Genomic DNA, 144,179 nt, shown 5'->3' with positions numbered 1-144,179 from the left:
TCAAAAATATGAATAAATAAAATATGATAAATCATAAGTATGTTTGTGCTGTGTTTAAAAAATGTCTCAAATGCATATTAATACAAATTTTAAAAATAAAAAAACTAAAGCCTTTTCTTTAACAAAGTAATTTGAATTCATAATTTTCCCTGAGAGTGATCATTATTATTTTATCTATACAATACCGTATATGTATTGCACTTAATATTGAAATGTATTCATTACATCATCACATTTGCTCTAAATGATCTCATTTAGAGGAAAAGGCATTTCATATGGTATTATTACATTTTTACCACTCTTACGTGGAAAGAAGTTAAGATTAAGAAAAGCTGTGAAACATAATACATAAGGTGACCTAGTATAGAAAAGTAGATAGAGCTAAGACTAAAACAGTGCTTCAGCAAGTCCTTATCCAGTGATCTTTATACTATAAGAAATTGCTCCCCAACCCAGATATAGAAATAGTCTATCCACTTTATGTGACTGCACAGAATTTCATACATATTTTATAAGATATACAATTAGTATATTGAACACAAGACTTGTCAGATAAGTCAAAACTCACAATTCTGTTTTATCTTCAATGCTCTTTTTTATTGTTCAGAGAAATAATTTTCTGCTTATTTATTTTTAAAACCTTTTTGTTTTGTATTGGAGTATAGCCAGCTAAGAAGCTGTGATAATTTCAGATGAGCAGAGAAGGGACTCAGCCATACATATATATGTATCCCAATGCCCTTTGAAAATTTATTCAATATGGGTAATCTTTCCTGCCCTTCGATAGAATATTGGCTGGATCTCATTACTTTTCAGCTTACTCTTAGGTAATAAGCAGTTCTCTGGTCCCTTAAGTCGCAAAACATTGTGTCAGTTCAATAATTATAACATATACATTCCAGGTTATTGATTAATGTTTCAATAGGCATTCAAATTAAGATTTCTTTTCTTCCCAAGACCTATGAGAGTGGTTGGTGGTCCTGTGCTCTTTTTCCTTCCGTGTCTCCCTGTTAACTAACAGGTTATCAGCTTTCTCATATTCTTCCAGGGTCAAAGTAAACAGGAAAAGTGAGAGTAAAATTATTTTCCTTTGATTGATTGTGCCATATTCTCTGTTGGACATTGGCCAAAACTTCCTCTCTTACGGGATGATTTTGTGGATTTTGGAGGTTTTCATAGCTGTGGTTTTCATTCTTCCCCATCAGTCTCTAACTTCCCTGGAGATTTCCTTCACATGAAAGTGAAAAAGTGAAAGTGTTAGTCAGTCACTCACTAGTGTCCTACCCTTTGTGACCCTATAGACTGTAGCCCATCAGGCTTCTCTGTCCATGGGATTTCTCAGGCAAGAATACTGGTGTGGATAGCTATTCCCTTCTCCAGGGAATCTTCCTGACCCAGGGATCGCAACTGTGTCTTCTGCATCTCCTGCATTGCAGGTGATTCTTTACCATCTGAGTCACCAGGGAAGTCCCCTTTCCTCATGTAACCTCAAATTATCGAAGAACCTTCAACAATCCCTATTGATCTTCTTGGACAGTCCTTAAATGGATTCTACCCAGCTGTTGCCCACATGGCCCATAGCTGATCTACTCACACATCCTTTGCCTCAAGCTCTAGAACAGGCTAGTCTCAAAGCAACAGCAACAGTCTCCTGGCTCTACATCAAGCAGCTAATTGTTTTTGAAGCCCACTCTTTTCAACAGGAAGAGCCACATTACCTTTCTGAAAAGAGAAGGTGAGATTTACTGCATCACTTTCTTGAAAGAAATTCTTCTCAAAACATTGATCCTTCTCTATACTCTGACAGTTTTTTATGTCCTTGAAGCACCTGAGGGTTTCAAAAATCCGAAAACTGAGTTTCTGGATTTTCCTTTTTATATTCAGCAAATGGGCAAAGGGTAAGGTCTGTCTCATATTCATTTCATATCTCTTGTATTATTACTTCAGTCAAAATTAGGTAAAAATATTCTCATTTCAATAATCTGTTCTGCATGTATCACATTCTGCTTTGTATTATACATATTTATATAAATGTTATAGTCTTATGTCCCCTACAAAATCTAAATTACATTCTTTTTAAAAGCAGATAAGGTCATTTATTTACTTACATAATCTTCATGACATATACATCTGTTCACTAATTAACTGTTGAGCTGAATTTTCACACAGATTAGCAGGAAAAACTGGCCAAGGACTAGGGAAAACTGGCCTCCCTCAGTCTGTTGGTTTTCTACACCATATCTGTGCTGCTCTCAGTTCACTGGAAAAACATTCTGCTGCTGTCTGGGCTACTATATGTATATGGAGCAAGAGATACTATAGGGTCACCTTAGTGCTGTATTTTGGAAACCTCATCCATCTCCACTCTTATTTCTCTCCATGCAAGGGGGAAGAGGTTTGAATAAGGGCAGAGTAGGACAGACATAAAGCTAGATGCCTCTGTAAGCTCCATTTGGGAAGTATCAGGTCTCTTAGTTCTAGAATCCCAAATTTAACAATTGGTTCTATTGTTAATTCTCTATAACCGAGGAGATGGGGAAACAGATACCCAGAATATTTTCTCAAGTGATGCACCAATATCTAAACACTCTTTACCCTTTATTTCTTGTTCTCTTCCTCACTCCTCAAATTTTTCTTTGTAGGTTGGGGAAACTGGTTTTGATTGATGGTGTGTTAGTGTATTAATGCACCTTTTTTTTTTAACATGCTTTTTGTTTTTGTGTTTTTAAAAAGAATTTAAAAAAAAAATTGCATTTGAAACTCAAGCACTGATACTTTGGTTTTATTGTTGTTGTTTTGCTCTTTCACCCTTTTTATAAGATCATAAGTTTGAGATTTCCATGGCTGATTTCCAATGCAGGAGGTAGTGGTTTGATCCCTAGTCAGGGAGTTAAGATCCCACATGCCTTGTGGCCAAAGAACCAAAACATGAAACAGAAGCAATATTGTAATAAGTTCAATCCCTGATGGCTCAGTGGCAACAGAATCTTCCTGCAATGCAGGAGCCACAGGAGACGCGGGTTCGATCCCTGAGTTGGGAAGATCCCCTGGAGGAGGACATGGCAACCACTCCAGTATTCTTGCCTGGAGAATCCCACGGACAGAGGAGTCAGGTGAGCTACAATCCATAGGGTCACAAAGAGTCGGACACAACCGAAGCAACTGAGCATAGGAAAAAAAAAAGACACAAGCTCAAAATACTCTGGTTGCTGTAAAATTGAGGCCAGTGAGGGCAGGGGAAAGATTACCATGTAATAACTGAAACAACTGAAAAAATTTTTAATATTAAAATGCTACATAATGACCAGAGAATCAGGTTTCATAGAGAAAGTCTATATAGAGTGATAATATCATAAATAGTTCTATTATTTATTTTTTATATTTATTTTAAGTAATAATAAATAATTATTTTAAATTATTTATTATCCAATTTTACTTTCTGAGTCTTTGGTAATCCATGTTCAAAATAAGTCTTCAAGTTAGTTTACATACTGGATGTGTCATCAATCTTGGGGGAGTTATCAGAATTGTCAAAAAGAAGAAAAGACTCAGTCTCTTGCTGAACAGGTACATAGACTCCCAGTTTACTAGTGATAAATCTGAACTTTCATTAGTTTTCTCATTCATGAAACTGAGTACTAAAATCCTCAGTTTATCTCATTCAGTTATTGAAACATCTGCTCAAATATAAGTTTTCATCAAATCTATGAAATGAACTGTACATCTAAGTATGTACCATCAGTTCCCGACTTTTTTGGCATCAGGGACTGGTTTTGCGGAAGATAATTTTTCCATGGAATGGGGGGAATGGGTTGGTTTCGGGATGATTCAAGTGCATTACATTTATTGTGTACCTTATTTCTATTATTATTACATCAGCTCCACTTCAGATCATCAGGCATTAGATCCCAGTAGTTGGGGATCCCTAGTCTAAACTTCCATTTATGATTTATAAACTTACCTGAACATTTTTAAATTTTTTAAATTATTGAATTATAATGAGATCTTAGTTAAAATCATTTTGGAAATTATGCAACATAAAATCTTTACATATATTCATGTGTATATGTATGTATTTAATTATATAGGTGTATGTTTATATATCTATGGAATATTTTTACCTTGTATGTCTTCCAAAATCACACACACACACACACACACATATACATGTATCAGCAATTGAATTCTTTATTTTATAGTTCTAATGTCAATATCTAATTAAAGACAAGCCAGAATACTGCTCTTCCAAGACACGAAATAAAATCCTATTTTGGTGGTTTTGCAAACAGCTCTTAAGAAAATCTAGAAAAAGAGTTGTAATGTGAGTCAAAGACAGAACATTGAAATTTATTCATATTTCACAGAGATCTGCAGAACCGTGGGTCTAGATTGCAGTTCTTAGCCACTAGCCAGCTTTGCCTGCATTTCCACGATAGGCTCTGTCTTCACTTTGTAAAATACTAACAGGCTTCTTGTGGGTGGGATCAAATGACTGCCCCTCTCCCTTCACCTGTGAAATTTCAGAGCCTATTTGAAAAGGGCCATTGTTTCCCAGGAATGCCAGGCCTAGTCCAGGAAAGAAAGTCTTCATTTCAACAGGAATTTGGAGTCTGCCTGAGAAGGCCAGCCAGTTACTTGGTGAAAACTGGCAATTCATTCAAGTTCTGAACTGTTACTATCCCAGCCTTACTCTCTTACTTTCAACTCCTGAGCTTTATGACTGAAGCATTTTTTTTCCCCTTAAATCATAGGGTAATGTGTGTGTGTGTGTGTGGGTGTGTGTGGGGGTGCATGCCTGTGTGTGTGAGTCACAGCAGCAAGAAGTATGTACATAGTGCAGCATGTACACCAGCAGTGATCTGATGAAGGAAACCTCTTGCCTCAAACAGTAAGCTGCAGCCATGAATATGAGACATTGGTTCCTCTGTTCCAACATCTGCCCCTACATTTACAGCACTTGAATGCATTCATGTGAATAAGGTCATATGTTTAACAAGCATTTTGAAATTGGTTCCCAATAAAATATATTTGTATAAAAATACAAAACAAAGATACAGTACTTGCATTGAAGACCTGGACAGAAGGCCCCTGTCTAAAGCACATTGAAAATAATTTCCGAAGTAAAATTAGGACTAGAAGCCAAAAGAATACATTGCTTTAAAAAGGAAAAAAAAAACAACTTGATATAAAGGTACAGAGTCAAATCTTTCTTGTTAAAATCTACAGGGGCTGACTCTATGAGCTTTACTATCTAATGTTCCTACATTTAGAGCTCTCTATTATTTTCCACAAAATGACCTGGAAATTTTCTGAGATTTGTTTATTCTAGTAATAAGATCTTTGTTAAGAAAACCTACCTTTGCTTCTTAAAAAATTTCAAAAGATCCCCCAAGCATTCAAATTAACTAAAATATAAAAATTAATAACAAATCTCAGTGAACTTGAAAGCAAAGCATACACCTTTATGTGTGATTATTAGCAGAGAAGAAAGTAGTGTTGCCAATACATCTTCAGGATAGGATTTTGGAAATATGTTTTCAAGGTAAGTGCTAGCAGTTTTGAACATGAACTAACCCTGACATGAACTGCTTTAATAAACATCTAAAAATTCTGGAAACTTACTATCCTTGATACATCACAATTTAATCTTTCATCTAACAAACAGGTACCATTAATTTGTGGTAAATAACCACAAAATAATTTTCCAAAGAGAATGTTCTAAAATTGGAAAACAGTGAAGCAGAGGCTAATCAAGTCAAAAGATGATATTTCTTTTCTTTGCTTCTCCTTCGTCAGATGTTTCTTGTGATCTTGTGAAAAACCTGATGTTTGTAACATTATTAGTTGTTGGACTTTAGGAAAGATGGTGCACAAAAGGAAGCTTGTCCTTTTGAGACCCGGTTTTGAATCAGTTACAGACGACAGAAAAACACTCTTTTGTGGCTGCTAAAGTTCAGGAATGAATTCTGGCAGTCTTGCCCAATTCCCTAAAGTAGAATCCACATTACCAATGTCTAATTGGCAGGCTTTGCTTGTAACTCCCACTAGGGCCACTGTAATGAATGGATTTAGTGAAGGTGTAGTCCTGAGTCATCTGTAGAGTGGCTGGTCTGGACACTGAGGCTCTTCCTTATAACCTCCCCAGATTTATCACACAAGGAAAAGAGAGAGGCTATGTGCTTGCAGTGACAGACTTGGTAGTTTTATTAAATTGTAGTCCCAAGAAAAGCTGTTCCCTCCATTTGATCTAAAAAAGCAAAGGGATCTTAGGAAACATTTTTTGTTAGATCTCTCCATTCCTTAATTTCCATCCCCAAATCTTTGACATTTGGTTTAACTATCCTGCTAAACATGGTTGAATGTGACTTTCCAGACCTATGCCAGAGTATTCTTTAGGCAATCAGGTGAGAAAGTTGGTCTATTTCTGTCCAGACAGCAAAGGATCAAAAGTGACCCAAAGTAAGATTCCCACTCTGATAAGGTGAGGTCCTGACACTAACCTTATGATATTTCTTTCTTAGCCCTTAGGCTTGCCATATGAGAAATTACTGTAATATACTAAGTAACTTGTATTCCTAAATCTGAGGATAATTTCTTTACTCCCTCTAGTTTAGTACATATCAATAGCATTAAATCATTTGTATTGTCATTTTTTATCTTAATTCTTTAAATCACTTATCCTAAATTCTCTTTGAAATATTTTTACATCTACCTCTTTGAAGAACTTCCACCAGTCTCCCAAATCCAGCAACCAAAATTGGATATTGACCATTTTAGTACCAATAATACTGTCCAGCTTAAATTAAGAGTGTAAGGGAGAGGCTGAGAACAAAAATAAAATTCTATGACAAAAATTAATGAAAGATTTATTAGTGTTGGAGAAAGCACTCTTACTTTCTACTAAAAGACTTATGATAAAGTAATATTATTTATCTTCGTGAACATTTTCAGCACTGATGTCTCTTGAACTAATCTATGAGGCATTGCAATCTGAAAGTCACATGGAATTACGTCATTATATCATTTTCATTCTTTGCTACATTCTTTAGCCCCCTCCATTTCCTAGAATCAACAATCAACACATACTACACTCCAAAGTTTAAAATGAATAAAAAAGATACAGAGAAGTCTCAATAACAAAATCCACATTGAAAAGTTAGGTGCTTTGAACTTTCTCATCACCTTACCAGGCTTTCCGCATGGGCAGTCTAAAAGACAACTCAGCAATTTCTGAATGGAACTGCAAACAATGACTCCTTCACAAGTGGGTCTTTAATTGATTACGGCTGTGTTTATAGAAGCAGAAGAGAATTTACACAAAATGACAGATTCCCTTCATTTTAAGGAGGTTTTACTGGCATTTGCATGGTAAGGGTGGTTTCTCTGTTAAGTAGTCCTCCTATCTTTCCCTAGATATATCCACTTGATTACCGTCCAACTAAATAAACATTAAAAATGGTTACTTTATATAACTTTTTATTAGAATTTTCTCAGTTTTTTTTTTTTTAATAGGGTAAAATTTACACTTTCTAAAGATATAGCTCATGTTTGGTTTGAGTTCAAACAAAATCCAGTTTCCATCTCTTTACCATATATTCTGATACTAAATATTAGAGAAAATAAGTAAATAATAGGAAATCATCATAACTCAATTTAGTGGGGTCACTTGTTGTTTTCAGTTAAGTAATTGCAGAGATGGGAAGTTTTAAATCATGCTAACTGATCCAAGTAATAACATTGATTTTTATTATATAATTATCTAAAACTATTCTGATTTTAAAGTTGTGTCATATTTCTATGATGTGTTAATATAAAGTAGTGCCATGGTCTTTCTAGTGATTTGGGACAAACAGATTTTAAGTTTTAACTATATTAACCTGTAATTCTAACAAGCTTTTCATTTGCCTGTTAATAGTGACCTCTACAGGTCAACTATAACAACAACACAACACTCAAATAGGTGCTCTGTAGTAAAAACGTTTATTCAATGAAGAACGGTGGTATAATTGCAATAATAAATTTAATATATATTAGACTCTCAATGTCAATTTATATTTTAAATCTTTCAACCCCACAAAAATCAACTGGTCTCATAAATATCTGTGGACTCTAATTAAAGACAAAGTAATACTTGACAAAGTCTTTGATGATTTATTCAAAAGAAAATAAACTTTGATAGCTTAGAAGCAGAAAAATTTTAAATGTATGTTAATGTAAATATTCTGTTTATGGGAAATTAAGAAGAAAGCATTATATTATGGTTCTTTTCTCCTAGAAGTGTGTGAACATGAAAGCAATTATAAAAGAATAAATCTATCTTACCTCAGAATATTTGACATTATTTTTTTCATTATTCACCATAAACTTTCATCTTTAAATCAATAGTGACAATGAGCACTTTTGAAACTTTATTTCAGGAATATACTTTTATTTTATTAGCATTTTATTTGGTTATACTGGTTTTTAAACGACAATATACTCTAAGCTGGTAAAATAGAGAATATCCCTGTTTGCTGTATCGAATTTGACGATTGCATACAAATAAACTTGGAAGTATTTTTATACTACTTAACTTATATTCACCATCTTCAATTCTCAAGGAAAAAGTCTCTCTAAATCAAGTCAGCCAAAAATTTAATCCAGTAATTAGGCTGCTTCTTGTTGTTGTTCAGTCATGACCAACTCTGTGATCCCACTCACTGCAGCACACCAGGTTTCCCTGTGTTTCTCCATTTCCTGGAGTTTGCTGAAACTCATGTCCATTGAGTAGGTGATGCCATCCAACCATCTCATCCTCTGTCATCCCCTTCTCCTTCTACATTCAATCTTTCCCAGTATCAGGGTCTTTTCCAATGAGGCGGCTCTTCGCATCAGGTGGCCAAAGTTCTGGAACTTCAGCTTCAGCATCAGTCCTTCCAGTGAATATTCAGGTTTGATTTCCTCTAGGATTGACTGGCTTGATCTCCTTGCTATCCTAGGAACTTTCAAAAGTCTTCTCCAACACCACAGTTCGAAAGCATCAATTATTCAGCACTCAGCCTTCTTTATGGTCCAAATCTCACATCCATACATGACTACTGAAAAAACCAAAGCTTTGACTCTATGGATTTTAGTTATTTTTCTCTAGTTAAACTAGATGTTCTTGAGAATTCCCTGAAGTCCAGTGGTTAGGACTCCATGCTTCTGCTGCAGGGGGCACAGGTTTGATCCTTTGTTGGGAAACTAAAATCCAAGAAGCCACATGGCACGGTGAAAAAAACCCCAAAGCCAAACAAACAAAACTAAATGTTCTAGCGAATACCTGAATATTATAATATATTACAACTTTCTGACTCCAGTCCCTTATCCTTCCATCTACTTCCATTATCTTTTACCTCACTGGGCCCTCAACTTTACTGACATCTGTTTATTTTCCGTATCTATACATCTCAACAGTTCAAACACTTTGTTGTCAATATCCTACACTCATTGCCTCTATGCCATTTCAAGGCTAACCACCTTGAATGACACCTATATGTCTGCTTTCTTTAGGGCTACTCTCAAGCAGAGAAGCTTAGCAATTTAAGAATTGGAAGTCTTTTACCCTTTTACCTCTAGTGTTAAGGTAATCAACTATACATTTGGGTGGAGTGACCAGTAAAATGTGGACATTTAACCTTTTAAAATCTGTACCTTTGAATATTTTGCTCCCATTTTTAAAGTTCTACTATACGTTCTCTGAATAAACTACCGAGGAAGAACCGAAACTAAATATAATTTTTCAAAGTAGCCAAAACAACTTGCAGATATTAACAGAACCTAGAGATCAAATAACATAAAGAACATTCTGACTAAGACTTAAATCTCAAATTGAAATCTTTAACAATCTTCCTTAACAGACTAAGCCATTCTCCGTTCTTAATAAACTAAAGGGGAAAAACATTCTCCAGGAATTTGGTCTATAATTACATTTTTAAGTACAAGTTTTTTTAGTGATTTTGTTATCTCTGGAATAATACTCTTCTAAGTATTTTACATAGCAAAGATTCATGGTAAGTACTCAATATATGTCCATCATTATTTTCAATTCATTTCCCACATACAAATTCTTGTCCTTTAACTCAGAATAATTAAGTCCTATTAAAAGCATCTTAAAGAAGTGTATTTATCTTGTTTGCTTATGCTTCCCCTGAATAGGGTCTAGAACTGCTGATTTATAGTGGTTAATTTAAAAGATCTAGTTGACTTAAATATAAATTTAGCTTAGTTTGAAATTTCTGCAATTCTATTGAACATATTATTGTCCATCTGGATGCTTAATTACTATAAATATAAAAAAGATGATCTCATATTGCCATTACATATACATTTTATGACAAGGTAGAGTTAAACATAATCTTTGATAAATAAAACATTTTATTTATAAGGAGTCAAATAGAAATATTATTTGTTTACACTCTCTGACATTTTATAAGAATAGGGAAAAAAAGGCTCAAACTAGCTTAAATGGATTAGATTAGTTAGTGAAAAAATAATTCATGAGAAAGTATTCCCTATTGAATTGAATTTGCAATTGATAGCAAAGTGTTAAAAAGTTCCATTTACTTAAATGTTTATCTTGCTAAATATTACTATCCTTGGAACTAGTGATTAAACAATTCTTCTAGGCAGTAGTTCAATATAAAAGTTAGTGAACTAATTATATCTTATTTTATCCTACTGAAACGTACAGCATTATAAAGGTTTCACATTGTAATTTACAATCACAAACCATTAACTGTCTCAGCATGCTACTAAATGGTGTATTCTAATTTAGAATGTGGCTCTAATTAGCTCTTAAATGAATTTACTTTAAAGACACTGAATGCTATACAACAGCATTTGGTAAACACAGCATTTGAGGGATATTATTAAATATAAAAAAACAAGTATGGCAATCACCAAATGAAGAAACAGAAAGAAATTTTACAAAAGTTGTATTGAGAAATGTGATATATAACATTCTCAGGTGTACAACTTAATGATGCAATGTATGTATATACTGCAAAATGATCTCCACAATAAATTTAACAGCTATTACCTTATGCACTTTTTCTTGTGATGAGAACTTTTAATATCTATTCTCTTAGTAACTTTCAAATACACAATGCAGTGTTTTTATCTGGAGTGACCATGCTCTACATTACATCCCCAAGACTCATGTTTTATAACTGGAAGTTTGTACCCATTTCTCCCACCATCATCCCTTGCCTCTGGCAACCACCAATCTGCACAACTGAATTTTTTGAAGCTATTAACATAAAAACTGTACAAAAGTTTTCACATTTTACTGTTAAATAACCAACTATGAGGCCTTAAAAGTGGCCCTACTATTCAACAGAATGGATAACAATTGATGTTGGATGAAAGTAAAGAAAATCTGAGTAGTTGTCAGCTTTTATGTTTTGTCATGCCCTCTAGTCAAAGACCAAATAAGGAACACATCTATAGTTGAACAAGTTAGGTTTGTTGCTTGCTGCTGTGAGAGAGAATGCATGCTACGAGAACTGTGGAAGTTTTCAGAGATCTAGACTCTGGCTGCACGATTTGGGGGAGGGTGCAAGCAGTGATGCCCTGAAGTTGATTGTTAGAAAATGGGGCAATTTTATGATTGGGTATATCAATAAATCTTATTTATAAGAAAGGTACACTAGAGTGAGGCTAAAGCTATAATTGGTAAAGAAGCAATAGTCATTCATATTAGCTAGAAGACTGAAGTGTTTGCTCTTCTGTCCTTCCACAGTTATTTATGTTTTGTGTTCATACCTGATTAAGTGGGCGTGGCTTTGTCTTGCTCCATCATGGTCACACAGTAGCCTTGTCTAATCTTGGCATTCTGCGAAATTATTCTATGAGCAACAAAAGAACACCAACATTTAGCTAGGAATGTCAGGGCAACTGATAAGAACACTAAGCCTATGTTGATAGTACCAGGCCAGCCTCCAAACATTGGCAGTGGCTTTTCTCTTCATCAGTATTCATTTATGTAGACATTTAGTTGACTTTTTTCCTCTTCTTTGACAATTAGTTTAATTCAGTAAAACTGTATACAGTGGCTTTGTTTTCACTGAATTCTGTACTATATTATCATGAATATTTTAAAAATGTTTTTCTTCCAATTTTACTGAGATAAAATTGACATTCAGGCCTGGATAAGTATAAGGTGTACAGCATAATGATCTGACTTAGATTTATCATGAAATTATTACCATAATAAGTTTAGTGAACATCCATCATGTCATATAGATATAAAATAAAAGGAAAAAAATTGTCCTTGTAATAAAAACACAGGATTTACTCTCTTAACAAGTTTCACATATAACATTAAGCAGTGGCAATTATATTACTCATATTGTACTTTAGATCCTTAGTACTTATTTATCTTACAAGTAGAAGATTGCAACTTTTGACCATTTGTCATCACATGTAGATGCAAATGTGCTCCTGAATAAGCAATATGGATAGAGTGTGTGCTAAATCACTTCAGTCATGTCTGACTCTTTGCAACCCTATGGACTGTAGCCCACCAGGCTCCTCTGTCCATGGGATTTCCCAGGCAAGAATACTGGCGTGGGTAACCATTTCCTTCTCTAGGGACTCTTCCCCACCCAGGGATCGAATCTGTGTCTCCTACATTGGCAGGTAGATTCTTTACCAATGAGGCACCAGGGAAGCCCCAACAGAACATTACTCAGCCATAAAAGAGAATGAAATAATGTCATTTGCAGCCACATTGGATGGACCTAGAGACTGTCATACTGAGTGAAGTCAGACACAGAGAGACAAAAATCATATGACATCACTTATATGTGAAATCTTAAAATGGGTACAAATGAACTGATCTACAAAACAGAAATCGAGTTATAGATGTAGAAAGAAATCTTATGGTTATAAGGGTCAAGGACAAATTAGTATACACATACTATATATAATATAGATAACTAATAAGGACCTACTGTATAGAACAGGGAACTCTACTAAGTACTCTGTAATGGCCTATATGAGAAAATAATCTAAAAATGCATATGTATATGCATAACTGATTCACTATGCTGTATATCTGAAATTAACACAACATTATAAATCAACTATACTCCAATAGAAATTTAAAAATAAAAATAAGTTAGGAAGTAAAAAACATTTTTAATTAAAAATGATTTCATATGAATTTGGAAGATGAATGGAGGTTGAGGAATGAATGGGAGCATCCACTTCACAGAGCTGTCATAAGTAATAAACATGAAAAAGTGGGTAAAGAGCTTGGCCAGTGCCTTAAACATATTAATAGAGTAAGCACTCCAACAGCAAACACCAGTTAAGAATTTTAGGAAAGGATGATAATATCTATATCATGGTGAACATGTTTTGGATATAGGTTACCTTCAGCAAATCCTTTGGATTCTTTGAATCTGTTTCCTCATCTGTAAATTGTGACTAGGAATATCTACATATGTTTGGTCACAAGGTCAAGAATTTGATAATATGTGCAAAGCCCAAGATCTAAGCTTTGGTTTTGAAATATTTCCTAATTACTGAAATAAAGAGGTGGAGAGAGCAAGTCTATAAAACCCCTTACAAAAAGTTTGGCAGTGAAATAAAGGAGTGAGTGTTATCAAGATACACAGAGCTAAGGGAGAGTGTTTCAAGACAGGAGAAATCAAGTATATATATATTTATTTTTAGAAGAGAAGGAAATAATGAAGAGTGATAAGATAAAGCTATGAAAAAAGAACTGATGATTAACTTATGAAACAATATTATTGAAGGAATGGGAATGGATGGGCTCTAACGCATGGGAAAGGCCTTTATCTCAGTGATCTTTCCTGTGAGAGCTGAAATCTGGGGAAATATTTTCTTGGTGTGTCCCAGCTTGAGTGTGCTTCCACCTTAACCTTGGAAAATATTCACTGACCCTACAAGTTTGAAAGTAAAGAACTAAAGAGCCTCTTGATGAAAGTGAAAGAGGAGATTGAAAAAGTTGGCTTAAAGCTCAACATTCAGAAAACAAAGATCATGGGATCCAGTCCCATCACTTCATGGGAAATAGTTGGGGAAACAGTGGAAACAGTGACTAACTTTATTTTGGGGGGCTCCAAAATCACTGCAGATGGTGATTGCAGCCATGATGTTAAAAGACGCTTGCTCCTTGGAAGGAAAGTTATGACCAACCTAGACGGCATATTTAAAGGCAGAGACATTACTTTGTCAACAAAGGTCTGTCTAGTCAAGGCTATGGTTTTTCCAGTAGTCATGTATGGATGTGAGAGTTTGACTATAAAGAAAGCTGAGCACTGAAGAATTGATGCTTTTGAACTGTGGTGTTGAAGAAGCCTCTTGAGAGTCCCTTGGACTGCAAGGAGATCCAACCAGTCCATCCTAAAGGAGATCAGTCCTGGGTGTTCATTGGAAGGACTGATGTTGAAGCTGAAACTCCAATACTTTGACCACATGATGAGAAGAGCTGACTCACTTGAGAAGATCCTGGTGATGGGAAAGATTGAGGGCAGGAGGAGAAGGGGATGACAGAGGATGAGATGGTTGGATGGCATCACCAACTCAATGGACATGGGTTTGGGTAGACTCCGGCAGTTGGTGATGGATAGGGGAGCCTGGCGTGCAGCGATTCATGGGGTTACAAAGAGTCGGACATGACTGAGCGACTGAACTGACTGAACTGACAAGTTTGAATGTGATCATAATAATAATAATAATTTCCTTGCCTTTCTTGGTGTATCATAAAAATCATCCCTTCCCCTACAAAAAAGAGAAATTTAGAAAGATATTTGATTGAATAAAAAAATGAGAGAAATATATTTACTTGAGTAGTGCCTTATACAAACACCTTACCCCAAAATTATTGCTAGATTCCAGATATCCTTATACAATTAAGCCTCAGTAATTTGAATTCCCACTTCATATAAACACTGATTAACACAAGGTATGTGCTTGTTCCCTTAGTACCCTGAATTAACATTTTGAGCACTTTTAATTTTGGAGGTAGTGTAAAAGGAACATTTTTAAGGTATTTTTGGCAGGTGTTTTGGCTAGCTTAAGTGAATCTATTCATTAGTACAAGGGGACATTTTCCACTAGTTGCAGACCAAACCTAAGGTAAAGCTTACTGAGTAAACATTTCTGTTTACTTGTCATGGTAAATTATCCGATTTACATTTGAACTAGTTTGCTATAGACAATAGTTTTGCTTGATAAATTAATAAATAACACATAGGGGCCAAGGTACATGGCTGGTAATATGTTAAGGACAACATAACACTGAAAGGTTTTAAATAAAGTGAATAATAATATAATTAGTATGGCTATATTGCAATTATCACCACCATTATCATTTTACCTTCATGTGGAGTTGAAGTTTCTTCTAGAAAATGAATATGAACATAATTCATATTTAGTAAGAATTTTGGTTATGCCTTTGTCTTGGCCAGGGTTCTCTCCGAATATACGAAGATATTTGTTTTAAGAAACTGGCTTACCTGATTATGGAGGTTAACAAGTCCAAAATCTGCTGGGTTTCAGGCAGGGAGGCTGGAGACTCAGAAAAGAATCAATGCAGCAGTTCAAATCAAAAGCAGAATTCCCTTTTACTTGGGGGAGGTCTGTCTGTTTTTCTATCTAAACCTTAAACTGATTAGATGAAGCCTATCCACTATGAATCCATTTCATTCAAACTTCACCAATTTAAATATTAACCTCATCTAAAAACACCCTCACAGAAATATCTGAAATAATGTTTGAACATGTATTTGGCACTATAACCCAGCCAAACTGACACATAAAATTAGTCATCATGCCCATTTTTAATTGTAATCAGGTTTAATGCAACTTTTAAAACTGAGTTAGAAGGGTATATATCTGTCAGAAATAGAGTTGACTGTAGTAAATTACTACCAGCGAGAAAGTTGTCAAATGCTCATACTTACCTCATCACTTCTGCTATTCTGGATAAGTAAGTTGTCTGCAAAACACTTCACCCTGACTTTGTTTGACCTCCACCCCCACTCCCTAACCCTTATAACTACTTTGAAAAGCCATCAACATTAATCTTATTGTTGCTGTTGTTTTAGTCACTAAGTCATCTTATTCTTTGTGACCTCATGGATTGTAGTCCACCAGGCTTCTCTGTCCACGGGATTACCCAGGCAAGATTACTGGAGCAGGTTACCATTTCCTTCTCCAGGGGATCTTCCTGTCCACGGATCAAACCTGCATATCCTGCACTGGCAGGTGATTCTTTACCACTGAAACATTAATCTTATGTCAGCTTTATTAAAAAATGCAAGCAGGCAATAAGTGGCATGTCATATGTTTCTCCCCTTCTCCCACTCCCCTTATCTTCTCCTCTGCTTCTGTCCTCTCCCCTCCTCTCTTTGGCAACCTCTAAACCCAGGGACTTGTGAACACTGCTCTGGAGAGGTTTGTTTCACATTAATACCTTACACAGGAGGGAATGAACACATGACAACTGACCTAGTCAGGCAAATGCAATAACAGCACCAAACTCTTAAGACCATTCCTAGACAAGAGAGTGCAGAGGGTAAGATTTCTGATTTCTTACTCAATGCATAAGCACACTAACACATATATTTTATAATTTTAAAAACTATGTAAAACATTAAGCCATCTAATTGGAATAACTCAGATGACTATGATATGCATTTTCATGATACACATTTCAAATATAGCATTACCAATGGCACAAATAAAGCTGAAATTTATTCTCACACAAGTTAAAGGCCCATGCTGGCGTGGCAGTTGTGCTACACAAATTAATCACAGTGTAAGCCTCCTTCTATCCTGTGTCCACCTATGTATTCATAGAAGATTCACTACCACCTATACAAAAGTAAAGAGGAACGAGGGAAGGAAAGATATTTCCTTTTTCTTTAAGGGTATTATTTACAGGAGGCAGAGAATATGTCTGTTTATATGCCACTGCCAAGTACATAAATATATCTAGCTTGAAGGGAGACTGGAAATCTTCTTTTCCAGTCTAGATGACTTTCCCTCATTATTATAAGGGTAAAGAAAATGGGTGAGGGGCATTAATAAACAGCAGTGCTGATTACATGTTTAAATTTTAGCTTAATAATAATTACATACACATTTAATTTTATATATGTTATTTATATTATTTATATATAATTATTCTATTATATATATATATATATGTATAAAATTAGGAACTTTAGCCTAATTTTCATTTTCACAGTGGTCAAAGATCAAGTAATCCAAGTCTATGTCCCAAACACTAATGCCAAAGAAGCTGAAGTTGAACAGTTCTATGATGACATACAAGACCTTCTAGAATTAACACCAAAAAAAGATGTCCTTTTCATCATAGGGGACTGGAATGCAAGTGTTGGAAGTCAAGAGATACCTGGAATAAGCAGACAAGTTTGGCTTGGAGTAAAATGAATCAGGGCAAATGTTAACAGAGTTTTGCCAAGAGAATACAATGGCCATAGCAAACACCCTCTTCCAACAACACAAGAGATAACTCTACACATGGACGTCATCAGATAGTCAATGCCAAAATCAGGTTGATTATATTCTTTGCGGCCGAAGTTGGAGAAACTCTGTGCAGTCAGCAAAATAAAGACTGGGAGCTGACTGTGGCTCAGATCATGAATTTCTTACTGGAAAATTCAGACATAAATTGAAGAAAGTAGGGACAACCACTAGACCATTCAGGTATGACCTAAATCAAATCCTTTAAGATTATACACTGGAAGTGACAAGTAGATTTAAAGGATTAGATTTGATAGACAGAGTACCTGAAGAAGTATGAATGAAGGTTGATAACACTGTACAGGAGGTGGTGATCAAGACCATCCACCCCCCAAAAAAATGAAAAAGACAAAATGGTTCTCTGAGGAGGCCATACAAATAGCTAAGAAAAGAAGAGAGGCTAAAGGCAAAGGAAAAAAAGATTTACTCATCTGAACAGAGTTCCAGAGAACAGCAAGGAGAGGTAAGAAAGCCTTCCTCAGTGATCAGTGCAAAGGAATAGAGGAGAACAATAGAATGGGAAAGAAAATTAGAGATAACAAGGGAACTTTTCATGCAAAGATGGGCACAATAAAGGACAGAAATGGTATGGACCTAACAGAAGCAGAAGATATTAAGAAAAGGTGGCAAGAATACACAGAAGAATGATACAAAAAAGATTGTAATGGCCCAGATAACCATGATGGTGTGATCACTCACCTAAAGCCAGACATCCTGGAATGGGAACTCAAGTGGGCCTTAGGAAGCATCACTATGAACAAAGCTAGTAGAGGTGATGGAATTCCAGTTGAGCTATTTCAAATCCTAAAAGATGATGCTGTGAAAGTGCTGTACTCAATATGTCAGCACATTTGGAAAACACAGCAGTGGCTACAGGACGGGAAAAGGTCAGTTTTCATTCCAATCCCAAAGACAATGCCAAAGAATGTTCAAACTACCACACAATTGCACTCATCTTACACTCTAGCAAAGCAATGCTCAAAATTCTCTAAACAACACTTCAACAGTACTTGAATGTAGTGCTGGAGAAGAAAGAATATCTTTTTTAGGTGTTAGTTCTAAAAGATCTTGTAGGTCTTCATAGAAGCATTCAACTTCAGCTTCTTCAGCATTACTGGTCAGGGCATAGACTTGGATTACCGTGATATTGAATGGTTTGCCTTGAAAACGAACAGAGATCATTTTGTCTTTTTTGAGATTGCATCCAAGTACCGCATTTCAGACTCTTCTGTTGACAGTGATGGCTACTCCATTTCTTCTAAGGGATTCCTGCCCACAGTAGTAGATATAATGGTCATCTGAGTTAAATTCACCCATTACAGTGCATTTTAGTTTGCTGATTCCTAGCATGTCGATATTCAATCTTGCCATCTCCTGTTTGACCACTTCCAATTTGCCTTGATTCATGGACCTAACATTCCAGGTTCCAATTTAATATTGCTCTTTATAGCATCAGACCTTGCTTCTATCACCAGTCACATCCACAACTGGGTGTTGTTTTTGCTTTCGCTCCATCCTTTCATTCTTTCTGAAGTTATTTCTCCACTGATCTCCAGTAGCATAGGAGAAAAGGAAAGATATACCCATTTGAATGCAGAGTTCCAAAGAATAGCAAGGAGAGATAAGAAAGCCTTCCTCAGTGATCAATGCAAAGAAATAGAGGAAAACGATAGAATAGAAATACTAGAAATCTCTTCAAGAAAATTAGAGATACCAAGGGAAGATTTCATGTAAAGATGTGCTCAATAAAGGACAGAAATGGTATGGACCTAACAGAAGCAGAAGATATTCAGAAGAGGTGGCAAGAATACACAGAAGAACTGTATGAAAAAGTTCTTCAAGACTTAGATAATCACGATGGTGTGATCACTCACCTAGAGCCAGACATCCTGGAATAGGAACTCAAGTGGGCCTTAGGAAGCATCACTATGAACAAAGCTAATGGTGGTGATGGAATTCCAGTTGAGCTATTTCAAATCCTGAAAGATGATGTTGTGAAAGTACTGCACTCAATATGCCAGCAAATTTGGAAAACTCAGCAGTGGCTACAGTTCTGGAAAAGGTCAGTTTTATTCCAATCCCAAAGAAAGGCAAAGCCAAAGAATGCTCAAACTACTGCACAATGCACTCATCTCACACGCTAGTAAAGTAATGCTCAAAGTTCTTCAAGCCAGGCTTCAGCAATACATGAATGCTGAACTTCCAGATGTTCAAGCTGTATTTAGAAAAGGCAAGGAACCAGAGATCAAACTGCCAACATCCGCTGGATCATCGAAAAAGCGAGAAAGTTCCAGTAAAAAACATCTATTTCTGCTTTACTGACTATGCCAAAGCCTTTGACTGTGTGGATCACAACAAACTGTGGAAAATTCTGAAAGAGATGGGAATACCAGACCACCTGACCTGCCTCTTGAGAAACCTGTATGCAGGTCAGGAACCAACAGTTAGAACTAGACATGGAACAACAGACTGGTTCCAAATAGGAAAAGGAGTACATCAAGGCTGTATATTGTCACCCTGCTTATTTAACTTATATGTAGAGTACATCATGAGAAACACTGGGCTGGAAGAAGACAAGCTGGAATCAAGTTTGCCGGGAGAAATATCAATAACCTCAGATATGAAGATGACACCACCCATATGGCAGAAAGCTAAGAAGAACTAAAGAGCCTCTTGATGAAAGTGAAAGAGGAAAGTGAAAAAGCTGGCTTAAAGCTCAACATTCAGAAAACTAATATCATGGCATATGGTCCCATCACTTCACAGGAAATAGATGAGGAAACAGTGGCTGACTTTATTTTTGGGTCTTCAAAATCACTGCAGATGGTGATTGCAGCCATGGAATTAAAAGACACTCCTTGGGAGGAGAGTTATGACCAACCTAGACAGCATATTCCGGAGAAGGCAATGGCACCCCACTCCAGTACTCTTGCCTGGAAAATCCCATGGATGGAGGAGCCTGGTAGGCTGCAGTTCATGGGGTCTCAAAGAGTCAGACACGACTGAGCGACTTCACTTTCCCTTTTCAATTTCATGCATTGGAGAAGGAAATGGCAATCCACTCCAGTATTCTTGCCTGGAGAATCCCAGGGATGGGGGAGCCTGGTGGGCTGCCGTCTGTGGGGTCACACAGAGTCGGACACGACTGAAGCGACTTAGCAGTAGCAGACAGCATATTCAAAAGCAGAGACATTACTTTGTCAACAAAGGTCCGTCTAGTCAAGGCTATGGTTTTTCCAGTAGTCATGTATGGATGTAAGAGTTTGACTATAAAGAAAGCTGAGCACCGAAGAATTGATGCTTTTTAACTGTGGTGTTGGAGAAGACTCTTGACAATCCCTTGGACAGCAAGGAGATCAAACCAGTCCATCCTAAAGGAGATCAGTCCTGGGTGTTCATTGGAAGGACTGATGTTGAAGCTGAAACTCCAGTACATTGGCCACCTGATGCGAAGAGCTGACTCATTTGAAAAGACCCTGATGCTGGGAAAGATTGAGGGCAGGAGGAGAAGGGGACAACAGAGGATAAGATGGTTAGATGGCATCCCCGACTCAGTGGACATGAGTTTGGGTAAACTCTGGCAGTTGCTGATGGATAGGGAGGCCTGGCGTGCTGCGGTTCATGGGGTCACAACAAGTCAAACACAACTGTGCGACTGAACTGAACTGAGATGAACTAAGAGATCTTTTTAAACATTGTTTTTAACAAAAATTATAAATATAATAATAAGACGTTTGTGGAATGACAGAAATGCTAAATGTATTACTATGTAAAAGATGAGCTAGTCAGAGGGTAAAGTACACAATGAAATGAAAAAGAATAAAATAAATGCAATTCTTACTTTAAGCTTAAACTTTCAGATTCCTTTCATCTCACCAACCTTAGAAACACATATATGACATTTGCCCCAATTTTGTGCCCTCATTCTTCAGTCTGAGGGCTTAATACCAGCAACATTTGCCTTGTCTAGGACAAGCTTGCCATCTAGTGATAATGACTTGTAACTACAGAATATGGGAATGTATTTAGTGCATACAAACATGGATGTGCTTGTGCTTGTGCTTAGTCCTTCAGTCCTGTCCAGCTCTTTGTTATCCCATGGACTGCAGCCTGCCAGGCTACTCTGCCCTTGGGGATTCTTCAGGCAAGAATACTGGAGTGGGTTGCCATGCCTTCCTCCAGGGGATCTTCCCAATCCAGGGATCAAACCCAGGTCTCCCACATTACAGGCAGATTTTTTACTAATTGAGCCACTAGGGAAGCCCATAAACATGCATGCATTACCTCAAAACAAACCATTCTCTTTTTTTTCCTCAACGAATATTTATAGAGTTCATATTATGAGTTGGAATGTGGAGAGACAATGGTTGGAAACAATATGGCTCCTAAAAGTTTAGTGGGGAAAACAGATATCCAACTAATCACCAGTCAAATGTAAAAATAGCAAATATAATCACTTCTCTAGCACCAAAACTCTGCCAGAATAATTCACTTAATACTTAACAGCAATTCTAATATAAAGACATTGTCTTCTTACAGATCAGAAAACTGAAGAAGTTAAGTAACTTTCCCTAGGTCACAAAGCAGAGCAGGATTGAAGACACAGACTGCTCCACTCTCAAATCTGTGTTTTTAAATTGACTGTGAATGTAAAACTGAAACTGTGATATATGCAAGCAAGATAAAAACATGACGTGACAACATTCATTGACTCAACAAATATTTACCAACCTCCTACAATGTATCAGATACTATGTTTGGCCTGTAGATAAAGAAGCAAATAAAGACAAACATTGTAACCTCATGAAGCTTACATCATAAACACATATATGCATGCACACACAAATACACATATAAGAATTAATATATAACTTCTAGGTTGTTATATGCCAAGAAATTAATAAGGCAAGTAAGTGATTAGTGATGTTTAAATAAAGAGGCATGCTACTTCTAGAGCACTGGCAAAGTCCTCTCTGAGGAAAGGACATCTGAAAAGAGACGGAATAAATGTGAAGGATGTGAGAATCTAAAACAAGAATGCTAGAAAGAGTGACAGCAAACACAAAGGCATCAGAAGGGAGCCTATTTATCCTTCAGTGCCTTCACCCCACCATCCCCAACCCCCACTGAAGCAAGAATGACTAAAGGGAAGTATTCAAGAAGAATAGTAGTGGGATATCAAATTACAGCAGTACCCAGAAACCCTTAGAGGGCATAAGAACTTTATATTTCATTCCAAGTGTGATGGGAAATCAAAGTTTCAAGGAGGGAAGTAACACAATCAAATTAATTTTTTTTAAATTTCACATTAGTTAATGTGAGGAAAGTAGACTTTAGAGTATATAAGGTAGAAAGTAAGGAAATTGATCAGGAGGATAGTGCAAAATTCCAGGTAAGAGATATTGATGAAGAAGTCTAACCATGTCAAATCAAACTCACAAATAACCATAATTCAAAAAACTATAAATGTCATAACAGAAGGTACAAAGTATATAGGCAATAAAAGAAAAGGTCACATTTGAATGACGATAAGAAAACATGAATCAGAGTCAAGAAATGGAGGGACTCAAAGAATTAGGGGAAAAAATTAATCTCTATTTTTTTTTTCTCCATGCTTTCTTAACACAGCTTCCAGGAGGTCCTAAAACAATTCTGTTATTGCTGGTTTCCATCTGTCAATGTGATTAGTACATGTCTTTCTAAGTTCTTGAGAGTGTTGAGCACAGAAAATGTTGTTTGGAAATGATTAACAAATCTGCTCAAAGACCATCAAACTGTGGCACACCCATTGTCTGACAAAGTTATGTTTATTAATTTGCTGCAGTAAGAGATTGCACATCAGCAGAACTGGTGGAGAATTTCATCAGAACTAAGGAAGGAAAAACCAATATTCTCACTGGTATGGGGGCAAGGTGAAGTTTAAGTAAAATTTAAGTGAATAGTTCTTTGATAGGCTGAAAGCAAAGGACTGGATTGAGAAATGGGGAAACTATGAAGTAAAAATGAATGTGGAATCGTATCTGAGAACACATTATCTGAAGCTTTACACTTGGGTAGGAAATTGAGGCTACTTCTCTGTATCAAAGTAGCCACATAGTTCATTCTTCAGGAAATATGGGGATGTTCCCATCTCACTAATGTGACTGCAAAAAAGCAAAGTTTCTTGTCTATTATTTTAGGGAACAAAGTTTTTTCAGTGGTACATCATTGGAGTTAATTAACAAAGAGGTTTTTATTTATTTATTTTACAGTTTTTCACCCTCTTGCATAGCTTTTAACATTATTATGTCATTTATTAGAGCACAATTTAAAAATGCTAGTTTTGCCTACAATGTTGAAGTTCAATTTAAGAAGGCTATAAAGCAGGCACATGCCTGTCTTGGGAATAAATGAATGAGAAGAGCAGAGCAGTTTAGAGGTGAGTGGAGACATCTGCCATTTGCTCAGACCACTTGTGAGCTAGTCATAAGAAAGCTGAAACTTCCTAGAAAGTAACTGGCATTTAAGCCAGCAAATCACTGTAGGAAATAGCTGGATTCCTTGTGGATAGGGTCTATCCAACAGAGTCATTTGCTTGAATGAATGGCTCCAAGTGATTAGAAGCAGTAATTGAAGGGGAATCATAAGTAGTCAGCTAGAAGTGGAGTGGAGTGTTAGTTGCTCTTTGTGACCCAATGGACTGTAGCCTACCAGGCTCATCTATCCATGGAATTCTCCATGCAAGAATACTAGAGTGGGTTGCCATTCCCTTCTCAAGGGGATCTTCCCAACCCAGCGATCAAATCCAGGTCTCCAGCATTGCAGGCAGATTCTTTACTTTCTGAGTCACCAGGGAACCACCAATATCATGAAGTTGTATGACAGAGATCTTGCCCTTTAAAGGTCCACCAAAATGATCTGTATATTTGGATATCTGCCACGAAGAGGAAACCAAGAGCCAAGAAAGAACTACATCTTTTTCCAGGGGCTCTTAAAGCAGAAAGAGGAGATGAAGGAACGCTGAAAGAAAAGATTACCCTAGCTTCTGCACTACAGATTTCCACAGAGAAGGGTATAAGCTTAGAACTGAGATTACTATTTTAACTGGACTGAACAATAAATAATGGTTTGCTTTTAAAATCAAAACGTAGGAAAGCTAAGGGACATGTCAGGGATTGCAGATAAAATAAAACATGTTTAAAGCTGTAAAATACATATATAATTGTTGCCATGATTTCTATATTGAAGAAATTGCAGATAAAGTTTATTTAGAACTTAGTTATGTCATTAAACTGGTATTATGGGAAATTTACATGCTGTGAACAGAGGTCACTACCCACATGTTCATAATACAAAGATAGATGATTATATAAGACAAAGGATTTGCAAAAACAGATCATAAATTTATTTTTAAGTGATATTTTTATTCCACATTACTTCCAGAGACTTGAACTCATTTATCTCAAAAGAGAAAAATTAAATCTATAAAAAGACTGGTAGAATTATATATGTGTAAGCGGATGACAAAGGAAGAGATGGTTGGATGGCATCACCAACTCAATGGACATGAGTTTAAGCAAGCTCTGGGATTTGGTGATGGACAGGGAAGCCTGGCGTGCTGCAGTGTATGGGGTCGCAAAGAGTCGGACTGAGCAACTGAACTGAACTGAACTGAAGGTTTATGTGCAGAAAGTTAGTTTACTTACTACTGAGTAAACTAAGCTGTGAAGTGACAGGTGTAAGTTGTTAGGTCACAAAGAAAAGCTTGATTTGGGTCTTAGAAAAATATATTGTTAATTAAAATATATATATGTGATTAGGTTAAGATGAACTCATGAAGGTGGGCCCTCATAATGGGATTATGCCCTTTTAAGAGTTATATCAGAACATTCACTCTATCTCCCTCTCCCTCTTTCTCTACCATGTGAGAACACAGCTAGAAGGCAAGCCAGGGAAGGAGTTATCACAAAAACTTGACAATGCTGACACTGATCCTGGACTTCCAGCTTCCAAAACTGTAAGAAGATAAATTCCTTTAGGTAACCCACTCAGTTTATGGTATCTTTTTTATGGCAGCCCAAGCTATCTGACATAAATTCTGAAAACAGAATTGCTAGATGAAAAGGTGTATTTATATTTTATTTAAGCAAAGGTTAAGGATTTACTCTTCTGAAAGCTATGAAAAAATTTACCTTCATATGCATGCCAACATAAGATTTCAAAGCTGGTTAAAAGGCTTATTTTACCCAGAAGTTAATCTACAAAGGCTATCCATGAGATGCACACATCATCATCTCTCAATAGGTAACACAGAATAACACTGACATTTTGTCTTGAGCATCATGATAATTTTAAAATGAATTCTTTAGCCTAGTTTCTCAAAGTCAGCATGCAAATCAATGAATATGTGACCCCTAGTTGCCAGAAGGATATATTTTAGTTTCTTGTGAGCAATATTAATTTGCATATTACATTCAGCAACTACTAATCTACTTGTAAGGCATACATTGGACCATTCAACGTCAGCTTCTTCAGTATTATCGGTGGGGGCATAGACTGGGATTACTGTGATATTGATGTCCTCTTCATTATAGGGGACTGGAATGCAAAAGTAAGAAGTCAAGAAATACCTGCAGTAACAGGCAAAACTGGTTTTTGAGTACAGAATGAAGCAGGGCAAAGGCTAATAGAGGTTTGCCAAGAGAACACACTGATCATAGCAAACACCTTCACCAAAAACACAAGAGAAGACTCTACACATGTACATCAACAGGTGGTCAATACCAAAATGAGATTGATTATATTCTCTGCAGCCAAAGATGGAGAAGTTCTATACAGTCAGCAAAAACAAGACCGGGAGCTGACTGTGGCTCAGATCATGAACTCCTTATTGACAAATTCAGATTTAAATTGAAGAAAGTAAATAAAACCACTAGACCATTTAGGTATGACCTAAATCAAATCCTTTACGATTATACAGTGGAAGAGAGAAATAGATTCAAAGGATTAGATATGATAGAGTGCCTGAAGAAAAAAGAATGGAAGTTCATGACATTGTAAGATGGCAGGGATCAAGACCATCTCCATGGAAAAGAAATGCAAAAAGGCAAAACGGTTGTCTGAGGAGGCCTTACAAATAGCTGAGAAAGAAGAGAAGCAAAAGGCAAAGGAGAAAGGGAAAGATATTCCCATTTGAATGCAGAGTTCCAAAGAATAGCAAGGAGAGATAAGAAAGCCTTCCTCACCAACCAATGCAAAGAAATAGTGGAAAACAATAGAATGGTAAAGACTAGGGATCTCTTCAAGAAAATTAGAGATACTAAGGGAACATTTCATGCAAAGACGGGCTCGAGAAAGGACAGAAATGGTATGGACCTAACAGACGCAGAAGATTTTAAGAAGAGATGGCAAGAATACACAAAAGAACCATACACAAGATCTTCACAACCCAGATAATAACAATTGTATGATCACTGACCTAGAGCCAGACATTCTGGAATGTGAAGTCAAGTGGGCCTTAGGAAGCATCACCATGAACAAAGCTAGTGGAGGTGATGGAATTCCAGTTGAGCTATTTCAAATCTTAAAAGACGAAGCAGTGAAAGTGCTGCACTCAATATGTCAGCAAATTTGGAAAACGCAGCAGTGCCTACAAAACTGGAAAAGGTCAGTTTTCATTCCAATCCCAAACAAAGGCACTGCCAAAGAATGCTCAAACTACTGCACAATTGCACTCATCTCACATGCTAGTAAAGTAATGCTCAAAATTCTCCAAGCCAGGCTTCAGCAATACATGAACCCTAAACCTCCAGATGTTGAAGCTGTATTTAGAAAAGGCAGAGAAACCAAATATCAAATTGGCAACATCCGTTGGATCATCAAAAAAGTAATAGAGTTCCAGAAAAACATCTACTTCTTTTACTGACTACTCCAAAGCCTTTGACTGTGCAGATCACAACAAACTGTGGAAAATTCTGAAAGAGATGGGAATACCAGACCACCTGACCTGCCTCTTGAGAAATCTGTATGCAGGTCAGGAAGCAACAGTTAGAACTGGACATGGAACAACAGACTGGTTATAAATTGGGAAAGGTGTATGTCAAGGCTGTATATTGTCACCCTGCTTATTTAACTTATATACAGAGCACATCATGAAAAATGCTGGGCTGGATGAAGCACAAGCTGTAATCAAGATTGCCGGGAGAACTATCAATAAACTCAGATATGCAGATGACACCACCCTTATGGCAGAAAGAGAAGAGGAACTAAAGAACCTCTTGATGAAAGTGAAAGAGGAGAATGAAAAAGCTGGCTTAAAACTCAACACTCAGAAAACTAAGATCATGGCATCTGGTCCCATCAGTTCAGTCACTCAGTCATGTCCGACTCTTTGTGACCCCATGAATTGCAGCATGCCAGGCCTCCCTGTCCATCACCAACTCATAGAGTTTACCCAAACTCATGTCCATCGAGTCGGTGATGCCATCCAGCCATCTCATCCTCTGTCATCCCCTTCTCCTCCTACCCCTAATCCTTCCCAGCATCAGGGTCTTTTCCAATGAGTCCACTCTTTGCATGAGGTGGCCAAAATATTGGAGTTTCTGCTTCAACCTCAGTCCTTCCAATGAACACCCAGGACTGATCTCCTTTAGGATGGACTGGTTGGATCTCCTTGCAGTCCAAGGGGCTCTCAAGAGTCTTCTCCAACACCACAGTTCAAAAGCATCAATTCTTTGGCACTCAGCTTTCTTTCTAGTCCAACTCTCACATCCATACAGGACCACTGGAAAAACCATACCCTTGACTAGACACACCTTTGTTGACAAAGTAATGTCTCTGCTTTTTAATATGCTATCTAGGTTGGTCATAACTTTCCTTCCAAGGAATAAGTGTCTTTTAATTTCACGGCTGCAATCACCATCTGCAGTGAAGTTGGAGCCCAAAAAAATAAAGTCTGACACTGTTTTCACTGTTTGCTCATCTATTTCCCATGAAGTGATGGGACCAGATGCCGTGATCTTAGATTTCTGAATGTTGAGCTTTAAGCCAACTTTTTCACTCTCCTCTTTCACTTTCATCAAGAGGCTTTTTAGTTACTCTTCACTTTCTTCCATAAGGGTGGTGTCATCTTCATATCTGAGGTTATTTATATTTCTCCCAGCAATCTTGATTCCAGCATGTCGTTCTTTCAGCCCAGCGTTTCTCATGCTGTAGTCTGCATATAATTTAAATAAGCTGGGTGACAATATACAGCCTTGACGTACTTCTTTTCCTATTTGGAACCAGTCTGTTGTTCCATGTCTAGTCTAACTGTTGCTTCCTGATATGCATACAGGTTTCTCAAGAGGCAGGTCAGGTGGTCTGGTATTCCCATCTCTTTCAGAATTTTCCACAGTTTATTGTGATCCACACAGTCAAAGGCTTTGGTGTAGTCAATAAAGCAGAAATAGATGTTTTTCTGGAACTCTCTTGCTTTCTCAATGATCCAGCGGATGTTGGCAATTTGATCTCTGGTTCCTCTGCCTTTTCTAAAACCAGCTTGAACAACTGGAAGTTTATGGTTCATGTATTGCTGAATCCTGGCTTGTATAATTTTGTGCATTACTTTACTAGCGTGTGAGATGAGTGCAATTTTGTAGTAATTCAAGCACTCTTTGGCATTGGAATGAAAACTGACCTTTTCCAGTCCTGTAGCCACTGCTGAGTTTTCCAAATTTGCTGACATATTGAGTGTAGCACTTTCACAGCATCATCTTTCAGGATTTGAAATAGCTCAACTGGAAATCCATCACCTCCACTAGGTTTGTTCATAGTGATGCTTTCTAAGTCCCACTCGACTTCACATTCCAGGATGTCTGGCTCTAGGTGAGTGATCACACCATCGTGATTATCTGGGTCATGAAGATCTTTTTTGTACAGTTCTTCTGTGTATTCTTGCCACCTCTTCTTAATATATTCTGCTGCCGTTAGGCCCATCCTATTTCTGTCCTTTATTGAGCCCATCTTTGCATGAAATATTCCCTAGGTATCTCTAATTTTCTTGAAGAGATCTCTAGTCTTTCCCATTCTGTTGTTTTCCTCTATTTCTTTGTAATGATCACTGTGGAAGGCTTTCTTATCTCTCCTTGCTATTCTTTGGAACTCTGCATTCAAATGGGAATATCTTTCATTTTCTCCTTTTCTTTTTGCTTCTCTTCTTTTCACAGGTATTTGTAAGGCCTCCTCAGACAGCCATTTTGCTTTTTTGCATTTCTTCTCCATGAGGATGATCTTGATCTGTGTCTCCGGTACAATGTCAGGAACCTCTGTCCATACTTCATTAGGCACTCTGTCTATCAGATCTAGTCCCTTAAATCTATTTCTCACTTCCACTGTAGAACCATAAGAGATTTGATTTAGGTCATACCTGAATGGTCTAGTGGTTTTCCCTACTTTCTTCATCACAAATAGATGGGGAAACAGTGGCAAACTTTATTTTGGGGGGCTCCAAAATCATTGCCGATGGTGACTGCAGCCATGAAATTAAAAGATGCTTGCTCCTTAGAGAAAAGTTATGACCAACCTAGACAGCATATTAAAAAGCAGAGACGTTACTTTGCCAAAAAAGTCCATCTAGTCAAAGCTATGGCTTTTCCAGTAGTCATGTATGGATGTGAGAGTTGGACTATATATATAGCTGAGTACCAAAGAATTGATGCTTTTGAACTGTGGTGTTGGAGAGGACTCTTGAGAGTCCCTTGGACAACAAGGAGATCAAGCCAGTCCATCCTAAAGAAAATCAGTTCTAATATTCATTGAAAGGACTGATGTTGAAGGTTGAAACTCCAGTACTTTGGCCACGTGATGAGAAGAACTGACTCATTGGAAAAGATCGTGATGCTGGGAAAGATTGAAGGTGGAAGGGGAAGGGGATGACAGAGGATGAGATGGTTGGATGGCATCACCAACTCTATGGACATGAATGTGGGTAAACTCCCGGAGTTGGCGAGGGACAGCAGTGGCTACTGCACTCCATGGGATCACAAAAAGTCGTACATGACTGAGCGACTGAACCGAAGGCATATGTTAATGCTTAGGGGATATAAAGAACAATATAGCAATTCCTATTTTCAAGCTTACTGGTGAGAGGGAAACCATACACACACTCAGTTAACTATAATAAAATGTATATATGATTCTTTGAACTACAAAAATAAATTCTGCCTTAGGAAAAGGAAAAGTCTTTGGTGGTGGTTGTATTAAACTACAGAGTTTTGGCATGGTTTATTACACAGCAGTAAACACAAAAGCATTGAAAAATCTAGTTTTCTGTGTTTCAGCTGCTGCAACACAAAGGAGAACAGAAAGTGCAGAGATAGTGTTGATGGACAAGGAACAATATAGTGAAAAGGTAACATTTGAGCACATGAAGAAACTTAGGGAGCCAAAATGCAGATCTCTGTGGGAAAAACATTTTTGAAAGTTTTAGCTAGTACAAAGATCTTAGTCATGGGTCTAAAGAACTCAGGAACAGAGAGAAGGCTCATATGTTTATAGTGTGGTGTGAAGGAGGGGGAAAAGAATAGATGAAGTTCAAAAAGTATTAAATACTAACCTGGAGAAGCCAGATCACATAAGCTCTTACAAATCAAAGGAAGAACTTTAGCTTTTAGTCTAAGTGAGAGGAAAGGCCACTGGAGAGTTCCAAGGGCATAAGAGAATCACTGTGGCTGCTGTAACAAAAACATATTGAGGAATATATTATATATAATATTACACATGTATAATAAATTTAAAAATATAAAAATACATAAAATTAAGTATATGATTTATGAATGCATTTTCATGATCGAATAAATAAAAATAAAATTATATTTTATATTTATTATTGGGTTGGTCATAAAGTTTGGGTTTTTCTGTAACATCTTAGGAACACTTGAACAAACATTTTGGCCAACCCAATATATATTTATATTTTATAAAAAAATATATAAATCATATATTTATGAATTAAAATATGTATTTATTTATATATTTTTAGAATATAAATATATATATTTATTATGAAGAATTGGCTTATGTGACTATGGATGCTGAAAAGTCCCATGATGTGTCACCTGCAAGCTGGAGATCCAGAAAAGCTGGTGGTGTAATTCATCCTAAGTATGAAAGCCTAAGAACCAAGGGGAGTTGATGGTGCAGAACCCAGTCTGATTGTTGAAGATGAGATAAGATGTCTCAGCATAATCAGTGAGGCAGGAAAAAGGGGATGGTTCTTCTTTTCTCCACCTTCTGTAGTATTCTGGCCCTCAGTTGATTATATGATGCCCATCCATATTATGGAAAGCAATCTATTTTACTGAGTTCACCAATGCAAATGTTAATCTCATCTAGAAATACCCTCAGCTACATATCCAGAAATAATGTTTAATCTGGGTACCTTATGGTCAATCAAACTGACACATAAAATGAGCTATCACAGAGTATATTTTTAATGGTGAAAGAATAGGCTTTCCTATGGGAAAAAAAATTAACTATCCCTAAACTAACGTGTATTTATTCAATAAAAGTTAATAAAAGCTATTTCTTACTTTGCAAAATTTGGAGAGAGTCAAGAACCTTTGTAGGGCAGTGGTCATTGATGTGGTGACCAGGTAGGTATTCTATGCAGTGTTTACCTCACAGCCCTTTGACCTTAATATGTAGCCCCCATAATCACTACTTTCACATCTCTTCTTCTATAATATAGTTTGGAATTGACACATGTTGCTTTCATTAACAGCCCACTGACCAGAATGAATTATACAGTCCCATGTAACAAAGGAGTAGGAAAATGTAGAGAAATAACATGGAATAATTGCTGAGGCTTACTGAGTCTGCCCAGGTGGTAGTGCCTCTTAAAAATCAAAAGGTGGGCCTTCCCTGGTGGCCCAGTGGCTAAGACTCTGCTCTCTCAATCCAGGGGGCATTTCCAGGTCAGGGAACTAGATCCAACATGCCACAACTAAGAACTCACCTGCTGCAACTAAGATCCTAAAAAAAAAAGGGGGGGGGGGTAATAGGCAACAAGGAAGCACTGAGGGATGTTGTGAAAAAATTACTAAAACAATAAGAGTACCATAAGCTGAGAAAAGTTTGGGAACCTCTGGGCTATATCAAGAAAAGGAAATGAGAAAAGCACAACTCAAAGCAGACCACAGCCACTTCCACTTAAACATGGAAGAAATGAAAGCAAATTATCCTCCTATCCCTCAGGTCAAGCCTTATACGAGGGGAGGGTAAGAATTGTGAATTTATTAGAGTTTGAAGTTGGTATTTCAAACCAACTTGGACTGTTAGTAACTGAAGGTGACCAAGATATTATGAAATCTGCCTGAGTTATTGTCAAGGGAAGGATAAGGTGTATTTAATTGAGTACCACTAAAAGCAATTAAGTAAAGAGAAAATAAAATTTTGACATGTTCTTATCTCACTGAGTTGTGATAGCTCAATTATAGTAAAGACAATAAACTCATCTTGATGATTCATGTAGCTATTACTGACTATAGGAGGAAGTGGTAATATTAAAGTTAATCCATTCATGAATTCATTCATTGAACAAATATATACATATGCCTACCATATGCTAGGGCTTCCTTGGTGGCTCAGACAGTAAAGAGTCTGCCTGCAATTCAGAAGACCCAGGTTCAATCCCTAAGTTGGAAAAATCCCCTGGAGAAGGAAATGGCACGCCACTTCAGTATTCTTGCCTAGAAAATCCCATGGAATGAGGAGCCTGGCAGGCTACAGTCCATGGGGTCACAGAGTCAGACATGACTGAGTGACTAACACACACACACACACACACACACACACACACACCATATGCTAATTATATATGATAACTGTAAGAGATGCTGGAGAAAGCCTGCAAAGACAGTGTTTAAAGCAGCATGCTCCACTCAGTTTGGGCTTCCCAGGTGGCTCAGTAAAGAATTGGCCTGCCAAAGCAAGAGACGTAGGAGATGAAGGTTCAATCCCTGAGTTGGGAAGATCCCTGAAGGAGGAACTGGCAACCCACTTCAGTATTCTTGCCTGGAAAATCCCATAGACAGAGGAGCCCAGTGGGTTACAATCCATGGGGCTGCAAAGAGTTGGACCCGACTTAACAACTGAGCACACCAATCAGTTTCTCTCTCTACCTTGGCTGTATTTTTTTTTGTTCTTTCTCACTCAAAGCACTTATTTGCTCTCCAAAAGGAACCCATTTACTTACTTATCCACGTGTTTCAGTCTGTCTTTACTACTAGAACATAAGTGACAAGAGAGAGAGGATTGCGTTGTTCTTCCTCCTCTCAATTCTCAACACTGGCATTCCCCATAGATCAATACTGGTCCCGTTTCTCTCTACCCACACTCTTACACCTTGGATAAAAATATTATATGTGCTGATGCTACATATGTACCCAGTGTTGCTGTTTCTCCAGAATGCCATACTTACACATACAACTACCTACTTTAAAAATGGATACTGAAAAGGTTCTTTAAATTTAATGTTTTCCTTCCTCCCCTACAGTCCCTAAACTAGCTGCAATTTAGGAACTCTTCTCATCCTCAGTAAATGACATCATCATTCACTTAGATGGTTTGGGACTTAAACCAAAACCCCCAAATTTACGTGTAACTACTCTTTTTCATTTGCAAATCTATTAATTCTACTTTCAAAATATATCCCAATTCCTGTTTGTTTTCTCCATATCTACTGTTACCAAGGGCTTCCCTGTTGGCTCAGTGATAAAGAACCCACCTGCCAATGAAGGCGAGGTGAGTTCCATCCCTGGGTTGGGAAGATCCTCTGGAGGAGGAAATAGCAACCCACTCCAGTATTATTGCGTGGGAAATCCCATGGACAGAGGAGCCTGGCGGGCTATATCCATTGGGTTGCAAGAGTTGGACATGACTTAGTGACTAAACAACAACTGTTACCATACCATTTCTAACAGTGTCTTTTGCCTAGGCTGCTGCAGTAGCCCAATTAGTCTTCCTGCTTCTACTCCATTTTTCACATTGCAACCAGAGAAAATTTCATATCTAAAATGTAATCATTACATACATATTTACACTCCTGCTGCTGCTGCTGCTGCTAAGTCGCTTCAGTCGTGCCCGACTCTGTGAGACCCCATAGACGGCAGCCCACCAGGCTCCCCTGTCCCTGGGATTCTCCAGGCAAGAACACTGGAGTGGATTGCCATTTTCTGTTCCAATGCATGAAAGTGAAAAGTGAAAGTGAAGTCACTCAGTTGTGTGGGACTATTAGCGACCCCATGGACTGCAGCCCACCAGGCTCTTCCGTCCATGGGATTTTCCAGGCAAGAGTACTGGAGTGGGGTGCCACTGCCTTCTCCGCATATTTACACAGGGCTCTACTAAAAAATTGTGTCAGTTTCCAATTGCTTTTCAGATAATCAAGACTCCGAACTAACCCACAGGGCCCTCATGGTCTGGCTCTCCATACTTGACATTTTGTGGATGGGTTCATCATGGTTTCTCTAGTTTTTATTCGTTTTTCACTTCCCCACTCCCCAATCCATTTTCCATGCGAGACAAACTTTGGTATACTGTTTATTGCTATATAGTTACCATCTGATCAAGTAGCAAATGAAAAAGAGCACTAAGAGGCACCTTAGACCTCCAGACTGTAGTAGCTGCACCTAAAATACCTCTACCCAGAATTCTCCAGGCCCTCACTGCATGGAATAAGGAAAACATATCAGCCTCACTCCATTCAGAAACACGGCAGAGGAGTGTAAAGTCCAGTCTTACTAGCAGGGTGAAATTCCAGCTCTCTCATTTGCTAGCTGTGTGATTTACACCTCCTTGTACACATCAGTCTTCAACTGTAATCTAGGGGCTGATGTTAGGGTATCTCTTCCAGCCTGCCAGTCCTGTCCGACTCTGTGCGATCCTAAGGACTGTAACCTGAGAGGATCCTCTGTCCACATGGGAAAATCCCATGGAATACTGGAGAGGGTTGCCATTTCTTCCTTCAGGGGATCTTCCCGACCCAGGGATCCAACCTGTGTCTCCTGCATTGGCAGGCGGATTCCTTTACCACTAAGCCCCAAAGGCCGCTAGTTTCATAAAAGGGAACAATGGCCATACCTTATCAGGCTGCTGTGTCCCGTGATTCAACAAAACAAAACACGGTTTGTGTATCATTTTTTTCTTCCTTAAAACTGAGTTAGCCTGGCTATGCGAAGGCTACTGAGCCGAAAAACAAAAAAACTTGCAACCTTCAGGTATTATCATCCCAATGCCGTGGAAAAACACCCCGTATTTCTCAGCCAATCACAAGCACTTGGAAATCTTCCAGGATTAGAAACCTAACAAGCGCCGCTCGGGACCGCCCCGCTGCCACGCCCAGACCGGCGCGCAGCTCGCACATGCGCAGCAGTAAGTCCCTCGGTCCTTGGGGTTACTTCCTCCTCGGAAAAGGCTGCTGAAGTCCGTCGTACTTTAACATTTTAATCCTCACACCGCTCTTGGGGGAATTTTTGTTTTAAACATCATCAGCAGCTACCTGGAATTTGAATCATTTTGGTTTCCCATCACTGTGGGACTTCCCCTTTCAGTCTAAGGAACTTGTCTCCGAAAAGTTGTCACCCGTCTGTGGTGCGGGTCTCGCGAGAAGGCGACTGTCTCTCGCGTTATTTCCTTGTTTCCACAATCCTTAGCGCGGAGTGGAAGAAGACTCTTTTAGCTCCGCTTCTTTTGATTACTGCGGTTTCCTCAGCGGCCTCCCAGGTGCTGAGTTGTGTGAGAAATGGCGGCTCCGGAACAGCCGCTGCAGATGTCCAGAGGATGCCAGAGCTCTGCTTCGCTTTCTCCCCCGCGGGGCGACCGAACCCTTCTAGTGAGGCACCTGCCAGCCGAGCTTACAGCTGAGGAGAAAGAGGACTTGCTGAAGTATTTCGGGGCGCAGTCCGTGCGCGTCCTATCCGATAAGGGGCGCCTGGTAAGAGCGCGCGAGCCGCTAGTTTCCGGGGAAGGGCCTAGGCCGGTGACCTGGGGAAGGGAAGTTCTGACAGAAGGGAAAAGGAGAGTGGGGAAGATGCGCTTGTGGAGTGGGGAATTCCTCTTCCCCTTCCCAGTCTTTCCTCTTTCTTAACAAAATATCTTTCGTCCCAAACCAAGTTTTAATTGGCTTGTGCCTCAGTTAGTCGCCGCGCTGCGGAAAAGGGCGATTGAGAAAGGCAAAGCAGAAAGAATGAAAAGTAACCTTTGGTATATTCCGTCTCTCACCCACCCTGGGAATCTCGAAACTCCTCGGAATTTAGAAGTATTTCTCTTAAACTCAAGAGTACTCCCAAAAATATGTAACAAAGGGACACTTAAAAAATCTTGGTTTGCTTATAAGCCAGCGTTAAGACATTCATCAAAATAGAGGAGAAACTACAGAAGTCGGCAACTTGAGTAAGCTAGTCACAGGATTTCTACTAGATTTTTGAGGAAGATATTCTTTATAAAAATTGTGCAACGTAATCTTTCAGGGAGCGATAATTTAAAACTATTAAAAGTCCAACCCGGAATGTACAAAATTACTTTATTTTCCATTATATCTGAATATGTTTTAGATGATTACTCTTCATTAAAATAGTGACGGTGATATTATTAAATTTCTGCCAGATGATCTATGACGGGACAGGACATCAGTAGTTAGTCTCCCCAGGTGATTTTAATATGCAGCCAAGGTTGTGAATTGAGCTAAATGAAAGACCCATTTAAACTTTGCATTTGGCTATATAGTGAAAAGTTTAGATCTTTGGATGCGTTATACATGGAATATATTTTATGATTTTGGATAGTTTAAGAATGGACCTCCCTGAATAGTAGAGGTTTTTAAATTTACGGATTGTTGAAGTACTTGAAAATATATTTAAAACGTGCTGTGTGTGTACGCTCGCAAGGGTTTCATTTCAAAGAAGTCTGATCCTAAACCGATTCAAAAACACTGTCCTGAAATTCATAATCAGTTAAATGATCTTGATTTCTTGCCTTTTCTGTGATTTTATTAATATGTCAAATCACTGTCTGCTGGTAAAATATCAGAAGTCCTTATGAGAAATTGAAATTATATTTGAAATAATTTGTACCTTAATTATTTTTCAGAAACATACAGCTTTTGCTACTTTCCCTAATGAAAAAGCAGCTGTAAAGGTATGAATTTCTTTTCTGTTACTTATTACCAACTTTCTATTATCTAGGCATAGTTAAAAAATGAAACACAAGGCTAAACTATAATTTTTAAAAGCAAAGTGAAGTAAGTGAAAGTCACTCAGTCCTTTCCTACTCTTTGCGACCCCATGGCGTATACAGTCCATGAAATTCTCCAGGCCAGAATACTAGAGTGGGCAGCCTTTTCCTTCTCTGGAGGATCTTCCCAACCCAGGGGTCGAACCCAGGTCTCCTGCATTGCAGGTGGATTCTATACCAGCTGAGCCACCAGGGAAGCCCTTTTAAAAGCAAAAAGGTTTGTATTTCCAGAGTTTGCCTCATTGGCTACATTTGGCTTGTTAGTTGGCAGATTTTACCCAAAGTTTAGATATTTGGGCATAAGACTGTTATGAGTTGACCAAAAAGTTCGTTGAGGTTTTTCCTTATGATGTTATGGAATAGATTAACAGGAACATGAATTAAAATTGAATTGTAACTTTTTATATAATTAAAAATGACAAGCTTTGAAGGATGCAAACATCTTTTAGACATAACAGTTGCAAGGCAAGATGCTTTAAGCATTAAATAGAGAATGTATATTTAAAAAATCCTAGGGGATCATTTGCAAAGGAGGTGACCTTTAAGGTAGACCTTTAATGATTAGCTGGATCTTGAGACGAAAACAAAGGGAGATGGGCCTTCCATGTTTAGAGACCACTAAAGAAAACCGTGGAGCATGGAAAGCTCTGCTGCTGCTAAGTCACTTCAGTCTTGTACAACTCTGTGCGACCCCATAGACAGCCGCCCACCAGGCTCCCCCGTCCATGGGATTCTCCAGGCAAGAACACTGGAGTGGGTTGCCATTTCCTTCTCCAGTGCATGAAAGTGAAAAGTGAAAGTGAAGACACTCAATCGTGTCCAACTCTTAGCGACCCCATGGACTGCAGCCTACCAGGCTCCTCCATCCATGGGATTTTCCAGGCAAGAGTACTGGAGTGGGTTGCCATTGCCTTCTCCTATGGAAAGCTCTAAGTGGAGCAAAAGCTGAGGGTTGAAATCAAAATAGGACTTGGAAAGTAGGTTGAGTCTAAATTTGGGTTGAAGGGAGGGAGGGATTGAATTTTGTTTAATAGTTATTCTTAAGGTACTTGATAAATTTAAGCTGACCAATAATATAGTCAGCTGTATGAAAGATATCTTTTAGAGTTCACGTAATGGGTTAGATATGGAAAAAGATTAGATGTAGAAAAATCAAAAGGAAAGCCTAAACAAGAGAACTGTTACAGTGGCTAAGGCAGAAGGAAAGATCTGAATAAGGCAGTAAGAAGACAAAAGAACAAGTAGATATACATTTGGAAGAGATTGTGTTTATAGGTCCTGTGATCCCTGTAGATATGGTTGAGAGAGAGGGTACACTTGGAGATTTTCAGATTGAGTTCTTGGCTTATTACATTAGCTGATATGAGGGGCAGGACTCAGAGAATGTTTGCAAAAGTATGTAATGAATTCATAAGTTATTTATTAACTTTAAGGAGTCAGTGGGCTACTTCTGTGGAAATATTTTAAAAAGCAATTAAAAATATGGGTCTAGAGTGGAGGCAGCCTTAAAAATGGAATTTCTTCAACAAGGTGAATGAATATGGTTGCCCAAAGGAAGAAGGGCCAGCAAAGAACACAGGGAAGGAGGGAGAAGTTAAAAAGGAAGTAGAACTAGAAAACAAATTCTCATGGATTCAAAGAGAAGAGAGTTTTAAGAAGACAAGATCCTCTGATGACACAAGGTGAAGAATTAACAGTCTAATAGTAAAGTACTTTTTATTGTGAAACTGTAGAAATGACCAAATTCTTTAATAAGGGGAAAGGACACTTTAAATTGTATAGTATCCATACACTGGACTACAACCCTCAGAAAATGAAGTCAAGTGAATATGTATTGATCAGAAATGTAACCCAGATAGATTCATGAACAAAGTTGGGAAAAACATAAGGTGTAACCTTGGAGTTTTTGAAAACTACTACTATGTATGTTAGTGTATGCCTAGAACAAAACGTAGCAGAGCTATATACCAAATAATAAATGTCTTTCTCCCAGGGTGGAATTACACAAGACTTTCACATTGTATATATTAAAATATAGGAAAACATTTTTTTCAAAAAAGACCTTTTGAAATATAGTTTTAAAATATTGTTGGTAAAATATGGTAATGAACCACATTGTTTTAGAGTCAAGATTAACTTGGAGGAGAAGACATGGAACCCGTCATTATCTTTGGGAAATACTTGTATTGAAAAGAAGGAATGAGAAGACAGTAGCAGTGATAGGGTTTTTAGGCTATAGTGCACTTGATTGATAGTTTTTTAAAACAGGGAGAGAAATGTTTACAGTAAGTAGCTGAGAAAGCTATGAGGCCTAGTTAACATTAAAAATTAAAAGCTATAACTTTGATGAGAATGTGTGACACATTTTGAGAGGAAGAAACTTGAAGTAATTCAGCTGTATTTCAGATAATCAAAGGTTCATTGACAGTGAAGAGGTTTAGATTGAAGGACTTGAAAATTATTAAAACATTTAGAAACTTGGTTTGTATAATGGAGTCAAATAATGCATAAAGATGGTAAAATAAAATTATAGTCCCAGTTAAGCCCTAAAGTTCCGTTTGTTCAAAAAATACTCAGTACCTGCTATGTGCTGGATGCTCCTTTAAATCTTGGGATCTATCAGTAAATCAAACGCAGATTTATGCCCTCATTTGAACTCATGTTCTCAAACAGAGAGACAGACCATAAATAATAAACTTAATAAGTTGTTTAGTATTTTAGAAAATGAGAAATGCTATTTGAAAAAAAAAAAAAACACAATAGGATCAGGAGTGCTGGGTTGAGAGGGTTAATCTACAGTTAAGGTAGTTAGGGTCCCGTTTGACCAACATTTTGAAAGAAGTGAAGGAAGTTAGCTAAGGAAATTATCAGGGGAAGTGAATTCCAGTAAGGGGAATAAGTGAAATGTACTAGCTTGTGACCAAGGCATAAAAAATGAGGGGAGAAATTGAATTTGAGGTCAGAGAAGTTAGAGAGGCCATAACATATACATTCTAAGTACATTAGATTTTGCTGAATAAAATTCGGTGCCATTGTAGTACTGTGAGCAAAACAGCATCATAATTTGACTTATACTTAGAAGTATCACTTTGTGTTGAGAATAGATGGAAGGCAGGGAAGAGTAGAAACAGGAAAATGTGTTAAAAGATTATACTGCTAGTTAGGTCCAAAGATGATGGTTTCTTGGACCTTGGTGGTAGCAGTGGAGATGGTAAGGAGTAGTTAGATTCTAGATTAATTTGGAAGTAGAAGCAAATAGGAATTCTTGATGGCTTGGATATGCAATGTGGGAAAGAGGTGTTAAGGGTGATTGCAAGATTTTTGACATGAGTAAATGAAAGAAGGGAGTTTCCATTGAAAGTTTCCAGATGGGAAACATTTGAGGTGAGGGTGGGGAGAGAAGATTCAGTTCCTGGAGTGTTAATTATAAAATGTTTAAAATTAAGAGAAGCTATCCAGTAGTTTGGATATATGTTCCTTGACTTAAGGACAGAGATTTTGGCTGAAATTATAAGTTGGGAAATTATAAGCGCAGAGATGGTCTTTAAATTTAGGGTACTGGATTAGATCCAAAAATAGACCTCTGGAGTATACCAACATTAAGAGTTCAAGACAGCATAAGCCAAAGTGATTGAGGAGTAAAACATAATAAGCGTGGAAGAAAACTGTAGGGAAGTTATAATGTCTAGACTCCAAGTGAAAAACATGTATCAAGGAGGGAGTGATTGTGTTAAATACTATAAAATGAAGCTTGAGAGTTGACCATTGGTGTGGCAGTACAGAATTTGTTGTTTATGACAAGCAGTGTCAGTGGACTGATTAAGGCATAAACCTGATTGGAGTGAGTTTGAGACTGGATGGGAGGAGAGGAATTTTAGATAGAGGGCATAAATGTTTCTTGAGGAGCTTTACTGCAAAAGTAATTTAAGGGGAGGGAGGAGGTGGGGGGAATAGTGATAAGTGGGATCAGTAGATGAGGAAAAACTACTTTTTTAGGATGGGAGAAATCAGATTGTGTTTGTATGCTGTTGTGGACAATCCTGTAGAGGACAGAAAATTAGCATTGTAGGTAGGAACACACCCTGTACAGTTCCAGAGAGAAGAAGAGGGGCTGGGATTTAGTATACAAGTGAAGTGAAGTGAAGTTGCTCAGTCGTGTCTGACTCCTTGCGATCCCATGGAATGCAGCCTACTAGGCTCCTCCATCCAAGGAATTTTCCACGCAAGATTACTGGAGTGGGTTGCCATTTCTTTCGCCAGGGATCTTCCCGACCCAGGGATTGAACCCAGGTCTCCCACATTGCAGACACACACTTTACCGTCTGAGCTACCAGGGAAGTGTATACAACTCAACTAGATTTAAATAAGAACATGGGTTGTTAATATGTGATAACAGATAGAAGGTAGAATATGTGGCTTTAGAAGAGGGTAGATGAGAAATTATAGTGGGAAATCCAAAGTTCTCATTTTGTAGCTTCAGTTTTCTTAAAGTAGGAAGCAATATCCAAGGCTAAAAGAATGGGACAGGACTATCATGAAGTTAAGGAAGAAGGAAATAGTGCAAAATATTATCTTCGAGATTGGTAGAAAAAAATGAACTGAGAATGTAGTATGTAACTGGTTCGCTTCATTAAAGGTTGCCCTCAGATTTGTGGTTGTGATTGTGAATTTAAAGTGACACTATCCCAGTTCATTATGTTTGTTTTTTTAAACATTTTCTGCTGCATTGGCACAGGTAAAGTTGGATTTAACCAGATCTTAGTTTTGCTAAGTGATTGGAAGCGATTACCTAATGAGTAATGAAGGCTTGGCAGCCTGAGATTAGAAATGGGTGAAAAATAGCCAAGGAAATGTTATCAGCATTAACAAAAAAAATCTATAAATTACTTTATATGTAGTCTCTAACAGATAACTTTGGTACAGTTGTTAATTTTTTTACTCTTTTATTCTTCCAACCGAAGGCATTGACAAGACTTCATCAACTGAAACTTTTGGGTCATACTTTAGTTGTTGAATTTGCAAAAGAGCAAGATCGAGTTCATTCACCATGTCCCTCTTTGGGCACTGAAAAAAAGAAAAGGTACGTAGATATGTTTTCCTAGCCTTTTAAAAGTTTATTATTATTTTTTTAATTTATTAAAAAAATTTTTTAATTAAAAAGTTACTATTTTTTTTAAAGAGTTGTATTCCTCTTGGATTATTTTCAGACTAGCAAGTAAATAGTCTGAAACAGTAAATGGTTGTATCTCTCTACTGAATCTAGTACTTGAAAGCAATACGTTTGTTTGTTCCTAATTATGCATTAGTAACCTGAGTATTGACTGAATATTAGAACTTAACCAATGTGAAGTGGAAAGAGAGTAAGGTGAAAGTGTTCAACTGTAAGTAGAGGTAAGGTAACTAGTATAAAGTCCTAATATATATCAAGGTATTAATAGGCACAGCCTTGATTCCTAGCTGTAATTCTTTGTAACTATATGACCTTTATAAATTGCTTTACACCAGTGGTTCTTATAGTACAATCCCTGCACCAGCTGCATCATCTAGAATCTTGACTGAAGGAAAAATTGTTCGTCCTTAACCTATCCCTATTGAATCAGAAATTTGGGTTGCTGGGGGTGGGAAGGAGGATAGGCCCCAGCGGTCTGATTTTTAAGAAACCCTTGCTGATGCACATTAAAGACATTTGTGTGCCACTATTTTATATCTCTAAACTTCAGTTTTGGTGGGTGAGGGTTGTCATTAAGATTCATCATACCATCTTCGTGTGGTTGCTATGAAGAATAAATGAAAATGTGGCTTGCCTTATATAATATCTGGAATTAGTTTTTCTTGTTCATTGGTAGTTACTTAATAGTTGAAAATTTTACTTATGCAACTGTTTTCATAATGCTTAGTTTGAAAAGATGGTGTCATTTTTGTGGACAATTTTTCATTCTGTTTCTTCTATGTATAACATCAGCTTTGATTCCATATTTCTTAGGTCTGATGATCCTGTGGAAGATGATAAAGAAAAGAAAGAACTTGATTGTTTAACCCTAGAAAATGGAATTGCACCAAACCATGGGTTAGCATTTTTGTTTGTATTTCATTGTGTCTTTTGGTTTTATTTTGGGTAGGTAGGTTTGTGTGTGTGGGGGGTGTGTGTGTGTGTTGTCAAATAAGATATTTTTAAAGGGTATTTTATTATATATAATGAAGATTTTTAGTGTGTTGATTAAACATATTGAGCATTAAGAGTTTGTCACTGAATTTGGTTCCATTAAAATGTTCAAAGTTGTAAGATGAGCTCTGAAAAGAAATGCTATATTCTTCTATAATGCAGAGAGAAGGCAAGTTGCTGTTTAAATGTAATCATTTGGATTTTTTAGGAACAGAGTACTCTTAGATTTACTGAATCATTTGAGCAATTTGTATGTTATTAGGTTACCTAAAATGAGTTATTGATATGAAACTTACTAAAACACAATAAGCATTTTAAATATTTTTTTTAGGCTGACTTTTCCTCTAAATTCATGCCTCAAGTATATGTACCCACCACCTTCAAGCACAATCCTAGCAAATATAGTAAATGCTTTGGCAAGTGTGCCTAAGTTCTATGTGCAGGTAAGTAGAATAAACATTTCTCAAAGTAAATACTTTCTCATAGTTTTTAAAAAATAGTTGTATTAATCAGACTAATTCCTATAGGGGTGATAATATTTCAGAATTTTAAAGATGTCTTAGATTGGGCTGTTAACAGCTAAGTACCATGATCTGGACAGTTTTTAAATAATAGAAAATTATTTCTCACAGTCTGGAGGTTGGAAGTTGTATTCCAGTGTGCCAGCATAGTCAGGTTCTGGTGAGGGCCCTCTTCTGGGTTGAAGATGGCCATTTTCTCTTTGTAACCTCATGTAGCTGAAAGAGCGTGAGAGAGCTCTCAGTTGTGGTTTTTATAAGGTGTACTAATCCCATTTATGGGGGTTCTACCGTCATGACCTAATAACTTCCCAAAAGCCTCATGTCTTAATACCATACCATTATAGGTTAGGATTTAACATATGAATTTTTGAGAGGGACATAAACATTCAGTCCATTGAAAAAGGTAGTGAAAAAATTAACTACATTCAAGTAAAAGTTTTTATAAACTATAGCATAAAAATACTAATATGTTGAGTATTAATAATACTAATAAACATAAGCTAATTTGGGAAATGTAATTTTTGGTAATTCTTTGTTAACTTTAGCATATGCTTTTTCCTTTGTTAGAGGAAAAGATACAGAGGATCCCTCAATAAATGCTTAGAAATATTGACAATAAAAGATACTTTTAAGTAAAAAATATAGATGATGATTTTCTTTTTTATGCTTCTCTCTGTTTCATAATTCGCAATAATCAAGGGATAAACACTTGAGTAAATTTTACATTTTAACAATATGACATTTTTAATAATGAGAATAATGGTATTTTGTACAAGTTGATAAATATTTTAGGAAGGCTGAACTTCTAAGATATATCAGTGCCTGAGATAATACCAGTTTAGCCCTTTCCTGGGATTATAAAGACAAGAGGTGATCCTTCCTTTGCACTAAATTAATCACTAGTGTTATTGCAAAGTTTTTAACTACATTATCAGATGTGAGTTGAATCATGATTTTTCTATTTGATTTCAAATGTTTTATCCCTTTTATTAAGGTGCTTCATCTTATGAATAAAATGAATTTGCCCACACCTTTTGGGCCAGTTACTACCCGGCCTCCCATGGTAAGAAAGCTCTTGGAATTTTCAACATTCAACATTTCTCTTCTTGTGGTGAGATTATTGAAGCTAAATTTTACAAATGTGCCAGTGATCTCTTAACGTGTATTGAAAATGAAGAACAAATACAAAGTTAACGTAATAATAGTCCTGTGGAGAACTGAAAGTGAGAAAAAGCCAGAACTTTTTTTTTTTTTTTTTTTTAATTTTTTCTTTCTTGGCCATGCTATGCATCATGTGGGATCTTAGTTCTGTGATCAGAAATTTAACCCATGACCCCTGCAGTGGAAGCGTGGAGTCCTAAACACTGAACTGCCAGGGAATTCCCCAGAATATTAAAGTAATGCTTTTGGTAATAGAGGCCATCATTTCTCTTAGGGTTATTCAGTCCTTTGATCTAGAACATTGTGCTATCCTTATTATAAGATAGTTACATTTAACAAGCTGAATTGTCTAAAATTTCCGTTTTTCTGGTTTTATTGCTAGTAAGTTACATTTGCAGAAGATAAAAAAGGTTGATAATTTTTTTATTAGAATTTACTATGCAAATCTATCAATAATTTTGTTGGTAGGTTATGTCTGCTCTTGAGTAATTTTAGTAATTTTATTATTTTGCTGTAATACTCAGTACTTTATGTTTTTTATTTTATTTTTATTTTTTATTAATTGAAGTATAGTTGATTTACAGTGCTGTATTTCAGTTGTGTAGTCACACCTAAATCAGTTATATTAATACATATATGCATAGCCACTCTTTTTTAGATTCTTTTCCCCATATAGACCATTGTAGATTATTGAGTGGTTTCCTGTGCTATATAGTAGGTTCTTATGTATATTAGGTATATTAGTGAGTATATGTCAATCCCAATCCCCCAATTTATCCCTCCCTCACTTCCCTGCTGGTAATCATAAGTTTGTTCAGATTCATGAGTGATTCTTAAGTCATGTTTATAACTCTTTTATTTCTGTTTTCTAAATAAGTTCATTGTGCCGTTTTTTTAGATTCCTGTATAAGCAATATCATATGATATTTGTCTTTCTCTGACTTAACTTCACTCAGTAACACAGTTTCTAGGTCCATCTGTGTCACTGCAAGTGGCATTGCTTCATTCTCTTTTATGGCTGAGTAATATTCCATTGTATAAATGCCCCCTTAGTACTTTTTTAGATAACAGCAATGAGAAATTATTTTAGAAGGCTAACATATAAATAGAAAATTTGCTTTTGTATTGTGCATTGATTGCTTTTCTAATGTCTATATTAGCTTCATAATTTTTCTTGTAACTCCAAAACCTCAATGCCTGGCATGTTGCAAGGATAATAGTTAAGATTTTACTAGCTGCTGTTAACAAAACTCAAATCTTAGTCACTTAACACAATTCGAATTATCTCTTGCTCGTGCCAGATTCATTCAATGGTGTTCTTTCGTGAGTCATAAAAAGACCCAAGTTAATCTGCACTGTGTGCATTCCCTGGTTGGGGAGGACATTACCGTGCAGCCTGCGGATAAAGAAACAAGAGAGAATTTTATGTGTGGGAAATTTTTATGCTAACCTTTTCATTGACTAAAACTCGGGTGAAATCTAACTGCAAGGGAAGTTTGGAAATTTAGTCCAGCTAGGTGCCAAGGAAGAAGAAACAAGTTTTGTGATCGACTAAAGTCTACTAAGGCAGGTGTTCCATCAATATATGTTGAATGTGTAAAAGAAAATCATGAGGAATAGAGAAATGTGAGAATCATGTATCTGGATGGAGATTTCTATTCTGTAAACATCATAGATAACCATAGTGTTTTTTGTTTTTACTCAGTATGAGGACTACATGCCATTACATGCACCTCTTCCACCTACATCTCCTCAGCCACCAGAGGAACCTCCTTTGCCAGATGAGGATGAGGAATTATCTAGTAAAGAATCAGAATATGAAAGCAGTGATGATGAAGACCGTCAAAGGTATGTAATGTCAAATATTTGTGTAGATTCTAATAAACATAGAATATATGAATGAGATTCTTTTACTCTTCTTAAATTTTGCATGTAGTCCTTCCTAATTCAGGGTCCTTAGCATTTGTCCACCCCCAGCTTCCCATTATACTGTAGATTAAGACCTGAGACTAGAAATCAGTACAGTTCAGTCGGTCAGTCATGTCCGACTCTTTGCGACCCCATGAATCGCAGCACGCCAGTCCTCCCTGTCCATCACCAACTCCCGGAGTTTACCCAAACCCATGTCCATCGAGTCAGTGATACCATTCAACCATCTCATCTTCTGTCGTCCCCTTCTCCTTCTGCCCCCAATCCTTCCCAGCATTAGGGTCGTTTCCATTGAGTCAGCTCTTCTCATGAGGTGGCCAAAGTATTGGAGTTTCAGCTTCAACATCAGTCCTTCCAGTGAACACCCAGGACTGATCTCCTTTAGGATGGACTGGTTGGATCTCCTTGCAGTCCAAGGGACTCTCCAGAGTCTTCTCCAACACCACAGTTCAAAAGCATCAATTCTTCAGCGCTCAGCTTTCTTCACCGTCCAACTCACACATCCATACATGACCACTGGAAAAACCATAGCCTTGACTAGACGGATCTTTGTTGGCAAAGTAATGTCTCTGCTTTTAAATATGCTGTCTAGGTTGGTCATAACCTTCCTTCCAAGGAGTAAGCGTCTTTTAATTTCATGGCTGCAATCACCATCAGCAGTGATTTTGGAGCCCAAAAAAATAAAGTCTGACACTGTTTCCACTGTTTCCCCATCTATTTCCCATGAAGTGATGGGACCAGATGCCATGATCTTAGTTTTCTGACTGTTGAGCTTTAAGCCAACTTTTTCACTCTCCTCTTTCACTTTTCAAGAGGTTCTTTAGTTCTTCTTCGCTTTCTGCCATAAGGGTGGTGTCATCTAGGAATAAAGACCTAAGGAAAAATTTTTGCATGATGAGTAATTTTTCTGATTGATCATGGTATAAAATTGATAATCATTTTTTATTGATTCTGTATTTGAGAGCTTGCCCACTTGTTACAGTTTATTTATAACTTCAACATCAGTAATTGCAGTGCTTTTACGGTCTTCTAGCAGACATGGGCATGTACAGAATGGTGAAAAATTTGAGTCATTTGACATGCACATTGCTAGATGGGGTAGAACAAAGTGACATTCTGTCTTCTTGTTTCAGTTCTTATACTGTAAACAAGGGTCTTTTTCACTGTTTATATGTACCATGTTTTTCACATTTTTGTGCTGTTTGTTGTTGGTTTTGCTGTTTAAAATGTCCCCAAGTGTAGTGTTGAAGTGCTGCCTAGTGTTTCCAGAATCAAGAAGGCTAAGATGTGAATTTTATGTTGAAAATTCTGTGTGTTAGATAAACTTTGTTCAGATCTGAGTTATAGTGCTGTTAACTATGAGTTCAGTGTTGTTGAATCAAAAATATATATTGAATAAGATGTTCTTAAAAGTAAACAAACATAAAACGAGATGTGTATTGGTCAGTTGATGAAATGTGAGTACGTGCTTGCAGGAACCTAATCCTGAATTTCCTTTAGGGACATTATTCACTAATTCAATGTTTGTGAAGACTTTACAGAACAAAATTAGGTTGTATTTCTGTTTTGTCAGCTTACTTTCCTGGACTTTATTTACCTCAGAGTAATTTCTAGAGCAACTTTATAGAATTTTATACAAGAATATTTGTAATAATTACTGCAAATGAATTATTCTTTTATTGGTTCTTGATGATCTATATATATTTTATTTAAAGCTTCTGGCAATGAGCAATAAGTTGTTAATAATGTTCAGCAGAGCCTAAAATAGAAATTGCTAAACATTTTCTGTATAGAGCCAGAGTTCTGTTGTAGTGGGAAAGCACCAGTGGATGATACCTAAATGAATAGATGTTGCTATCTTCCAATAAAACTTTTTATTTAAAAATAAACACACACTGACTAGATTTGGTCCTTTGGCTGTAATTTGTCAGCCCCTAGCCTGGAAGACCTGTATAGGCAAATAGTGGGCATCATAGTCAGATACACATAGAAGTCACCAGATACAGAGGGAGTGTTTTGACAGGAGTCAGAATCCAAGCAGAGACTCTAGGCACCATATACAAGTAATCAGCAGCAATTTGACTGTTGCTGAGGCAACATCCACTTGAGTAGTGTGGCTCCTTATACATTATCTTTCTAGGGAAAGAGTTAAAAGTCAAAGCATGAGTGGGGTTAAAACTACCAAAATGGGAGTTAATAGAACATCTGTCTTGAATAGAGATATTTATGAAGGCTGGCAGCTTTTGATAGACTAATTTGTTGCTAAATAAGGAACAAAGCTGAGTGCCGCAGAATTGATGCTTTTGAACTGTGGTGTTGGAGAAGACTTTTGAGAGTCCCTTGGACTACAAGGAAATCCAATTAATCCATCCTAAAAGAGATCAATCCTGGGTGTTCATTGGAAGGACTGATGTTGAAGCTGAAACTCCAATACTTTGGCCACCTCATGCGAAGGGTTGACTTATTGGAAAAGACCCTAATGCTGGGTAGGATTGGGGGCAGGAGAAGGGGACGACAGAGGATGAGATGGCTGGATGGCATCACTGACTCGATGGACATGGGTTTGGGTAGACTCCGGGAGTTGGTGATGGACAGAGAGGCCTGGTGTGCTGCAATTCATGGGGTCGCAAAGAGTCGGACACGACTGAGCGACTGAACTGAACTGAACTGAAAGAACAAAGAGTATTACAGTGGATTAATTAACCTCTGTAAATTTTATTTTCTTTATGGAAACAGTGATAGTAATGAGAAATGTTTTATAGGCTAGCCACAACTGTTTTTGTTTTATGTGAATTTCCATTTAGGGATGTAGTGAGGAATTCTGCAACTAATTCATCTCGAGTCATGAGAACAAAGCCTTTGAATGAACTAAGCTCTGGTTTGATGCTTCTGGAAATATTATAAAACATGCTACTATATGTATTTATCAGCAAATATTTATTGATTACTTAAAATATGCCTTGCACTGTTGTAGAGGCTTAGTATACTTTTGGTGAGCAATTTATGAATATAGATATATGTTTTGTATAACTGGATTTATTCCTAAAATTTTTGTTAAACCATGGTTTTTAAGAGGCTTTAAAAATTTGTAGCATATTTTTTTCTTGCTTAAGGAAAAAAGGTTAAAACTTATTTTAACTCTTCTTAACTACATTTTATTGTGCTTGTTTTCAAATTTCACAAATTTAACTCTGAAAAAGTAGAGCTGTGACTAATGGTTTTGAACTTGCTTTGTGGAAACACTGTATCTGATCCTGTGGAAGAGCCAAGAAAGACTAAACAAGATCTATTCTAAATATTCATAATCATAATGGAGATGTTATATACAAAGTATCAATTGTCACCCCTTGATTGATTAAGCTACTTTAGAGTATAGTATTTGAAAACTCTGTTTTCAAGAACAGTGTACGTTATCTTGTTTATATAAGGATGCTTTCCAAAAATTATGCACAAAATATTTTTAAATAAAGTATTTAAGTCTAGGTTTTCTTTAATAATTAGAATATGAATCAAAATAATTTTACTATGTTTGTAAGGTTTGTTGAATATCAGTCAAGGAAAGAACAGTAAAGTTACATAGATTATATTTAGTGTATCTTGTTTAACTTTTTGGCACAAAGTACAGTCATTTATTTGGGCAACTAATAATTTTCTTAATAAAACATATCTTTAAAACTTGACAAATTGCAATAAGTAAATTCCCAGTACCTTCAAGCTAAAATGAAAATTAATCAAGGAGATTCATAACTTGAGCTTTTGTCGAATGAATTATATCTTAAATTATGACTTAGAGATTCTACTTAAGCCATACAAATCATTTTATAATTTATAAGCTCAAATAAAAATTTAAGCTTAACAAAAACAATGGTAAATAACTGGGCTTTTACATAAATCTTTTTTACTTTTCTTTCCACTAATGTAGAATGACCAAACTAATGGAACTGGCAAATCTTCAGCCCAAAAGACCAAAACCAATAAAGCAGCGCCATGTGAGAAAAAAGAGAAAAATAAAGGATATGTTGACTATACCATCATCTGCTTCACACAGGTAGTTTTGTTTTATATTATACGATAAGGGTTCTTTATATACTTTGTTTAATTGCTTAACTGAAATCATTTCTCATTCTGACTTTTATCAGTCCATTTGGTGTACCAATGATTTCTTATTTGCCAAATTCACAAGTATCCCTAATTTTCTCAAAGTTCACCAGCATTTGATACTGTTGACTATGCCAGGTTTCAAAATTATCCACCTTTAATTTTGTTGTTTCTCATTTTAACTCTGTCTCTTCCTCTTTTTCTTCCTACTTTTTTCTTTTGTGACTTTCACTCACTCACTTGTTTTTTAAGTATTGGATTCCATATATTCCTGTCTGTGGTCATTTTCCATTCACACATTTTTACTACTTGTTAATATCATTAATTTTTATGATTCACCTGTTGTAGCTGATAGATTCTAAATCTCCATCTCTAGATTTAAACTCCTGAGTTCCAAAGTCTTTATTTCCAGTTTCCTATTTGTCTACTCAATGTCTTGTATGCACTTAAGGTATTATTCAAAACAAAATTAATTTACTTTATTTCTTTCTCTTCCTGTGTTGACAGTTTTGATAATGGCATCACCAATGTGCTTATATGAAAGTTTGTTAGTTTTTCCTAACTTTACTACCTGATATCAAACATTTTTTTTTGCTTCAGAGTACCCTAGCAGGTAAAAGTTCACATGGCTTAGCACACAGGACTCACCTTTAAATATTTATTAAATGTGTGATAAGTTCTATGCTAAATATTGTGGGGTTTGGAGCATGCTTCCAAAGCTCAGTGCTACCTTTTCAAACAGTGAGTTAATAGTCTTACGAGCAGGTAAAACATACGCACAGATGACTATTGTATTAGCAATTATAATATTAAATGATATAACAAAATGTAACTGAGAATGAAAGGTTATGAGAAAGGAGAGATCACAACCAGTTAAGAAATCTGGAAGGACTTTAAGACAGAGGAGACAGTTTGAGCTGGGCTTGAAAGAAGAGAGGCAAAAATGAGTCAGGGAAGAGAGATCCAATTTGAATAAAAAAGTACATTTCTAAAGGTAAGGCAGTTTGATGCGTAGGAATAGAAATGATGAAAGGGAAAGCTAGAAGGATGTGGAGAAACCTGCCTTAAATGTCATGTTACAATATTTGAATACATTGAAGGAACCGTTTTAATACCACTGACATTAAAAAACTAAAAATTTCTCTCAGATTTTATCTTACAGTAAGCTTTCAGGAAATATACTGATGTGGGGTGATGATCAAGGCTATGAGTATGAAAGAATTTTATTAGATATAAATTAACTTCCCACTATGTCTTAAACTTTGTGTTGCTGCTGCTAAGTCGCTTCAGTCGTGTCCGACTCTGTGCGACCCCATAGACGGCAGCCCACCAGGCTCTGCCGTCCCTGGGATTCTCCAGGCAAGAATACTGGAGTGGGTTGCCATTTCCTTCTCCAGTGCATGAAAGGGAAAAGTGAAAGTGAAGTCGCTCAGTCGCGTCCGACTCTTAGCGACCCCATGGACTGTAGCCTACCAGGCTCCTCCATCCACGGGATTTTCCAGGCAAGAGTACTGGAGTGGGGTGCCATTGCCTTCTCCGAAACTTTGTGTTAGAATAGAGAAATTGCCAGTGAAATAGTGTTTATTACTGTGTATTTTGTTTGAAATGTATTATCCCTTTTGACTGTTTATCTGACATTGTGCATTGACAAATTTTTTTTTTTTAAATTATGGTAGAAATTATTAGCCTGTTTGCTATGAATTTCTGTGTACTTAAATATCTTAATGAAAACTGCCATTAATTGCAGTTTTAATTCAGCTTTTCTACAAGGTAAATTTCCTTTGAACTTGTAAGTAACTTCATAAATTGAGAAGAGTTTGTTCAAATGATGTTTTTACATTTTTAAAGGAATGGGTCTTTAATCTTTGGATTTTTTAGAATTATTTTCTCACTTAAGTGTACGTAATGTGCATATTTCCCACCTATATATGTTTTGACACCACAGTCCCATGCTTTTAATCTCTATAACAGTACCAAACAATTAAAAATTAATATAGTTGACCCTTAAACAACATGGGTTTTAACTGTGTGGGTCCACTTATATGCAGATTTTTTCAGTAAATACTACAGTACCACATGATCTGAGGTTGGTTAAGTCCATGGATATGGATCCATGAATACAGAGGAACCATGGATATGGAAGGTTGACGAAATTACATACATACAGGTTTTTGACTGCTATGGGGACAGGGCCCCTAACCTCTTGAGTTATTCAAAGGTCAGCTGTAATGTGAACCAATTAAATTTTCCAGTGGCTACATTAAAAGATGAAATTAATTTTAATAATGTATTTTATTTAACCAGTTATATCTGAACTGTTATTTCAAAATACAATTAATATAAAACATTATTGAAATGTTTTACATTTCTTTTTTTCCACACAAAGTTGTCAAACTCTGGTGTATATTTTGTACTTAGAACATAAGTACAGATTAGAACGTAAGCAAGATTTCAAGTGCTTATTAGCCACATGTGGCTTATGGCTACTCCATTGGCCAGCATAGATTTATTATATATAGTATATAGAATACAGTGCATAAAATGCTTACATTACACAGAGAATGAACTTTTTTGCATATTGGCCAATATCCTGACATGTAGAATCAATAGTCCTAAAGTTCTATTTCTGTCATTTACTGACTGACTTTATGCAGTTATTTAACATCCTTTAACCTCAAACTCATTACTTGTCTAAACTAAGAATTTAATAATATCCATATGAGAATAGTTGTTAGGATTTTTGAAGTATTAAATGTAAGTTACTTTGTTCAGTGCCTCAAGTGTGTTTTATTAGTGTTAGCTTTTTAAATTTAAAGTTAATATGAAATAATGTTTTTCTCAAAATTTTGTTTGCAATTACAAAGTAATGTTACAATTGTTTATAAACAGCAATTTACATCCAGTGTTGTTACCTTCGGATGTATTTGACCAACCACAACCTGTAGGTAATAAAAAAATTGAATTCCATATATCTACTGACATGCAAGCTGCATTTAAGAAAGATTTAGAAAAGCAACAAAATTGTGAAGAAGAAAATTGTGGTAAGCATATTCTAGTTCTTTAACATGCTATGTAAAAATTTTTCTTGGTCAGTTTTTTGTATTAGTGTTAAATTTTATATGCTTCTGTTTTTAGTATTTGTGAGTATATTTAAAATGTGCAGTTAGGTCTTCATTAGTGTCATGGAATACTATTCATTTTAAACTTTTTAAATAAAACTAAAATTGGTGCTAAATGTGTTACCTTTTACTAGTAATTGTGTATTACCTTTTACTAGTAATGAACTCTAGGATGAAATTTAGTCTGGTTTTTGCTGATGTTTATTTACACGAAAGATACAAGTGTTTCTTGTATTGGATTATTTTTCATTGCTTACTAAATGTGGGATGCTCTGTGGTTTTATTAGTACAGTTGAATTACTGGTGAGGAAAACAAGCTGTGAAATCCTTTGTAGATTGCATGTAATTTTTTTTAATCCAAAAGACACGGAAGGTTGTTAAACAAGATACCATTCTTAAGTTTAAAGATAATATATTGATATTACAGATTTTTTCCTGCTTATTTTAAACATTAATTTGATATTATACTACAATGGCATTTCTTTATTCTTTTAATTTTTAAAATTTAGAAATAATACTAGCCTATAGAAAATATAATCAGAACAGAAGCCTGTGAAATTTTACACCTCAAACCCCACTTTTCCCTTCTGGCTACTTAGAGATAAGCATTGTTAGTAATTTGATATGAAGATAGTCCTTCCAGATCTTATCCTATGCTTGTGTATAAACATTTTATTTTCTCTTCTTTTTTTTTTAAATAGTCATCATAGGTTACTTTTTGAGGATGCATTACACTCCACGGTATAGTTATATCAATATTTCATCAAACTCTATTGATAGAAGTTGAGGTTTTCATTTTTTTATTATTACAGAAATTCTGGTATGTACATTTTTATACATACATATTTAAGCACTTGTATGAATATAGGTAGAGTTCTAATAAGTATTGCAAATGTACTGAATGAATAGCTAGTTTTAAGTCTTGTCTCTCTGATGATAGTGAGAACATGTTGCCTTTACAGATAGCTCTTTTTTTTGTTTCAGTGTCTGTATTTGATGGCTAGTCACATTTTGACACAAATTTCTGTTTTTTAAGCATAATTTGCTCAAAGACTTAGACCTTATTGAGGGCCATGGCAGTCATCCCATTCTGCATCAATGTTGAGTAATGGTGAATAAACAATGAAAACAGTTTTAAAGTTTCTTTTCTTACTGATGCCTTTAGGCCACAGGAGATCTCTTGGAACAATAGTTTTTCTACATTAGGAGGAGACTTTTAAGATCCTAAATGTGGCATGTTATTTGCATCATTTTCATAGCTTTTTAAGGTTGTTTGCCTTTTTAGGTAGTATAACTGGGAATTTTTCTACTGCATGTTTAATCCTGTCCTTCCCAACCCTCTACCCCAAATCAGTTTAACTTTTGCTGAAGCTAAAATTCATGCTTTCTGAATGAAATTCATTATATTGCTATGTTGTGAATTAAAAATTTGTAATTTTAATTTTCCTAATTGAGTAAGTGTGCAAATACATATTTTTCCTGACCTCTTGTAGGACCACCATTAGTATTGACCTTTTTTTTTGGTGGGGAGAGGTATAATGGATGGATTTTTTTTTCTTAGTGTCCTCAAATGGAAGTGTCTTATTTTATGATTTTCATGTTATAGTGGTAGAGTTGATTAGTCATGGTAAAAACCATATGGCCTGCAAAACCTAAACTATTTACTGTTTGAACCTTTATAGAAAAAGTTTGCTCACCCCTATTTCAAAGCATTGAGAAAAACACCAAAGAGTGCTGGAAGATAACATAAAAATTAAAAATGGAAAAGAAAAACCATTTTGAAGGGAAGATTTTTAATGGCTAATGTCAATGTTAACTCTTAGACTTGCCTGCTACTGAAGCTGATGCATCTAATGTAGGATTTGGAAAAATCTTCCCCCAACCAAATTTGAACATCACAGAGGAGATTAAAGACGACTCTGATGAAATGCCATCAGAATGTATTTCTAGAAGGGAGTTGGAAAAGGGCAGGATTTCTCGAGAAGGTAATTTCATGACATAAACCAGAACTTACTTTCTATTTTACATTTCTTTGGCCCTTCAGAAACAAAACAAATCTCTTCGTGTTATTTACCTTAACTAAAGCATGTACTTCAAGACATCTCTTCAGTTAAATGTTTTTAATCATCACTTTTGGTTTTTAGTGCTCCTACTTTATAGGGAAGAAAGTATCACTCAATACAATGTTCCCAGAGTATATTTGTTGGGAAGAATGTTTTCATTTCTGAAACTTTTATATGACATCTTAAGTCAGTGTGACCAACAGTCTGGAATTTTGTATTCAGGATACAGTTGATAGACCATCACAATACTGTGTCTGAGATGTATGCAAAGCAGTTGTTTGTCTAAAAATATAGTTTTAACTCTTTGGTAATTAAAAGCCTGTGTTTATGAATTTTATATCCTAATATGATAGTTTTTTACTTCTAATGGATTTTTCCTATTTTAGTATATCTTAAAATATTTGGGGGTTTTAGATTGACATGTGATACATTATAATTTTTTCATAATAATGGGAAACAGACTTCCACATAGCATTTTTCCTTAAACATTTAGTTGTCAGGAACACATTTCAGAGACTAAATAGAAGTAGCTACATAGAGATTCAGAACCCACAGTTTGTCTGAAATACTTGATAACTACATTTTGAGTAACTTATTTTACATTTGAATATATTGGTGTCTGGTACTTAGGGAGATTGACTTTAATCAGCACAATAACACAGATGTTCGATAGCATCTTTATTTGCTTCAGTCTTTCAAATAAAGTAACTCATCTTAAAATTAAGCTTTAAAGGGTTTTAATGAAAATATTTTATTGGATACATTTTAGTTATTCTAGATGCCTGAAATTTTTTAACTTATCACTTTAGATTTTTAATGGGTATTTTTATACCATTAGTAACATTAATTTCTATGATTTTAACATTTTCTTAATGCTTGTTTTGTCTATTTAGCAGTTATATTTGAATGCTGTTAAAGTTTTTCTTCAAAAAATTGATGAAGCTGTCTTAATTTTATACTCTTGTCTTGGTTTGTTTTTATGTAAGACATGGAAACACTTTCAGTTTTTAGAAGTTACGAACCTGGTGAACCAAACTGTAGAATTTATGTAAAGAATTTAGCTAAACATGTTCAGGAAAAGGTAAGTTGAAATTTATAAATTGGTTTTATTATTTTGCATGTTTTCCCCTGGTTTTCCTTATTAGTCTTGTCTTTGTTGAAATTCTAGGACCTTAAATTTATTTTTGGAAGATATGTTGACTTTTCATCAGAAACACAGCGGATAATGTAAGTGGCATGTATATTCTCAAATTATGTTTTGTTTTTAATTTGTTAGAAAATTAACCCTTTTTTAATATCATTTTCCCTTTAGCAATTAAAATTATATGAAGAAATTGCTCATATCTGTTGCATAATTAATCTTTTAGACATCTAGATCAGGATTCAGAAAATTTCTTTTTAAATGAACAGACAATAAAAATTTAATATTTTTATATTAAAATATTACAGTATCTGTTACAACTACTCAGTTTTGTCTTTGTAGCATGAAAGCAGCTCTAAGCAATACATAAATGAATATTAATGACTGAGTTCCAATAAAACATTTATAGAAACAGGCTTCATCATAAATTCTAGACTTCTTCCCTAACCCTAAAGCAGTGGTTCTCAAACTTTAACCTGCCTAAGAGTTTAGTAAAACCTTTTCCTTGGTCCATCCCTAGAAAGTCTGGTTTTCTAAGCTAAGATAGGGCAGATGAATTTTTGTTTCTAAAAAGCTCGTGGATAATGCCACAGCTGCTGGTCCAAAGATTAGATTTTGAAAACTAGTGTTTTAATGACTAATCCAGGAGTATATGGTACTAAAGCCAAAGTGTTTTAGATTCTTCCTGTAGTGGTAGCTTCTCTTCTTTCAGTTGGAAAGACTTTCAATTTTATGAGCGCAAAAGAGAAGGATATGATTGTAAATGATTTAAAAGCTAATGTTTGAAGTTGAATTTCCTTCTTTGAAATTTTATAATTAGTTAACTCTAAAATATGTATGACCTTGGCCATATAAATTAGAACTAAAAATTAGAAAATGTAAGGAGGGAGACTCTTGAATGGAAGTTAGAGAAGTGATGAATTAATGTAAAATTAATATTATAAGTCTTAACCTGGGCAATGTACTTCTTTACATAAACATGCACTGTGTTTTAAAATTGTCCGTTTATATTCATTAGTGGCAGATACCTCTTTTTATCAGGATACCAAAAGTTATTTTGCTGAACGTGCAAAATACTAACCCTTGTTCTTGTTGCCTTTGTGTAAGTGGAAAAAATTTAAAAATATATACATTTGTGTGTGTGTGTATATAAATGTATGTATGTCAGACACAAATGTATTGTGTTATTGTGTGTGTCTATATACATATTGCATGTGCGTGTGTGTGTGTGTGTGTGTACACACCGTGTTTATGCATCCTTTCTATTTCCAGTATTGCCTCCCATTAGCATTTGAGAGGAAAAATAATTCTGTATTGAGAAACTGTACACATCAAAATGATAAATTAATAATTGTTTCCTGTGGGACTAGTGTTGTGAATTTTTTAGAAAAAAATTTAACTGCACATTTTGATTCTTAAAAATTCTTTATATGCTTTTGCTAGTCTCATAGACTAAGTGCTAGGCAGTACTTTAGTTGTAAATTATAGTCTGTTTTTTAAGTAGTTTAGAGTATAGTTTCCTCCTCCAAAATGTTGACAGGTGAATACACTAAGGAATAATAGACAAACTTGAAATACAAAATCTGGTTTGTGTTTTTGGCCCTAACTTTAGCTATTAGTGTAACACTGAAGAATTCACTCAATCTCTACACATCGTCTGTAAAATGGTGATTTTTGACTAGGTGTGATCAATAAGGTCCCTTTCTCCTCTGAAATTCCATGTTACTTTTCTATAGTTTCTGTCAACCCTTTTATTCTTGGTTGTATAGTTGTTTTTGTCACTTGAGTAAACAGTATTAAATTGGCTGCATAAAACTTTTAAAAAAGAGAGATGAAAGAAAAACTTACTTTTATAGTTGCATGTAATATGAATTTTTTAAATCACATATACTTTTATGATAGTTAAAAAATAATAACATCATCAAACATATATTACCTACTTATGAAAACAATTTTAAAACGGAGTATAAAATATAATTTTAGAAAGCCTAAGTAATGTGCTAATCAGATAGTGTAGTCATTTTTATTCTGAAATAGCAGAATTTTAACTTAACACATCCCATTCACTTCATCAGAATTCTTTGACATTCTTTTGAGTCAAAACATTCTTTCTTCCTTGACTTCTAGGTTTGATATACGCTTGATGAAAGAAGGTCGCATGAAAGGACAAGCTTTCATTGGACTTCCAAATGAAAAAGCAGCGGCAAAAGCGTTAAAGGAAGCTAATGGATATGTTCTTTTTGGAAAACCTATGGTGGTTGTATCCTTCAAATTAGTTGGTTCCAGATTGAGTTTATAGCAGAAAGGGTATAGTTGAAACTAATTTTTATATTATGATTTGGAAATCTCAACAGCTTGCATTCCAGCTTGAGAATATTCAGTTATAAATATTTATAATATAAACATTTGAGTCAGATGACAGTGTTATTTAGGTTTTTATTGGAAAATAAGCATAATGAATCTATTAAAATCCAGCCAAGTCTAAACATTTTATTTAATACTTAAAATATATATACTCATGCTAAACGAAAGATAGTACAGTATCCAGAAGTACGTTAGAATCCTTAAAAGGAAGATAGGATTCATTGTAGTTCAATTTTATATTTTATTGTATTATAATTATTCGTATTTATGTTTAAGAATTTTAATAACAATATATCATTGATTAGCCATCATGCTTTCTGCAGTTAATGCAATTTCAAACTAGAAATCAGTGGGATAAATGAAGGAGCAGAGGTCTAGGTGTAAAAAATGACTATAAAAAAAGGGAAAATTTTTTTGCTTCTCTGCCAGATCATAGACAGCTAGGAGGCAGTCAAGAAAAACTGATGAATGACTGAGTAGGAAGGCAAATAGAGAAATTAAAAACCCTGCTCCTACCTTGCATTAGGATGTTCTTGATAATTCTTTAGAAAAGATTCCGTTCATGTTTGTGAAGGAAACCTTAATTTTTAAATATTAGCAATTTGCTCGATCTGCTAGACCAAAACAAGATTCTAAAGAAGGAAAAAGAAAGTGTTAAAAATTAGTAAAGGTAAGTGTGGAAATAACATACTAAAAGGGCAAGACTTTCTTGAGAGAAAATTAAGAAAGGATAACAGCTTGAGTAATGTTTTTAAAGGATCCATCACTCTGACTGTCTAACTGTGCTGTTAATTTTCATTAAACTTCACAATTATGGAATAAAGCTCATTTGTATGTAAAAAATTAAATTTGGAGAGAATGAATTTTATAAGGGCAATGTATCTTTATTATTCTTAATTTACTTTCTTTTCTTAGAAAAAAGCAGTACTTCCTAAATTTTAACATGTATTATAATCACCTAGAGAGCCTGATAAAACACAGATTACTGGGTTTCCTCTAACCCCCACACAGAATTTCTGATTCAGTAGGTCTGCAAGGGTGTTTGGCCTTGGGTAATCAGTTTTCCTAGTTTTCCTGTGAAAAAAAGATTTTCTAGAATACTGAACTTTTTAATGCTAACACTGGGAAAATGTCTGCCAAGTCAGGACAAGTTGATTACCCTTGGTGGGACCTGAGAATTTGCATTGCTAATTACTAATTGTCGTCCTCACAGAAATATGTCCATATTTTTTGGAATGAAGTATTTCATCTTTCAAATAAGTAATTTTAATTCATAATTAAGTAATTTAGTAATTAAAAATGGTAAAATGAAGCATTTTATGTCAACGTTGATTTAAGAAAGATGAGTGGAAATATATTCATTTTGTTTTAAATCTTTCTGCTTTAGAATAATGGAAGAACATGAATAAATGGGCCAAAATTACTGATGGCTAAGCTGAAAAAATTATATAAAGAAAGTTTTGCTAATGTTTATTCTTTTGGGAGGCACCTTGAATATTTGAATTTTGTAGTAAAGTATCTATACTGGTATAGTCAGACATCTTACAAATACCTTAGAAGAACAGATGAAAATAAACTATTTTCTGTGTGTGTTTAAGAAAAAACATTTATTTGTAAATCTAACATGAAATATGAGAAAAAAATTAAACTGCATTCTGCTGTTCTTCTTTAGAAGCATCCCTGCGTAAATACTGCTGTAATACTGTCATACAAAGTGTATCCTTTCTTGTCGTATCCTTTTGGGGCAGTGTTTTTTTTATTTTCCTAGAAGTGTTTTCTCTCTCCCCAACCCACTGATCCAGTTTAAGCAATATATATATATATTTTTTTACAATGTATTGAAATTAAGTATTTCTAAAATTATCTGTGTTGATTGAACAAACCTTTTATGTGGTTTTTAGATTTGTTGCTGAATTTTCTATGCTATCCTTTAGGTTATGTAGTTTTTCCAGAGAAAGTTAGTGAATCAGGTCAACTTATTTACTTGGGGAATGGATACATTTGCTTTAACACAGATTTTAGTCTTGCTTCTTCTATTTATATATTTTCTAAGTCTAATTCTGTAACATAAATGCTTTCTCTTTCATGATGTATCTGGTTTAGGTGTTCTGTATAACCTGTTATAAAATTTGACTGGGCAAAAGGGATTTTCCCTCTATAAAAAGTACATATGTTGAAAATTTAAATAACTGAATTTCAGTGTGAATTCCAAATAAGAGTAGCAGACAGCGGAGGTTTTATTATTGAAATCTCCTTTGAGATAGCAAGTAGAGGTGTCTTTTTTCCCTTTCTTTTTCTAAACAAAATAAAAGGATTAAGGAAAAAAGTAACAGAGGAGTAGACATAAAGTTGACTCAGGGTAGCACAATAAGTGGAAAGAAACAGTTCTGGTAGGTATGTAAGAGCAGTGGTTTCTAGACCAGTTGATAATCAGAACCGCCCAAACAGTGGTTCTCAATTTTGGCTGCGTATTAGAATGACTTGCAGAACTTTAAAAAAAAAAGATACTAAAGGAAAATAATAAAGTATGTTGCTTGGGTTTCTTCCCAGAGTTTTGTTTTAATTGGTCTGGATTTCTGCATAGGTAGCAGTATTTTCAAACCTCACAGAGTATTGATTCCAATGTGCAACCAAGGTTGAGAACCACTGAGGAAGGATTTTTATACGTAAAGATTTCTGGACTCTATCCTAGAACTGATAGATGAGAATCTCTGGAATCAGGACCAAGAATCTAATTTTCCCTTAGTGGTTCTAAGGACTGACCAATTTGAATACTGCTTTGTTAGATTAAACAGATTACATGGATCCAAGACATCACCCTAGCCATCTAAACTTTCACTAGTAGGAAGATACAGCATTGGAGTCTTTACATCACTTTTCTTGCAAATCCTACTAATAGTACTATGAAAACAATGCAAAATTCTGTTGTTAATCATTATCACTCAAAGAGTACAAAAAGCAAGAGATACTGAAATTGCTGTTGCTTTTTCTGTTGGCACAGTTAAAATTTTTATTTTTTAATGTTATAAGTCAGTTTATATGCTGTTAGATAATTAAAATTTTGTTGCACTGACATGATTCACTAATTTTCTAAATATAAATTTTCTAGCTTTTAGTTATTTTAGAACTAGTGAACTATTTAATCAGTATTTTTAATGAATTTTTATGGTGTTTTAGGTTCCTTTTATCTCTCAAGTGCTTTCCATCTTTGTGGAGATGAAATTGACCACCTGGACTATGGAACTGTGCGTAATAGCTTTTAAAGTGTATTTAAAAGTTAAATCTATATGCATTTAAATCAGTTTATTAGAAGTCTATCACATGTATTTTAATCATCGTCCTCATATAATAAATTATTCCTTCCAATCAAAATCATGATCTTAATTTTTCTTTGTTATTTATATGTTGAGGAAAGTGTAATTTGATAATTACATAGATTTTTTACCAAGTAATTTTATAATTCTAAATATAAATTTTATGGTTACAAATATTGCCCTTTTTCATTCTTACTTGTATACTGATGCACTTAACACTTTTTTTTATAGTAATCTTATTTTTTGTAATTATTCTCAGAGTAGTTTTGCTTGGCTGAGTTTTCATGATTTTGATGTTGTTGTTTTGATTTTGTTTTTTCTCTTAAGTGGTGGAGGGTTTTTCACAGGCTAGGGAATTTGTATACTTGCCCTAACAGGTTTTCACTGTTGTGTCTCCCAGTGTATTAGAATGTCACTCAGTGTATAAATGTTTCCTATATAAAATTATTCTGTTCCCTTAGTAAAATTAATTTCAGCTGTATGTCAAGTAGGAAACATTGATATGTTTTATTGAATTTGTTCTGGTTGATACTCTTCTGTGAGTATGTAGTAACAGTTTTATCTTAGAGTCACTTAGATCTTTGTTGGAACGATGTTGTGTATCACAGCTTCTTCCATTTTACTCATAGCTTTGTGAAATGAGGTAAGTGAAAAGTTTAAAGGTAGGAAATAGAAGAATGGAGATTTGAACCCTGGAACATGCTAATATTTAGATGTCAAGTGGTAAGAAAACGTGACTAAGAGTAGGTAAACCCAAACGAAGAAAGAAGCTCAGCTAGGAAGGATTAAATATGTTAGGTCTGTTGATGATGCAAGAAAGATGAGTTCTGAAGACAACTGTTAAGGAGTCTTGCTCTCCGAGGGAATAGTGAAATGGGTTGTTAATACAGGGTGATATAGTATCAAGAAGGTTTTGTTTTTATTTGCTAAAGATTGAAAATATAGCAGATTTTCATGGCCTAATGTAGTAGAGAAAAAACAAAGACATGATGCAGGAGTGAGAGGAATGTCACTGGAACCATAGATACGGTGTATAAATAGAAGGGTTAGTTTTAAAGATGGTGTGTAAACAGCTCATTAATAGCAGTGGAAGGAAGGACAAATTATAAAGATCGAGATATTTGCAGTTTGGTATATCTAATGGAAGCATATAAAATTTGTGTTATATTTTCTTAGTAAATAGGAAGCAAGGTCATGAAGTAGAAGGAAGAAGTGTTGGGGAAAAATAGATTGAGGAAAGAAGATGTAATATAGATATTTAGAGAAGTGAGAAAAAGATGCTTAGAAGGATTGCTGGATATTACTTAAAAAGTGCCTACTTGAAGTCCATGGTTGTTCATTTAATTGAGATCAGTCAATGTGGTTTTGTGTTTTTCCTAGTTTAGCCTTTGTACTGCTATTGAGTAGACAGTCAGATTTTTAAAGTTGGAATTTTCTCACATGAATATAACAAAAAGGGAGAAGGGGAAAGGTGTTGACATAATCAAAAGAATGATTATGAAGGAGGGACATGGAAAGTAATCTGGTAATGAGCAAATTGAGAAAATGGAGTTTCAGGCACAATGGAGAAATGGTATGATCCATTGAGATTGCAGTGTGGTTGAAGATGTGTTGTTATGTCTTAGAGGTAGGAAATTTGGGAGGTTGAAATAAAGTAAGGGACTGAGATTGAAAATACTAGAGTACAGTAATTAGTGACTTCTAGAATGTGAGTATAGTAGTTGAGTGAAAGTGAGGTTATGGAAAGAGATGAATTCAAGAAATTGAGAAACTTGGATATCGAAAGGATCATATGTGTTTTTTGAAATTATCATTAATTATGATAGGAGTAGTGAGCCAAAAGCTAAATTATTCCTTGGAATGTTTAAATTTGTCAGGTTTATGACAGTCCACTCTAGTATTCTTGCCTGGAGAATCCCATGGACAGAGAAGCCTGATGGGCTACAGTCCATGTGGTCGCAGAGTTGGACACAACTAAGTGACTAACACACACCGAAAAAGAATATTTTTTAAAATAAACCTAAATAAAACCCTGGAATCCCTATCCTGCTGTAGTGTTGAGAATTTCAGCCTTAATAGTTCATGAAAAATAGTGTATTAAAGTGGTTTTACAGGTATAGGTTCAAAATTCAAATCTTGTGTCCATGCCTTAGTTGTTTTATGGCTTTTTTTTTTTTTTTGCATTTTCCATGGGAATAATAAAAATGCCTATCTTGGGATTGTTATAAAGATGATTAGATGGATATAAAATGCATCTGGTTGTGTGTATGTGTGTATATATATACATATATATAGAAAGAGAGAGTATGTCACATTTTCAATAAATATTAGCTCTCATAATGGTCATTGTGGTGGTTCTCAACTCACCCTGATACTGAAGGTGATATAAAAATTCTGAGATTTTCAGTAAAAATTCAGTCATCTTTCCACTTTGATTATCACTGAGATTCCCAGATTCTTCCTTGCCACACCTAGGGAGCAGGAGACTATTTGAAAAGTTTAGGATCTTTGGTGTCTAGAAATTATGGAGCTGGAGAAGTAGTTAAATAGCAAGAGCCCAAATAGCTAGTCTGTCATTGGATTTTTCAGTTACTTTAAACAATAAGTACCTTCTTCCTTTTGCCAGAGAGATTTGGCACACTGGCCAGGGGTGGGTCAGACATGTCACCTCTGAGGCAAGAAGTGAAGTTTCATATAAACCATGTGAAATGAGAGTTGGGAATAGGCTTGTTCTTTAAAGGAAAAGCATAGCATGGTAAAATCAGAAAAGAAACTTAGATATTAGGCAGCCAAAATGTTTTGCTACAATATACAGTATATAAAACTCTTTTTGCCACGTGGTTGTTTTCCATTTATGCCTTTTACAAGGACCTGGACTAGTGTAAAGCAAAGGAGGTTCCTAGGGTGTAAAATTTAAGGATGCATATACTTTGAACTAATGCAAGTGCTCTTCACCTTACCCTAGTCATTAACAGAATCAGCATAATCCTGATTAGGTAAATCACCAAATTAAAAAAAAAAAAATGGTAGCATACGAGTTGGGCTTCCCTGGTGGTTCAGTGGTAAAGAATCTGCCTGCCAATACAGGAGATGTGGATTCGATCCCTGGAGAAGGAAACGGCAACCCACTCCAATATTCTTGCCTGGGAAATCCCATGGGCAGAGGAGCCTGGCGGGCTACTGTCCAAGGGGTTGCAAAAGAGTCGGACGCAACTTAGCAACTAGACAACAACAGCAAAGCATACAAGTTGCTGGTTTAGATGATTTGGAAAGTATTTGCTGTGCAAGTGAAACTCCTTCAAAAACCAATGTCTTGAGAGGTTAAGTCTTTGAAAGGAAGTAAGGGAAAGGAATCAATACCTATTAAGTACCTAAAATTTTAAAGACATTGTACTGAGTGTTTATGTATAGTAATTTGATCCTTAACACCCTATAAGAAGAGAACACTTCCCTTTGTGAGTAATGAAGGTTTTTGATAAACTTCAACTGTAAGTTAATAAGATACTTTATTACATTTAATTGTTTTTACTAATGCATGTAAAGCAAAAGATAGTGACTTCAGTAGGACTGTTCAGTAGAGATGACAGCTAACTACATGTGTTAGGCACATAAGAGACAAAACTGATGATTCTCAGAAATAGAAATAGAATTCCCACCCCCATAACTTAAGCTACTATATATTATACACTGGAATTTCCTGAAAGCAAACTATAGTAGAGATACACCATTCACACAAAGGATAGTATAGGGAATTTAAAATAAACAACCAAGAATCACCAAATACTGAAGAAGTACCAGGAAAGAGAGATTCTGTACCCACTGAGCTTAAACTTTAATACCATGGGGAAAAACTGGAGATCAATAAAGTATCTATGATTTAATATTCAAAGATTTAAAGGGATGACAATGTTTAAAAATATATATGTATATTTATATGTATATCAGAAATCAGTAAAAGGGTGTTTGACTATATAGGACATTTCTTTTTTCTTTACATTATGGTATGGCATCAATATACCACTTCTCTAGTGCTTATATACCAGGATGTTTGAAAATTTAAGAATTCCAGAAGAAAATATGAAAAGCTGATTAATTTCTTTATCATAAATCTTTTCAGAGCTTAATATGATACATAAAATGTTATATATCATTTATGAAAACATTTAATATCTTTCTGTGGAAGAAAAAGATGGAGGGAAAAGAGATTGAAATTTGAGTGGGTTGTTCTCTATATATATTGGATTTTTCTTTAAAAAAATATTTGAATATTTTTCTAAATGTTAACATTATTAAATTTGGGTCTTGGGATATGGGGTCTGTTACACTTTTTCACACTTTTCTGTATGACAAATATATCACCTCTTAAATGAAAAATAAAATAGTGAAACACCTCTAATCCAGTGTTTCTTAGCCATTTTTTGCCCTTCTACCTCCATGAATTTTTAGACTTTTTTTTTTTTCCTAACATCCTCATGAAATTTTAATACCACGGTATAATGATATGTCTCTTTTGGACTGTTTGTGTATCTGTTCTTATGTTTTAAAAGAGTAAGGTTTTTCTTCCTGCCCAACCCAGTGAACTAACCAGCAGTAGAATTTAGAAGATAATTATTCTTATTAGCAAGCTAAGAATCTTAAATCATGCAACTCTCTGATCTTAGCTGAACAAAATCAGATATTGGTAACAGAAATATCTGAAAAAAATTCAAGTTTATAGATATTAAGTAATTATTTCCATGTTATATGTATGAATCAAGATAAACTTTTTAAGAGAAATTAGGAAATACTTGAATGAAAATGAAAATACGACATCAAAATTTGGGAACTCCAGCTAAAAGGAGAGTTTTTAAGAGAATTTGTCTATATTAGAAAAGAAGAAAAATAACAGATTTAATCTTCTACCCTAAGGAACTAGAAAAAGAATAACAATGCAGAACAAGGAAATAATGAATTATAAATCAGTGAACTTGTAGACAGAATAGAGTTGAAAATATTGGAAACAGAGCTAGTTCCTAAGAAGATCAATTGAAAAAGTTCTCGCCTGACTGCAAAGGAAAATCCCTCTTCCCTGTCAGGTTGTAAGAAAATGATACTGGAGTATTTTTAGTAAATTTATTTCCATAAATATGGCAACTTTGATGAAATGAGCCAACTTCCTGAAAGTTTTAAACTAAACTAATTTGAGAAGCAGGTAACCTACTTATCAACTCTGAATAATTCTATATCTAATAAATTTACTTTGTAATTGAAAGTCTCCCTGGAGGCCTGAAGAGCTTCACTTGTGAATTCTGCAAAACATTAAATGAAGAAACCAACAATACTGTACAACAAAACACCTCCAAATTCATGTTAAGATGCCTGCATTACCTTGGTCATAAAAGAAAACTATGTGTTTCTGTTTCTTGTAAGTATAGATGCAAAAATCTGCAACAAAATATTAGCAAGTTGAATCAAGCAATATGTAAAAAGGATTTAAATCATGACCAAGAGAACTTTATATTGGGAAAGGCAGTCTGTTGAACCTTTTGAAATCAATAAATGTAACTCATCCTATCAACAGACTAAAGAAGAAAAAGCATAGGATCATCTTAATAAATGAAAGAAAAGCATTTGACAAAGCTAAATATCCATTCTTAGTAAAAACTCAATAAACGGGGAATGGAAAAGAGCTTCCTTAAGCTGAAAAGTGTCTACAAAGTCTCCCAATTGTTCTTCAAAGTGAAGTGAAGTCACTCAGTCATGTCCAATTCTTTGTGACCCTATGGACTGTAGCCTACCAGGCTCCTCCATCCATGGGACTTTCCAGGCAAGAGTACTGGAGTGGGTTGCCACTTCCTTCTCCAGAGGATCTTCCCAACCCAGGGATCAAACCCGGGTCTCCTGCATTGTAGGCAGATGCTTTGCCGTCTGCTTCTCTGCCGGCAGAGAAGTCCTAACGGCTAAATGTTTTTCCCCAAAGGAAGGGGAAACAAGTCAAGGAAGGCCACACTCACTACTATTCAACATCTCACTGATAGCCAGTTCATAAAGTGAGAAAGAGAACAGTATACAAATTGGAAATTAAGAAATAAAACTATTCCTATACAGAGGTGATATCACTGTTTATGTAGAAAATCCCAAAGATTTAACAGCTCCTGCAATTGAGTCAAACAAGACTGTAAGATTAAATAAACTAGCAGTGAACTATTAGACCTTGAATTTTTTTTCTACAATTAACATTTGCGATAGTACCAGAATTGAAATAATTAGGTATAAATCTACCAAAATGTGTACTAGACCCTTATGCCAAAGGCCATCCTCCAAATTTTGATAAAAAATAAAGACCTGAGTAAACAGAGAACTATACGCTATACATGACTTGAAAGAGTCATGATTTTTGTGATGTCACCTCAAATAGATTCATCTCGAATTGAAAATTGTAGCAGGATAATTTGTTGATACGGCTAAACTGACTTTCAGAGCTCTTTGGAAAAACAGCAACCAGAATGTCCACCACAATTTTAAAAAACAAAGCAATTAAAAGACTTAAGTTACATACTTCTAAGGTTTATTATAAAGCTAGAATAACTGTATTTGGCATAAGGAGAGATGCATAGATCACTGAAATAGAAAAGTCTACAAATAGACCCACACGTGTATGGCAGATTAATTTTTGACAAAAATGAAAAGTTCATTGGAGAGAGGACTGCTATTTAAATATGTTAGAATAATTGGACACCTGTACCCCCCTACACACACACAAAAGGAAAACTTTAAAAAAAATTTCCTTCACACAAAATTTATTTGAAATACATACCAAAAGTTACAGGAAAAAAATATCTGTGTGACATTGCTTATGCAAGGAATTCCTGTATACAACACCAAAAGTTTTCTCCATTGAAAATAAAGGTAAATGTCATCCAATAAAAATCTTATTCAGAAGATGCTATGAAGAATGAAGAGGCAGGCACACACTGGGGAAAATCTTTGGGCAGCATATATTTGACAAAATATCCAGGACATACATAAAGAATTGTAAAAAATAAAAATGAAGAATAAATTTGTAAACACTTCACCAAAGATTTACAAATGGCAAATAAGCACATGAAATGATGATACACATCATCATCCATCCAGTTCAGTTCAGTCATGTCCGACTCGGTGACCCCATGAACTGTGGCACGCCAGGCCTCCCTGTCCATCACCAACTCCCCAAGTTTACTGAAACTCATGTCCATTGAGTTGGTGATTCCATTGAGTTGGTGATGCCATCCAACCATCTCATCCTCTGTCGTCCCCTTCTCCTCCTGCCCTCAATCTTTCCCAGCATCGGGGTCTTTTCAAATGAGTCAGCTCTTTGCATCAGGTGGCCAAAGTATTGGAGTTTCAGCTTCAACATCAGTCCTTCCACTGAACACTCAGGACTGACCTCCTTGAGGATGGACTGGTTGGATCTCCTTGCAGTCCAACGGACCCTCAAGAGTCTTCTCCAACACCACAGTTCAAAAGCATCAATTCTTTGGCGCTCAGCTTTCTTTATTGTTGGCAAAGTAATGTCTCTGCTTTTGAATATGCTGTCTAGTTTGGTCATAACTTTCCTTCCAAGGAGAAGCATCTTTTAATTTCATGGCTGCAATCACTATCTGCAGTGATTTTGGAGCCCCCCAAAATAAAGTCAGCCACTGTTTCCACTGTTTCCCCATCTATTTGCCATGAGGTGATGGGACCAGATTCCATGATCTTAGTTTCATGCATATTGAGTTTTAAGCCAGGTTTTTCACTCTCCTCTTTCACTTTCATCAAGAGGCTCTTTAGTTCTTCACTTTGCCAAAAGGGTGGTCTCATCTGCATACCTGAAGTTATTGATATTTCTCCCGGCAATCTTGATTCCAGCTTGTGCTTCTTCCAGCTCAGCATTTCTCATGACATACTCTGCATATAAGTTAAATAAGCAGGGTGACAATATACAGCCTTGATGTACTCCTTTTCCTATTTGGAACCAGTCTGTTGTTCCATGTCCAGTTCTAACTGTTGCTTCTTGACCTGCATACGGGCTTCTCAAGAGGCAGATCAGGTGGTCTGGTATTCCCATCTCTCAAAATTTTCCACATTTTATTGTGATCCACACAGTCAAAGGCTTTGGCATAGTCAATAAAGCAGAAATAGATGTTTTTCTGGAGCTCTTGCTTTTTCGATGATCCAGCGGATGTTGGCAGTTTGATCTATTTGGGCAAATACAAAATACAACCACAATAAGGTGGCACCACACACCTATTAGAATGGCTTAAAATACATTCTGATAGTACCAAGATTAGTCAAAAATGTGGAGCAACTACAGCTCTCATACATTGCTGGTGAAATTAGAGAATGGTACAACCTGCTTTACAAAACAGTTTGAGGAAGTTTTTCATAATATTAACATGTGACCTATCCACCACACTTCTGAGTGTGAATCTAAGAACAACAAAAACTATGTTCACACAAAAATCTATAACTAAGAGGTTTTGGGGAAGATGATGGAGTAGGAAGTACCAAGAGTCCAACTTAGCACCTAATATAGTTGCTCCAGAGTCACTATTTTGGATCTCTGGAGTCTAGGGCTTGCAATTTCCAGATGAAACCTTGGACAGTAAATTGGAGTTAATTTAGGCCAGTTTCAGCTCTTAGCATAGTAATAGCAACCAGTCTCCCAACCCCAACCATGTGGCAGGCAGCCATATATGTATCCTGGAGCACCTTGCTGATAGGAGTCAGGGTGGGCAAAAAGAACCCTGAACTCTTAAATACTGGGGAATCTATTCCATAATTGTTAATGCCACTTTTGATCACAGAGGTGCAGAGATTGGCAGCCATGGTTGTTACACCTCCCATGTTTGTAATCCATCTCTCCTATCTCTACCACCCCCAGTGAAGTGACTTACAGGGGAATAATAAACCAGGTCCCCCCTTTTTCCTTTCCTATTTAGCTTTCCCACTTTTGGTAGCCAGACATGCTTAAAGACTAGGACATTCCAAAAAACTGCACATATGGGGAAGATTAGAAACTGACCACTAATCCCAGGGAAAGGGTAAAAAATATGAGAAGACCTTGGTTTTACAATTCAGGTTGATCCTTGACACAGATACAGCATGCACTAATTTAAAAACCAAAAACTAACAAATGAGCAAACTGTAGAAGGGGGAGAATCTGAATTCCAGAGTTACCATAATGTAAAATCAAACGACTAGTTTTCAACCAAAGAAAATTTACAAAGCATACAAAGGAACAGGAAGATATGAGTGATTCAAAGAAAAATAATAAATGTATGGAAACTATCCCTGAAGAAGATCTGATGGCAGATATACTAAGCAAAGAGTAAAATAACTATTCTAAAGATGCTCAAGGAACTAAAGAAGATATGGAGGAAGTAAAAGCAAAGCAATGTATGAATAAAATGGCAATATCAATAGATAGGAAATCTAAAAATAAACCAAATATTTCTGGAGCTGAAAAGTACAATAATTGAAACAGAGAATTCACTAGAGAAATGCCAAGGAGATATGAGTATGCAGAAGAAAGAATCAGTGAACATAGGACAGTGAAAATTATCAAATTTGAGGAACAAACCAAAGATTGAAGGCTAAGTGTCCAATGGAAAAGCATCAAGCAGGCCAGCAGCCACACTGTGAATCCCAGGAGAGAGAGAGGAAGAGACAGAATAATCGAAGTAATAGCTGAAAACAAATCTGATGAAAGTATGAATATAAATATCCAAGAAGTTCAATGAATTCCAAGTAAAACTGACTCAAAAATGCACATGAAGACATAATAAAATTACATAAGACAGAAAAGTGAATATCCACATAGAAGGGATTCTCAAAGATTATCAGAAGATTTTCCCTCAGGAACTTAGGAGGCCAAAAGGAGTGGGCTGATACTAAGTGCTAAAAGAAGAAAAATTCAACCAGAAATTCCCTATCTGGCAAGACTGTTTTGTTGTTGTTTGTTGTTGTTTGTTTGTTTTTTCCTTCAAAAGTGAAGGAGACATTGACACTCCTAAATAAAGCTCGGAGAGTTTAGCACTAGACCTTCCCTGCAAGAAATGCTCATGGAAATCCTGCAAGGGTCGAATGAAAGGACACTAGATCATAACTAAAGCCATATGGAGAAAAACATATCATAATAAAGAGAAATGTAGGAACAATTATAAAAGCTAATATTATTGTAAAAGTGGTCAGTTGCTACATTTGTTATCTACAGGATTTAATAGACTAATACATTGAATAGACAGTGTTTAGTCAATAAGCTTGTATAATTGTAATTGTGGTCTGTAAGTCTGCATGTTGTTTTCTACTTCATTTAAGGGACTAATGCATTTAAAATAGTTGTCTATATTTAGGGGCACACAGTGTATAAAGATGTAATTCAGGGGACCTCAACAACTGAAAAGACTGGAAACAGAAGTGTAAAGACATTTTTTGTATGTTACTGACGTTAAGGTAGTATAAATTGAATTAGAATTTATAATTAGTATGTTAAATGTAAACCTCATGGTAACCACAAGGAAAAGAGCTATAGAATACACACACAAAAAAATGAGAAACATTTTTACTACCAAAATATGTCAACATAAAAGACACTGCGGTGCTGGAGCTGTGGCTGTATGGCACTACAGTGACTTTGAGGAGATACCCCACTTCCAAAGGCAAAGGAGAAACCCCAGCAAGATGGTAGGAGGGGCAAAATCACGTTTAGAATCTAACCCCATATCTGCCAAAGATGCTCAGAGGGCTCAAACATACTTTGTGTGCACCAGGCCCCAGAGACCCCACAGAGACTGAGACAGAACTGTCTTTGAGTATCTCCTGAGGAGACACAATCACAGAAAAATAACCAATCTGATCACATGGACCATAGCCTTGTCTAACTCAATGAAACTATGAGCCATGCTGTGTAGGGCCACCCAAGATGGATGGGACATGGTGGAGAGTTCTGGTAAAACGTGGCCCACTGGAGAAGGGAATGGCATACCACTTCAGTATTCTTGCCTTGAGAGCCCCGTGAACAGTATGAAAAGGCAAAAAGATAGGACACTGAAAGATGAAATCTCCAGGTCAGTAGGTGCCCAACATGCTACTAGAGATTAGTGGAGATGTAACTCCAGAAAGAATGAAGAGATGGAGCCAAAGCAAAAACAACACCCAGTTGCAGATGTGATTGCTGATGGACGTAAAGTCTGATGCTATAAAGAGCAACATTGCATAGGAACCTGGAATGTTAGGTCCATGAATCAAGGCAAATTGGAAGTGATCAAACAGGAGATGGCAAGAGTGAACGTTGACATTTTAGAAATCAGCGAACTAAAATGGACTGCATGCAATGGGTGAATTTAACTCAGATGACCATCATATCTACTACTGTGGGCAAGAATCTCTTAAAAGAAATGGAGTAGCCATAATCAACAAAAGAGTCCAGAATGCAATACTTGGATGCAGTCTCAAAAACTACAAAATGATTTCTGTTCATTTCCAAGGCAAACCATTCATTATCACAGTAATCCAAGTCTATGCCCCAACAAGTAATGCTGAAGAAGCTGAAGTTGAATGGTTCTATGAAGACCTACAAGACCTTCTAGAACTAAAACCCAAAAAAAGATGTCCCCTTCATTATAGAGGAATGGGATGCAAAAGTAGGAAGTCAAGAAATCCCTGGATTAACAGGCAAATTTGGTCTTGGAATACAGAATGAAGCAGGGCAGAGGCTAATAGAGTTTGGTCAAGAGGATGCACTGGTCATAGCAAACACACAAGAGAAGACTTTACACATGGACATCATCAAGTGGTCAATACCGAAATCAGATTGGTTATATTCTTTGCAGCCAAAGATGGAGAAGCTCTATACAGTCAGCCAAAACAAGACTGGGAGGTGACTGTGGCTCAGATCATGAACTCCTTATTGCCAAATTCAGACTTAAATTGAGGACAGTAGGGAAAACCACTAGACCATTGAGGTATGACCTAAATCAAATCCCTTACGATTATACAGTGTAAGTGAGAAATAGATTTAAGGGATTAGATGTGTTAGACAGAGAGCCTGAAGAACTATGAATGGAGGTTCGTGACATTGCACAGGAGACAGGAAGTAAGACCATCCCCGAGAAAAAGAAATGCAAAAAAGCGAAATGGCTGTCTGAGGAGGCCTTACAAATAGCTGTGAAAAGAAGAGAAGCGAAAAGCAAAGGAGAAACGGAAAGATACACCCATTTGAATGCAGAGTTCCAAAGAATAGCAAGGAGAGATAAGAAAGCCTTCCTCAGTGATCAATGCAAAGAAATAGAGGAAGACAATAGAGTGGGAAAGACTAGAGATCTCTTCAAGAAAATTGGAGATAACAAGGCGACTCTTCATCCAAATATGGGCACAATAAAGGACAGAAATGATATGGACCTAACAGAAGCAGATGACATTAAGAAGAGGTGACACGAATACACAGAAGAACTATACAAAAAAGATCTTCATGACCCAGAATACCAAGATGGTGTGATCACTCATTTAGAGCCAGACATCCTGGTATGCCAAGTCTAGTGGGCCTTAGGAAGCATCACTAGAAACAAAGCTAGGGGAGGTAGTGAAATTCCAGTTTAGCTATTTCATATCCCAAAAGATGATAAAAATAAAGAAGGAAAACTGGAAACTCCACACTATTGTTGAAATTAAACAGTACACTGTTGAACAACTAGTGGGTCAAAGAAATTACACAGGGAATTAGGAAATACTTAGAAACAAAAACACAACATGCCAAAACTATTGTTCAGTCGCAAAGCTGTGTTCAACTCTGTGACCTCATGAACTGCAGCACAACAGGCTTCACTGTTCTTTATTATCTCCTGGAATTTGTGCAAACTCATGTCCATTGAGTCAGTGATGCCATCCAACCATTTAATCCTCTGTCGCCCCCTTCTCCTCTTGCCCTCAATCTTGCCCAGCATCAAAATCTTTTCCAGTGAATCAGCTCTTCTCATGAGGTGGCCAAAGTACTGGAGCTTCAGCTTCAGCATCAGTCCTTCCAATGAATATTCAAGGGTTGATTTCCTTTAGGATTGACTGGTTGCATTGACCAAAACTATGGGATGTATCAAAAGTAGTGCTTAGAGGAGAATTTATAGTTTCAGTCACTAACATTAAAAAACAAAGAATTCAAATCAATGAGTTACCTTTATAACTTTAAAGGACTAGAAAAAGAAGAGCAAACTAAACCCAATGTAGGAAGTGTAGAACATAATAAAGATTAGAGTGGAGATAAGTGAAATAAGGAATTAAAAAATAGAGAAAAATCAATAAAACCAAAAGTTGATTGCTCAAAAAGACCAAGAAAATTGACAAACCTATAGCTATAGCGACGAAGGAAAAAAGTCACTAAAATCTGAATTAAAATTGGAGACATGCTACATTAGAGATTCTATAGAAATAAAAAGGACTATAAAAGTACTATAACAATTCTCCACTAATGAAATATGTAACTAGATAAAATGGACAAATTCCTAGAAACACAAACTTACTAAAGACTAAACTGCAAAGAAATAGAAATTCTGAATAGACCTGTAACTCGGACATAGATTGAATCAATGATCATAAATCTCCCAGCAAAGATAAGCCTTGAACCCTATGGCTTCACTGTTGATTTCTGGCAAGGCTTCAAGGAATAATTCAAACTAATTTTTCTTAAATTTTTCACAGAAACTGAAGAGGAAGGAAAGGTTCCTGATTGATTCCATGAGACCAATATTACCCTAATATCAAATAAAGAGAAAGACACTGCAAGTAAAGAAGACTTCAGGCCAATATCCCTTTGGTTCAACACTGATGCAAAACCCCTTAAAAGGAGCATATTAAAAGGATTTTACATCATGACCATAAAGGATCTATACTGGAATACAAGGATGGTTCAGCATTGAAAATCTATCAAACCTAACAGAATGAAGGACAAAAACTACACCATCATCTTAATTGACATAGAACATCATTTGACATAATTCAATATACTTTCATGATAAAAGCATTCAATGAACTGGGAACAGAGGAAACTACCTCAGTATAATAATATTCTTAAATGAAAAACTCATAGCATCATACTCCATAGCAAAAGACTGAAAGCATTTCCACTAAGAACCAAAACAAGTCAAGGAAGCCCACTATTGCCACTTCTATTCAACATAGTGCTGAAAGTTGTACCCAGAGCAATCAGGCAAGAAAAGAATAAAAAGAATTCAACTTGAAAAGGAAGAAGTAAAATTATCTCTGTTCATAGATGATCTTTTTTTTCAGCTTTATGGAGATATAATTGATATATAAAATTCTCAAAGTACACAACAAAGTGATTTAACATATGTATACACCGGAAAAGAATATTCACATTGATTTGTTTCACTTTTTATTTTAACGAGAACATTTAAGTACTATTCTCCTAGCAAATTTCAATTATAGATTACATTGTTACCAACTATAGTCATTATACATCATGTCCTTAGTCCTTATTCATTTTATAACTGAAAGTCTGTAACTTTTACCAACCTTTCTCTTTTTCCCCCACCACCCAGCCCCTGGCAACCACTTTCCTACTCTCTGGACATGAGCTCAGCATTTTTTTTTTTTAAATAGAAATGATACCATGCAGTATTTGGTCGTCTTCTGTCTGGTTTCTTTAATGCCTCCAAGCTCATTCACACACAGTGGAATATTATGCATAAGTGTATGTATTTATGTGTGTGTGCATACATATGTACTTATATTATATTTTCTTGATCCATTGATTTGTTAATGGCCCTGTAGGTTCTATTGCAATGAACATAGGAGTACAGATACCTCTTCTAAATAATGGTTTTGTTTACTTTGAATATATACCCAAAAGTGGAATTAGTGGATCCTTTGGTAGATAGATTTTAATTTTTTGAGGAATTCTCATGCTGTTCTTCATAGTGACTACCAGTTTACATTTCCACCTGCAGAGTATAAGCCTTCTCTTTGTTAACTTTCTTGCTAGCATTTCTTATCTCTTACCTTTTTGATGATAGTCATACAAACAGGTGTGAGGTGGGTGATCTCATTGTGATTTTGGTTTGCATTTTTCTGTTGATTGGTTATGTTGAACATGTTTTCATGTACCTGTTGCACGTTGTATGTCTTATTTGAAAAAAAAAAATCTGTTCCAGTCCTTTGCCTATTTTGAAATTGGGTTATTTCCATTGAATTGTAGATACGATCTTATTCAAAGAACCCTGAAGATTTCACAAACACACACAAATCAACATAAAAAAATCAGTTGCATTTCTATACACGAATAAGGAACAATCTGAAAAGGACTGATCAATCTGTACATGGAAACAATTGAGTCTACAATAGCATGAAAGTAAGAACAGAAACTATAAAACTCCTAGAGGAAAACATAGGCAAAACAATCTCCGACATAAATCACCGTGGGATCCTCTATGACCCACCTCCCAGAGTAATGGAAATAAAAGCAAAAATAAACAAATGAGACCTAATTAAACTTAAAAGCTTTTGCACAACGAAGGAAACTATAAGCAAGGTGAAAAGACAGCCTTCAGAATGGGAGAAAATAATAGCAAACGAAGCAACTGACAAAGAATTAATCTCAAAAATATACAAGCAACTCCTGCAGCTCAATTCCAGAAAAATAAATGACCCAGTCAAAAAACGGGCCGAAGAACTAAACAGACATTTCTCCAAAGAAGACATACATGTGGCTAACAAACACATGAAAAGATGCTCTAACATCACTCATTATCAGAGAAATGCAAATCAAAACCACAATGGGGTACCATCTCACGCTGGTCAGAACGGCTGCTATCCAAAAGTCTACAAAACATAAATGCTGGAGAGGGTGTGGAGAAAAGGGAACCCTCTTACACTGTTGGTGAGAATGCAAACTAGTACAGCCACTATGGAGAACAGTGTGGCAATTCCTTAAAAACCTGGAAATAGAACTTCCATATGACCCAGCAATCCCACTGCTGGGCATACACACCGAGAAAACCAGAATTGAAAGAGACACATGTACCCCAGTATTCATCACAACACTGTTTATAATAGCCAGGACATGGAAGCAACCTAGATGTCCATCAGCAGACGAATGGATAAGGAAGCTGTGGTACATATACACAATGGAATATTACTCAGCCATTAAAAAGAATACATTTGAATCAGTTCTAATGAGGTGGATAAAACTGGAGCCTATTAGAGTGAAGTAAGCCAGAAAGAAAAACACCAATACAGTATACTAATGCATATATATAGAACTTAGAAAGATGGTAATAATAACCCTATATGCGAGACAGCAAAAGAGACACAGATGTATAGAACAGTCTTTTGGACTCTGTGAGAGAAGGTGAGGATGGGATGATTTGAGAGAATAGCATTGAAACATGTATATTATCATATGTGAAACAGATCGCCAGTCCAGGTTCGACGCATGAGACAGGGTGCTCAGGGCTGGTGCACTGGGATGACCCAGAGGGATGGGATGGGGAGGGAAGAAGGTGGGGGGTTCAGGATGGGGAACACATGTACACCCATGGCTGATCCATGGCAATATACGGCAAAACCATCACAATATTGTAAAGTAATTAGCCTCCAATTAAATAAATTAAAAAAAAACAACATGAAAATGAATAAAATGCTTAGGAATTAATAAAAGAGATGAAAGACTTGTAATAACTACAAAACATTGCTGAAAGAAATTAAAGAAGACATAAATAAATGGAAACACATCCCATATTTATGGATTGGAAGATCTAATGGTATTGAAATATAAATTCTATGGAAAGAGATCTACAGACTCAATGCAATTCCTATCAAAATCCCCAATTTTTTTTTGAGCAATAGGAAAACCCATTCTAAAATCTATATGGAAATTTAAGGGACCCCAAATGGCCAAAACAATCTTCTGAAAGAAGAACAAAGCTGGAATACTCACACTTCCTGATTTCAAAACCTACTACAAACCTACAATGTGATAATGTCATAAAAACAAACATATAAACCAATGAAATAGAATAGCCCGGAAATGAATGAATGCGTTACATGTATGGTGAAATGGTTTCTGGCTAGGTTTCCAAGACCATTCAATGAGGAAAGATTCTTTTTAACAAATGGTACTGGAAAAACTGGATAGTCACATGTAAAAGAATGAACTTGGTCACTTACCTAACACTATATACAAAAATTATCTCAAAATGGATCAAAGATATAAATTTAAGAGCTAAAACAATGAAACCTTAGAAGAAAATATAGGATAAAGACTTCACAATGTTTTATTTGGCAACGATTTCTTAGGTATGCCACCAACAACACAAGTAACAAAAACCAGTCAAATTGGATTTCATGATAATAGTTAAAATTTGAATGTCAAAAGACACTATCAATAGAGAAAAAATCCACCCACAGAATGGGAGAAAATAGTTGCTAGTCATGTATCTAATAATGGATTACTATCCAAAGAACAGTTAGACAGGTTCTGGGCCTCACCTGGCTTCCCTGAAGTTGTTTCTCCATCTTGTGGTTGTCAATGAGGTGGAGTTATGTTTCCACACTCAGAACAGGAAGCTTTCTGGATATTTGTTGAAGTGCTGTCATCTTCACATATCTTAGTAGGGGCCAAAATTCTATCCTCCTCAGTGCTGAAATGCATTAACAACAGAAGAATAAAGAAGGCAAGGTTCCCAGCCCAGAGGAAACAGAGGTGAAAGCCTCAATGACAGTTTAATGAGAGCATATACATTTGGAGTCAGGAACTGCTGTGAAAGACCTGTGACCTTGAAGCTATCATTTAGAGAGACTTTATGGAGAGGCTTATTGGAGAGGAGAAGCTGCTATTCAACAGCAAAAAATGTAGGATAGATTTGGAAGAGATGAAATAATCATCTCACTTTAAACCCCAGAAAAGGAGGAGACTACTAGACAATTCATGGATTACAGCCTTGTTGTGGAGAAGGGGCTTGTGTAATTCACTGAAGCTATGAGCTATGCCATGCAGGGCCATCCAGGATGGACAGGTCATAGTGAAGAGTTCTGACAAAATGTGGTTCTCTGGAAGAGGAAATGACAAGCCACTCCAGTATTCTTGCCTGGAGAACCCCATGGACAGTATGAAAGGGCAGAAAAATATAACACCAGAAGATGAGACCCCAGACTGGAAGGTGTCCAGTATGCTACTGGGGAAGAACAAAGGCCAATTACCAAAAGTTCCAGTGAGAATGAAGCAGCTGGGCCAAAGCAGAAATGACATTTAGTCGTGGATGTGCCTGTCAGTGAAAGTAAACTCCAGTGTTGTAAAGAACAATATTGCATAGAAATCTGAAGTATTAGGTCTATGAATCAAGGTAAATTGGGACGAGGTCAAGCAGGAGATGGGCTTCCTAGGTGGTTCAGTTGTAAAGAACCTGCCTGCCAACAGGAGATTCAGGTTCAATCCTTGAGTCAGGAAGATCCCCTGGCAAAGGAAATGGCAACCCACCCCGGTATTCTGGGCTTCCTTAGTGGCACAGTGGTAAAGAATCTGCTTGCCAATGTAGGAGATGTAGGAGAGCCAGGTTCAATCCCTGGGTTGGGAAGATACCCTGAAGCAGGAAATGGAAACCCAGTCCAGCATCCTTGCCTGGAAAATTCCATGGACAGAGGAGCCTGGCGGGCTACAGTCCATAGGATAGATAGCAAAGAGTTGGTTACGGCTAAGTGACAGAGCACATAAGCAGGAGATGGCAAGATTGAACACTGACATCTTAAGAATCAGTGAACTAAAATGGACGGGAATGGGCGAATTTAATTCAGATGACCATTATATCTACTACTGTGGGCAAGAATCCCTTAGAAGAAATGGAGTAGCCCTCATAATCAACAAAAGAGTCCAAAATGCAGTACTTGGGTGCCATCTCAAAAATGACAGAATGATCTCAGTTTGTTTTCAAGACACACCATTCAGAATCACAGTAATCCAAGTCTATGCCCAACCACTGATGCCAAAGAAGCTGAATTTGATTGATTCTGTGAAGACTTACAACACGTTCTAGAGCTAACACTAAAAAGATTTCCTTTTTATCATAGGGGACTGGAATACAAAAGTAGGTAGTCAAAAGATACCTGGAATAACAAGAAAGTTTGGCCTAGGAGTACAAAATGAAGTTGGGCAAAGGCTAACAGTTTTGTCAAGGGAACACACTGGTCATAGCAGGCACCCTCTCCCAACAACACAAGAGACAAGTCTACAAATGGACATCACCAGAAGGTCAATACTGGAATCAGATTGATCATATTCTTTGCAGCCAAAGGTGGAGAAGCTCTATACAGTGAACAAAAACAAGACATGTGCTGACTGTGGCTCAGATCAAGAGCTCTTTCTTACAAAATTCAGACTTAAATTGAAGAAAGTAGGGCCATTCAGGAATGACCTGACTCACATCCTTTATGATTATAAAGTGGAGGTGATAAATAGATTCAAGGAATTAGATCTGGTAGACAGTGTCTGATGAGCTAAGGTCAGAAGTTTGTAACATTGTATAGGAGGCAGTGACGAAAACTGTCCTAAAGAAAAACAGATGAAAGAAGGTAAACTTGTTGTCTGAGGAGACTTTACAAATAGCTGAGGAAAGAAAAGAAATGAAATGGAAGGGAGAAAGGGAAAGCTGTAGCCAAATGAATGCAAAGTTCTACAGAATTTCAAAGAGATAAGAAGGCCTTCTTAAATGAACAATACAAAGAAATAGAGGAAAACAATAGAATAGGAAGTACTAGATATTTCTTCAAGAAACTTGGAGATATCAAGGGAACATTTCATACAAGGATGGGCATGATAAAGGACAGAAATTGTAAGGACCTAATTGCAGCAGAAGTGATTAACAAGAGATGGCAAAAGTACACAGAAGGACTATACCGAAAAAGGTCTTAATGATCTGGAAAACAACGATGGTGTGGTCACTCACCTAGACATCCTGGAATGTGAAGTCAAGTGGACCGTAAGAATCATTACTAAAAACAAAGATAGTGAAGGTGACAAAACTCCAGCTGAGCTATTTCAAATCCTAAAAGATGATGCTGTTAAAGTACTGCACTCAATATGCCAGCAAATTTTGAAAACTCAGCCGTAGTCACAGGACTGGAAAAGGCCAGTTTTTATTCCAGTCCCTAAGAAGGGAAATGCCAAAGAATGTTAAAACTACCATAGAGCTGTGCTCATTTCACATACTTTCCCATTATAGCAAGGTTATGGACTTCCTTGGTGACTCAGTAGTAAAGAATCTGCCTACAATGCAGGAGACATGGATTCAATCCATATGTCAAGAAAATCACCTGGAGAAGGAAATGGCAGCCTATTGCAGTATTCTTGCCTTGAAAATCCCATGGGCAGAGGAGCCTCTCAGGCTATAGTCCATTGGGTCACAAGAGTCAGACATGATTTAGCAAGTAAACCACCAACCACAACCTCAGCACGGTTATACTCAAAATCCTTCAAGCTAGGCTTTGGCAGTACATGAACCAAGAACTTCCAGATGAACAAGGCAGGGTGTGAAGAGGTAGAGGAACAAGGGAGCAAATTACCAACATTCTTTGGATCATGGAGAAAGGAAGGGAGTTAACAGAAAAATATCTATTTCTGCTTCATTGACTACCCTAAAGCCTTTGTGTGGATCACTGCAAATTGGAAAATTCTTCAAGAGATGGGAGTAGCAGACCACCTTCATTATTTCCTGAAAAATCTGTATGCGGGTCAAGAAGAAACAGAACCTAGTACGGAACAACTGACTGGTTCAAAATTAGGAAAGAATTATGACAAGACTGTATAATGTCACCATGCTTATTTAACTTGTATGCACAGTAAATCATGCAAAATGCTGGGCTGGATGAATCACAAGCTGGAATCAAGATTGCCAGGAGAAATGGCAACAACCTCAGGTATACAGATGATATCATTCTAATGGTAGACAGTGAAGATGAACTAAAGATCTTCTTGATGAAGGTAAAAGTGGAGAGTGAAAAAGCTGGCTTGAAACTCAACATTTTTTAAAAAATAAGAAAATGGCATCTGGCCCCATCACTTCATGGGAAGTAGAAAGGGAAAAAGTGGAAGCAGTGACAGATTTTATATTCTTGGTTTCCAAAATCACTATGGACTATGACTGCAGCTATGAAATAAAAAGTCACTTGTTCCTTGGAAGGAAAGCTATGACAAACCTAGTCAGAGTATAGAAAAGCAGAGGCATCACTTTGCCGACAAGAGTCCATATAGTCATAACTATAGTTTTTCCAGTAGTCATGTCCAGATGTGAGATTAGTCCATAAAGAAGGCTGAGAGCTGAAGAATTTATGCTTTTTAATTGTTGGAGAAGACTCTTAAGAGTCCCTTGGACTGCAAGGAGATCAAACTAGTCAATCCTAAAGGAAATCATCCCTGAGTACTTATTGGAAGGACTATTGCTGAAGCTGAAGTCCCAATACTTTGGCTACCTGATGCAAAGAGCTGACTCATTGAGAAGTACTCTGATGCTGGGAAAGATTCTACAATCTTTCCTAAAGGAGAAGGTGACTGCAGAGTATGAGATGGTTAGATAGTATCACCAACTCAATGGACATGAATCTGAGCAAACTACAGGAGATAGTGGAGGACCGAGGAGCCTGACATGCTGCAGCCCATGGGGTCACAAAAAGTTGGACATAAGGATGGAAGAATAGGGAGTTGAATTGGTACAGAATTCCAATTTTACAAGATAAAAAGAGTTATGTAAATCAGTGGTGGCAATGGTTGTACAATGTTACGTTTGAATTCAATACCAATGAACTATGCTTAAAAAATTAATGGTAAATTTTTATGTATGTGTTTACAACAATTAAAAAAAAACCCTGCCTATAAATAAATAGCCTGCTTTATTCATCATCCTCCAAATTGGAAACAACCCAAATGTTTTTCAATTAGTTTTGTACCTCTACATAAAATAGTGACAACTGATCATGGAATTGTATGGATTTATCTCAAGTGTATCATGTTTGGTAAAAGAAACCAGACTCAGAAAATCACATACTTCGTGGCTACATTTTTATATAATAATATAAAATTAAAATTATAGAACAGCTACCTGGTGAATGGTTACCAAGGGGCAAGGTCTGGGTAGATGAGTTGACTACAAAGAGAATTGTGAGGTGTGATAGAAATATCTATTGTAATCTTTTTAAAAGTTCCATAAAACTTCATTGAGCTCCCATAGGTTGCAACATAGAGATATAATTTTATTGTTCTGTGTGTGTTTATCCAGTTTTCCCAATACTAGAGAAGAGACTATCCTTTCTCCCTCAGTGTTCTTTGTTCTCCTCTGAAATAATAGTTGACTGTATATTTAGAGATTTTAATTTTGGGCTTTCTGATCTGCTCCACTAGTCTATTTTTGTGCCATTCCCTACTGTTTTTTGTTTTTATTACTATAGATTTATAGTATAATTTAAAATCAGGAAGTGTGATACCTTCAGTTTTGTTCTTTTTCCTCAGTATTGTTTTTGTTATTTAGGGTCTTTTGTGGATCCATACAAATTTTAAGATTGTTTTCTTCTGTTTCTGTACAGAAAGTCATTGATATTTGATGGGAATTGTGTTGAATCTATAGATAGATTTGGGTAGTATGGGTATTTTATTTATTTATTTTTTAACTTTACAATACTGTATTTGTTTTGCCATACATTGGCATGAATCCACCATGGGTGTACATGTTTTCCCCTTCCAAAACCCCCCTCCCACCTCCCTCCCCATCCCATCCCTCCGGGTCATCCCAGTGCACCAGCCCCGAGCACCCTGGACTGGCGATTCGTTTCACATATGATAATTTACGTGCTTCAGTGCCATTCTCTCATATCATCCCGCCCTTACCCTCTCCCATAGAGTTCATAATACTGTTCTATTTATCTATGTCTTTTTCGATGTCTTGCATACAGGGTTATCTTTACCAATTAACTAAATACCATATATATGTGTTAGTAACATTAATTCTTCCAATCCATGAACACAGGATATTTTTTCATGTGTCTGTGTCTTCTTCAGTTTCTTTCAGCAAACTCTTATGATTTTTGTTGTACCAATGTTTCACTTTCTTGGTTAAAATTATTCCTAAATATTTTGTTGTTTTTGATGTTATTTTGAATGAGATAGATTTCTTTATTTTTTTAGATGTTACATCATTAAATCAATGTATAGAAATATAACTGATTTCTGTATGTTGATTTTATATCTTGCAACTTTACTGAAATTGCTGACTAGTTACAATACTTTTTTTGGCTGAGTCTTTGAGATTTCAATATACATGCCCATATTATTTGCAAATAACTACAGTTTTACTTCTTTTTGGATTTGAATGCCTTTTGTTTCTTTGTCTCACCAAATTGCTCCAGTTAGAACTTCTGCTGTATTGAATAAGAGTGATAAAAGAGGACCTCTTTGTCTTGTTACTGATCTTAGATAAAAAGCTTTCAACTTTTTTCCTTTGAGTATAATGTTAGTTGTGTGTTTCTTCTATATGGCCTTTATTATGTTGAGGTATGTTCCTTCTATGCCCAATCTGTGGAGTATTTTTATCATGAAAGGATGTTGTATTTTGTCAAGTGATTCTTCTATATCCAGTGAGATGATTGAGATATTTGTCTTTCATTTTCTTAAAAAGCTACACTTATTGTATATGTTGAACCATTCTTGCATCCCAGGGATAAATCTTACTTAGTCATGATGTATAAGCATTTTAATGTATTCTTGAATTTGCTAATATTTTGTTGAGAATTTTTATACCTATATTCACCAGAGATACTGTCCTATAGTTTTCTTTTCCTGTGTTGTTTTTAGGTGACTTTGATATCAAGATAACATAGGCCTCGTGGGATAAGTCGGAGGTATTCCTTCTCAATTTTCTGGAAGAGTTTCAAGAAGGGATGATGTTAATTCTTTTGAAAATGTTCAGTAGAATTTGCCAGTGAAATCATCTGGTCCTGGGGTTTGGGGTTTTGGAAGGGTTTTGAATACTGATTCAATTTCTTTACTTGCTATTAGTCTGTTCAGATTTTTTATTTCTTCCTGATTCAGTCTTAATAGGTTGTGTGTTTCTAAAAATGTTTCTACTTCTTCTACATTATTTAATTTGTTAGCATCTAATTGTTTTTAATAGTTTCTTATGACTTTCTGTATTTCTTCAGTATTATCATCTTCTTTTTTTCTTTCTAGTTTTATTCCTCTTCATAGTTAGTCCAGCTAAAGATTTGTAATTTTTAAAACTTTTTATAAAGAACCAGCTTAGTTTTTTTTATCCTTTCTATTTTTCTGATCTCTAGTTCATTTATTTTCTCTCCAATCTTTACTGTTTTCTTCCTTATACTAACATTGGACTTACTTTGTTCTTTTTTTCTAGTTCCTTGAGATATAAAATGAGACTTTTTTGTCATTTTTCTAATTTCTTAATATCTACATTTAACACAATGAACATATCTCTCAAAATTGCTTTTGCTTTTTACCATGCATTTTGATATGTTGCATTTCCATTTTCGTTTCAAGATAGTTATTTTTTAATTTACTTTTTTTTTGAATGATGATTGCTTTACAGAATTTTGTGTTGTCTGTCAAACCTCAACATGAATCAGCCATAGGTATACATATATCCCCTCCCTTTTGAACCTCCCTCCCATCTCCCACCCCTCTAGATTGATACAAAGCCCTTGTTTGAGTTTCCTGAGCAACACAGCAAATTCCCGTTGGCTATCTATTTTACATATAATAATGTAAGTTTCCATGTTACTATTTCCATACATCTCCCCTCTCGTTCCCTCTCCCTAAGTCCATAAGCCTAATTTCTATGTCTGTTTCTCCATTGCTGCCCTGGAAATAAATTCTTCAGTACCATTTTTCTATATTCCATATATAAGCATTAGAATATGATATTTATCTTTCTCTTTGTGATTCCCTTCATTCTGTATAATGGGTTCTAGGTTCATCCACCTCATCAGAACTGACTCAAATGTATTCATTTTTATGACTGAGTAATATTCCATTGTGTATATGTGCCACTTCTTTATCCATTCATCTGTCAACGGACATCTAGGTTGCTTCCATATTCTAGCTATTGTAATACTGCTGCAATGAACAATGGGATACATGTGTCTTTTTCATTTTGGTTTCCTCAGGGTATATGCCTAGGAGTGGGATTACTGGGTCATATGGTGGTTTTATTCCTACTTTTTTAAGGAATCTCCATACTGTTTTCCATAGTGGCTGTATCAATTTACATTCCCACCAACAGTGAAAGAGCATTCCCTTTTCTCCACATTCTCTCCAGCATTCATTGTTTATAGACTTTTTGATGATGACCATTCTGACTGGTGTGAGGTGATATCTCATTGTAGTTTTAATTTGCATTTCTCTAATAATGAGCGATGTTGAGCATCTTTTCATGTGTTTGTTAGCCATCTGTATGTCTTCTTTGGAGAAATGTCTCTTTAAGTCTTTTTCCCACTTTTTTTATTGAGTTGTTTGTTTTTCTGGCATTGAGTTGTGTGAGCTGCTTGTATATTTTGAAAATTAATCCTTTGGCAGTTGTTTAATTTGCTATTATTTTCTCCCATTCTGAGGGTTGTCTTTTCACCTTGCTTATAGTTTCTTTTGCTTTGCAAAAGCTTTTGAGTTGAATCGGGCCCCACCTGTTTACTTTTGTTTTTATTTCCATTACTCTAGGAGGTGGGTCATAGAGGATCTTGCTTTGATTTATTCATCGAGTATTCTGCATATGATTTCCTCTAGAGTTTTATACTTTCTGGTATTACATCTAGGTCTTTAATCCATTTCGAGTTTATCATTGTGTATGGTGTTAGGAAGTGTTCTAATTTCATTCTTGTACATGTAGCTGTCCGGTTTTCCCAGCACCATTTATTGAAGAGGTTGTCTTTGCCCCATTGTATAGTCTTGCCTCCTTTGTCAAAAATAAGGTACCCATAGGTGCATGGGTTTATTTCTGGACTTTTTATCTTGTTCCATTGGTCTATATTTCTGTTTTTGTGCCAGTACCATACTGTCTTGATGACTATATCTTTGTAGTATAATCTGAAGTCATGAAGGTTGATTCCTCCAACTCCATTCTTCTTTCTCAGGACTGCTTTGGCTATTCAGGGTCTTTTGTGTTTGCATATGAATTATGAGATTTTTTTTGTTCTAGTTCTGTAAAAAAATAATGCTATTGGTAATTTGATAGGGATCACCTTGAATCTGTAGATTGCATTTGGTAGTATACTCATTTTCACAATATTGATTCTTCCCACCCAGGAACATGGAATATCTCTCTGATCTGTTTATGTCATCTTTGATTTCTTTCATTAGTGTCTTATAATTTTCTGTGTACAGTTCTTTTGTCTTCTTAGGTAAGCTTATTCCTAGATATTTAATTCTTTTTGTTGCAATGGTGAATGGGATTGATCCATTAATTTCACTTTCTGATTTTTCATTGTTCAGTTCAGTTCAGTCGCTCAGTCATGTCTGACTGTTTATGACCCCATGAGCTGCAGCATGCCAGGCCTCCCTGTCCAACACCAACCCCGGAGCCCACCCAAACTCATGTCCATTGTATTTCCTAGCTATATAAGTCCCTTTTACATTTTTTGTAAAGCTGGTTTGGTGGTACTGATTTCTCTTTACTTTTGCTTGTCTGAAAAGCTTTTTATTTCTCCATCAATTTTGAATGAGATCCTTGCTGGGTACAGTAATCTTGGTTGTAGATTTTTCCCTTTCAATACTTTAAATATATCCTCCCATTCCCTTCTAGCCTACAGAGTTTCTGCTGAAAATCAGCTGTTAAGTATATGGGTTTTCCTTGTACATTACTTGCTGCTTCTTCCTTGCTGCTTTAAATATTCTTTCTTTGTGTTTAGTCTTTCTTAGTTTCATTAGTATATGTCTTGGCATGTTTCTCCTTGGGTTTATCCTGTATGGGATGCTTTGTGCCTCTTGGACTTGATTGACTATTTCCTTTTCCATGTTGGGGAAATTTTAAACTATAATCTCATCAAAAATTTTCTCATAACCTTTCTTTTTCTCTTCTTCTTCTGGGACCCCTGTAATTCTAATGTTGGTGTGTTTGATATGGTCCCAGAGATCTCTGAGACTGTCCTCAGTTCTTTTCATTCTTTTTACTTTATTCTGCTCTTCAGAAGTCATTTCCACCATTTTATCTTCCAGCTCACTGATTCGTTCTTCCGCTTCAGATATTCTGCTGTTGATTCCTTATAGAGTATTTTTAATTTCAGTAATTGTTTTGTTTCTGTATATTTATTCTTTAATTCTTCTAGGTCTTTGTTACTTAATTCATGCATTTTTTCCATTTTGTTTTCAAGGTTTTTGATCATATTTACTATCACTATTTTGAATTCTTTTTCAGGTAGTTTGCCTATTTCCTCTTCATTTATTTGGACTTCTGCATTTCTAGTTTGTCCTTCATTTGTGTAGTATTTCTCTGCCTTTTCATTATTTTTTTTTAACCTGTTGTTTGAAGTCCCCTTTTCAGGGGCTTCAAGGTTAAATTCTTTCTTCCTTTTGCTTTTTGCCCTCCTAAGGTTGGCCCAGTGGTTTGTGTAAGCTTCCTATAGGGTGACATTTGTACTGAGTTTTTGTTTGTTTTTCCTCTGATGAGCATGCCTGTGTGAGGTGGCAATCCTGTCTGCTAATGATTGGGTTTGTATTTTTGTTTTGTTTGTTGTTTAGAGGCATCTTTCACACGGTGTTGCTGGTGGTTGGGTGATGTCGGGTCTTGTATTCAAGTAGTTTCCTTTGTGTGAGTTCTCACTCTTTGGTACCCCCTAGGGTTAGTTCTCTGGCAGTCTTGGGTCTTGGAGTCAGTGCTCTCACTCCAAAGGCTCAGGGCTTGATCTTGGTCAGGAACAAAGATTCCACAAGTGGTTTGTTATGGCATTAAGTGAGATTAAAACAAATATCCAAAACCCCCAAACAAATGGCAGTTACAAAATCAGGGAAATAATAATTAAAATAATGGAATATACACATATACATATACACCCTTGAGCAAAGTGAATAAGGTCCAACAAAAATAAAGTACAGTAGATTGACCTGGTGAACAAATTAAATCAAAAATTACATTTACTACCTAAGAACAAAATTAACTAAAGCACAAAAATTATATTTACTACTTAAGAACAAAATTAACTAAAGCACAAAAATGGAAAACAAAACTAAACAAGGTGCCAAGTGAGGAATAAAGCAATCAAAACAAAACTAACAAATACATTGAGAAGAGAGGAAGGAAAGAAAAGAAAGGAAGAACAGATATGCAAGAGGTAGATGAAGAAGATTTATATACATTAAAGATTAACTGCAAGGGGAAAAGAACAGTATTAAAGGCAAACAAAGGATTAAATGTAGAAAAATATAATAGTTTTTTTTACAAAATTAAAAATATAAAAAAGAGAAAAGAAAAAAATGGAAGAAGAAAGAAAAAAGGGGAAAAAAGGAAAACTACAAAGAACTGCAAAAGCCCAATGTAGACACAGAGGTTTATAACAACAATAAAAAGTGTGACTGCATATTCACATATACATATACACCCATAAGCAAAATCAAAACAGTCCAACAATGTACAATAGATCAACCTGGTAAACAAAGGAAACCAAAAATTATACCTACCAGAACAAAACTAACTAAAATACAAACTGGAAAAGAAAACTAAAGCAAGACTGCAAGGGGCAAAAACAGTAGGAAAAGCAAACAAAGGAATAAATGTAGAAAAAATAATAATAGGTTTAAATAATTAAAAAAGAGAAGGAAATAAGGAAAACTCCACAGAACTGCAAAACCCCAACATAGAGGTAGAGGTTTATAACAACAACAACAAAAAATGTGATTGAGAAAAAAAAAAAAGCTCAAAAGCTTAATTAGATTTCATAATGCCAATAAAATCAACAACTACAACGTGGGGTGGGAGGAGAAAAAAATACAAAAGAATCTATCAAGCAAGTCAAAATATAAGAATAATAAATTTTTTTCTTGAGTCACTGCTGTCAGCTCAGATTCTAATCTGGCCCTACACCTATGTGATCTTGCCTCCAGTGTCCACAGCTATCAGAACTAGTGTGTTTTCTTTTGTGGGAGCTCTCAATGATCTTTTATATATTCCATAGACACAGAGTCTGCCTAGTTGATTGTGTGGATTTAATCTTCAGTTTGCACAGCTGCTGTGAAGGTTTTGGGTCTTCTTCCTTAGCCACACTGCTCCTGGGTTTCAATTGTGGTTTTATTTCCACCACTGCGTGTGGGTTGTCCACTGGAGTTTGCTCCTGAGGCTGCCCTGGAGGACTTGAGTTTGCCTTTGTGAGGGCCAGATGTGGAGGTGGTGCAACTGCTTGGGTCTCAGGGGTTCTGGCATCACCAGGTACTCAGGGGAGTTGGTGGCTAGGGCAGCAGGAAATATACTGCTCTAGAAGGATATGGCAGCCAGTATTGGCCAATATGCTCCAGTGTTCTTGCCTGGAGAATCCCCCTCCCTGACAGAGAAGCCTGGCAGGCCACAGTCTACAGGGTGGCAAAGAGTCGGACATGACTCAAGCAACCCTTCGTGCATAGACACAAGATTTTTTTTGCCTGTGACAGCTTTGCCCCAGTAAGAGTTGAGCATGAAGGTGGCACAGCTGCCTGGGTTGCAAGGACCTAGCAGCACCAAGTGTGCAGGAACATGGACTTCCTCCACCACAGGAGTTATGGCCCTGTCAGAGTCTTTTCTAAGCCCCTTGTAGCTGGCAATCAGAAGGCCTCTTTGGCCAGTCTTTCTCCATACCTCCGCCTGTTCAGGCACTTAGAGGGCTCCCTTGCCTGGGGTCCTTCTCTGTTGTTTGGCACATCAGGCACATAGAGGGGGCCCCCCTGACTGGGCTCCTACTCTGTGGATTAGCACATCAGGCATTTAAAGGAGCACTCTATGTGGGATCCTACTCTGTAGTTTGGCACATTAGTCACTTAAAGGAGCACCCTGGGTGGGGTCCTACCTTGTAGTTCAGTGCATCAGGTGTTTGATGGGCCAGCTTCTCTATTGTTCAGCTGCTGATGCTGGCGTGTGGGGACAGAGAGACTATTGTGATGGCTCCACTCCCTATGCATGACTCAGCAGTATTGCCTTGCTTTCATGGCTGCCTGGCTTTCTTCCACAGGCATTTCCCACCATGATCTCCTCCCTCCCATCTCCTCGATCAATCTCTCCTCAGTCAACAGCAGCCCTTGCCCTGGGATTGCTCCACAGTCCCCAAACTCCAACTCCCAACCACTGCACCTTCCAGGGGCCCCTTATCTTTGTCTGTGGTATATATGACTGTGGCAAGGACTGTCTGATTGTCATTGCATTTAGGCTGCCACAGATCAGCTGTTTCACTCTCAGCCTTAAACGTTTCTCCTCTGACTCAGACAGTTGCCCTGATGTGGAGTTCAGACCCCTGCTTTAATTCCCCCACCTGCCGAAGGCAGGTCCAGTCCTACTAACACTCCTGTTTTTCCCCCTAGTTCCTTTGTCCTACCGAGTTTTGGATGGTTCTGTATATTGTTTTCCTCTGCTCAGGTACTACTGTCCTCTCTCAGCTGGTGTTCTCCATGCACTTCTGTGTCTCAGGGTGTATTCCTGATGTATCCGTGGAGAGAGGTGTTCTCCAGGTCCACCTACTCTTCTGCCATCTTGTTCTTCTCCCAAGATAATTTTTAATTTTCCTTTTGATTTCTTCTTCTGTTCATTGGTTATTCAGAAATGTGTTGTTCAGCTTCCACATATTCGTAGACTTTACAGCTTTTCTCTTGTTGATTTCTAACTTCATACCACTCTGGTCATACAAAACAGTTGGTATGACTTCAGTCTTCTTAAATTTGCTAAAGTTTGTTTTACGTCCTATCATATGATCTATCCTGGAGATTCTGTGTTCACCTGAGAAGAATGTATTCTGCTACTATTGGGTGGAATGTTTTATAAATGTCTGTTTGGTCCATTTGTTCTAAAGTTTGGTTCAATCCATTGTTTTCCTTTTGATTTTCTGTCTGTATGACCTCTCCATTCCTCACAGTAGTATCTTAAAGTACCCTACTGTTGTACTGTTGTCATTTTCTATTTGCTCAATATATTTTAGTGCTCTGATGTTGAGTACAGGTATATTTGCAATTGTTATATGTTCTTGAAGTTTTGACCCCTTTGTCATTATATTATAACCTTCTTTGTCGCTTGTTCCCATTTTTGTCTCTAAGTCTATTTTGTCTTATATAAATATGGGTAACTTACTTGGAATATTTTCTTCTGTCCCTTCACTTTGAGCCTATGTATGTCTTTAGACCTGAAATAAGTCTCCTATAGGCAGCATATAGTTAGGTCTTGTTTTCCCCAGCCCACTCTGTGCCTTTTGATCCATGAATCTAATATCTTTACATTTAGAGTGATTATTGATATGAAAGGACTTACTACAGTCATCTTATTATTTGCTTCCTGCTTGTATTTTGTCTCTATTGTTTCTTTTCCCTCTGTTTCTACCTACCTTTGTAAATTGGTGGCTTTCCCTAGTGATTTTCTCAGTCCCCCTTTTTATGTTTTGTGTCTCTATTGTAGATTTTTGCTTTTTGGTTACCATGAAGCTTACATAAAACACCTCATGGGAATAAAACAGTTCTTTTTTTTATCCTGATAGCAACTTTTCTTTTCTCATATATAAATATTCCATCAGTTTACTCCTTTTATATTTTTGATGTCACAATTTTCCAATTTTCTTCTGTGCATTCATTACCAATTATACTAGCTATAGTTATTTTTAATGCTTTTTCATTCAACCTTTATACTATAATTAAATGGTTAACACACCTGTATATATAGTTTTCTAATTATGATCTTCTATTTTTCATTTTTACTCAAGTATTGCATATTTTCAGATGTCTTTATGTCACTAGTTGCATCTTTCCATTTCAACTTGAAGAGCTTTTTTAGCATTTCTTGTACATCAGGTCTAGTGACTTCAGCTTTTGTTTGTATAGGAAAGCCTTTCAGTTCAGTTCAGTCACTCAGTTGTATCCAACTCTTTGTGACCCCATGGACTGCAGCACACCAGACTTCCCTGTCCATCATCAACTCCCAGAGCTTGCTCACACTCATGTCCAATGAGTTGGTCATTTATTTCTCCTTTATATCTGAAGGATAACTTTGCCTGATAAAGTATTCTTAGTTGGCAATTTTTAATCTTTCAACATATTTAATATATCATGTCATTCCTTCCTGGCCTATAGAGTCTCTTGTGAGAAATCCACTGATAGTCTAATAGAGTTCATTTGTAGATCATGTTTCTTTTTTCTCTGGCTAAATTTAGGATTCTTTCTTATCATTGATTTTTTTTAACACTTTCATTGAAGTGTGTATTGGAAAGATTTCGGTATTGAGATAACAGGATGTTCTATTAGCTTCATGAACTTGTATGTCTAATTCTTTTCCCCAGTTTGAAAAGTTCTCAACTATTATTTTTCAAATAAATTCCCTGCCCCTTTTTACCTTTCTCTTCCATCTGGTACACCAATTATTCTTATATTTGTTTCTCTGATCAAATCCTTAGGGTTCATAGGGTTTCTTTATTTAAAAAAAAATCTTAGTTCTTCTAACTGGATCATTTCTAAATTCTTATCTTCCCAGTCACTTATTCTTTCTTTCATCTAATCCGTTCTGTTCCCTTTGCTTTCTAATGAGTTCTTTATTTCATTTATGGATTTATTCAGCTTCAGAATTTCTGTTTGGTTCCTAAAAATTCAACTTCTTTGGTAAACAGTTCCTTCTAGTCATTAATTTTGTTCCTGAGTTCATTGACTTTCCTTTCTGAGTCTTCTTATAGCTTATTGAATTTCTTCATAATAGCTACTTTGAATTCTTTATCAGATCTCAGTATTCTATGCTTTTGAGTTCAGTTCCTGGAAAATTATTATTTTCGCCTTGTGATACCATATTTCCTTGATTTTTCATGTTTGATAATATGCGCCTCTGCTTTCACAGTTGACGGAGCAAATACTTTTCTCAGTTAAGAATTGTTTACTTGGGCTGTTACAGCTCAACAGGCTGACAATTAGAAAGCTTTCTTTTGTTTTCCAAAAGGAGGCACTGTAGCTCAAGTTTTAGGTTTCTCCTGTAGACATTGGCTCTTGGGACTGTGCTTGGGAGTTTTTAAAAAGAGTTGGCATCAAAATGGGGGTAGGCTTGCTTAGGCTTAGCAATTGAGATTTTGGGGATGCCATAGCTTGATAGGGGGATCCTAGAGTTGGGGAATCCAAGGGTCCTGAAGCAGATAGTAGGAAACATGTTCCTTCAATGCCTTTATCTTATCTGCCCCTTTTCCTTTCCTCCCCTCCTTCCCATCATAGAAGTCACTCCACAGAACTCCAGATCTACTAGAGAGAAATGGGACCTTGCATGTGGTCAATTTATCACTCACCACTTTTGTTTTCCTCCTCCTCCTCTAACACAGAGGTAGCTACTTCCACTGCCAAAAGCCCAGTGTCATTTTAAGGGTCACCTTGGAGAGGAGAGCTGCCTCAGCAAGTTCTTCCTTCTCCTCTACCTCCATCCATGTCTCAATCCTGCTCCAGTGGCATGTTGGGTTCCCTCATCAAGATGGCTGCTGCTGCTGCTGCTGCTGCTAAGTCGCTTCAGTCATGTCCAACTCCTAGCGACCCCATGGAATGCAGCCTACCAGGCTCCTCCAGCCATGGGATTTTCCAGGCAAGAGTACTGGAGTGGGGTGCCATTGCCTTCTCCACATCAAGATGGCTGGACTTCCACAAATTCTCTGTCTCTTGTAAGGGTCCACCCGATTGTGTGTTCTCCAGGTTACACTTCTCCCAACTGGAGCAAATGAGAGCAGGGCAGACTCATCCATTCCCTTGGATCTGTAGCCCTCTTTGAGGCCCTATCTACCTACAGGAGGGTAGAAATCTCCTAAGTGTCCTGTATAAAAAATGCAGAGGACTTTTGTTTGGTTATGGATGTCCAATTAGTTATAAGTCAAATGGGAGAGGGAAAAAGGAACAATTCATACCACCATGATGCTGATGTCATGTCAGTTTTGCTCCTTTTTAGAGTGGTTATTTATCTAGTGTAAATGCTACTTGTCTTGTTCTTAGGTCTTATTTTCTACATCAATGAAATAAGATATATTATATTTAGATATTATATTTAGGTATATATAATATCTAAATATAATATATGGTTATTACTGAAAATCTAGAAACCACTGGACTAGTTTATTCCAATAGGCTCTCTCAATGTTAACATTCTCTGATCCTATGATTTATCCTTCCCTTGACTTCTTACATTCCAAGAGAAAGAAAATGTCATTTAAGAACATCTTATGAATCAAAGATCTTAAGGGAACTTAGTGGTTGTATCACTCAGGAGAGAGTAGGTTATACTGTAGTAACAAAGAACTAAAAATTCTCAGTGCCTTACAGTAGCAAAGTTTATCTCTCATGTTCATCTCAGATTAACAAGGGGATTCTTCATATTAGTCACTTTATAATCTGTCACAGAAAATCATCTTGACACATGTTTTACAATCATAGAAGCCTCAAAGTAAAACATTACTTCTGTTTGCATTTCATTGCCAAAGCAAATCGCGTGAGCACACCTGAATTCAATAGGACAGGGGTGTGTATTTCACCTGCAGGGAAGAGCACTGAATATTTATAAGCAACAAAATATTCTGTGGGTAAGTATGATACCAGGAATAAAAACTAACAGAAGTATTAATTTTATAGAGGATGAAAGGAAAAATAAGAAATTTTGGAATAACTCTTACTATTTCTGTAATCTTCTGAACATATTAACTAAACAGAAATTTCCATATTTTAAGATATTGTCACATATAATTTTTTGTTTGATTTTTTAGAACCACCCAGTGAGGGAGACTTAAAAAGACTGAATTGTGATAAAAACTCACTGCAGTGTTATTAATAGATCGCTTGGTTTTGGATTTCAGTGTCAACATTTACTAAAATCTGTTCATGGACAAACTGCATTATTCCGTTCCTTAGTGTCTCAGGTTCCTTCTTTAAAGACTGAGTATAATCATAATTCTATCCTGAATTTATATATCTGTGAGGAGTCAAAGTGATAATACATGGAAAAGGCACATAGTAACACTTGATACACATTGGTAGTTGTTATTTTTTGAAATTTTATATTTATCAACAGTACTATTCTCATTTTTCAAATGAAGGCCTAAATGCAATCTACAGATGTTAATGTTTTCTCTAAGCTTCACACAGTAAATGGCAAAGCTTGGATTCAAAATTAGATTTCCAGTTTAGAGATTTTGTTTACAGTCTACTCACACTTAACTAATTTGACACAATCATACTCTAATCTGTGTCTTTAAAGTTATTTTAGCAAAGAGTCCCCCCACCCCCACCCCCATGGATGGATATAAATGGATCAGGGAAAAAAAAGACTGATTGAGATTGGGAGAGGATATTGAGAATGAGAAAGGAAAACAATAGAAAGTAAGCAGCTGAAAAGGTATGGTGTAATGAGAAGAGGAGGCAGGGGAGCAAGCTGAGCTGGGGGAGGTACATCAGCAGTTTGTTCAGGAAGCAGGAGGGACAGTGGCCAAATCTGGTGTCATGTGGAGCTCAAAGTACACTTTTTGTACAAATTAGATTTGAAGAGTTTGAGCAGGATTGTAAGAGCACCTCTTGAAAAGAAGAGTATTTATAGGAAATCTATAAAATCCTGAATTCAGATTTTTTTTTTCTTAATTGAAAAGAAAACTAAACCAGAACCGTGTGATTTTGCTGTTTATAATTGGAAAGACTGAATTGTGGATTTGGGAGACCACTGACTTAGGGAAATTGATGTGGTAAGTTATTAAAATGGTTTTGAGTGTCATATAGTTTGCTCTTCCGTTTTTTTTCTCGAAATGAGTGATTTCTGTCATATGCTTTGATACGGTTCAGAGTTCAAAATCTATTTTAGACTTGTTGACAACTCAAGTTTCAGTATCCAGCAGCACAAAATGTACTCTGTGTTGAAATGCATCTGGGCTGTGGCTCAAAATATATCTCTCATTTCATGAGTGTGGTATGTAAACTTGATTGTCTTTACCTTCATTTCTCTAATCTTTACATGTGACTTATTATCCTGAGAATAAACCTTGTAGATAAGTCTAAGTAAACAGAACTTTTTTTCTTCTTAACATTAGATATGTTTTATTGAAACTTCAAATATAAATGCTCCCTAAAGAGTATTGCTTTGTTAAGATATTATCAAACATCCTATTTAAGCAGCAGCAGCAAGATATCTCATTTGGTAAATTATAGTAACCATTAGAGTTTTAAAATAAAAATAAATTTCCACTTTTTAGAACAATTCAGAAAATACGAGGTGTGGGCAACAGAGCAGTGATACTAGTATTACCGTGAATAGCTTCTCTGAGTAGAACCACTTTAGGAAGACTATAATAACAAGTAGACTATAATAACAATAGGAGTAGATATAACAACTATTTCAAGTTCTTATTTTTTTGTTTTGTTATTAATGCCAAAGATGTCAAGAATTTGCAGTGTTTACCTTCCAAGACGTAAATACCTGTTTTAATGTCTCTGCTCTGAAGTTTATAGCTCTTTAGATTAACTTAGATGAAAATTAAGATTACATGAGAAAACATATGACAATGGCTGATCCTTGGTAAAAGTTATTATATGTTTTCATATCTCCACCTATGCTCTGATACTAATAAAATCCCCCCCTGCAGGTTATCCTTTATTCTAATAATATTTTTAAATGCTTTGTGAAAAACGCTTGTTATTTAAAGGACAGTTCAGAGATAACTGATGAGGCAATGATGAGCAGTTTTTACAAAGCTAATATGTAGTCTGCCAGAACCTCTAAAGAGGTTTTAAAAAGAAAGAGCTAGAAAGAAAGAAAAAGAAAAGAAAATGGGGAAAAATTACAAGTGGAAAACATTCCTGGTTTCTTCTTATCACCATCTGTTCCTCTGAGGAGATATGCAAATACTCTGACATGTAGAAAATATTTGAGAATTTGGGAAGAGTGGAATGGAAAGACAATATTTAAGATGAAAAGTGAAAGTGGGATGAGAGCGTGAGTTTCTAGCAGTTGAATAGCACCAGAAGTAAAAATAACAATATAATAATAACATTACAGCAACCAAATATTGATACATTGAGCTTTTACTGTATCCATGCACTGGTATAACAGCTTTACATGTGTTAATCAATTTAATCATCATAACAGCTCTATGCGGTACATATTGCTTTTTTCTAGTTTATAGATAAATTTTAAGATCACACAGCTGATAAATGTCAAGGTCAGGATTTACACCATATTTTGTGTAATTCCTAAAGCCTCATTCTTAACCATTACATTTTAATATTTGAAACCTTGAGTCAAGTGTGAAGTTCAAATGATGCTCTTCTTCTCTCTCAACTCTTTATCACCATCAGTGCTATGTCATCCACTCTCTACTCAATCTTTCCTATTGTTTCTAATATTCATCTACATTCCATTAGTTTCTTGTCCTCTTTGCAAATTTTCCTTCCTTTCTTGTTATTGAAAACATTTATTTGGTAATTAAACTCCTCGCCCTACTTTGAAGGCAACTTTATATGTTCCCTCCTACCTGCCCCATCATATAGACTGCAAAGCTACAACATTGGATTCAACATCTGTATTGGTACCTTGTCAACTTTCAAGAGTCCAGATCTCCAGGTCTGATAATCCCACCAGAGTACATTGGCCTATACATGCTAGTTGCTTATAATGGCATTTGTTTTGATTGGTTGGTGTCTGTGCTAAATCAGTTGTTAAATGGTTTGTGCATCATTTCCGAAACTATCATTTCTTTGTTGAAAACTGCCAAATCTCTCTTCTTTCTTCATATCTAGTGTTTTTTATACAGTAAACTCAATATAGCCCATATTCACTCTTCAGGGTTCCTAAACCAAGTCTGCCTCTAGATTACACTGAATAATAATAGTGTTGTCATTGTTCTACTCACTAACTTTTAAATCATTGAGTCACTAACATTTAAATCATAGAGTCCTCTTTGATTCTTGCTTTTCTCTATTCCCCTACATTTGATTAGCTACCATTTTTGTAGAATTATCTCCACCAAATCTATTGTTGGGCTCCCCTGGTGGCCCTGACAATAAAGAATCTCCCTGCAATGTGGGAGACCCAGGTTTGATCCCTGGGTCAGAAGATCCCCCTGAGAAGGAAATGCCAACCCACTCCAGTATTTTGCCTGGAAAATTCTATGGTCAGAAGAGCCTAGCAGGCTATAGTCCATGGTGTCAAAGAGTCAACACGACTGAGCAACTAACACACACAAATCTATTGCCTCTCTCCCCTTTATATCAATTCATTATTGCTGAATAACAATAATAACTTACTATGTCTCAGATATCTCTGTTGACTAGTAGTTCTTTAAGTAGTTCTTCTACTGATTTAGCTATGAAACAATCATTCAACTACAGTTAACTGGTAGGTCAGCTCACATGATTGAAAAGGCTCAGGCCACTTAAATCTCTCCATGTGGTCTTCTATCCCAGTTATCACACCACAATTGTCTCAGATTTTCAAGAAGTGTGCAGATGACAATCAAACTTCTGACTGTGTTTGTATCTTGTTTGCTGATATCACTCTGGACAAAACAAGTTATAAACCAACTCCATAATCTATGTAGGAAGAGATTTCACAAAAATATGGATACTGGCAAATGTCATTCACTGGGTGGCACTTATTGGTACATAGTCTCCAATTTTTATTTTTACTGCTAAAATCCTAGTTCAGATTTTTCATCATTACTCTGTTTTACTACTGCATAATTTTCTGTCTTTGCCTGCCAGTTCTCTTTGCTTGCCAATCCATCTGCTATACTCCAGAAACTCTAATCATGTTACTTTCTGTTTTAAAAACAAGCAAAACCTTCTGTAGCTTCTCATAGTTTTCAGAAGAAAGTCTGCTTACTTCTCCCTGACTTTGCAAGACCCTCAATAAAATTATACTAAGTCCTATTGCTCCACCACTTCTAATTCAATGTTCTACAAAACTTTATTAATTTCTTGCTATTCTCTTTGCCCAATTCCTACAATTGATACACATTTTTTTTTCTTATTTAAAAACCATTTCACCTTATCTCTTTTCATTAAAATAAAACTGATTCTTCAGGGCAATTGTCAGTCAGTTCAGTTCAGTTGCTCAGTCACTTCTGACTCTTTGTGACCCCATGGACTGCAGCACACCAGGCCTCCCCTTCCACCAACTCCCAGAGCTTGCTCAAACTCATGTCCATCAAGTCAGTTTTGTCATCCAACCATCTCATCCTCTGTCATCCCTTTCTCCTACTGCCTTCAATCTTGCCCAGCATCAGGGTCTTTTCTAATGAGTCAGTTTTTTGCATCAAGTGGCCAAGTTGGAGTTTCAACTTCAGCATCAGTCCTTCCAATGAATATTCAGGACTGATTTCTTTCAGGATTGACTGGTTTGATCTCCTTGCAACCCAAGGGACTTCAAGAGCCTTCTACAACAACACAGTTCAAAAGCATCAATTCTTTGGGCAAACCACTTCAGCATTCTTCTGTTAAGAACCCCATGAACAGTATGATAAGGCAAGGCAATTTTACATTCCTCTATTCCTGTCAGTCACAAAGGATTTTCCTATTAATGAAATCCCAGAACACTTTACTCATAGGTCTCTTAAAATAATGATTATGTCTTTCATTTTATTATTATTTGTATTTGTGCGTGGACTTGCCCTTTCTCAGGCTTAATATGATAGAGGTGCTACAACAGTGCTGTCCAATAGAAATATAATGAAAACCACATATGTAATGTTAAAATTTTAGTAGCCATATTAAAAAAGGTACAAAGAAACTGGGGGATTTAATGTTAATAATAAATTTTATCTAGCCTAATTGGGCTTCCCTGGTGGCTCAGATGGTAAAGAATCCTCCTGTAATGGGGGGAGACCTGGGTTCAATCCCCGGGTTGGGAAGATCCTCTGGAGGAGGGCATAGCAACCCACTCCAGTATTCCTGCGTGGAGAATCCCCATGGACAGAGGAGCCTGGGGGCTATAGTCCATGGGGTCACAAAGAGTCAGACACAACTGAGTGACTAAGCACAGCACAGCACAATGTATCATAAAGTATCTCAACATGTAAACAACATACAAATTAGTTTTTACATTCTTTTTCATATTAACTCTTCAAAATCTGAAGTGTATTTTACATATATAACATGTTTCTGTTTCAGTTCAGTTCAGTCACTCAGCCATGTCCCATTCTTTGCAACCTCAAGGATTGCAGCACACGAGGCCTCCCTGTCTATCACCAACTCCTGGAGTTTACTCAAACTCATGTCCACTGAGTCAGTGATGCCATCCAACCATCTCATCCTCTGTTGTTCCCTTCTCCTCTCTCCTTCAATCTTTCCCAGCATCAGGGTCTTTTCAAATGAGTCAGCTCCTCGCATCAGGTGGCCAAAGTGTTGGAGTTTCAGCTTCAGCATCAGTCCTTCCAATGAACATGCAGGGCTGATTACCTTTAGGATGGACTGGTTGGATCTCCTTGCAGTCCAAGGGACTCTCAAGAGTCTTCTCCAACACCATAGTTCAAAAGCTTCAATTCTTTGGTGCTCAGCTTCCTTTGTAATCCAATTCTCACATCCATACATGACTACTGGAAAAACCGTAGCTTTGACTAGATGGAGCTTTGTTGGCAAAGTAATGTCTCTGCTTTTTAATATGCTGTCTAGGTTGCTCATAACTTTCCTTCCAAAGAGTAAGCGTCTTTTAATTTCATGGCTTCAGTCACCATCTGCAGTGTTTTTGGAGCACAAAATATAATGTCAGCCACTGTTTCCACTATTTCCCCATCTATTTGCCATGAAGGGATGGGACCAGATGCCGTGATCTTTGTCTTCTGAACATTGAGCTTTAAGCCAATTATTTCACTCCCCTCTCTCACTTTCATGAAGAGGCTCTTTGATTCTTCTTCACTTTCTGCCATAAGGGTGGTGTCATCTGCATATCTGAGGTTATTATTATTTCTCTCAGCAATCTTGATTCCAGCTTGTGCTTCATTCAGCCCAGCATTTCTCATAATGTACTCTGCATATAAGTTAAATAAGCAGAGTGACAATATAGAGCCTTGACATACTCCTTTTCCTGTTAGGAACCGGTCTGTTGTTCCATGTCCAGTTCTAACGCTGACCTGCATACAGATTTCTCAAGTGCAGGTCAGGTGGTCTGGTATTCCCATCTCTTTCAGAATTTTCCACAGTTTGTTTTGATTCACACTATCAAAGGCCTTGACATAGTCAATAAAGCAGAAATAGATGTTTTTCTGGAACTCTCTTGCTTTCTCGATGATCCAACAGATGTTGGCAATATGATCTCTAGTTCCTCTGCCTTTTCTAAATCCAGCTTGAACATCTGGAAGTTCACAATTCAACTATTGCTGAAACTTGGCTTGGAGAATTTTAAGCATTATTTTGCTAGCATGTGAGATGAGTGCAATTATGCAGTAGTTTGAGCATTCTTTGGCTTTGCCTTTCTTAGGGATTGGAATGAAAACTGACCTTTCCAGTCCTGTGGCTACTGCTAAGTTTTCTAAATTTGCTGGCATATTGAGTGCACCACTTTCACAGCATCATCTTTTAGGATTTGAAATAGCTCAACTGGAATTCCATCCACCTCCACTAGCTTTGTTTGCACTGATGCTTCCTAAGGCCCACTTGACTTCACATTCCAGGATGTCTGGCTCTAGGTTGGTGATCACACTATTGTGATTATTTGAGTCTTGAAGATCTTTTTTGTACAGTTCTTCTGTGTATTTTTGCCACTTCTTCTTAATATCTTCTGCTTCTGTTAGGTCCATACCATTTCTGTCCTTTATTGAGCCCATATTTGCATGAAATGTTACCTTGGTATCTTTTAACATTCTTAAAGAGAACTCTAGTCTTTCCCTTTCTATTGTTTTCCTCTATTTCTTTGTGCTGATCACTGAGGAAGGCTTTCTTATCTCTTCTTGCTATTCTTTGGAACTCTGCATTCAAATGGGACTATCTTTCCTTTTCTCCTTTGCTTTTTGCTTCTCTTCTTTTCACAGCTATTTGTAAAGCCTTCTCAGGCAGCCTTTTTGCTTTTTTTGCATTTCTTTTTCTTGGGGATGGTCTTGCTCCCTGTCTCCTGTACAGTGTCACGGACCTTCTTCTGTAGGTCATCAGGCACTGTATCAGATCTAGTCCCTTAAATCTATTTCTCACTTACACTGTATAATCATAAGGGATTTGATTTAGGTCATACCTCAGTGGTCTAGTGGTTTTCCCTACTGTCCTCAATTTAAGTCTGAATTTGGCAATAAGAAGCTCATAATCTGAGCCACGGTCAGCTCCCAGTCTTGTTTTTTCTGACTGTATAGAGCTTCTCCATCTTTAGCTGCAAAGAATATAATCAATCTGATTTCCTTGTGATGTCCATGTGTAGAGTCTTGTCTTGTGTTGTTGCAAGAGGGTGTTTGCTATGACCAGTGCATTTTCTTAGTCAAACTCTGTTAGCCTTTGCCCTGCTTCATTCTGTACTCCAAGGCCAAATTTGCCTGTTACTCCAGGTGTTTCTTGACTTCCTACCTTTCTATTCCAGCCCCCTATATCAAAAAGGATATCTTTCTTGGATATTAGTCCTAGAAGGTCTTGTAGGTCTTCATAGAACCATTCGACTTCAGCTTCTTCAGCATACTGGTCGAGGCATAGACTTGGATTACCGTGATATTGAATGGTTTGCCTTGGAAATGAACTGAGATCATTCTGTCATTTTTGAGACTGCATCCAAGTACTGCACTTAGGAGTCTTTTGTTGACTATGATGGCTACTCCGTTTCTTCTAATGGATTCTTGCCCACAGTAGTAGATATAATGGTCATCTGAGTTAAATTCACCCATCGCAGTCCATTTTAGTCCACTGATACCTAAAATTTCTACATTCACTCTTACCATCTCCTGTTTGATTACTTCCAATTTCCCTTGATTCATGGACCTAACATTCCAGGTTCCTATGCAATATTGCTCTTTACAGCATCAGACTTTACTTCCATCAGCAGTCACATCCACAACTGTGTGTTGTTTTTGCTTTGGCTTTGTCTCTTCATTCTTTCTGGAGTTACATCTCCACTAATCTCCAGTAGCATGTTGGGCACCTACCAACTGGGGAGTTCATCTTCCAGTGTCTATCTTTTTGCTTTTTCATACTGTTCATGGGGTTCTAAAGGCAGGAATACTGAAGTGGTTTGCCATTCCCTTCTCCAGTGGACCACGTTTTGTCAGAACTCTCCACCATGACCCGTCCCTCTTGGGTGGCCCTACACGGCATGGCTCATAGTTTGATTGAGTTAAACAAGGCTGTGGTCCATGTGATTAGATTGATTAGTTTTCTGTGATTGTGATTTTCAGTCTGTCTGCCCACTGATGGAGAAGGTTAAGAGGCTTATGAAAGCTTCCTGATGGGATAGACTGACTGAGGGAGATCATATTTCAAGGGTTTAATAGTGAAGTGTTCCTTGAGGCTACCATATTGGCCATTACAACTCAAAAATTCTATGAGAAACTTTGATGTAGTACAGAAAATGTTGACCTGTGTTAGGACGATTATCAAATTTCAACTTTGTAACTTATTATGTGAGTCTTAACAATGTATTCAGTCTCTCTGAGCCTTAGTTCCTTTATGTGTACAAAGTTTCTGCAATGATTAGAGTAGACTATATTATACAATTTCTGACATAGTGTTCATTTATTTTTAAAAAAAATCGATGTGGACATGACCCAAGCCACACCAATATCTTGCACAGTACCTGAATTTTAGAGTCTGTATGTTGCAACTATTTATTGATCACATAAGCCATTATGCTATTTGTTTTGCAAGGACCATTAACTATGACGTCTACCCTTAAAAAAATTTGTTCCAGAATGATGGCCATATAAATACTTACTTTTTACAGTATAAATCAAATATCATTTAATAATATCATATAAGTTAAAAAACTATCATAGAGAGCAGTCCTACCTATCAAGATAAGCTTCATAAAGATGCTTTATGCATCTGAAAGGCAGAATAGTTACTAGGTATTCAAGGTGATGGAAGGGAATTTGAAAGTACTTGAAAGTCATGAAGGAATAAAGTTGCTTGTAAAAGATGAAGGAATTTTAGTTTTTCAATGGATGGGTGTTAGGGACTGTGTTTGTGTTTCATTCCACCACAAAATTCAGATGTTGATAACCTACCTCTCAGTGGGATGATATTAGGCAATGACACCTTTGGGAAGTAATTATGTTAAGGTAAAGTCATGAAAGTGAAGCTTCCCTGATAGAATCAGAGTCCTTGTAAGAAGCAAAAAAGTGTAAAATTCTCAATGGTCTACACCATGTGAGGATACAAGAAGAAAATGGCCATCTGTGATCATGGAAGGGGGCTTTCACCAGACACTGGATTTCTGATATTTTGATCTTGGGTTTCCCAGACTCCACGAATGTGAGAAATAAACGTTTAATTATAAGCCATCCAGTCTATGGTATTCTTGTTACAGCAGCTTGAACTAAATAATAATTTTTTAAAAAATTTGGACATAGAGATTTTTCACAAAGTAGGTTGGAGCAAGGACTGAAGGAGAGCATTAGGATTCATAGAGTGCTCTTGGTATTTCCTCCACGAAGCTAGTACTTCTTCATTTTTCCTCATCTTAGTAAATGATGTCACCAAATACCCACTTCTTTAATTTTTCTCTTTCCCTTATTCCTGAGCTCTAATCTATCTATAAACGTATTGCCTTTTTACCTGTAAAATGTGTTCTGTCAATGCCCCAGTTCAAATCATTTACTTCTTTCCTAGACCACTGAAAAAGGCTACTGATATGTTTGCCTCCATTCTTATCTTCCTATAAGCCAATTTCTTCACAGCAGAGCAAGAATTATTTTTAAAAGTTAATCAGAATCTCTTAGGTCCCTTTTTTGGAGCCTCAGTGGCCCTCTCTTTCATTATATTCCATGATCTGGCCTATTTCTCTTGACCTCATCTTGTTTTCCTCTCCGCTTTGCCACCTGCTTTAGTTGCACTGACTTTTGTTTATCTTATTTTATCTTTTTAGTATCATTTGAGTATTCTTAGCTTTTTCCCACTTTGGGCTTTTACTATTGCACTTTCTTCTATCCAGATTACTCTTTTTCTGATCTTAAAATAACTGCCTTCTTCTAATCTTTCAAATTCTACCTGAAAATCACTTTGTCAAAGGTACCTTCCCTGACTATTCAGTCTAAAATACGCTGATGGTGAAGTCATTTTTTATTTTATTACACTGTTATTTAATACTAGTTCTTATTGCCATCTTACATTGTTTTATTATTATTATTATCTACTCATGTATTTTCTTTCTTTTCCACTATAATGTAAGTTGCTCGAGAACAGTATCTTGTCTGTCTTGTTCATCATTGTATCCTGAATATTATTCATGTTCTTAGCAAAAAACAGACGCTCAGTTAATGCTTGTTGAATGACTAGATTAACTTTGTTCCCACCTGTGCTATATTCTCTCTAGTAGAATTTCATGTATATTAAGAAGGAAAATGGATGTGAATTTATTAACAGTGTTTTATCAGGTATAAGAGATACTTGGTTATAAGAAATAAGAGGGGCGGGGGGAAGCCATACTCTACTGCTACAGCCAATGCATTAAGCACAGGATTTGATGAAGAGGGGAGGGAGGAAGGTCTGTTTCTTCAATTCATGGTCATTCATCTTCCAAGTGGTTTCTTAAATCTTGGTGCAGAAAGTTAAATGATTAAAAACTTTGGTTGAGGGTAAAACCAGAATGGAATTGAATAGTCTGTTTTTGTTTTTTGTTTTTTTTGAAACCGAAATGTTACAAATGTTTGCAATATTTTGACTGTGAATTCAGTTGACTCCAATTGCTTTTTCCTTCTATTAATAAAGGACTTCAGAAATAAGGTCTAATCCTAGCTAAGTAATGTATGATTATGAACTTTATATATATTTTAATATTCTCTCAATAAGGAAAACATTGATATAAAGGGTCATTTAGATCACGACTCTCTAAACTCCCGACCATGGACCAGTACCAGTACGAGTCTGTGGCCTATTAGGAACTGGCCAGGAACAGCAAGAGGTGTGTGCAGCTTGTGAGCCAACAAGCCTTCATCTGCCACTCCCCATTGCTCCCACCACTTGAATTACCACCTGTACCATCCCCCACCCCAGCTAGCCGTGGAAAAATTGTCTTCCATGAAACAGTATCCTGATACCAAAAATGTTGGTGACCGCTGATTTAGGTAGTATTCCTAGGAGATTTTATGGATGTTCTTCATCTGTTTAATGTTATTATTAATAGTTCTCTTCAGATTATGAATAAAGAGTTTGTGGTCCAAGTATTTATTTATGTTAACATTTACTTTGTAAAATATGCTTCTTACAGGAATATAGATAGTTGCTGGAAAGAACACTGACAACTTCAATGCAAAATGAAGTTCTTTCTGTTGCTTTCAGTGATTGGGTTCTGCTGGGCTCAGTATGCCCCACACACCAAATCCGGACGGACATCTATTGTCCATCTGTTTGAGTGGCGCTGGGTAGATATTGCTTTTGAATGTGAGCGATACTTAGCCCCCAAAGGATTTGGAGGGGTTCAGGTGAGTATTTTTCATTGTATTAATTGCAGACTTTGCTGTGCTGAGAGTAAGTGGTAGTATCCTCTGTGTCTGGAAGGTGGGACAACATTTTACTTCACAATTAAAGTACTCTAAGTAAAACAGTTTTCTGAGGAAGAAAAAATTTGAAATTGTTGGTGACTTTGTTTTATTTCTAAGATAATTTTTTTCACCAGGATATTCAATAATTGCAAAGAAATGTAGCTGCAAATACAAAGATCTAGAAGTAATTTTAGACTATTGATTAGTTTCTAGAATATTCAATGATATAAAGTAAGCCATAATTTGCTATTTATTAAGTTTGTTTTATTTGTAGATCTCCCCACCCAATGAAAATGTTGTGATTACTGACCCTTCAAGACCTTGGTGGGAAAGATACCAACCAGTTAGCTACAAGTTATGTACAAGATCAGGAAATGAAAGTGAATTCAAAGACATGGTGACTAGATGTAACAATGTTGGTGTAAGTGAATTAAAGTTTTCTTTAAATATATTATATAGAAAAATAATTTATCTCTCTTGCATCTTGTTCCTTTTAAGCAGAATAATTTTCATATATTTTGAAATTTTACTTCATACTTTAGCTATAAATAAATTTTATATTTTATATTTTTAAATTTTATATTTAAAAAAAATACAAAATTTAGTTGTTACCTAATATTCAGCTTTTGTAATTATTTGTATATATGCTATTTGTCCACTAAAGAAGATAAAGGAAAAGTGTAAGGCCACAAGCTACTTATAAAGCAAAATAGCAACTTTTAACCCTTTTGCCTGTACACATTCCTGGGAAATACTTTTCCAGTTTTGAATAGGAAATTCTACTTATAATATTTGCTGATAGGTTCATGTGACTTGTTTCTCCACCCATAATTCTGGATCTTCCTTCCCACAGGTTTTATGATGATATGTAATTATTTTCTCTTTGATAAGGAGGATAATGACAGGCAATACCTAACTTTATTTCTTCTGATCCTAAATAGATACTAGAGGCTGGCTTCTTTTTTCTTAGGATGACCCATGTAAATTTCAAAAATCAATAATCTCTCCTGCCTCAACTGATTCTGATCTCCTGCCAATAATAGTGTCTTTGCATTTTTTTGATAGTTTTGGTAGTTTGGGGTTCATTTAATTTATCATGCTCAGTGCTTACTCAATCATGCCTGACCCGTTACAAGCCTATGGACTATCGCCCGCCAGGCTCCTTGGTCCATAGAATTTTCCAGGCAAGAATACTGGAGTGGGTTACCATTTCCTCCTCCAGGGGATCTTCTCTGACCCAGGGATCGATCTCATGTCTCTTGCATCTCCTGCATTGCCGGCAGATTCTTTACTGCTTGAGCCATTTGACCAAGTGGCTAGAATGCATGTAGGGCTTCAGTTCACAATGCTTTCTTTTACACTTGACTGTTGCTCTTCTAAGATGGTAAGTTATAAAATAACAAATATTTTGGGGTGACATCAATGTGCTATAAACTGTAAATAATAATATAAATTTCTACCTCTCTTTAAGCTAAACTGAAATAGAATTTTCTCTTTCAGGTCCGCATTTATGTGGATGCTGTAATTAATCATATGACTGGAAGTGGTGTGAGTGCAGGAACAAGCAGTACTTGTGGAAGTTACTTCAACCCTGGAACTAGGGATTTCCCAGCAGTCCCATACTCTGGATGGGATTTTAATGATGGAAAATGTAAAATTGGAAATGGAGAAATTAACAGCTATAATGTTGCTTATCAGGTACTAAGCAAAAATGAGCTATCTATGCTTTTTATTATCCACATGTAGCTTACTGATTTCCATTTTAAATGTTAGTTTAGATTGTTTAGGAAAACAAGATTCTAAGTCTGACTGTTAAAAATAATAATATCACATCAATATTTAAAAAATTTTCTCAAATCTAATTTTTCACAATGAAAAAGGTCATCCACTGTATTTTCTACATTCTCCATTTTTATAATGAAAAATATTTCAAAGGTATGTCTATACTAGGATGTCAGTAACCTCAGAGACCAGTGCAAAGAAGGCACTATAGAAATATCCATTAATATTAATGAATAAATGAAAATAATTAAATGGATTCTCAGATGAAGGTGATGTTCCAAGGATCAATCACAAAGTTTTACCTCTGTAGGTCAGAGATTGTCGTCTGGTTGGTCTTCTTGATCTTGCATTGGCGAAAGATTATGTGCGCTCCACAATTGCTAACTATCTAAACCGACTCATTGACATTGGTGTAGCAGGATTCCGAATTGATGCTTCTAAGCACATGTGGCCTGAAGACATAAAGGCAGTTTTGGATAAACTGCATAATCTAAACACAAGCTGGTTCCCTGAAGGAAGTAGACCTTTCATTTACCAGGAGGTATGTCAATCCATGTGTATGCTAAGTCACTTCAGTCATGTCTGACTCTTTGCAACTCTATGAATCGTGTCTATATAAAGTAAAACCATTTATTAGTCATCAGAGTATAATTCATCATCAGTATTCATCAATAATTTATCAGAAAATAAATGGCAGATTTCATTAAAAACACAGTTTGTGTAGATTAATGGATGAGTCATTTATATAGAAGAGTGTTCCTTAACCTCCTTTTATTCACTGACTGTATGTTTATCATAAGAGGTTTTTTACGCAAGTTCTGAGAATTTATATAGGTTGCAAAAATCTCTATGTCATATAATTTCCCCAGAGGTCATTATAGAAGACAGATAATAATATAATAATTGTCCTAAAACAGGTTATCTGACTTTAAATCTTGGCTAGAGCACCATTAGCTGTATTTGTTTAGTAAATTTATCAACCTGAGGAACAATTTTTTCAAAATTTATCAAAAAGAATAATGATAATGGTTATATCTTTATACTCTTTGGAGAATTAAAGAGGTAATATTTATCAAACACTGAGAAATATTGTCAGCCAGACATTAAGTGCCATATAAATATGAGCTACTTTTATCATTTATGAATAAAACTAATTTGGACAGCATTCTCACAGGACAACAGGTTACTTTGTCATGCTACTTTTAATATTGTAGTATATATTTTAGCAAAGAAAAATAAAATTTTTGATATATGGAAAACTATTTGGGGCATAAATAGTATAAAGCTATTTTCTATATAATTTTAACTTGTTAGTTAAAATTCTTTAAAATTCTTTCTTAAAATGATATTTTTTTTCTTCATTTCTATGAGGTAATTGATCTGGGTGGTGAGACAATTACAAACAGTGAGTACTTTGGAAATGGCCGTGTGACAGAATTTAAGTATGGTGCAAAACTAGGCACAGTTCTGCGCAAGTGGAGTGGAGAGAAGATGGCTTACTTAAAGTAAGTGAAATATGATTTATCCTTTGAATTATTTCACAGATTTATTTGTGATATTACCCTAGCATGAGTTTTCTTCTTAAGGCATTTTTATTTAGACAACTTTCAAGGATTCATTTACTAATAACAAGTGCTATACTTCCCCAACAGCTAAGGTATCATCATTATTTAGAATGTCAGTCACAAGGAGGTGCTTTTTGAGATCCAAAGCATAATCTAGAGATTTTAATCTGTGATTTCGATCTAGAGATTTCAATATGACTCTACTAGATTTGACTAATGTTTGCATATAATTTGTAAAGGCCAGGTTATTGTTAAAATAATTCTATAGTTTATGAAGTTCCTACAATGAACCCATGCTATAGAATTACATATATTAATCAACTAATTGATTTCAAATATTAACAATATAATATTGAAGGCTTATTTAAACCCAGTTTCTCATTCTGTATAGTATGATAGTGGATGTTGGTCCTTCTGAAGCCCATCTAAATTATAAGATACTGAAAATTCTAAAATATCTTTTATAACAAAAATCTTATACCTGCAACATGAATGTAATTTAAGTAATTCCTACATATATACATGTATGGAATGTATTCCTAGATAAAATTGAGATGGCCAAAAAATTCTTTCAGTTTTTAAGTATAAATAAAACACACATTTTTCATTTTTACCAAGAACTTTATTAACAACATATTGACCATTTAGTTCCACTATCTTCTGCCATTTGCCAGGCAACGTCATAATTCTATCTTCCCAAAACTTTTTATCTTTTTGAGCAAAGAAGTATTCCGATGCCTTTTACAGTCTTCCAGGTAATTGAAATTTTTTCCATTAAGAGAATTTGAAAAAGACTGAAAAAATGGAAATTTGAAGGTGCAATGACTGATGAATGTGGCAGATGAATCAGAACTTCCCAGCTGAGCTGTAACAATTTTTGCCTGGTCATTAAAGAAACATGCGGTCTTGTATTATCCTGATAGAAGATTCTGCATTTTGTGTTGACTAATTCTGGTTGGTTTTTGTTGAGTGTTGCATTCAGTTGGTCTAATTGAGAGCAATCCTTGTTGGAATTAATAATTTGGTTTTCCAGAAAGAGCTCATAATAGAGGACTCCCTTCCAATCCAACCATATACACAGCATCACCTTCTATGAATGAAGACTGGCCATTGATGTGGTTGTTGGTGGTTCATTTTGCTTGCCCCATGATCTCTTCCATTCCACATTATTATACAGTATTCACTTTTCATTCTTTGTTACAGTTTTGTTTTTAAAATGGAATGTTTTCTTTATGTTTAATTTAGAGAACTGCATGCAGAAATATAGTGAAGAAGGTTTTTTCCCTCACTAACTATGTGGAACCCAAATATCAAAGCGATTAACCTAACCAAGCTGGTGCAAATGATTTTCAATTCTTGATGTGGGTATTTTGAGTGTGTTGGCTATCACGTGTGGTATCACATTAATTGTTCTCAAAAGTGCCTCAGTTTTATTACTATCAACTTCAACTGGTCTACTAGACCATGGAACATTGTCTAGTGAGAAATCTCCAACATGAAACTTTGAAAAACTTCACAAAAATGTGCACTTTGACACATTCATCAGTAACAGCAACCTTCTCCATACCCTGCACAAATCGTTTTTTTGCATTTCAGTTGCATTTTTATGTTTCTTGAAATAGTGGGCTTCCCTGATAGCTCAGTTGGTAAAGAATCCACCTGCAATGCAGGAGACCCTGGTTTGATTTCTGGATTGGGAAGATCTGCTGGAGAAGGGATAGGCTACCCACCCCAGTATTCTTGGGCTTCCCTTGTGACTCAGCTGGTAAAGAATCTGCCCGCAACACGGGAGACCTGGGTTCGATCCCTGTGTTGGGAAGATCCGCTGGAGAAGGGAAAGGCTACCCACTCCAGTATTCGGCCTAGAGAATTCCCTGGACTGTATAGTCCATGGGGTCTCTAAGAGTCGGACATGACTGTAATGAAGCAGAGTATGCCAAAAATCCTGCTTTTTTTCTCCCATCATTAATATTAAAATGGCTAACAAAAATTCACCAATTTTGATAATTTTTTAAAAAATGCACACTGCTATGACATCTGTCACAACACAATCTAACTAAGTTGTTTCAGTTGAAAGATGACTAAGCACTACTAGAACCACCTAATGGCAAAAACCAAATGCAACTTTTGGTCAACTCAATATATCTATATATATATTATATTTAAAAAGCCTTGAGAATAATCATTTAATTAGAGAGAAAATCTCATTACAGGGTGCTACAGTGAAAGGAATACACATTTAGGTTATTCTAAAGTCATTGTAAAAAAAATACATATATGTGTTTTTAAGATTTGTTTTTTAATAGGAACTGGGGAGAAGGCTGGGGTTTCATGCCTTCTGACAGGGCACTTGTCTTTGTTGATAACCATGACAATCAGCGAGGGCATGGAGCTGGGGGAGCATCTATTCTTACATTCTGGGATGCTAGGTAAGAAACAAAGTTCCCCATTTTTAAAACTAGATTTTAATGATGTTAAAAATATTATTTTCTTCTATAATGTTATAATTTTATGCCTTTTAGACTGTACAAAATGGGAGTTGGATTTATGCTTGCTCATCCCTATGGATTTACACGAGTAATGTCAAGCTACCATTGGCCAAGACATTTTGAGAATGGAAAAGTGAGTTTTGGTGCTGTCCAAAATATCTTTTTCTCAAAAAAAAAAAAAGTTAATTTTGGTTTAACTTTTCATGATGCTATTACATTCACTAGTTTATCAAATATTTATTAAATGTAAATCTGATGCAGTGCTCTTTTAACAATGCATTGGATATTTAAATATTAAAAATGAATGATCTCTGTTGACAGAGTATGTAGGCTGTTTCAAATTATAACAAATATACACTCTCAGCAAACCCCCCTACAAAAAAAAAATCACTTAAAAATAAGGATACAGTGAGTAAAATGTACATTAAGGTATTTGGAAAGTTAGTGAAAAGTTTTCTTTTCAAACTGGAGATTTCAAATACAGCATCATACAGCAGCTTCACACCTCAAGGGGAAAATTCTTTTCAGATAGATATTTCTCTAATTTCTAGTAGATTCTTTTCAAGTTCAGAAGTCCACTACTACTTTTTATAGCAACTCATTCTATTCTTAGATAGTCTTAATATTTAGGTGTTCCTTTATATTGACTAAACTTAAAATTTCCACTATAATTAGTTGGTTTTTTTTTTATTTCTGATGTCAGGAGTCATGGCGTATGTTCATTTCCCCTTTTCCATAACATTTGCAAGGCTTTTCCAAGACTTCTGCATGCTAACAACTCTTAGTTTTGCCCGTCATTCATCATGCCATATGATTTGAGACAGATATTGATAACCTTCCTTGACATAATCTGTCTTTTCCTATGATTATCTTTGAAAGTACCAGTCAGAAATTTCATCAGTTTAGTAAAGGATATTGTTATATTTTGATTAATATATTTATTGGAAAAAGGAGAATGAAATAAATAATATGTACTTAGCAGTTATCATCTGTAAAGCATTTTTACATATCTTATTCAATTTTTATAGAAACTAAGTCATATCTTCATTTTATAGAAGAGGAAAGTGAGGCACAGAAGTTATGTGTATTAACTAAGTTTTCCTTGTTAGTAGCAACAGAACCTATTACTTATTCTTAGTAATAGAACCTAAGACTTTAAGTCTTGTTTTTTCTAACAATAAGTCCTTCCCATTTCAATGACATTATACTCACTTCCAATAGTGATATTGAAAAGTCATTGTAACTCCTTGGTTAAAAAAAACAAAACAAAACTTTCCTTTGTTTGAAATACAGCACTAGAGAATGAGAAGTTAGGGATAAGAGAAATTCAGTAAAAATACTGACCAAGTTGGATAGTAAATGAAGACACTACAAAGACACAAATAGGACAGATTGGGTTTGGTGTGCTAAATGAGTGGCTCAGATGGTAAAAATAAGGACACATGTAATGTTAAAAATGTAAGCTTTTATCAGTAAGTGGTGCTGGGAAAACTGGATAACTATATGTAAAAGAGTGAAATTAGACCACTTCCTAACACCATATACAAAAATGAACTCCAAATGGATTAAAGACCTAAATGTAAGGCCAGAAACTATAAAACTCTTGGAGGAAAACATAGGCAGAACACTCTGACATAAATCACAGCAAGATCCTCTTTGACCCACCTCCTAGAGTAATGGAAATAAAAACAAAAATAAACAAATGGCACCTAATCAAACTTAAAAGCTTTTGCACAGCAAAGGAAACTATAAACAAGAGGAAAAGACAACCCTCAGAATGGGAGAAAATAATAGCAAATGAAGCAACTGACAAAGGATTAATCTCTAAAATATACAAGCAGCTCATGAAGCTCAATATCAGAAGAACAAATAACTCAATTTAAAAAAGGAGGCAGGGACAGAAGACCTAAACAGAAGTCTAAACAGAGGTTTCTCTAGAGAACACATACAGATGGCCGGTAAACACATGAAAAGATGCTCAGCATCACTCATTATTAAAGAAATGCAAATCAAAACTACAATGAGGTATCACCTCACATCAGTCAGAATGGCCATCACCAAAAGATCTATAATTGAATGCAGGAGAGGATGTGGAGAAAAGAGAACCCACTGCACTGTTGAAAGGAATGTAAATTGATACAGTAAATATGGAGAACAGTATAGAGATTTCTTTCAAAATTAGGAATAAAATTATCATATGACCCAGAAATCCCACTACGGGGCATATACCCTGAGAAAACCATTATTCAAAAAGACACATGTACCCCAATGTTCATAGCAGCCCTATTTACAATAGCTAGGACTTGGAAGCAACCTAGATGTCCAGTGACAGATGAATGGATAAAGTTGTGGTACATATACACAATAGAATATTGCTCAGACATAAAAAGGAATGAATTTGAGTCAGTTGAACTGAGATGGATGAGCCTAAAGCCTGTTATATACAGTGAAGTAAGTCAGAGAAAAATAAATATATTCATGGATATATATGGAATCTAGAAAAATGGTATGTTTGAACCTATATTCAGGGCAGGAATAGAGACTTAGACATGGAGAACAGACTTGTGGACACAGCAGGGGAAGGAGAGGGGGAAAAATTGAGAGTAACATTGAAACATACATGACCATATGTAAAATAGATAGTGGGAAGTTGCTGTATTACTCAGGGAGCTCAACATACTGCTCTGTGACAACGTGGAAGGATGGTATTGGAGGGTAGGGCATTCAGGAGGGAGGAGGTGTGTGTATACTTGTGGCCGATTCACATTTTTATGCAGCAGAAGCCAACACAACATTGTAAAGCAGTTTTCCTCCAATTAAAAATTTTTTTTTAATATGAGCTTTTAAAATTGATATTTTTTTGCTAATTGAGGATGTTAATGATTGGATTGGGCCACCAAATAATAATGGAGTAATTAAAGAAGTTACTATTAATCCAGATACTACTTGTGGCAATGGCTGGGTCTGTGAACATCGATGGCGTCAAATAAGGTAGGAATACTTATTTAGACATATACTCTAATAATAAACTTTCTTAACATTTTGTTTTAAACTGTTGAAGCATTCATCATTATTTCACATGTTCTTTTTTTAAGGAACATGGTTATATTTCGTAATGTGGTTGATGGCCAACCTTTTACAAACTGGTGGGATAATGGTAGTAACCAAGTAGCTTTTGGAAGAGGAAACAAAGGATTCATTGTTTTCAACAATGATGACTGGTAAGTAAATATCAGTTAAAAATGATATTTTATGCTAATATTCTTGGTTTATTCTTTTCCTGTTCATTTACTGTTTTCATCTCTGAAAAATTCTTTAGATGGCAGATTAAGAAAACATAATGATCAGAAAAGGCCAGAAGAAAAATGATGATGACTCTTATTCTTTTGACCTCTGTTTATAAGTACTTTCTTTTCTAAGTGGAATTATTTTTTGTGCACTCTTGCATATCTTTGGCAGATATGATGCACATGTATCTGCCCCTCAGATAAAATACACAGCATAGTTAATAAAAACTTTGTGAAATTTCTAGAAGAATGTCTTATAGGAATTTTAAATCAATAATGGAAAAATGTTCACTCTAGTCTGAAATATATTTTTCTATAACTTTTTTTTGCCTACTCTACTATCTGGTTTTTTGGTCTTCTTTTTCACTTTCCTGTCTCTTTGTGACAAATACTTTTTAAAGCATATATATAATGAATACATATAATACATATAAAGGTCATTTAATCACCTCAGGAGATTTCTGAGTTTTAGCTCTGAGACATCTCATACCGATTTTCATTTATGATACTTATAATTCTCTACCTCCAGTATACTGTTTCCCTTATATATAGAACTATAGCTCAGAAGACCTCTTTGCAAGCAGCTGCAATGTCTTAATCCAAGGCCAACTTCCACTCTTCTTAGTTCACTTTAGGCCAACATATATTTCACTGACAAAAAAAATAAATAAAGTATATATTTATCTTCCCCAAGAATTCATTGCTAGTCCTTTGATGTCTGTCTTTTATAGATGGGAGAAACAAGTTTATGAGACATCTTTATATTTTGAAACTGTATACTTCTTCATAGAAATGTGAGATTATTTTTATCTGCAACCTCAATTTATTTTAACTTCTTGAAAAAATTTTTGAAGAAATAGTCAAATTTAAATTCTTGAAAGTAATAAATATCTTCTTAAGTTCAGACAAAGGCAAATTAAAAATATTTGTGTTTACCAAAGGTAGTAATTTTCTCTAAGGGATACAAGTCACTCAAATCTTCATTGATACTCTTCAACCTTATTTTTTTTTTATAAAATTTATTATTGACTAGGAAACTCTGAAGTCCTCTGTAAGAATTTTGTTGGCTCTGATAAAACTAGTTACATCCACTGAAGAGGTCTTTGTGTTTGAATTTTAATTGAGATCTTGACTGCTTAGAGTTCTATAGCACACAATAAAAGTATTTTAGAGACAGTCTCTAATCTTGATTTTACTTGTGGAGAATTCAACTTAAATCTTAAATTTCATTTTACAGGGCATTATCTGCAACTTTACAAACTGGTCTTCCTTCTGGTACATATTGTGATGTTATTTCTGGAGATAAAATTGGTGACAGTTGTACAGGAATTGAAATCAATGTTTCTTATGATGGTAATGCTTATTTTTCTATTAGTAACTCTGCTGAGGATCCATTTATTGCAATTCATACTGAATCTAAATTATAAAATTTAAATTAAATATATATATATATATATATATACCAAGAGAAATAAAGTTTCTTTTATTATATATGTAATATATAACTTTTCATAATTCATTAATTTTGGTAAAAGCTATAATAAGTAATCAACTTGAACTCAGAAAGCATAAAAAAATGATAATTATAAGTACAATCAACATTTTGTTTTATTTTAGAAGATTCTCATTAAGTTATTTGTCAAAAGAATTTCTAAGAACTCAGAAAGACATGTTGAAAAATATGTCTGTTGCCATTAACAGCATTTGCCCAGCTATGTATCTCTAATCCACATCTGTATTTCTTACATAAAATGTTTCTAACAGCAGCACGCCATAGCTGATTTAATGATGATTTCCATACAGTCATACAAGTATAACACTTGGATATTTTTCACAATCTAAAGACCCTTTCATGGTTAAGAAGTTAAAAAATAAACAAATTATGTGTCTATAATTCTTAATTCTCTTGAGCTCACAGGTATCTTCTCCTACTTTCTTCTTTCTTCTTTTTCTTTGTCTTTCCAATAGCTTTAACATGATGATGTTTTATGGCTTTTGTTCCATCTCTTAACCCCTAAAAGGATGTATGTTTAGATAGGGCTCTCATGGCACTCCATACTCAGATTTTCTTCCTGATCTTTTAGCTATTTATTCTCCTTCACTTGGACTGTAAATTTGGAATTTATTAAGTCTCTCATCTATGTATTCTTATAACTCTCAGTTGTTTTATTTTCATGATTGAATAAGAAAATAGAAGCCATATCTTGGAAACTCTCTTTTCACCCATAAATCTTGTATCTATACTTGCCCCTATCATTTTCCTCTTTTAACCTATTATAATGAGCTTAGAGCACTTCTTTTTACCAAAGTCCATGCCTTCCATTTTCACCTTTTTAAGGACTTTATTTCTTAGATTATCCCTTTTCTTCTGACTTAATCTTTCTTTTTTTCTGACAGATCAGTCCCCTCTCACCACTAAATAAAATCCATGACCCTCAATTTGTCTCTTCCTTGTCAAACTCCTAAGTTTTTATGAAACAGTCTCAACATCCTCAACACCAGTCATTTTTCATCTCCTTACTCCAGTTTCCATCATTACTTTATTTAATCTGCTCTTGTCAACATAATCAAAAATATTTTTGTTACTAATACCATGTACTCCTTTATCCTCATCTTGCTCTGTTTCACTACACTATTCAATATGGAAAGACACTCTCACTTTCTCTCTTCCTTTAGTCTCTATGAGTCTACTCTCTCCTTATTTTTCTTCTCTTACTGATTGCTCATTTTCAGATTTTTTTTTTATTGGATTAGCTTCTGTTTCACCCAAGAACTCAGTTGGATCTAATTCTCTGTCTTTCTAACCTCTTTCTAAGTGATTGCAATCATTTCCATGGATTTAAAACACATGCTTTGGCATAGAGACCTGAGTCTGCCGACCAGATCTCTTCTTCACCTTCACCTTTACAACAGATGCTTCACATCTCTACTTCAGTATTTCACAGATTATCTCATACCTGACATATCCAAAATGTGACCTTCAGTTTTTGTCTTCAACAAACCTTTTGATACTCCCTGCTGCTCTGTTTAACCACTTACTTAGAAACCTGAGCTATTTCCTTGATTTTTTTCCTTTCCTCTTAACTTGCCCTATTTCCCTACATAAACCTTAAATCTACTAATTTTTATTCAAAATATTTCTTAATTCCTTGCACTTCCTTTCTTGTATCCTCTTCATTTTTCTTACCTGTGTTCCAAAACAACTTGTATACTATTTGTACTGTTTTACTTCCTCAACTGATTTACTGGATTGCCTGATAGCTCAGTTGGTAAAGAATCCTCCTGCAATGCAGGAGACCCCGGTTCGATTTCTGGGTTGGGAAGATCCACCGGAGAAGCGATAGGCTACCCACTCCAGGATTCTTGGGCTTCCATTGTGGCTTGGCTGGTAAAGAATGCGCCTGCATTGCGAGAGACCCAGGTTCAATCCCTAGGTTGGGTAGATCACCTGGAGAAAGGAAAGGCTACCCACTCCAGTATTCTGGTCTGGAGAATTCCATGGACTGTATAGTCCATGGGGTTGCAAAGAGTTCACAGGACTTAGCAACTTTCACTTTCAGATTGAGTTCTTAAAAAATATGTACCAGACTCTGTTCTGAGACTAAGGATTCAATAAAGACCAAAATAGGATACTATCTCATAGTATTATGGTGAGTGGTAAGAAGGAAAGTATAGAAAGTCATGACAATAAGAGGGGAATTTGACCTAATCCTGGATAAATATTTTTGTAGAAGTAGCCTTGGAACTGAGATTTGAATGATAAATTTGAGTTAGTTAGGGAAAGAGGTGAGAAAAGAATGTTCCAAGTAGAAGAGGCAGAATTTCCTAGCTGGGTGAATGAGCTGGGTGAGTTTGAGTAACTAAAGATTAGTATGGCTAGAGGAAAATAAAGTTAAAGAGGAGAGTCTGGGAGATGAGGTTTCAGATGCAGACAGGTGTAACCATCCTGTAAAGAATTTTGGCCTTTTATCCTAAGGTAAGCGGTAATCCACTGCTGGATTTTGGAAAGGTGGTGGTGCTGGTGGTGGTTTTCTAATTTGCAAACATCACTCTGGATGCATATAGAGAATAGAATGATTAGAGAAAGGGCTAAAGTAAATGCTGATATTGCAATGAGCCCCTCCATAATCAAAAGAATAGGAAGTTCTGTTAGTCAGGTATTCTAATAGTAACAATTTCAGTAGATACCCTTCATGTTTTATTTTCCTGGACAAGATCTTTAAACTCTAGACAAATATCTTTCCTGTCAAATACTGTTATCCAATAACAGAATGCCTTTCAAATATCCTTTTTGAAGTTTGCAACCTTAAGTTCATAATGTTCATTTTCCTTTCCCTTCCCTGGGTGGGTGTAGACCTTATTATCATGGTTACTCCACTCCTCTCTTAAAAGGGTCCTCTGGATACAATTTTATATAAAAGAAAGCAGGTGATTCTGATATGTTACAAAACTGCTATGAGTTGTTCCCAGTCCCTGGCTTGTGATTAGTCTCCATGCATCCATCCTGCAATGCATTTGTTATAAACAATAAAGTCTGACTTTAAATTGTGAGTCTGTGGTGTTTTGTATATAATAATATTAGTAAAATAAGAGACTTTAGTCATTTAAGGAAAGGATGGCTAGATAGTGGCAGTGGAGAGAAAAGAACACAGTCAAGAAATATTTAGATGGTAAATTAAGAATGTGATGCTGAATTGGACCTGAGTGACATAAAAGAACAGGGCTTCAATAGATGAAACCAGATTTCTGGTTTGCAGAACTGAATGACTGGTGATGCCAGTCACTGAGTTATGGGACCGCTTATAAAGAACAGGGCTTCCCTTGTGGCTCAGCTGGTAAAGAATTTTCCTGCAATGCGGGAGACCTGGGTTCAATTCCTGGGTTGGGAAGATCGCCTGGAGAAGGGAAAGGCTACCCACTCCAGTATTCTGGCCTGGAGAATTCCATGGACTCTACAGACTCTAGTATTCCTGCCTAGAGAATTCCATGGACTCTATAGTCCATGAGTCGCAAAGAGTTGGACACGACTGAGCGACTTTCACTTCACTTCACTTCATAAAGAACAGGAGCCAGCTGAACTAAAACCTGGGTTAAGAGCATTTGAAAAAAAGTGGGGGCAAACATTCAAAAATGTCTCCAAAGTGAAAAAGAACATTTCCTATTCAAGAAAATGGAGAAAGGCCAGCATGACTGAAGGTCTGGTATTGGCAAGGGAAAGAGCAAAACTGAGGCTGGAGAGCTGGGTTCATACTAGATAATGTATAGTTCTATAGGTTATCATAAGGAGTTGAGAAAATATACAAAATGTTTTAAAAATTTATTAGTTTTAGGCCTGGAAGTTTATAGTTTGACTTAAATGTTATGACTATTTTTCTATGAAAGTGAAAGTCCCTCAGTTGTGTCCAAATTTTTGCTGCCCATGGACTATACAGTTCATGGAATTCTCTAGGCCAGAATATTGGACTCTTTCCCTTCTCCAGGGGATCTTCCCAAACTAGGGATTGAACCCAGGTCTCCCGCATTGCAGGTGGATTCTTTACCAGCTGAACCACAAGGGAAGCCCAAGAATCCTGGAGTGAGTAGCCTATCCCTTCTCCAGCAGATCGTCCCAACCCAGAAATCGAACCAGGATCTCCTGCATTGCAGGCGGATTCTTTACCAACTGAGCTATAAGGGTAACTATTTGCAAAATAAATTGAGATAATGAAAGAGGAAAGAAAAATATGTCAATTTTTGAGAAGTAGAAACTTCGTAAGGATAAGGGCTTGGAATAGACATGTACCTCTCATCCTCTTTCTGATTTTTCCCAAGTTTAATTAGTTCCCAATTACCCTGATTTCTCGGTCATAAATGTCACAGGACCTCAATTAAAATATTATAAGCTCAGTACCAGATCACCATAATGATGTGAATATCTTAGAGCAAGTCATACAAATTCTTTGGTTTCCCTGTACATATAAAATTATCTTTATACTGTAGTATGTTAGGTATACAATAGAATTATACCTTTAAATGTGTACTTACCTTAATTAAAAAGTATTAATATTTTATTGCTAAAAAAGGCTCTCATCTGAGCCATCAGTGAATCATAATCTTTTTGAAGTAATATCATCAAAGATCACTGATCACAGATCATCATAATAAATATAATCATACTGAAAAAGTTTGAAATATTGTGAGAATTGCCAAAATGTATCAGAGAGACACAAAATGAGCACATGGTGTTGAAAAATTGATACTTATAAACTTGCTCATAGACCTTCAATTTTTAAGAATTGCAATATTTGCAAAACAGCAAGAAATGAGATATGTGTGTATTTGACAAAATTCAATATCCTCTCAACAAATGAAGTATGGAAGGAATGTAACTCAACATAGGGCTTCCTTGGTGGCTCTTTGGTAAAGAATCCACCTACCAATGCTGGAGATGAGGGTTCAATCAATAGTATCCCTTCCAGAGGGAAATGGAAACCCACTCCAAATTTTTGCTGACAATGTTCATGGACAGAAGTGCCTGGCGGGCTACAGTCCATGGGGTCATAAAAGAGTTGAACACAACTTGACAACTAAACAACAAGCTCAACATAATAAAAATCATACATGACAAGCCCACAGATAACATCATACTCAAAGGTGAAAATCAGAATTTTTTCTTTAAAATCAGGAACCTCACAAGGATGTCCATTCTCACCATTTCTATTCAAAGCAGTATAGGAACACATTAGGCAAGACAGAGACATAAAAGGCATTCAAATTGGAAAGGAAGAAGTAAAATTGTCTCTGTTTGTAGATGACAATATGTTATATATGGAAATTCTTAAATACTCCAGAAAGATATCTGTTAGAATTAATAAACAAATTCAGTAAATTTGCAGGATACAAGATCAACATAAAAAAAATCATTATAATAACAACAAATCATCAGAGAAATTAAGAAAGCAATCCCGTTTTCAACAGCACCAAAAAATAATAAAATACTTGAAAATAATTAGTCAAGGGAATGAAAGATCTGTTGGCTGAAAACTGTAAGACATTGAGGAAAGAAATTGAAGAAGACATAAACAAGTAGAAAGATATCCTATGTTCTTGGGTTGGAAGGATTAACATTGTTAAGTGTACATATCACCAAAAGTGATCTATAGATTCAATGCAATCCCTGTCAAAATTGCAATGGCATTTTTCACAGAAATAAAAAGCAATCTTAAAATTCATATGATATCACCATACACCTTGAATATCTGAGGAAAATCTTGAGAAAGAAAAAAAAATCTGATGCATCACTCTTCCTTATTTCAGATTAAATTTCAAAACTATAGTAATCAAAATAATACAATATTGGCACAAAAATAAAGCACATAGGCCAATGGAACAGAGCCTAGATATAAACCCTCACATACATGATCAAACAATCTTTGACAAGGGTGCCAACACCAATCAGTATGGAAAGGATTGTCTCTTCAATAAATGATGCTGGAAAAAATGATTTTCTACAGGCAAAAGGATGGAAATGGACCCTTGTCTTACAGCACTGAAAAAAAAAATATTTGAAATGACTTTAAAGACTTAAATGATGGCTCAGATAGTAAAGAATCCGACTGCAATGTGGGATACCCGAGTTTGATCCTTGGGTCGGGAAGACCCCTTGGAAAAGGTAATGGCAACCCACTCCAGTATTCTTGCCTGGAGAATTCCATGGACAGAGGAGCCTGGTGGGCTACAGTCCATGGAGTCCCAAAGAGATGGAAATGACTGAGCAACTAACTCTTTCACTTTTCATATGCAAAAGAATGAAACTCAAATAGAGTGCCTGTACATGCTGGACCAGTATATGATAAAGGCTTCCTAAACACATTTATGTTCAATAAACCAAAGAGATTATACATTCTGTGGTATCAAGCAATAAGTCATAAGGCTTTTGCAAAGACAGAAAAATCTTTATTTAAACCAAACTTTTTAGAACATTTGCCTTTTGTTCTTATGACTATATCAAAACAAATTCCTTCCTTCCAATTTGAAGGTAGCGAAAAAATTCAGGGCCTTTATTTAGGGCTGGTTTAATTGGTTTAATCTTTCTCTTCTTTTATTTCCCTTTGCAATCCTCTTTTTAAAAATCTAGAGATAAAGAGAAAACAAATCTAGATTTATCAAATGCAGCTTAAAGTTTGTTACAGAAAATTATAAAGTTTTAGAAGAAGTTATTTGAGTGTCAATAAAAATAATACTTTAAAAAAACAGAAGGGAAAGTGATATATTTAAAAAAACTGAAACCTTCAAAGGTCTTTCACAAGAAATTGAACAGATGGGCAAATATGCAGCCTGTTTGCTCTTTTTGTCCTTGAACATGAACTCTGGGGAAAAAATGAAGTATGGCTAAGAGCCACTCACTTAATTTGTTTTTAGTTAGAAATAAGTGTGTTGGAATAGTTGAGGTACAAAAATGACCATTTACACTAGAATGAAAGGTAATATTTATTATTTCTCTGTAATTGCAAAATGCAACCCATTTGGGGGGATATTTTTAAAGGATTTTTTTGTCATAAAATGCTTATATTTTCATCAATTCAATTAATGGACATTTTGGAAACACTTCTTTGAACCTCAGTTTCCTCACCTGTAAAATTAAAATAACATCTACTTTTTTAGCCTGGTGTATTAAATGAGAAATTGTATAGTATACTGAAGCTGAAGCTCCAATACTTTGGCCACCTGATGTGAAAAACTGACTCCTTAGAAAAAACCCTGATGATGGGAAAGATTGAAGACAGGAGGAGAAGGAGATGACAGAGGATGAGATAGTTGAATGGCATCACCAACTCGATGGACATGAGTTTGAGCGAGCTCTGGGAGTTGGTGTTAGACAGGGAAGCCTGGCGTGCTGCAGTCCATGGGGTCATAAAGAGTTGGACACAACTGAGTGAACTGAACTGAACTGAATTGATATAATATACTAATCATTATTTCTGGATAAATGCATATTTCTTCAACTTCTCACTAAATATGTGGTTTTTATTCTTTTTAAAAATTGTTATTATTTTGCACTGGGGTATAGCTGATTAAGAAACAATGCTGTGATAGTTTCAGGTGAACAGCAAAGGGACTCAGTCATACATATACGTGTATCCATTCTCCCCGAACTCCCTGCCATCTAGGCTGCCACATAACATTGAGCAGAGTTCATGTGTTATTCAGTAGGTCCTTGTTGGTTATCCATTTTAAATATAGCAGTGTCTGTATGTCCATCCCAAACTCCCTAACTATCTCTTCCCCCATTCTTTCCCCCAGCAACTACAAGTTCATTCTTGAAGTCTGTGAGTCTGTTTTTAAGTTCACTTGTATCATCTCATTTTAGATTCCACATATATGGTATGTCACAATATTTCTCCTTCTCTGTCTGACTTACTTCATTCAGTATGACACTCTGTGTGTGTGTGTGTGTGTGCATGCTAAGTCACTTCAGTCATGTCTGACTCTTTGCGACCCTGTGAACTGTAGCCCACCAGGCTCCTCTGTCCATGGGATTCTCCAGGCAAGAATACTGGACTGGGTTGCCATGCACTCCTTCAGGGGACCTTCCCAACCCAGGGATCAGACCCACATCTCCTGCAGTTCCTGCATTACAGGCGGATTTTTTACCACTGAGCCACCAGGAAAACCCGTGACACTCTCTAGGTCCATCCATATTGCTGCAAGTGGCATTATTTCATTCTTTTTAATGGCTAAGAGGCTGTGGTCTTTATTCTTAATGCTGATGTCAGGCAATGTGAATTCTCATAAAATCTAAGTCAAATAAGAATATCACAAAGCACTGGAATTGGAGCACAAAATAAAATGCAACTCTAATTTGAAATCTTGCCAGAGTCAGTTTGTGTCATTAGCTAAATGTTCATTGACAGAAAATCTCTGTCTTCATTTTAGTATTTCTAACCCAGTTCTAGATCATAGGATTTGTAGGAATGCCTCTATCAGAAATGTCAGACTTAGCCGTGTATATTATATTACATATGCTGTAGGGCCACAAGTAAAGATTAAGTAAACTCTGTATGTTTTAATGCAAGTGCATATCAATCAATCCCATGTATATTTATTAAGTGCATAGAACTCTTTAGATACTTTAAAACTTGTTATCCATGTTTATGTACCAGTGTAGTTGGGAGAGCAAAATAGAACTGCATCATACATTTATAAAAATGGAGGGAAATACTTAACATTGCACAATAAAATATAGTTAATGTGTTGCTTGCTGCTCCATGGATCATACACAACCTTGTCATGGTGAGAAGCTTGCATAACTCAATGAAGCTATGAGCCATACCATGCAGGGCCACCCAAGATGGATGAGTCATAGTGAAGAATTCTGACAAAACCTGGTCCACTGGCAGAGGGAATGGCAAACCATTCCAGTATTCTTGGCTGGAGAACCCCATGAACGGTATGGAGAGGCAAAAGATACAAAACCGGAATATGAGGCTCCCAGGTTGGAAGCTGTCCAATATGCAACTGGGGAAGAGTTGAGGGCAATTACTAATTGCTCCAGAAAGAATGAAGTGGCTGAGACAAAGCAGAAATAGTATTCTTTGTGGATGTGTCTGGCAGTGAAAGTAAATCCAATGCTATAAAAAAACAATATTGCATAGGAACCTGGAATGTTAGGTTGATGAACCAGGGTAAATTGGATGTGGTCAAGCAGGAGATGGCATGATTCAACATGAACATCAGGAATCAATGAACTGAAATGGACAGGAATAGAAGAATTTAATTCAAATGGCCATTATATCTACTACTCTGGGCAAGAATCTCTTAGAAACAACGGAGTAGCCCTCATAGGCAACAAAAGAGTCCAAAATGTAGTGCTTGGGTGCAACCTCAAAAATGACAGAATGATCTCATTTCATTTCCAAGGCAAACAATTCAACATTACAGTAATCCAAGTTTATACCCCAGTTACTAATGCTGAAGAAGCTGAAGTTGACTGGTTCTACAAAGACATACCAGACCTTCTAGAACTAACACCAAAAATAAAAGATGTCCTTTTCAACATAGGGGATTAGAATGCAAAAGTAGGACATCAAGAGATACCTGGAATAACAAGCAAGTTTGGCCTTGGAGTACAAAATGAAACTGGGCAAAGGCTAACAGAGTTTTGTCAAGAGAACAACGTGGTCATACCAAACAACCCTTTCCAGCAACCCCAGAGATGATATGAACATCAACAAATGGTCAATACCAAAACCAGATTGATTGCATTGTTTGCATCCAAAGATGGAGAAGCTCTACAAAGTCAGGAAAAACCAGACCTAAATCAAATTTGTTGTGATTATACAGTGTAGGTGATGAACAGATTCAAGGGATTAGATCTGCTAGACAGAGTACCTAAAGAACTATAGATGACAGTTCATAATGTTGCACAGAAGGCAATGATCAAAACCATCCTAAAAAAAAAAAATGCAAGAAGCCAAAGTGGTTGTCTGAGAAGTCTTTACAAATAGCTAAGGAAAGAAGAAAAAGTGAGAGGCAGGGGAGAAAGGGAAAGATATACCCAAATGAATGCAGAGTTCCAGAGAATAGCAAGGAGAGATAAGAAGGCCTTCTTAAAATGAACAATGCAAACAAATAGAGGAAAACAATAGAATGTGAAAGACTAGATATCTCTTCAAGAAAACTGGAGTTATCAAGGGAGCATTTCATGCAAGTATGGGCATGTTAAAGGGCAGAAATGGTAAGGACCTAACAGAAGCAGAAGAGATTAAGAAGAGGTGGCAAGAATACACAGATGAATTATACAAAACCATTTTATTGAGCCATTCACATAATTTGTTTTTAGGTAGAATAGTGACTCAGATAAGCATGATGGTGTGATCACTCATCTAGAGTCAGACATCCTAGAGAGTGAAGTTAAGTGGGCCTTGGGAAGCATTACTATGAACAAAGCTAGTGGAGGTGATATAATTCCAGCTGAGCTATTTAAAATCCTCAAAGATGATGCCATTAAAGTGATGCACTCAATATGTCAGCAAATTTGGAAAACCCAGTAGTGGCTACAGTACTGGAAAAAGTCAGTTTTCATTCCAGTCCCAAATGCAAAGGTAAAGCATGTTCAAATTACCATATAATGCACTCATTTCAAGTGCTAGAAAGGTTATGCTAAAATCCTTCAAGGTAGGCTTCAGCAGTATGTGAACTGAGAACTTCCAGATGTACAGGCTTGATTTAGAAAAGGCAGAGGAACTAGAGATCAAATTGCCAACATTTGTTGGATCATAGAAACAGCAATGGAATTCTAGGAAAACTTCTGCTTTATTGACTACAGTAAACCTTTGACTGTGTGGATAACAACCAACTGGAAAGTTCTTAAAAAGACGGGAATACCAGACCACCTTACATGTCTTCTGAGAAACCTGTGTGTGGGTCAAGAAGCAATAGTTAGAATGAAACATGGAAAAACTAAATGGTTAAAAACTAGGAAAGGAGTATGACAAGGCTGTATATTGTCACCCTGTTTATGTATCTTATATGCAGAGTTCAGTTCAGTCATTCAGTCTTGTTCAGCTCTTTGCGACCCCATGGACGGCAGCACACCAGGCTTCCCTGTCCATCACGTACTCTTGGAGCTTACTCAAATTCATGCCATTGAGTCCGTGATGCCACACCATGGGAAATGCCGGGTGGATGAATCAGAAGCTAGACTCAAGATGCTGGGAGAAATAGCAACAACCTCAGATATGTAGATGATACCATTCCAGTGGCAGAAAGTAAAGAGGAACTAAAGAGCCTCTTGATGAGGGTGAGCAAGGAGAGTGAAAAGTTGGTTTAAAATTCAAAATTCAAAAAACTAAGATCATGGCATCTAGTCTAATCACTTCGTGATGAATAGAAGACGAAAAAGTCAAAGTCAAGGCAGTGATAGATTTTTTCCTTGGGCTCCAAAAATCACTGCTGACCATGACTGCTGCCCTGAGATTAAAGATGCTTGCTCCTTGGAAGGAAAGCTGTCAAATCTAGACAGTGTATTAAAAAGCAGAGACATCACTTTGCTGACAAAGCTCTGTATAGTCAAAGCTATAGGTTTTCCAATACGGATGTGAAAGCTGGACCATAACGAAGGCTGAGTCCTGAAGAATTGATGCTTTCAAATTGTGGTGCTGGAGAAGGTTCTTTAGAGTCCCTTGGACAGCAAGGAGATCAAGCCAGTCAATCCTAAAGGAAATCAACCCTGAATATTCATTGGTAGGACGAACGCTGAAGCTGAAGCTCCAATAATTTGGCCACCAGATGCAAAGAGCCAACTCATTGCAAAAGACCCTGATGCTTGGAAAGATTGAAGGCAAAAGGAGAAGGGGCTGGCAGAGGATAGATGGTTAGATAGCATCACTGACTCAATGGACATGAATTTGAGTCAACTCTGGGAGACAGTGAAGGATAGGGGAGCCTGGAGTGCTGCAGTCCTTAAGGCTGTAAAGAATTAGGACTGAACAACAACAAATAGGCTGTTTGAATTCAAAGGAGGGAAATGATGCGTGTTCTGAGATGGTCTGAGAAAGCTTTGTGGAAAAGGAAGGTCTTGATAATTAGACAAGAAGGTTTTGAAAGGAGGATAAAAGAGGAAGGAGTATTCTAAGAAGAAAAGGTGTGAAAGAGGCACAAAGGAATGAAAGACACTGTGTGGTGATAAATAGATCAGTTGATTACTGAGTCTGTAGAGGGAGATTTATAAGATACTATTGAAAAATAGTTTGGATAATTAGAAAGAGAATAAAATATTTCCCATCAAGTCTTTCCTATTAGGTTTGATGTATTAATACCAACAATAGCATTTCCAAATATATAGAATATCACTACCTATGCAAGATAAGTATATGTTACCATGGGGAAATTCTAGGAACTATCAGACCTTAATTGATGCAATCAGAGTTAGTTTATTAAGTTTTAGTTTACATTACTTTTATGGTTTGCATACTCCTACCAGCCCCCAGCTGTGCAGTTTAAATGAAATTAAATTATACTGTGGTCCACTAGCACATAGGTCTGCCAATATATGAATCCTTTCAAGTTTGTGTAAATCTGTATCTGTCAGTCCTCACTACAAGTTTCTATTGTCATGTGTTGAAATATTTGATTTTGAATGACAGTCTACTTCCTGCTTACTATTTTTATATCACTGGGGATGGAAATAAAAGGACTATCCCTTGATTTAATTGTCAGTCCGGGGACACCTCAAGTTTAATATAAAATTTTGAAAAGCCCCTCAATCTGCCAGAAACTAATGGTTTTAGGAATATTCCTGCCTTTCTAGAAGAGAGCTCAATTATAAAATGTTTTCCTGTATCATCAGTTCAGTTCAGTTCAGTCGCTCACTCTTGACCGACTCTTTAGACCCCATGAATCGCAGCGCGCCAGGCCTCCCTGTGCATCACCAACTCCTGGAGTTTACCCAAACTCATGTCCATCGAGTCAGTGATGCCATCCAACCATCTCATCCTCAGTCGTCCCCTTCTCCTCCTGCCCCCAATCCTTCCCAGCATCAGGGTCTTTTCCAATGAGTCAACTCTTCCCATTAGGTGGCCAAAGTACTGGAGTTTCAGCTTCAACATCAGTCCTTCCAATGAACACCCAGGACTGATCTCCTTTAGGATGGACTGGTTGGATCTGCTTGCGGTCTAAGGGACTCTCAAGAGTCTTCTCCAACACCACAGTTCAAAAGCATCAATTTTTCGGTGCTCAGCTTTCTTCACCGTCCAACTCTAACATCCATACATGACCACTGGAAAAACCATAGCCTTGACTAGATGGAGCTTTGTTGGCAAAGTAATGTCTCTGCTTTTAAATATGCTTCTAGGTTGGTCATAAACTTCCTTCCAAAGAGTAAGCGTCTTTTAATTTCATGGCTGCAATCACCATCAGAAGTGATTTTGGAGCCCCCAAAAATAAAGTCTGACACTGTTTCTACTGTTTCCCCAACTATTTCCCATGAAGTGATGGGACCAGATGCCATGATCTTAGTTTTCTGAATGTTGAGCTTTAAGCCAACTTTTTCACTCTCCTCTTTCACTTTCATCAAGAGGCTCTTTAGCTCTTCTTCACTTTCTGCCATAAAGGTGGGTCATCTGCATATCTGAGGGTATTGATATTTCTCCCAGCAATCTTGATTCCAGCTTGTGTTTCTTCCAGCCCAGCGTTTCTCATGATGTACTCTGCATATAAGTTAAATAAGCAGGGGGACAATATACAGCCTTGACTTACTCCTTTTCCTATTTGGAACCAGTCTGTTTTTCCGTGTCCAGGTTTAACTGTTGCTTCCTGATATGCATACAGGTTTCTCAAGAGACAGGTCAGATGGTCTGCTATTCCCATCTCTTTCAGAATTTTCCATAGTTTATCGTGATCCACACAGTCAAAGGCTTTGGCATAGTCAATAGAGCAGAAATAGATGTTTTTCTGGAACTCTCTTGCTTTTTCGATGATCCATTGGATGTTGGCAATTTGATCTCTGGTTCCACTGCCTTTTCTAAAACCAGCTTGAACATCTGGAAGTTCACGGTTCACGTATTGTTGAAGTTTGGCTTGGAGAATTTTGAGCATTACTTTACTAGCCTGTGAGATGAGTGCAATTGTGCGGTAGTTCGAGCATTCTTTGGCATTGCCTTTCTTTGAGTTTGGAATGAAAACTGACCTTTGCCAGTCCTGTGGCCACTGCTGAGTTTTCCAGATTTGCTGGCATATCAAGTGCAGCACTTTCACAGCATCATCTTTGAGGATTTGAAATAGCTCAACTGGAATTCCATCACCTTCACTAGCTTTGTTCGTAGTAATGCTTTCTAAGGCCCACTTGACTTCACATTCCAGGATGTGTGGCTCTAGGTGAGTGATCACACCACCATGATTATCTGGGTTGTGAAGATCTATTTTGTACAGTTCTTCTGTGTATTCTTGCCACCTCTTCTTAATATCTTCTGCTTCTGTTAGGTCCATACCATTTCTGTCCTTTATCGGGGCGATATTTTCAGGAAATATTCCCTTGGTATCTCTAATTTTCTTGAAGAGATCTCTAGTCTTTGCCATTCTGTTGCTTTCCTCTATTTCTTTGCATTGATCCCTGAGGAAGGCTTTCTTATCTCTCCTTGCTCTTCTTTGGGACTCTGCATTCAGATGGGAATATCTTTCCTTTTCTCCTTTGCTTTTTGCTTCTTTTCTTTTCCCAGCTATTTGTAAGGCCTCCTCAGACAGCCATTTTGCTTTTTTGCATTTCTTTTCCATGGGGATGGTCTTGATCCCTGTATCATAATGAGTATTAATAAATTTTATCCAACAGAATTCTCCTTCAGTGAAAATAAATAAATTTTTTTTCATTTGAGAAGGAAAAGCATTTTTTGTTACAGGGTATTTTCTGCCTTATATTCTAAAACTACCAAATCAATGAAGAAACTGGTATCCATTTTTTTGTTAAAAAACAAAAAACAGCCACCAAAGGAAGGAAAATAAAAAAGACTAATATCTAAATAGAAATTTTTCTGAGAAATGCATATTTTGGTAAATATAGTTTCATTTCATAGAGGTTTAGTTTTAAATTTACCAAATGGTCCCAGTTTCTGGGGTGAAATTTGTTGAAAAACCAAAGAAAAGTGTAAGGAAGATAGAAACCAAAACATTGCCTTTATTTAAAAGCTAATAATATAAGAGAGAGCTTCCCTGGTAACTAGACAGTAAAGAATCTACCTTCAATGCAGGAGACCCTGAGTTGGGAAGATCCCCTGGAGAAGGAAAGGGCCACCCAACTCAAGTAGATTTGCCTGAAGAATTCCATGCACAGAGGACAGGTTTGTTTTTGTTTTGTTTTGTTTTTGTTTTTTTAACTTATTTTTTATTTTAATTGGAGGCTAATTACTTTGCAGTATTGTGGTGGGTTTTGCCATACATTCACATGAATCAGCCATGGGTGTACATGTGTTCCCCATCCTGACCCTCCCTCCCACCTCCCTCCCCATCCCATCCTTCAGGGCCATCCCAGTGCACCAGCCCTGAGCACCCTGTCTCATGCATCAAACCTGGACTGGTGATCTATTTCACATATGATAATATACATGTTTCAATGCTATTCTCTCAAATCATCCCACCCTCACCTTCTCCCACAGAGTCCAACAGTCTGTTCTTTACATCTGTGTCTCTTTTGCTGTCTCACATACAGGGTCATTGTTACCATCTTTCTAAATTCCATATATATGTGTTAATGGAATTTAGAAAGATGGTAACAATGACCCTCTACCAGTAACACCGAAGAAGCTGAAGTTGAACAGTTCTATGAAGACCTACAAGACCTTCTAGAACTAACACCCAAAAAAGATGTCCTTTTCATTATAGGGGAGTAGAATGCAAAAGTAGAAAGTCAAGAAACACCTGGAGTAACAGGCAAATTTGGCCGTGGGGTACAGAATGAAGCAGAGCAAAGGATAATAGAGTTTTGCCAAGAGAACGCACTGGTCATAGCAAACTCCCTCTTCCAACAACACAAGAGAAGACACTACACATGGACATCACCAGATGGTCAACACTGAAATCAGATTGATTATATTCTTTGCAGCCAAAGATGGAGAAGCTCTATACAGTCAGCAAAAACAAGACTGGGAGCTGACTGTGGCTCAGATCATGAGCTCCTTATTGCCAAATTCAGACTGAAATTGAAGAAAGTGGGGAAAGCCACTAGACCATTCAGGTATGACCTAAATCAAATCCCTTATGACTATACAGTGGAAGTGAGAAATAGATTTAAAGGGATAGATCTGATAGAATGCCTGATGAACTATGGATGGAGGTTCTTGATATTGTACAGGAGACAGGAATCAAGACCATCCCCAAGAAAAAGAAATGCAAAAAAGCAAAATGGCTGTCTGAAGAGGCCATACAAATACCTGTGAAAAGATGGGAAGTGAAAAGCAAAGGAGAAAAGGAAAGATATACCCATTTCAATGCAGAGTTCCAAAGAATAGGAAGGAGAGATAAGAAAGCCTTCCTCAGCGATCAATGCATAGAAATAGAGGAAAACAATAGAATGGGAAAGACCAGAGACCTCTTCAAGAAAATTAGAGATACCAAGGGAATATTTCCTGCAAAGATGGGCTCAATAAAGGACAGAAATGATATGGACCTAACAGAAGCAGAAGATATTAAGAAGAGGTGGCAAGAATACACAGAAGAACTGTACAAAAAAGATCTTCATGACCCAGATCATCACGATGGTGTGATCACTCACCTAGAGGCACACATCCTGGAATGTGAAGTCAAGTGGGCCTTACAAAGCATCAGTACGAACAAAGCTAGTGGAGGTGATGGAATTCCAGTTGAGCTATTTCAAATCCTGAAAGATGATGCTGTGAAAGTGCTGCACTTGATATGCCAGCAAATCTGGAAAACTCAGCAGTGGCCACAGGACTGGCAAAGGTCAGTTTTCATTCCAATCTCAAAAAAAGGCAATGCCAAAGAATGCTCAAACTACTGCACAATTGCAGTCATTTCACACGCTAGTCGGAGAAGGCAATGGCATCCCATTCCAGTACTCTTGCCTGGAGAATCCCAGGGACGGCGGAGCCTTGTGGGCTGCTGTCTATGGGGTCGCACAGAGTCAGACATGACTGAAGTGACTTAGCAGCAGCAGCAGCAGCACATGCTAGTAAAGTAATTCTTAAAATTCTCCAAGCCAGGCTTCAGCAATACGTGAACAGTGAACTTCCAGATGTTCAAGCTGGTTTTAGAAAAGGCAGTGGAGCCAGAGATCAAATTGTCAACATCCAATGAATCATTGAAAAAGCAAGAGAGTTCCAGAAAAACATCTATTTCTGCTCTATTGACTATGCCAAGGCCTTTGGCTGTGTGGATCACAATAAACTGTGGAAAATTCTGAAAGAGATGGGAATACCAGACCTCCTGACCTGCCTCTTGAGAAACCTGTATGCAGGTCAGGAAGCAACAATTAGAACTGTACATGGAACAACAGACTGGTCCCAAGTAGGAAAAGGAGTATGTCAAGGCTGTATATTGTCACCCTGCTCTTTTAGCTTGTATGCAGAGTACATCATGAGAAACGCTGGGCTGGAAGAAACACAAGCTGGAATCAAGATTGCCGGGAGAAATATCAATAACCTCAGATATGCAGATGACCCACCCTTATGGCAGAAAGTGAAGAAGAACTAAAGAGCCTCTTGATGAAAGTGAAAGAGGAGAGTGAAAAAGTTGGCTTAAAGCTCAACATTCAGAAAACTGAGATCATGGCATCCGGTCCCATCACTTCATGGCAGATCGATGGGGAAACAGTGCCAGACTTTATTTTTCTGGGCTCCAACATTGCTGCAGATGATTATTACAGCCATGAAATTAAAAGACGCTTACGCCTTGGAAGGAAAGTTATGACCAACCTAGATAGCATATTAAAAAGCAGAGACATTACTTTGCCAACTAAGGTCTGTATAGTCAAGGCTATTGTTTTTCCAGTGGTCACATATGGATGTGAGAGTTGGACTATAAAGAAAGCTGAGAGCCGAAGAATTAATGCTTTTGAACTGTGGTGTTGGAGAAGACTCTTGAGAGTCCCTTGGACTACAAGAAGATCCAACCAGTCCGTCCTAAAGGAGATCAGTCCTGGGTGTTCATTGGAAGGACTGATGTTGAAGCTGAAACTCCAATACTTTGGCCACCTAATGGGAAGAGCTGACTCATTGGAAAAGACCCTGATGCTGGGAAGGATTGGGGGCAGGAGGAGAAGGGGATGACAGAGGATGAGATGGCTGGATGGCATCATCGACTCCATGGATATGGGTTTCGGTGAACTCAGGGAGTTGGTAATGGACAGGGAGGCCTGGCGTGCTGCGATTCATGGAGTCGCAAAGATTGGACACGACTGAGTGACTGAACTGAACTGAACTTATTTGTTAATATACTCTATTGGTGTTTTTCTTTCTGACTTACTTCACTCTGTAGTTTTTATCAGTGGACAAATGGCGATCTTTATAGTGAACTTAAGAATTAGATAGACATTTATGCTCAGCAGGCTGAACTGGAGCAGGACCCCTAGAAATGCAGAGTGACTTCAGAAGAAAAATGCAGAATATCTTAGCATATAAAAATCATTGCCCAGAGAAAGAGAAGGAACTAGGCTATATGTGTCCATATTTCCTTCCAAACTAATCAAAAGACTACCCACTCCTATAGTGAGTGAAGCGGCAGAGAGAAACCAGAGCATTCTATAAAGGTAGCTATTCCTTAAAAAATAAAAAAATAATTAAGTTTGGAAAAATAAGTCTCCTTCATGGTTCTTTGTGTTTTAAAAGTGTAATAAGCATTTTGTGTCAAAATAAATAATTTTAATAAAGAAAAAGAATATGAATAAAAAAGAACCTCAATTACCGTTTCTTTCTATACATTGTCTCTATTCTTTACTACTGACATTTTAATAAATATTCAGAGCTCTCTCTAATACTTAATTTTTCTTTGGAATTCCTAGAATTTCTATCTATGGCCCATGGTTGTCTTTGATTTTATTTCCCTTTTGAAACCTTCCTACCCTTATGCAACATTTGGTCATGCAGAACTCACAAGAATTAGTTAGTTTCAGTCGCTCAGCCATGTCCGACTCTTTGAGATCCCGTGGACTGTAGCATGCCAGGCTTCCCTGTCCATCACCAACTCCCGGAGCTTGCTCAAACTGTCCATCAATTCGGTTATTCCATCGAACCATCTCATCCTCTGTTATCCCCTTCTCCTCCTGCCTTCAATCTTGCCCAGCATTAGGGGCTTTTCCAATGAGATAGTTCTTCCCATCAGGTGGCCAAAGTATTGGAGTTTCAGCTTCAGCATCAGTCCTTCCAATGAATATTCAGGACTGATCTCCTTTAGGATTGACTGGTTTGATAACCTTGCTATTCAAGGGACTCTCAAGAGTCCTCTCCAACACCACAGTTCAAAAGCATCAATTCTTCAGCGCTCAGCTTTCTGTATAGTCCAACTCTCACATCCATATATGACTACTGGAAAAACCATACCTTTAATGGCTTAATAATGTTTATATTAACTGAAATAAATTTTAATAATTATTTTAAGAGTCTCCTGGAAATTATCTTAACTCAGAGGCATGACTGCTTTGGTAGTAATAGCATAATGGGGAAGATACGTAAGTAGACTCTAAACAGTCATCCAACCACTAAATATTAGTCCCTGCCTACTCTATCATTTTCCACTTAAGACTAAACAATGCTCTGAGTGACAAAACCTGTAATAATCATTTCTACTTACATATCAGCTGAAAAGTTGCTTGGAAGTATGTTTATTTTCTATTTATCAGTAATCTATATATCCCACAGATGGAGACTCTTAAGAATGCAAATGATAGAATATCTCACTTCTTCTCTCAAGAGTACCCTTTACACATAGCTAGAATCTTTAAATTAACAATGTTTAATGTGGGACGTATTCTAGTAAAGGCTTGGCTAAAGGGGTGATAGGGAAAATGCCTACTTTTTATAATGTGGTTATTTAGACTATGCAGGAAAGGAAAATTCCCTCTATAATGAATAATTAGCATAGTTATTTATTATTTTTTAGCTATTTACATGTGGATTTATTAGTGTATATGTAAATAAATTACCTTTAGGAGTAAGGGGAAAATTTGTAATTTTCTATTTAAGATGATTATGTAGTCAAATAGGTTACAAATTTGTTTTTTAACTTATCAGAAGAATATCCTCTCTCTGCCCTTTTTAAAAGTAAAACCTTATGTGAAATACCAAAAAAAAAATATAGAAATGAGGCTACTCTGTATGGAGTTGCAAAGGGATGTTTAGGAGCTGGATGGCCTGTCCTCACCTTCTCCCTCCTTGTCCTGGGCAGCTTGAAAACATCTATAGGAGCATGATATGTTGCTTTAAACTTAAGCACAGGAAGAAACCTTTAAAATATTATGTTTTTATATTTAATTTCAATACCTTACATGGGAAATGTTTTTGAGGTGTGTGTTAGTCACTCAGTCATGTCCAACTCTCTGCAACCCCATGGACTGTAGCCTGCCAGGCTCCTCTGTCCATGAAATTTTCCAGGCAAGAATACTGGAGTGGGTTGCCATTTCCTTCTACAGGGGATCTTCCTGACCCAGGGATCAAACCTGTGTCCCCTGCATTGCAGGCAGATGCTTTACCATCTGAGCTACTAGGGAAGCCCAAAGTGAAAGTGACTCAGTTGTGTCTGACTGTTTGCAACCCCATAGACTGTATAGTCCATGGAATTTTTCAGGCCAGAATACTGGAGTGGGTAGCTGTTCCCTTCTCCAGGGTATCTTCCCAACCCAGGGATTGAACCCAGTTCTCCCATGTTGCAGACGGATTCTTTACCAACTGAGCCACAAGGGAAGGCCATTTCTGAGAGTTTTAACAGTTAAATTTCTGTAAAGTCATTTATGAAATGTATGTATGTGTGCTCAGTCATGTCCAGGTCTTTGCAGCTCCATGGAGTCTGTCCATGGGATTTCTCAGGCTCCTCTGTCCATGGGATTTCTCAAGCAAGAATATTGGAGCAGGTTGCCATTTCCTACTCCAGGAGATCTTCCCGACCCAGGGATCTAACCCTTGTCTCTTGCATATCAGCATTTGCATGCAGGTTCTTTACCACTAGCGCCACCTGGGTAGCCTGTATTATGAAATAATCTGTAAAATGCAAAATCTTCTTTCTATTTTTTACAGCACTATTTTTATACAGCAACGTATAATATTGAAAATAAGTAGAATGTAACTCACAAATAGTGTAAAAAGTCGAATAGTTTTCAGTTTCAATAATGCTGCATAATCAATAAACTCAAAATCTCAGGCAGTTAAAACAACAAATGCTTATATTTCTTGCTCTGAGGTCTGCAGGTTATTTGAGATATCTCTGCTTCATGTTGCAGTTTACCTGGGCTTGACTTCAGGCTGTCAGTTAAAGTCACATCTGATCCTTTTTCTTCAATCAGTGGCTACTCAAGGTATATTCTTTTCATGGTTCAAGGCAGAAATATAGGGACCAAGTCTAATCATGAAAGGACACATAAACCCTTTACTTGCTTCAGTGTGAAAATATTCCATTGATTAAAGGAAGGCATGTGGATCAGCCTAAGAGCTGTATTTAGTGGTTTTGAGGATAATGTCATTTAGGTAAGAAAATATACTCTATATACTTTAATAGGAAAAATCTCAAAGTCATATGGAAAAAAACCTTCAGAATTTGGAATAATAATTCAGGACAAAAATAACAAAAGCAAGTATATATATGATATATCAAACAAAAACCAAACTCAGCTTTTATATAGACACTTCAAGACAAATATTGTATACTAAATCACCAATGTATTGGTATACTTATATGTGCATGATACTTTCCATTACCATAATTCTGATTATATAGCTTCCATAGTTAGCAATGACTTTTAGTGATAATATCTTTTAGGATATTATCCACATGAACCAGAAGATTTCAACATGTGCAATGTGATGAATATTTATCCCTGTCAAGCATCATCTCCTCCTTTATTGGTAACAGCACATAGCTTTCCTGTTAAGAAATCACACAGACACCATATTTCACCCATTCTGTTAAGGCACGAAAGTGAAAGTGTTAGTCACTCAGTCGTGTCCGACTCTTTGCGACCCCATAGACTGTAGCCCACCAGACTCCTCTGTCCATGGAATTCTCCAGGCAAGAATCCTGGAGTGGGTTGCCATTCCCTTCTCCAGGGGATATTCTCAACCCAGGGATCGAACCCAGGTCTCCTGCATCACAGGCAGATTCTTTATTGTCTGAGCCACCAGGGAAGCTCTGTCTGTTAAGGCATAGTTAGCCTGATTTCTCACCTGCAGTGGTAGTCATATGATCTAGGCTGGGACAATCAGACAATCCATTTCCTTGTCATAATATTCTGTTCAGGGATGGGTTTATAAACCAAGTCAGAAACCAATTAAGAATCAGTCTTGAGTCCCTTGGACTGCAAGGAGATCCAACCAGTCCATCCTAAAGGAAATCAGTCCTGGGTGTTCATTGGAAGGACTGATGTTGAGGCTGAAACTCCAATATTGTGGCCACCCGATGTGAAGAGCCGACTCATTTGAAAAGACCCTGATGTTGGGAAAGATTGAAGGCAAGAGGAGAAGGGGACGACAGAGGATGGGATGATTAGATGGCATCCCCAACTCAATGGACATGAGTTTGGGTAAACTCCAGGAGTTGGTGATGTACAGGGAGGTCTGGCGTGCTGCAGTTCATGGGGTCGCAAAGAGTCGGACACGACTGAGCGACTGAACTGAACTGAACTGAACTGAACTTGAGTCTTTGGTTTAAACTGTTGAGAAAGAGGTGCTTGTTTTTTTCTCTGAGGTTGCCAGACTGGTGGGAAGTAAACTTTGCATTTGAACAGTTTTGCCACTATGCGGCAAAAACCTGCCTGAGAATTAAGCCAAGACATAGGAATGCAGAGCCAAGAGACAGAGACAAAAAAATGTCTTGAGGTTTTTTGAGTTTTTAATTCCAGTCCAAAGCTATCTGTATCCCTTACTTCCTACTCACAAAACTAACATATTTTACT

The 144,179-nt window shown here is 36.4% G+C and overlaps 2 protein-coding genes across 13 annotated transcripts; both read left to right on the top strand.

Annotated features, from left to right (window-relative positions):
• The first annotated feature begins 36,198 nt into the window (after positions 1 to 36,198).
• On the top strand, positions 36,199 to 78,299 carry RNPC3 (RNA binding region (RNP1, RRM) containing 3). 10 transcript variants are annotated; one of them, XR_014054564.1, is made up of 18 exons: positions 36,199 to 36,496; positions 37,651 to 37,698; positions 42,756 to 42,874; positions 43,778 to 43,861; positions 44,289 to 44,400; positions 45,473 to 45,541; positions 47,345 to 47,487; positions 51,491 to 51,616; positions 54,556 to 54,707; positions 56,609 to 56,770; positions 57,835 to 57,929; positions 58,017 to 58,075; positions 60,117 to 60,249; positions 60,952 to 61,023; positions 62,026 to 62,084; positions 62,666 to 62,743; positions 63,531 to 63,598; positions 77,363 to 78,299. XR_014054564.1 is itself a non-coding variant. In XM_081492923.1 (15 exons), the coding sequence occupies exons 1-14, from the start codon at positions 36,305 to 36,307 to the stop codon at positions 61,009 to 61,011; spliced, it is 1,554 nt and encodes a 517-aa protein (XP_081349049.1). In that variant the 5' UTR covers positions 36,199 to 36,304; the 3' UTR covers positions 61,012 to 61,023; positions 63,531 to 63,725. The 10 variants fall into 10 exon arrangements, 3 of the variants coding, with proteins under 3 accessions (XP_081349049.1, XP_081349048.1, XP_081349047.1); XR_014054562.1 differs by having other exon boundaries at positions 62,666 to 62,747; XR_014054560.1 differs by having other exon boundaries at positions 62,026 to 62,747.
• On the top strand, positions 63,531 to 124,147 carry LOC145507099 (alpha-amylase 2B-like). Of its 3 annotated transcripts, none has more exons than XM_081492925.1 (11): positions 63,531 to 63,598; positions 110,200 to 110,413; positions 110,748 to 110,894; positions 111,974 to 112,171; positions 112,566 to 112,796; positions 113,627 to 113,760; positions 116,127 to 116,249; positions 116,343 to 116,442; positions 119,182 to 119,300; positions 119,405 to 119,530; positions 120,834 to 124,147. In XM_081492925.1, the coding sequence occupies exons 2-11, from the start codon at positions 110,246 to 110,248 to the stop codon at positions 121,021 to 121,023; spliced, it is 1,536 nt and encodes a 511-aa protein (XP_081349051.1). In that variant the 5' UTR covers positions 63,531 to 63,598; positions 110,200 to 110,245; the 3' UTR covers positions 121,024 to 124,147. The 3 variants fall into 3 exon arrangements, with proteins under 3 accessions (XP_081349051.1, XP_081349050.1, XP_081349052.1); XM_081492924.1 differs by lacking the exon at positions 63,531 to 63,598 and adding an exon at positions 99,154 to 99,559; XM_081492926.1 differs by lacking the exon at positions 63,531 to 63,598 and adding an exon at positions 99,158 to 99,559 and having other exon boundaries at positions 110,271 to 110,413.
• Positions 124,148 to 144,179: the final 20,032 nt, after the last annotated feature.

The sequence above is a fragment of the Giraffa tippelskirchi genome, chromosome 5 (genome assembly GCF_054371585.1).
Source record: "Giraffa tippelskirchi isolate mGirTip1 chromosome 5, T2T-mGirTip1v1.2.pri, whole genome shotgun sequence".
NCBI classification, from domain to species: domain Eukaryota; kingdom Metazoa; phylum Chordata; class Mammalia; order Artiodactyla; family Giraffidae; genus Giraffa; species Giraffa tippelskirchi.
The sequence above is the reverse complement of the archived record's forward strand: the minus strand, read 5'-3'. Positions and strand labels throughout refer to the sequence as shown.

Coding starts and splice junctions, on each gene's coding strand:
- RNPC3 (XM_081492921.1), top strand. CDS start 36,305: ATGGCGGCTCCGGAACAGCCGCTGCAGATGTCCAGAGGATGCCAGAGC. Junction 51,617..54,555: donor CCATCATCTGCTTCACACAG/GTAGTTTTGTTT, acceptor GTTTATAAACAG/CAATTTACATCCAGTGTTGT. Junction 56,771..57,834: donor GGGCAGGATTTCTCGAGAAG/GTAATTTCATGA, acceptor TTTTTATGTAAG/ACATGGAAACACTTTCAGTT.
- LOC145507099 (XM_081492925.1), top strand. CDS start 110,246: ATGAAGTTCTTTCTGTTGCTTTCAGTGATTGGGTTCTGCTGGGCTCAG. Junction 116,443..119,181: donor GACATTTTGAGAATGGAAAA/GTGAGTTTTGGT, acceptor TTGCTAATTGAG/GATGTTAATGATTGGATTGG. Junction 119,531..120,833: donor GTTTTCAACAATGATGACTG/GTAAGTAAATAT, acceptor TTCATTTTACAG/GGCATTATCTGCAACTTTAC.